A 144179-nucleotide genomic window follows, 5' to 3' on the forward strand; every position below is an offset into this window, starting at 1 on the left:
GAAAATCTTTAAACTTTCTTCCCAAAAACTATGACGCCTGGAAAGCTGAAATTAAATTGGAAGCATCCTCAGGTAGTGTAGATTTTAGTTTGTTCAAATCATGGTCCCCGGGGGTAGGGTTGGGCCAAGGTAGGGGGATCAAGTTTTACATAGGAATATATAGAGAAAATCTTTAAACTTTCTTCTCAAAAACTATGACGCCAGGAAAGCTCAAATTAAAATGGAAGCATCCTCAGGAAGTGAATATTCTTTTTTGTTCAAATCATGGTCCCCGGGGGAAGAGTAGGGCCACAGTAGGGGGATCAAGTTTTACATAGGAACATATAGAGGAAATCTTTAAACTTTCTTCTAAAAAACTATGACGCCAGGAAAGCTCAAATTAAAATGGAAGCATCCTCAGGAAGTGAATATTCTTGTTTATTCAAATCATGGTCCCCTGGGGTAGGGTAGGGCCACAGTAGGGGGATCAAATTTTACATAGGAATATATAGAGAAAATCTTTAAACTTTCTTCTAAAAAACTATGACGCCAGGAAAGCTCAAATTAAAATGGAAGCATCCTCAGGTAGTGTAGATTTCATTTGTTCAAATCATGGTCCCCGGGGGAAGGGTTGGGCCACAGTAGGGGGATCAAGTTTTACATAGGAATATATTGAGAAAATCTTTAAACTTTCTTCTAAAAAAGTATGACGCCAGGAAAGCTCAAATTAAAATGGAAGCATCCTCAAGAAGTGAGTATTTTTGTTTGTTCAAATCATGGTCCCCGGGGGTAGGGTAGGGCCACAGTAGGGGGATCAAATTTTACATAGGAATATATAGAGGAAATCTTTAAACTTTCTTCTCAAAAACTATGACGCCTGGAAAGCTCAAATTAAAATGGAAGCATCCTCAGGTAGTGTAGATTTTAGTTTGTTCAAATCATGGTCCCCGGGGGAAGGGTTGGGCCACAGTAGGGGGATCAAGTTTTACATAGGAATATATTGAGAAAATCTTTAAACTTTCTTCTAAAAAAGTATGACGCCAGGAAAGCTCAAATTAAAATGCAAGCATCCTCAGGAAGTGAATATTCTTTTTTGTTCAAATCATGGTCCCCGGGGGAAGGGTAAGGCCACAGTAGGGGGATCAAGTTTTACATAGGAATATATAGAGGAAATCTTTAAACTTTCCTCTCAAAAACTATGACGCCAGGAAAGCTCAAATTAAAATGGAAGCATCCTCAGGATGTGAATATTCTTGTTTGTTCAAGTCATGGTCCCCGTGGGTAGGGTTTGGCCACAGTAGGGGAATCAAGTTTTACATAGGGATATATAGAGAAAATCTTTAAACTTTCTTCTCAAAAATTATGACGCCAGGAAAGCTCAAATTAAAATGGAAGCATCCTCAGGAAGTGAATATTCTTGTTTATTCAAATCATGGTCCCCTGGGGTAGGGTAGGGCCACAGTAGGGGGATCAAATTTTACATAGGAATATATAGAGGAAATCTTTAAACTTTCTTCTCAAAAACTATGACGCCAGGAAAGTTCAAATTAAAATGGAAGCATCCTCAGGTAGTGTAGATTTTAGTTTGTTCAAATCATGGTCCCCGGGGGAAGGGTAGGGCCACAGTAGGGGGATCAAGTTTTACATAGGAACATATAGAGGAAATCTTTAAACTTTCTTCTCAAAAACTATGACGCCAGGAAAGCTCAAATTAAAATGGAAGCATCCTCAAGAAGTGAGTATTTTTGTTTGTTCAAATCATGGTCCCCGGGGGTAGGGTAGGGCCACAGTAGGGGGATCAAGTTTTACATAGGAATATATAGAAAAAACCTTTAAACTTTCTTCCCAAAAACTATGACGCCTGGAAAGCTGAAATTAAATTGGAAGCATCCTCAGGTAGTGTAGATTTTAGTTTGTTCAAATCATGGTCCCCGGGGGAAGGGTTGGGCCACAGTAGGGGGATCAAGTTTTACATAGGAATATATTGAAAAAATCTTAAAACTTTCTTCTAAAAAAGTATGACGCCAGGAAAGCTCAAATTAAAATGGAAGCATCCTCAGGAAGTGAATATTCTTGTTTATTCAAATCATGGTCCCCTGGGGTAGGGTAGGGCCACTGTAGGGGGATCAAATTTTACATAGGAATATATAGAGGAAATCTTTAAACTTTCTTCTCAAAAACTATGACGCCAGGAAAGCTCAAATTAAAATGGAAGCATCCTCAGGTAGTGTAGATTTCAGTTTGTTCAAATCATGGTCCCCGGGGGAAGGGTTGGGCCACAGTAGGGGGATCAAGTTTTACATAGGAATATATTGAGAAAATCTTTAAACTTTCTTCTAAAAAAGTATGACGCCAGGAAAGCTCAAATTAAAATGGAAGCATCCTCAGGTAGTGTAGATTTTAGTTTGTTCAAATCATGGTCCCCGGGGGAAGGGTTGGGCCACAGTAGGGGGATCAAGTTTTACATAGGAATATATAGAGGAAATCTTTAAAGTTTCTTCTTAAAAACTATGACGCCAGGAAAGCTCAAATTAAAATGGAAGCATCCTCAGGAAGCAAATATTCTTGTTTGTTCAAATCATGGTCCCTGGTGGTAGGGTACGGCTACAGTAGGGGGATCAAGTTTTACATAGGAATATATAGTGAAAATCCTTAAACTTTCTTCTCAAAAACTATGACGCCAGGAAAGCTCAAATTAAAATGGAAGCATCCTCAGGTAGTGTAGATTTTAGTTTGTTCAAATCATGGTCCCCGGAGGTAAGGTAGGGCCACAGTAGGGGGATCAAGTTTTACATAGGAATATATAGAGGAAATCTTTAAACTTTCTTCTCAAAAACTATGACGCCAGGAAAGCTCAAATTAAAATGGAAGCATCCTCAGGATGTGAATATTCTTGTTTGTTCAAGTCATGGTCCCCGTGGGTAGGGTTTGGCCACAGTAGGGGAATCAAGTTTTACATAGGGATATATAGAGAAAATCTTTAAACTTTCTTCTCAAAAATTATGACGCCAGGAAAGCTCAAATTAAAATGGAAGCATCCTCAGGAAGTGAATATTCTTGTTTATTCAAATCATGGTCCCCTGGGGTAGGGTAGGGCCACAGTAGGGGGATCAAATTTTACATAGGAATATATAGAGGAAATCTTTAAACTTTCTTCTCAAAAACTATGACGCCAGGAAAGCTCAAATTAAAATGGAAGCATCCTCAGGTAGTGTAGATTTTAGTTTGTTCAAATCATGGTCCCCGGGGGAAGGGTAGGGCCACAGTAGGGGGATCAAGTTTTACATAGGAACATATAGAGGAAATCTTTAAACTTTCTTCTCAAAAACTATGACGCCAGGAAAGCTCAAATTAAAATGGAAGCATCCTCAGGAAGTGAATATTCTTGTTTATTCAAATCATGGTCCCCTGGGGTAGGGTAGGGCCACAGTAGGGGGATCAAGTTTTACATTGGAATATATAGAGGAAATCTTTAAACTTTCTTCCCAAAAACTATGACGCCAGGAAAGCTCAAATTAAAATGGAAGCATCCTCAGGTAGTGTAGATTTTAGTTTGTTCAAATCATGGTCCCCGGGGGAAGGGTTGGGCCACAGTAGGGGGATCAAGTTTTACATAGGAATATATTGAGAAAATCTTTAAACTTTCTTCTAAAAAAGTATGACGCCAGGAAAGCTCAAATTAAAATGGAAGCATCCTCAGGAAGTGAATATTCTTGTTTATTCAAATCATGGTCCCCTGGGGTAGGGTAGGGCCACAGTAGGGGGATCAAATTTTACATAGGAATATATAGAGGAAATCTTTAAACTTTCTTCTCAAAAACTATGACGCCAGGAAAGCTCAAATTAAAATGGAAGCATCCTCAGGTAGTGTAGATTTTAGTTTGTTCAAATCATGGTCCCCGGGGGAAGGGTTGGGCCACAGTAGGGGGATCAAGTTTTACATAGGAATATATTGAGAAAATCTTTAAACTTTCTTCTAAAAAAGTATGACGCCAGGAAAGCTCAAATTAAAATGGAAGCATCCTCAGGTAGTGAATATTCTTGTTTATTCAAATCATGGTCCCCTGGGGTAGGGTAGGGCCACAGTAGGGGGATCAAATTTTACATAGGAATATATAGAGGAAATCTTTAAACTTTCTTCTCAAAAACTATGACGCCAGGAAAGCTCAAATTAAAATGGAAGCATCCTCAGGTAGTGTAGATTTTAGTTTGTTCAAATCATGGTCCCCAGGGGAAGGGTTGGGCCACAGTAGGGGGATCAAGTTTTACATAGGAATATATTGAGAAAATCTTTAAACTTTCTTCTAAAAAAGTATGACGCCAGGAAAGCTCAAATTAAAATGGAAGCATCCTCAGGTAGTGTAGATTTTAGTTTGTTCAAATCATGGTCCCCGGGGGAAGGGTTGGGCCACAGTAGGGGGATCAAGTTTTACATAGGAATATATAGAGGAAATCTTTAAAGTTTCTTCTTAAAAACTATGACGCCAGGAAAGCTCAAATTAAAATGGAAGCATCCTCAGGAAGCAAATATTCTTGTTTGTTCAAATCATGGTCCCTGGGGGTTGGGTACGGCTACAGTAGGGGGATCAAGTTTTACATAGGAATATATAGTGAAAATCCTTAAACTTTCTTCTCAAAAACTATGACGCCAGGAAAGCTCAAATTAAAATGGAAGCATCCTCAGGTAGTGTAGATTTTAGTTTGTTCAAATCATGGTCCCCGGAGGTAGGGTAGGGCCACAGTAGGGGGATCAAGTTTTACATAGGAATATATAGAGGAAATCTTTAAACTTTCTTCTCAAAAACTATGACGCCAGGAAAGCTCAAATTAAAATGGAAGCATCCTCAGGATGTGAATATTCTTGTTTGTTCAAGTCATGGTCCCCGTGGGTAGGGTTTGGCCACAGTAGGGGAATCAAGTTTTACATAGGGATATATAGAGTAAATCTTTAAACTTTCTTCTCAAAAATTATGACGCCAGGAAAGCTCAAATTAAAATGGAAGCATACTCAGGAAGTGAATATTCTTGTTTATTCAAATCATGGTCCCCTGGGGTAGGGTAGGGCCACAGTAGGGGGATCAAATTTTACATAGGAATATATAGAGGAAATCTTTAAACTTTCTTCTCAAAAACTATGACGCCAGGAAAGTTCAAATTAAAATGGAAGCATCCTCAGGTAGTGTAGATTTTAGTTTGTTCAAATCATGGTCCCCGGGGGAAGGGTAGGGCCACAGTAGGGGGATCAAGTTTTACATAGGAACATATAGAGGAAATCTTTAAACTTTCTTCTCAAAAACTATGACGCCAGGAAAGCTCAAATTAAAATGGAAGCATCCTCAGGAAGTGAATATTCTTGTTTATTCAAATCATGGTCCCCTGGGGTAGGGTAGGGCCACAGTAGGGGGATCAAATTTTACATAGGAATATATAGAGGAAATCTTTAAACTTTCTTCCCAAAAACTATGACGCCAGGAAAGCTCAAATTAAAATGGAAGCATCCTCAGGTAGTGTAGATTTTAGTTTGTTCAAATCATGGTCCCCGGGGGAAGGGTTGGGCCACAGTAGGGGGATCAAGTTTTACAAAGGAATATATTGAGGAAATCTTTAAACTTTCTTCTCAAAAACTATGACGCCAGGAAAGTTCAAATTAAAATGGAAGCATCCTCAGGTAGTGTAGATTTTAGTTTGTTCAAATCATGGTCCCCGGGGGAAGGGTAGGGCCACAGTAGGGGGATCAAGTTTTACATAGGAACATATAGAGGAAATCTTTAAACTTTCTTCTCAAAAACTATGACGCCAGGAAAGCTCAAATTAAAATGGAAGCATCCTCAGGAAGTGAATATTCTTGTTTATTCAAATCATGGTCCCCTGGGATAGGGTAGGGCCACAGTAGGGGGATCAAATTTTACATAGGAATATATAGAGGAAATCTTTAAACTTTCTTCCCAAAAACTATGACGCCAGGAAAGCTCAAATTAAAATGGAAGCATCCTCAGGTAGTGTAGATTTTAGTTTGTTCAAATCATGGTCCCCGGGGGAAGGGTTGGGCCACAGTAGGGGGATCAAGTTTTACAAAGGAATATATTGAGGAAATCTTTAAACTTTCTTCTCAAAAACTATGACGCCAGGAAAGCTCAAATTAAAATGGAAGCATCCTCAGGAAGCGAATATTCTTGTTTGTTCAAATCATGGTCCCCGGGGGAAGGGTTGGGCCACAGTAGGGGGATCAAGTTTTACATAGGAATATATAGGGAAAATCTTTAAACTTTCTTTTAAAAAGGTATGACGCCAGGAAAGCTCAAATTAAAATGGAAGCATCCTCAGGTAGTGTAGATTTTAGTTTGTTCAAATCATGGTCCCCGGAGGTAGGGTTGGGCCACAGTAGGGGGATCAAGTTTTACATAGGAATATATAGAGGAAATCTTTAAACTTTCTTCTCAAAAACTATGACGCCAGGAAAGCTCAAATTAAAATGGAAGCATCCTCAGGAAGTGAATATTCTTGTTTATTCAAATCATGGTCCCCTGGGGTAGGGTAGGGCCACAGTAGGGGGATCAAATTTTACATAGGAATATATAGAGGAAATCTTTAAACTTTCTTCTCAAAAACTATGACGCCAGGAAAGCTCAAATTAAAATGGAAGCATCCTCAGGTAGTGTAGATTTTAGTTTGTTCAAATCATGGTCCCCGGGGGAAGGGTTGGGCCACAGTAGGGGGATCAAGTTTTACATAGGAATATATTGAGAAAATCTTTAAACTTTCTTCTAAAAAAGTATGACGCCAGGAAAGCTCAAATTAAAATGGAAGCATCCTCAAGAAGTGAGTATTTTTGTTTGTTCAAATCATGGTCCCCGGGGGTAGGGTAGGGCCACAGTAGGGGGATCAAGTTTTACATAGGAATATATAGAGAAAATCTTTAAACTTTCTTCCCAAAAACTATGACGCCTGGAAAGCTGAAATTAAATTGGAAGCATCCTCAGGTAGTGTAGATTTTAGTTTGTTCAAATCATGGTCCCCGGGGGAAGGGTTGGGCCACAGTAGGGGGATCAAGTTTTACATAGGAATATATTGAGAAAATCTTTAAACTTTCTTCTAAAAAAGTATGACGCCAGGAAAGCTCAAATTAAAATGGAAGCATCCTCAGGAAGTGAATATTCTTGTTTATTCAAATCATGGTCCCCTGGGGTAGGGTAGGGCCACAGTAGGGGGATCAAATTTTACATAGGAATATATAGAGAAAATCTTTAAACTTTCTTCTCAAAAACTATGACGCCAGGAAAGCTCAAATTAAAATGGAAGCATCCTCAGGTAGTGTAGATTTTAGTTAGTTCAAATCATGGTCCCCGGGGGAAGGGTTGGGCCACAGTAGGGGGATCAAGTTTTACATAGGAATATATAGGGAAAATCTTTAAACTTTCTATTAAAAAAGTATGACGCCAGGAAAGCTCAAATTAAAATGGAAGCATCCTCAGGTAGTGTAGATTTTAGTTTGTTCAAGTCATGGTCCCCGTGGGTAGGGTAGGGCCACTGTAGGGGAATCAAGTTTTACATAGGGATATATAGAGAAAATCTTTAAACTTTCTTCTCAAAAATTATGACGCCAGGAAAGCTCCAATTAAAATGGAAGCATCCTCAGGTATTGTAGATTTTAGTTTGTTTAAATCATGGTCCCCGGGGGTAGGGTAGGGCCACAGTAAGGGGATCAAGTTTTACATAGGAATATATAGACACATTGAAGATCACTATTTAATATCACCAATTATTTTTTCTTCAGTTAAGCTTTGCTAATTTATATTTAAAGAAAATTCCGAAAAAAAATCCTGGAAATCACCTGGATTTTTTGGATTTTACAATCTTGCGCTTGCGCAATACATTCACGCTAACGGGATCTTTAGTTTATGTTTCCACAATATCACATCTGCATGAATGAACTCAGAAATGATAATACAAATACGGGTAGATTTTCATTGGACTTTTGCTACATATTTTGTTCATATATATTAATGATTTCTTATGAGAGAAAGTATAAAATAAAAAATATACATTTCAGCTAAGTACTTACTTTTGTCATATTTGTTAGGAGGGTGAAGATTATTCTAACTATGGAAAGTGTAGTGAAATTAATAGCATTATTGTAGGCTTATAGATTTGTTAAGTAAATGTCAATAATAAGGTGTGTCGATGTACCTATTTCGTCAAGTCTATGCCTATTTCGCAATGTCAACCCGTGCACGCACGGGTCAAAGTCTATTTATTCATAATTTATTTAAGGTGGAATAACACACCTTGAAAAAGTCACTTAAATTAACAGGAATTTTTTTGAGTTACAACAAAAGCCCCTGTGGGATTCAAGCTCTGGATATACGGATCACAAGCCCATCAATTTATCCACTCAGCTATGGAATAAGTTACATATTTCAGTTCATTTTAATTAAACGAAATGTCGTTTCGATCAGCAGTCAGCCATTTTGTGATGATGTGTTATTCCACCTTAACTTATAATTTTTCTTAGTGCCTACGTGAGGCTAACTAATACTGTGTATAAATAATAGTATATATATATATTTAAATTTATTTAAAGAATCACCTTTTTGTATATCACGGTTTGTTATTGTCATTTTTTCATATTATTTCATGTTATATATTAAACGTTATTTCATATTAAACAAAGAACCTTGCCTTTATTATATACTCGGTCACAATAGAGTAAAACAAGCTTGGTTCCCATTATTTGGTCAAAAAAAACCCTTGCACGATCAAACATGTTTGAATTTTTCAGATACATGTAAATATATAACCTATTGTGACGAAGCTGAACTTGCTGAAAACACTTTAAACACATTTTATTCACCAAGGATGATTGATTCTTTTCCTTCGTATGATGCACATTTTGCAGCTAAATTGTTTTAAATAATGAACTAAACCTTCAAGTTTGCTTATTTAATTCCTAGTTTATCATATGTATATTGTTGCAAATCGACAAATGTAAAGTTTACAAGTTTGTTGAATTCTGATATGGAAAATGCTTGCTTGCGGGAAAAGGCTTGTAGTAATCACCAGAATGGTTTTTAAACAAAAAAAAGGAAAAAATACGGCATTTAAAATCTAAACAATCTAAAAAGATCTAAAATTGTGGTATTTTTCCTAAGGAATCCATTATATTTGTACCAATTTACATTTGTAATATACCAAATATGCTGTATTTTTATATTTTGAAACTAAAAAACAGACGCTAAAATTTATAATTTTTATATATAAATACTGTATAATGTTATTAATCACATATTACAAACTGAGAAAAAAGCCATTTTTGATCTGCTTCGAATTGCGGAATATGATACTTTTCTATATATTCCTATAGTAAATATACCTGTATTTTGAGATGGCCCCTAAAAAGAGCCAAGACGGTCGATTTTCGCAAAACTATTCAAATAACTAGCGTTTGTGTAAATAACATAACTAAGATGCGTATGAGAATTATAATTAAAATTTGATAATTTCATCGCAACTGAGTAACACAGCAAGGTGAAAATGTACGTACACACATATGAGAGTTCTTTAAAGTTCTTTTCTTCGCCATATAAGGGGACAGCAGTGATGAAAGAGAAATGTGGCGGGCATTGCCTATTTATAATCAGTGTTAGCTTTAATATGTTACGTAGATTACAGTGTGGACCAACAAAATTTCTGGATGAGAATTCCGCTGAACCATCTTGTAGTCTCTATAATACTCCCATTAGGACATACAAAATGAAAATTTTCTTCATAATTGTACATTGCAAATCCTTTATTATGTTGTTTGAACTTTAATAATGCGGTAATTCCTGATCTCCTAGGCTGTGTTTGTTTTCTCATTAAATGGACCAACAACAACGTGCACTCAGTATCGGATAAGGTTGTGGTACTTATTTTAGAGAAAAGTCCGTTTTTAAAATGGCAATACCCCACTCAAACTTAGCAAGTTCTGCTAAGCAACATGTACATTACCAGAAACGTTTCCAGTAGCTTTTGCGGAATCGCCCAGATTATTAGTACCTCTCTCCTTTTTTTTCTCGACTTCTTATTTGTCTTCTGTACGATTTAAATACTCCGAATCTAGAGGTGTCTGCTTCTGGAAAATGCAATGAAAACTTCATGATTCATTTTTATGTGGTAAAATGTCAAGTCTTATACTCTAAAACTTGACGTGGCCTGGTCTGATCTGGTTGTATGGGACACTTCTAGATAAACAAAGGTTAAAGCGTTAATTTCGAATTTTTTTGGTAATAAGTTTGAATCCCACTGGAGATTTTATAGTTTTTACATTTCCAAAAACATTTAAAACATTTTTTTTAGTCCAATTCTAAAATTTAAAAATTATTAGCCGGTGAGAGTAATCCACGATAATATCGACAGGTGTCCCAAACCACCTGGCTCCGCTTTCTATGATTTTTATTTCATATTTTCTATTTTGTACCACAGTGCATTTTAGTTTTTATTTATTTTCTGTCCCATTGCAAATTTCAAGTTTTAACACATCCTGTAAACATTAAATAATTTCCAATGCAATGTCTCGCTCTGATAGAACTTTGATATTAGGCCATTGCAGTCAATGGTAAGAGATCGTGTAGTTATTGTATTTAAAACAATAATATAAGTACTGGTAAATATTCACGTAGAAAAATAAATGGATAATTTTTTGCTGAAGATGTGACGGATCCTGGTAAGATTAAAAATAAACCCATTAAATTCAAAAGTTTACGAACTGACCGCATAGAGAAATGCATAGAGAAATGCTTTTCATTGTCATCTTTTTATTTAAGGGACGCCACATTTTGGGAATGCGTTACCTGTAAATTGAATTGTAACGCTGTTTTTTATTTTTTCGTGTTACTTTGGATACCTCTAAGTATAACATGTTATGTGGTATTGTGTGTTTCTGAATCAATTTTTAAAGGTCAAATGTATAGTCAAATATAGGCAATGGTAAACCCGTCTACAACTTCACTGAGTGTGATATCTTGTCCCAAAGGGAAGACCAATTAACGAAAACGACACCGAACGCTTTATCAACTAGAATTATATTCATTATTATATATACTTCAGATTCCCTCGAGGGTAATATCACAGAAAAAGAAATTTCCTTAGTTTTAAAAAATATGAAAAATAACAAATCTCCAGGAAGCGATGGATTCACTGTTGAGTTCTTTGAATTTTTTTGGTGAGATCTAAAGTTGTACATTGTATCAGCTATAAATTGTATATTTAGTAAAGAGCTTCCCATTACTCAAAGGCTTGGAATTATATCCTGTTTACCCAAGGGTGATAAGCCAAGACAATTTTTAAAATTGGCGCCCAATTACCTTGCTAAATGTAATGTTTAAACTTATCTCAGGGTGCATTAGTTATAGAATAAGATCTACCCTTGATTATCTTATTTCACAGTCTGGTTTTATGAAAGGCAGATACATAGGTGAAAACACAAGGTTTGTATATGACCTTATGACATATACAGAGTCCTGGCTTACTTATTCTCATAGATTTTGAAAAAGCATTTGATTCTATTGCATGGGAGTTTATTTACAAAGTTTTGCATTTTTGGGGTTTGGAAAAAATATAATTAGCTGAATGGAGCTTTTTTGACATACGATAATTTTTTTTTACATACGTTTAACTTGCCTGATGTATATGTCATGCAATACAACAGTATTATTAGCGCTATTTCAAAGTTTTTAAAATCAGTCTTTGTTGAATGAGTAAATATTGAAAAAAAATTGTACTCCTTTTCTACCAATGTATTTTGAAGTGATTTTATTGAATGAAAAATGTATCAAGGCAATTTAGAAAATTTTGAACTATACTGAAGTGGTTCCAACTGCAATATCAAGATGGAATAATGAATTACCACTTGAACAAAATTTGTGCATACAAGACTGTTTCAAAATATGTTTTATGACAACTAATGATACATCTGTTCAATGGCTACAATACAGAGTTCTACACATAATTCTTCCTGTTAACTAAATTATTATTATTTTAAAAAAATCAAGATCATTGCAAATGAATGTTGTACTTTTTGTAAAGAAGAAATAGAAACAATACGACATGTATTCTTTAGTTGTACTAATGTTTTACCCTTGTGGAATGATCTTAGTATGTCTATATATAGAAAAACAACAAAGAGGGTTGGATTCAATGTTATCAATATATTATTTGGAGAAAATTCTCTAAGTGTAGACAATAAACCTGTGAACTTCATAATTTTATATACAAAACAATTCATATTTATATGTCTGAAGCAAAATAAGATTCCAAACTATGTTGATCTATTATATTATTTAAGTTTTAAATACAAGATAGAGAAATATGCATCAGTTCAAAAATTTCAACTTAGGAAATTTGAAAAATGCTGGTCACAGTGGGAAGATTTCTTTTGTTCATAATTATACAGAAGTGGAATTTGCTACGAATATTATTATTTCATTTATTTATTTTTAGCCAATTAATATACAACCTCAGGTTCATTTACTTTTGATTTTTGAATGAGTGCATGAATGAAAGTGGTATGAAAGAGTGATTATAATATTTAAAAAAGAAGTTGACATCAGTTTAATAGTAATTTTATGTATATGTATATTTGAATTTGAAAAATGCAAAAAAAAAATAAAAAATTATATTCAGTCAATTAGATAAGTATCTATCACAGCTGTGCTTCATAAATGCATTAACATAAATGCATTAACTAAGTACAATTTACAGACCAATTTACAATCCCTTGATAAGACTAATTATAAATAAAAAATCATCATCATCAAATTTATATTATAAACTAGACAAGTAGGGATACAATCTAATAAAAAATAAAATAGTTATGGGAAGCACAACATATTGAAATTATCCAAGAAACATTAGCAATGAAATGTAAATAATTAAAGCTGAACACCGCTCGTAAATAGGAACCGTCACACAGGTACCTGGTATATAAACCCTTCGATTTCGTTACACCCGATTGCACATCTGAAACTCGTGGCCGACGTGTAGTGTTCCTTTCGTTGTCTTTATATTTTTATGCATTTAATTGATATTTATGTGCACATTATGTCTGTAAATAATGCAATGACCAGTTCATTTGATGTTAGTACTCTCCTGGTTTGAAAAAAGTGCGTAAAACTTGACAATTTCATCGCGACCGAGTAACATGGCGAGGCAAGATGTACGTCCACACAGGTGAGACCTCTACAGCGATATACTTTGAACTGTTAAGAGGTCTATGGCTTATATAGGGGTGTAGGAAGAGCGGTGCTGAAAGAGAAATATGGCGGACAGTGCCTATTTACGAGCGATGTTCAGCTTTAAAATATCAAAATCTAGTTTACCCAATTTTGCTTGTCGTTTTTTATATAATGCGATGAATATTCTCACTCTCTTTGTAAACATGTTACTATAGTATTTCTTATATATGAAAAAAAAAATTATTAGTCGAAGTAGAATGAGTTGTTATTATCAGTTCACCATTTTAAAGAAGTTTGTATCCAGCCGATATCTGTATAGCATCATGCTTACAAACATGTTTGCTGGTGCTTCATTGCTCAGTCGACCTAAGATTATTTGCATAATCTTGTAGAATATAATTAGTTTATGTTTATTTTTTCGAGATTACGGTTTCCAAATTAAGCTCACTATATAAAATGATTTTAGAAGAATTAAAACTGATCCATGTCACTATCTAGGTTGCTTCAATAACTCAAAACACGTGAAGACATTTGTATTTGTGCTATGGCGCATAAATTAGCAAAGTGTATTTCAAGAAAATTAAACGTCGCAGATTTCCAAGCAAACAGAAGGGAAAATATACACTGAGTGTAAATATTATCGTATAAAACCATGGTAATTATATTACAGAAACACGCCAATTGGCCATTCGTCAAACCGGCACCAGCTTTTACTTACACTCACCTCTTCTTGTTTGGACCAGATTCAAATTAAACCTCTATATCTTTTTCTAAATATGATATTCTCGAACCAAAGAAAAATGTATCGTCCATTATTACAGTTTAACTGAATATAATATTATGTTTTATTGGTTCAATTTGGTGATTCCGACAAGCCTTTTCCCACAAGCAAGCATTTCCCATATAAGGTCATGTCAGAATTCGACAAACTTGTAAACTTTACAACAGGATACATATAATAAACTATGAATAAGCAAATAAGCAAAATTGAAGGTTTAGTTAATTAACAAAAACAACTTACATGCAAAATGTGCATCATACGAAGGAAAAGAATCAATCACCTTTGGTGAATAAAATGTGTTTAAAGTGTTTTCAGCAAGTTAATTTGCTTAAAGCAATGAATATTGTTGGTTAGACGATGCTTTGTTGTAAACGACATGATGAAATATTTTACACCGTTAAGCCGTTAGGTAAAATATTTACAAGTCATGTATCTGAAAAATTCACACATGTTTGATCGTGCAAGGGGTTTCACCCAGAATTAAATAACATATAAATGCTTTTTGTTTTTTTTCTTTGCCTATTTTCAAATCGAAAAAAATGATTTTAATTTCAACTTCAATTGACATATTGTCTTACAATAATGAATTTTGATGCGCGTCAAGAAAGAATTTTATAAAATTTGAATTTTCGTTTACATTTATCTTAAAACTTAAGCAGATTCTTTCTTACATGTTGCAACTTTAATGCAAAAACACACTTTAGTATAAAGAGTGCAATGAAAACAAAGACCGAATATTACCTTTTAATACCGGCAAGTAAAAGGTAGGTTAATGTGAAATTCCCATACCATAACGTGCTAGAGAAATCGGCTAGATACAAACTTCTAAAAAATGGTACACTGCTCTAACTTAATTTGAATAACGTAACTTATATACAACTTGCTTCAATTTTATTGGCCAATCAAATTAGAGATAGAAAGTAACAATTCATTCATATAAATCAGATTTTATTTTACAAAACGAGCAATAAAAACCATACAAATTTTCATGAAAAAATGACAAGAGGCCCAGGGACAACATTCCTCACCTGAGCAACAATTGGGTATAGTCCACTAATGCATTTTCCATAGGCGGTAATGTTAACGTTAGGGTTCATAGCTCCGGCCCTAATTTTCGTTCAGCAACGAGGGACCTCTTGAATGAAAGCTCATCAAATTGTCTCTTTCCTGTTAAAATTTCGTGGTTTGAAGTCAGATTCGTGTTCCGGCAAATTGCGTCTGTATTGAAAAACTCTGAAAATGAAAGTAAAAGTAGGGAATTTCTCAGTTTTGGAAAGGGTGTACATCAAACAATTTCAATTCTTTTCTTCAAATGATAATTCAATTTTGACACTTGTTTTTGAAATTGAAAATCCTCTTTTCTGACATGTGTCAAGCATTCTGATTTAAAATGTCCCAATAAATGTATATACACTCTGCAAGTATAGGGACTATTTTGCTTAAAGGCACTACTTTGTTGTCCTACCGATTCTAAAAATAGTTAGAGGGATATACCCAATAGCCTTAACTCTGATCAAATTAACATAACAGTATCAAAATCAAAATATCTTGACAACTTAGTACAGTAGACCTTCCTAATATAAATTAAAATCTGTCAATTTTTATCCACACATTTTTTTGGTAAATACCAAGCCTATTTTGTTGCTGTACCTGTAATAAGATTTTTCTCTATTCCTATATACCACCCCCCCCCCCCCCCATTTTGTGGCCCCACTTTTCTCTAGGGAATCATGGTTTAATCTGCACAACCTGTGCTTTCACACAAGTAACTGCTTTTTGGACTGAAAACCAGAATATTTTGTAAGATATTCTCTATATATTTAAATGTAAAAAAGTCTCAAAAGTACATGAACTATATTTTATTTTGTTCACATATGTTTTTATATTATAAAAGAATTAAAAGGGGTGTAACGAAGAATATTGACCCGGGTTGAAAAATGACCCGGGAGTCATTTTTCAACGTTGAATATTGACCCGGGGGGTCATTTTTCAACGTTGAAAATTGAGACCAAAATCGTGAAATTTATACCCGGGGTCATTTTTCAACGGTATGAGAAAGATTTTTCTAAACTCTGAAGACATCGACACGTTGAAAATTGATCCTGTTGAGAATTGACCCCAACCTCAGAGTTTTGATCTGAACTGGACCTTACCTACACAGTCTAAATGTACAATCATGCACATATTTGAACGTTTTAGTTTTAAAATGTTCATACTGTCCAATTCATATGCGAATGGGCTTATTTCTTTTAGGTTGATAGGTCCAATTAATCATTTAATTTTGAGACTGAAAATATGATATCCATTTATTATTACTATACTATGTAAATACAGCTAAGAAAATGACCGTTTGCTTCGGAATGGAACAGGCGAGTAGGGCTAGAATACTTTTTGACATAGATGACATGGTTTTCATTCACTCATGTGACAGAATTTTAAGTTTCAACTGGTCTTAATCTCTTATAAATATATCTAACAAATGTATTGCCCGTTATTGTCACTTTTAAGGCAATTCAACAGAGCTCTTTTCGACAAGCACCTGGCGTTGTATTTTCTAATAATTGAAAATATAACCTCTATACTGTTTTATTTGGTAAAGGATATATATATTTATATCAAGACAAAAGGATATAATGTCAGATACCTATGCTTAATTTGAAGAAGTCAGCATCCCTGACAAAAAAATAAATGAATGAATGTCATATTTTTATCTCTTTTTTTGTATACTGTATTATACATATATACTTAACAATAATTCATAAACTTGTCGGATTAACTTTATTGAAGCACCATCCAATTTTTAAGTATTTAAAATTTATGTTAGTAATAAAAAGTTTTTTAGTTTATTTTTTACTTATTAATAAACAGTTTTATCTTTCTTTTGCTTTGTGGTTCTTTTTTTAAAACTACAATGTGTTTTTCTCATTATTGGATTCTTGAATTGATATGCAAATGAACACAGTCTGTCAGTTTAGTTCCTGTTTGTCCTGTAAATTTATTTCACATAGGGCACGTCATACAATTAAGCAGCATTTGGATTATCATTATCAATATGCAAATACATAGGAAGTTTATGTCATAGTCATTGAACATTGAGTTTATTTGTTTATTGGTGTCTTGCTTGTAGGTTTTGTTTTGCTCCAATCACTATATAATTGGTCTGACATACGGCAACTGACGTAATATATTTCCTCAAAATTAAAAACATGTAGCATACAGCAAAAATGTTATCAATTTTCTTAAAAAGTAGGTTTACATCTAAATATACAGTCGGAGGATGGTTGATCTATAATTATATTAATGGTATGCATGAAAAGGCATGCAAAAAGTTGAATATATTAAGATTACTCAAGCATACAATTGATAGATAAACACTTGTTAAAATTCGGCTTTTATCAGACTTAGACTAGAATATGGTGATGTTATTTGGAGCAGTTTTATCAAGGAAAATACGATTTGCTTAAACATGTACAAATTGAAGCAACCAGAACAGTGACAGGGATCAGAGTTAATTCTTCTAAAATCATTTTATATTGTGAGCTTAATTTGGAAACCTTACAATCTCGAAGGATAAACATAAACTAATTATATTCTCCAAGATTATAAATGGTTTAGCACCACAAGATATGTTAGATTGAATTCAATCATATTTTCTAACTGAACATACATATAATCTTAGGTCGAATGAGCTTTTTTACTATCTACCACTATATACTTATTACAATAGCTTTGCTCCGTCTACATGTAAATTATGGAATAATCTTCATGCAGAAAAGAAAATTTCATCAACTTTATCCTTCTTTAAATCAAAACTTTAAAAACAAAATATACCCAAAGCTTACAAAAATTTCAGTTAAGGCAATAGGAAATACTAGTTTACGTCAATTACGGCTTACTTTAAGGATTTTTTAAACTGATGGGAGTCTGCATCTGAAGGAAATGTGTTTTTTCCCCCTGGATATCCAAGATATACTCAACAAAGATACGAACTTTTTAAACAACTTATTGACATTAGTGTACCTTTTTATATGAACTATATACTTTATGGTAGTTCTGATTTTTCATATAGATAAAATTGTAAAATTGTTTCCCATGTTTATATTTATATTAGAGCTCCAAAGCGTTTTTGATTCTCTTAGGTTACACGGGTTTAAACCTATTTAAGTATTATACATGTATATTTACTGAATATACAGTCCCCTTTTATTTACTGTTCTCTTCAAATGGGCTGGATCATGAAAATGTCATTCTTAAGTTTGTATCCCTGCAGGTATAAATGAAGGTGATAGGTTTGTTAATGTAGGTGTGAGTCAACATGTCTACCAACAATATGTCATACAATCATATATGATAAATATTCAGATAATTATTTAATATTCAAGTATCCCCTGTCTTATATGCACATAATATCAATTATATTCTGTAAACTTGTAATACTATATTCTTATGACTATAGATAATTTCTTCTTGACTTTGTATGTTTGAAAGGGTTTACATAGGCTATGACTCTTATCCAATCCATTCAATAATTTGAACATTCCGTTCAATAAAACACGTTTAAATTGAATTGATAATGTAGGTGGCTGTGATAGGAAGGTCAACCATCTACTCCAACGCTGCTGTATGATCTTCTTCTACATATTTCTACTCAAAATATGCAATTTACCTATTTATTGACGAAAACAATTACTGTTAGTATTTATGATAAAATTTTGTAATCAAAGCAATTTAGAAACTATTAAAGCAAAATTATTTTATTGTCATCATGCACAAAAATTAGGTTGCTAACTTGCTACAGATACCATGAAGCAGAATTGTTTATGCCTAAAAATAATCAGCGATTTGATGATATTTAGTTACCCTAGTAACTACGTAACAAATAAAATTTAAAAAAAACTGGCTTTCAAGATATAGTTACTACAGCATTGTTCATGAAAGAGTACATGTTAGCATATCATCATTTTGTACACTGTTATTGGCTGGATAGGTGTATATACAAAATTCAAATAATCACAGTTTTAACAAACTGAGTGGGTGCGAGCACAAAAATCTCAATATGACATACTCTAAATTTTGTATTTGCACACACCCAGAAAATCTACAATGAACAATATCAAAGTTTCAATTTACTGGGTGAACGTAAAACCAAAATTAAACAATATGATGTATTGTAATTTTTAAAATATTTACATTTGTACACTTCTTCGGCGAATTTAAAAAATGGAGTTTAACTGCATTGAATATTTTAACGTGTAATTATGTATATGTCAAGGGGTAGCTGATATATAATATTCTGGGCTACATTTGGGAACAATTAAGAACTCCAAGGCCTTTTGTGGAAATGACGCTGAATATTTATTGTTGTATTTGTATATTATCGAATAAATGGTTTCCTCAAGTACAGCTAGGTGATCTATAATCATATACAATTATAATATTGTAACGTGTCTGCCTAAACACGCTAATATTTATAATGGGTCCCCTCAGATACCTTGCTGAGGTGTTTGATTTTTATGATAATCGTTTAAGATATATAATAATTTTCCTTATCGCTTGCCTAGCGTTTATTGATTCAAAACTCACTTAATTATAAATATTTGAATGTATGGGCCGTAGCCGAACTCTATGCGTCGCTCCGACACACCCCGTCGCTTATACCAGTCACTTCAAGCGACCCGTCGCTTATATCGGTCGCTTCAAACAGCCCGTCGCTTCTATCGGTCACTTCAAAGCAACCCCACGAAGCACCCTCGTAACTGATAACTAATGTCTGCCCGTTTGAATCTAACAAGCAACGCTCACGAAGACAAGTTGCTTCTATACTCCAGTATTATTGTCCTGCAAATCGCTGAGCAATATTGACTTACGAACAATAAGCTTACCTGCGAGTATTCAGCGTCTACACTGCGACTCACTGCTGACTCACGGCATCTCGTATTCATACTCTTTGATCACGTGATCTGAGATACTCGGAACAATCAAAGAATCGGGCGTTAGCGACTTCAGAGTGTCTCTCGGTACTCATCATCCATTTTCATTTACCATTTATGTTACAATATACTAAAACACTCTCATTCTCTACATTCACTCATTAAATTTATCTTTAGTTAAATAACATTTAAATTACACATATTTGATTAAAATAACTCACCAAGTATAACAGCAATATGAACTAAGATAATAGTCGGGTTGACAAGCTTTGAAGCTTAATAATTCAACAGTCTGTCTTGGGTGGCGTCGTGATATTAAATCAAAGTTCGTGCTAAAAATTCGATAATGCAAACGGACATGCGCACTCACTCACTTAAACCCAAAAAAACTAGTCTAACACACCCATTCATTCATTGATCCACCCGCCAAACGTAACCACGTACTACTATCATACTATAAATGATGGTATGAATGAATGAAGCGTTGTGAATGTAAACAAATGAACAATGGGAAATGAAAACATGAAATGTTGAAATAAGTGAACGTAAACAAATGAACAATGGGAAATGAAAACATGAAATGTTGAAATAAGTGAACGCAAATATGAATACTAATTAACTAAAATAATTAATCCTGTGACATATAAAAAATATTCTTAAAAAACATATATTCTTTTAAAGAAATATATAGATATCACACAAAACAGCAATTATACGCGAAAAGTTTATTATGAATAAAATAGTTATTACATATTTAAAGGGATAATATGTAAATTAAAAAATATTCATTTATAAAGTTTCATTTTTAACCCCCCCCCCCCGTTGAAACATATAAATATAAAGAATAAATATGTATAAACTGATAATTTTTAATCAAATAAACTCAAGTTATAATATTGATTCCTTATTTTGTGCTTCTTTGCTGTTGAATTTTGAACCGGTTTCATGATCAAAATTCCACGATGCGGGTCAATTTTCAACGGATTAGGGTCTTTATTCAACACCTTTCGTCTCATTATTCAACGTGGAAAAATGACCCCCGGGTCAATTTCCAACCCGGGTCAAAATTCTTCGTTACAGGGGCACTGTTGTCAGTGTTGAAAACAAATAATAAAAATAACTAGAGCAAAGCTCGTTGAAAAGCAACGAGTGGGTCTTCTGTTAATGTCGAAAGTAAAGCTAGGAGCGTTTTCTCGTCGTGCTCGTCCCCGGGATACAAAACTCGAGATGCGCACGCAGAGTTAGACGGGAATGACTTTCCTTGACTACTGAGACTCTCCAAAATGGAGGAAGTTATCAAAGCACAGTTGAACGAAGACTTATTTATTGAGGATGAAACAGACATTTTTATTTTCATTGCGATGGAGCAGACATGGATCATGCAAATTATCTTAAACCTAGAGCGGCGTCGTTATAATCCAAGACTCGAAGGCTTTTCAGAAAACATTGTGCCACAGTTTGATAGCAAGCAATTTCTCAGACATTTCAGAGTGAGCCCAGAAATTTTTTATTTGATCATGAACTCGATTGTACATTCTCTCACAGATGATAATGCATGGCCCGGTGGTGTAGAGCCTATCCTGCCCGAGAAAAAACTTTTGGTATTTCTGTGGTATATGGCAAATCAGGAAACGTTACGAGAAGTTAGCAATACATTTGCAATCGGCACAACGACAGTTCATGAAATTATAATGGCTGTGTCAGAAACAGTAAACGAATACTTGGTTAACGTAAGTTAATATTCGTGGTTAAGAATTTAAAAAAAAAATAATTTTCAACCCTAATACTTATAATTGGTGAGTAAAGGTTTTCATTCATGCATGTTGTAAAATTCTAGGTGATAAACTGGCCAGATGCAAACACACAACAAGCCATATCAAGACAATTTCAACTCCAGTCTGGATTACCTGGTATTATTGGCTGTTTAGATGGAACCCATATTCGGTTATCTTCAGCTCCTGGTGGTGACAAAGATTATTTTAACCGAAAAAACTTCCCTTCAATCCAGCTACAGGTACTGATACATGTAAAGCATATTTTTACTGTGTGTTTACATGATGTAAACTATTTTATCATCAATAAACCAGGTAACTTTAAACTGTACGAAACTCTTACTTTACTGATTACATATAAATGTAGAATGAAGACCTTAAAAATTGTTTTTTTTCTCTAAAATATACAGGTTGTTGCAGACTGTGACATGTTGATAAGAGATGCTTACACAGGTTGGCCTGGGTGCACACACGATGCACGTGTTCTCAGAAATTCCTCTTTGTTTGACATAGCCGAAAATGGACAATGTGTTATGCATGGAAAATTTATTATTGCAGACAGTGCCTATCCATTGAGGAATTGGTTGATGACACCTTTCCGAGATAATGGAAGACTTAATGCACAGCAACGAAGATTTAATCAAAGGCTGTCTGTGGCAAGACAAATTGTTGAACGGGTGTATGGACACTTAAAAGGAAGGTTTCGAAGGCTTCGAGAAATATCTGTTCGAAAGCTGTCTCGTATAGTTTCACTGATTATTTCAGGATGCATTTTGCACAATTTATGTGTTTTGCATCATGATGACGTCGAAGCGTTTATAGACAATGATGACGATAGACATCCTAATGCCTACCCTAACATTTTTGTTGATGGAAGGGATGGATCATTATTCAGACAGCAGTTAATGAATACAATGCCATTGTAAATACTTTATTTGAAACAGTTTTTGAAATGATTATGGTTTTCTAGCGTATGTTGCACACAAAAATTATATTAAAGATATTAAAAGATTTCAGAAGTGTTGTCAATCTTTTATTCACTTTTTGTGAAAGAACAAATAAAACAAAACAGAAAAATGTCAACAATACAATGTATATTTAAACAAAAACAAAAGAGGCCCAGGACACAATTTGAATTAGGACAAGTCTTTCTAACATGTTTGACTTGTTGAACCTATTTAAATGTATTTTCATTTGAGAAATCAGTTAAGTGCTTATGTCCATAACATCAGTATTTTGAAAAATTGTCATATCTGAATTACAATAGTAATCACTACCACTGGAAGAATAAATGAATGGTTTGATGTTCATCAAAATTTTAGTACAGTTCAATTTGCACAAAACCATGAAGTGTTTACTTCAAGTAAAACCTAAAATTGTGTACATTGTGGAGTTAATTATTTGTCCAAAGACTTTTCCAACATTTCGAGCATTCGATCAATGCATCGCATTTTGTCTTCATGTTGTGTTTTCATGGAGTTCATAAGTTCCCTGTTTTGTTCCTGGATATTCTCAATTAATTTGGTGCTTTCGGATATCTTGCGTTTTGTTGATTTTAATTTCGTAGTTTTAGCACGAGTTGTGGATTTGGAACCTGTGTCACTTGATGTAGACTGCTTATCTTCTTCTTCTTCAGGAGCAGCTGATACATCTTCATCCTTGTCCAATTCTGTATTGATTTTAAGTTTATCCCTGGAGCGTCCTGTGTCAAAGGACACAGCTACCTTTGTGGAGGCCTTATTGCCATACACCTCACTGAACTGCTCTAAATACTTCCAGGAATATTTTTTATTGCCGGTTTTGTTATTTTCATCATTTATTTCTTTGTATTTTTTTTTCAATGCCTTCCATTTATTGATCAGTTGTGTTTTGGAAACATGTATGCCATTTTTTTTCATTTCATTTGCTATTTCTCCCCAAAGAACATCATGAGATTTTGTGCCTGAAAATTTGTCCTCCCTCTGAAGCCTTAAATCAATTAAAAATCGTTCTTCACTTTCCTTCCAAACATGCATTGTGTTCTGTAAGTAAAGTAAGTTTTTCAGTGAGTAGAATATGAAACTCATGAAGTGTTAATTTGATATCATTAGATACTCTGATTTCAGAATAGAGTATGATTGTGACAAAAATGAGGAAAAGCACTTTGTACTCGCGCAAGTAGACATTAATAAAAAGTCAAGATTTTTGTCCGGTATGAGTTTCTCGGAATGATTTTCTACAAAATTCCAATCTACCTGCGAGTCAGAACTGGAGGGTGTAGAATGGCCAGATGATGCAGATTCTGATGACGCTGAGCAAGAAGGGATGGTCTCAAATACACGCGAAGTTGATGCTCCAGAAGAAGTTGATGTATCTAGGGAAGTGGAATTCTTGTGACTAGTTGAAAGTGCCTCCCTAATGGCCCTCTTTGTCTCCGGATCTGTTTAATATGAAAATGATGTTATTGATATGAAATAAAAATTATTTAAACAAAATCCAAATCAAAATATTGTTTGTTTGCCACTGACTCGAGAACTTTAGCCTTGGTAAAATGTTTTATTGATCTTTTATATTGATTTTTTAAATCATCCTATGTCTATTAGTCATAATGACTTAATGTTGCTATAATTATATATTTATGGAATGAAATTAAAATTGTATACATACCACCATCTTCTGAAAGAAAAACGGTAGCCAGACTCTCATCAAGCAGACAGTATTGCCCATCTATCTCAATTTGTACCCTGAAAATGGATAAAAGATTTTGTACCCTGAAAATGGATATAAAAATTACAATGTCAGGCATGTAGCAACAAGGGGGGGGGGGGGGGTTGTCCACTCCCACTTTTTTGTCGCAGCAAAGATTTTTAGGAAGGTGGGATTTTTTTTTGTTTGGTTTTTTTTTGCTTGTCAAGATTTTTTGGATGGATCTAACCCCCCCCCCCCCCCCATTTCAAAAACGATGCTACGTGCTACCTGCCGGCATGTACATGTACGAGTACTTCTAAATCGGTAATAGAACTGACATGTTGTTTTTTTTCATGCATTTTATACAAGAAAATGTTTTCAACATATTCATTAACATTTTTTATTTTTTTATGCGATATCCCTATTCATTATAACTAAATATAAGGTCACGAGACGAACTTACGTTGCCGATCATTCTTGAATACATTATAAAATAGTAAAAATATTTTTTTAAGTTCTATATAACGATTAAAAACCTTTCAAAATCCTTTTGCCATTTTGAAATAAAAGAAACAAAGATACACTCACATGTTGTTATTACCGCGTGACGCCATCTTTACTCTATCAAACCCTGCATCGTGTGAGAGTTAAACTCGATTTAATTCTTTTTATTTAATTTAACTAAATTTTATGTACTAGTTCAGTACATATACAGTACATGTTTCATGTTTTAGGCCAGAGAATATTTGGATGGGATATTTTTATTTCTCTATTTATAGCTCGTTCACAGAGCTAAATGAATTACATGTATAATCGGGGAAAATGTGACCAAGATAATTACAAATTCTTGAATGTTTGGGACTGTTTATTAAAGCTTAAAATGAATAAGCAGATGGACAAATCAGATTGAAAAAGAATTTTTCACAGGTAAATTGAACCTATGTAAAGAATAACAGGACTCGAGCCTGTTTACATGAGAAATACTTATGAGACCTTATCTTGCTTATAACTCTACAACTGATTCTCAAATGTCATTTGATCATTAGAAATGCATTCTTACAGCATTGTGAATGATAAAATTATAAAAATAGAATTTGACCAAATCGTGACCATGCCCCTTAAACACATTATAATTATTCTGTACTTAGTTAAGAAAAACAATTTAAAAAATCTAACAAAATGTAATCCACGAAAAATTTTGAACTGCGAACTAATGAGCTTTTTTTTTTTTAGAATCATTAACATGAAACGAAATTATCTTTAACAACTGTAAATACAACAAAATAACCAGAAATAAAACGCAAACATACCCATTGAAATGTTTATAAATTTTTTTTGTATGTGAAAACTGTTATCGAGATTAATCTACCATGTAAACATGGTAAAACACAAACTGAAAGTAGAAAATTCGAACGGTTTCTCTTATGAATTGAGTTTTAATGTATGTTTATGCTTTTAAATTTGTTTCACGAATATATTCATAAACATTTGATATCTAATAAAGGCAAAATCCATTAAGAATAATCAATTAAGTTTCAGAAATCAAACTTACTAACTCTTTCTACGATCACGACATCCGAGTGTATACCGATCTCGATGTTAAATTAAGCCAACGTTTTATAAATTCTATTGGGTTTTTTTGCGTTTCCTTTTTAAAGATATTTATTTTTTAACAATCTGATATGGCTATATCTAGTACAGAAGTACATCAAATGTATTGGTGTCGAACTATGGAAGGGTCGAATTGCATGGCTACCGTTTTCTAATTCTATTTTTAGAGCGACCATATTCACTAGCGACAGTATTCCCTGGTACACCGGGCTCAAACTCTCGCTGTTTATGTCGCACTCTCGCGACCCGAGTCGAAACTAGAGTTCGACGAGAAAACGCTCTTGAAGTACTTCTAAGAAGCAGAGTTCTTAAACCAATAAACATAAGTAACTGTTAGGATGTGTACTTCTTCATGGACATTGTAGTACTTCAGTACTGGTTGACGACTCACAAGGCGTTTTACGCTCTGAAACGCTTCTTCCTGTTGTGACTGCCACGACCAAAGGGCTCCCTTGTCTGTGAGACGTCGCAGAGGTTCACAGGTCTCTGATAAATGAGGCATGAATCTGGACAAATAAGTTGCTAGTCCAATAAACCTCTGTACTGCTTTTACATTCTCAGGTCTTCTCATATCTGTAATGGCTGTTACTTTGTCCGGATCAGGACGGATGCCATCTGCGGTAAGTATGTTGCCCATATACTTTACTTCAGTCTGGCGAAGCTTGAATTTGTCTTTGTTTAGCTTTAGTCCCACCTCGCGAGCTCTCTGTAGGACGGCTGTCAACTTGCGGTCATGGTCCTGAATCGCTGATTCCATGGTCTGTCCACAACCGTAAACAATGATATCATCCATGACACATTCTGCTCCTGTTAATCCTTCTAAGACTTCATGTTGTCTGCGCTGGAATTCTTCAGGCGCTGAAGAGATTCCGAAGGGTAAGCGTAACCATCTAAATCGTCCAAAGGGAGTCCAGAATGTAGTCAAATAGCTGCTATGTTCATCTAACTTGATGTGCCAAAATCCTTCTCTTGCATCAAGAACTGAGAATACTTTGGCATTGGCGAGATTTGGTAAAATGTCTTCAAGAGTAGGCATGATGTAGTGTGATCGCTTGATCGCTTTATTCAAGTCTCTTGGGTCAATGCATATGCGTAGCTTTCCTGGTTTCTTCACAATCAGCATGCTGCTTATCCAGTCTGTTGGAGTTGTGACTTTCTTGATCACACCTCTGTTTTCAAGATCCTTCAACTTTGTGTGTATTTCTTGCTTCATGGCTTGATGAACTTTTCTCGGTTGGTGCTGAACTGGTTTGACAGATGGATCAGTTTCAATCTTGTACTCTCCAGGGAAAGATCCTAGTCCCTCGAATACATCTTTGTAGTCATTTAACAGCTGACTGCGTGTGAGTGGCTCATAACTGTCTTTGCAATTGGTAGGTATGTCAACACTGTTCACAGTATTCACAGTTAACAGTCCTAGGAGTTCACATGCTTCAGCCGAAAGTAATGCAGTCTGATCTGTATCAACTATGTAAAAGTTCAGACATTCGGTATTGTTTTGTACTGAGCAGGTGATGTCAACAGTTCCTAGGGGTTCGAGCTTTGACTTTCCACCATATAGACGTAGAGCTTTGGCTGTTGGTTTCAATAGCGGACAACCATTCTGAGTAAGAATGCAGTACTGCCGAAATCCAAGGATGTTGCATGTTGATCCCGAGTCTAGTTGACAGATCACATCTTGACGAGTTGCATCATCAATTGCCATGTTGACTTTTGCGAACCACTGCTTTCCATGTGTCGTCTTCACAGTATAACACGCTTCGCAATCACTACTGTCACAACTGTCATCAGTTTCATCATCGAGCTGAAGAACAGTTGAGTTAGAACTCAGACACACTGATGCAAAGTGATTTTTCTTGTTGCACTTGCCGCAAACCTGTTTGTATGCCGGACACTTCTCTCTTCCTCGCTCATGTTTTCCACCACAGTATTTGCATCTGAAATCTGCCTTCTTTGGATATTTTGGTGGCTGTGCTGTAAACTTTTTCTGTTTGTGCTTTACATCTTTTATGTGCTTCTTATGTCCTCCTCTAGCTGCGTAATTGACTTGGGCTTGGTTGCTGTGTGTTTCACCTTGTCCCTGCAGTTTCTTGAGCTGACTTGCAGTTCTCTCGCTGGTTCTACACATGTCTACGGCACTGTTGAGGGTGAGCTTAGATTCTCTAAGTAATCTTCCACGGACGCTTTGATCATTTGTTCCCAATACTATCCTGTCACGGATCATCTGGTCTGCAATGTCACCAAATTCACACGTCTTAGCGAGTTCTCGTAAGCGGCACAAGTAGTCGTCAAAGGATTCGTTGGATAACTGGTCTGCAGTATTGAATATATAGCGTTCATAAATGACATTTGTCTTGGGCATGAAATGTCCATCTAATGCTTCTAAGATTTTGTCAATATCCTCTCTATCCTGAATACTTAGAGGTAAGTTTTCATATATTTGGAAACAGTCTTTACCCATCACTGTCAGTAAGGTTGCTAGGCGGACAGGCATTTCCTTCTTAACGAGGCCTGTAGCAATTTGATAGTTAGACCACTGAGATTTAAAAAATTTCCAATTGCCTCTCATGTCACCTTTCACTACCATCGGGGCAGGTACAGGTAAGTCTTTAGACGCCATCGTGCCTTACTTTTGGACGGTACTGTACTCTGAGAAATGTGCGTAGTTTTCACAGTTTATGAATGCACATAGGTTATAATTGCAATGTTACTTGATGAAATGTCCTTCACAATGTACTTAGTGCAAAATATATCGGTAACAACACCTACACAAGGGTATGCGCATATGTGGATACTCTTTGCGGGTTTGGGAAATATGGCGGCGGCCGTTCTGAGCACGTGTGATGCTGGGGCGAACTACTTGCGAAAAATGTGATGAATTTACGGGATGGTCGGGGCTGTGATACAATACCCGGTATCCTGGCTTTGTTTTCTCACACTCCGCGAAGGCTTGGTCCTGTTCGCTGACTAGAAATTATGCGGCGAGGTGAATTCGTTGGAGCACTTCTGACACCATGTTTCAGTTCAACATTTTATTGATACACAACTTTCAATGACGTCATACACAAGTACACATCCTAACAGTAACTAATACAAAAGGGAAAAAATAAAACTATTCTTGGTACGAGTAAACAAAAGCCGAATGAATATAAGTACGAAATAAAAATCAAAGGCCGGAAAGGCAACAAAGGCGTCGAGCTGACATTTTCTTTTATATAAAATGATATCAATAATTTAAATTTTTGTACTAAAAGTCGTATATCAAATAAAATTAGAATAAAAAAGTAAATGAATTATATTTTGTGCTGCTTTAAAATATTTTTTTAGTATATTCCCTTATAAAATAGGTAGTGATGCGTTTATAATACAATAACTCATCATGGTTACAAAAATTGAGAAACTTCAAAGTAAAAAAAAAACAAGAGGTCAATTTGCCTTAATGGTCACCCGAGTAGCATATATCCCATACACAAACTTGTCATGGAGTCTCATATATGCATCTAATTAATTAGGTTTCATACTGGAGTAAAAAATTATAAATTTGTAATGACGACCACATTTCAAAAAGAACTGTGAAACCTATTATTTTGGTGAAAAACTAAAAGATCTGGTCTACAAAATCATGAATTCAGTTTTCCTTTCAGGTGTGTGGGAGTAAAGAAAATAATTTTTTAACGTTATATGCATTAACATCTATACATCCATTTTGGCCCTGCCCTAGAGTCAAAACCCTAATGGACATCATAATGGACATCATAATCATGCATTTAGTTTTTTAAAAATATATATGGGAGTAGAGAAGAAGATTTTCTAAGATTTAATACATTTGTACTATATGACCATATTGGCCCCACCCTAGAGCCTGAACCCCTGACCCAGGGGTCATGAATTTCACAATTTAGGTTGAGGGCTTCATGGACATCATTATCATGCATTTAGTTTTTGACAAATAAATATGATAGTAGAGAAGAAGATTTTCTAAGATCTAATACATTTGCACTATATGACCATATTGGCCCCACCCTAGAGCCTGAACCCCTGACCAAGGGGTCATGAATTTCACAATTTAGGTTGAAGGCTTCATGGACATCATTATCATGCATTTAGTTTTTGACAAATATATATGATAGTAGAGAAGAAGATTTTCTAAGATTTAATACATTTTTACTATTTGTCCATATTGGCCCACCCTAGAGCCTGAACCCCTGACCCAGGGGTCATGAATTTCACACTTTTGGTAGAGGGCTTCATGGACATCATAATCATGCATTTAGTTTTTAACAAATATTTATGGTAGTAGAGAAGAAGATTTTCTAAGATTTAATACATTTTTACTATTTGGCCATATTGGCCCCACCCTAGAGCCTGAACCCCTGACCCAGGGGTCATGAATTTCACAATTTTGATAGAGGGTCTAATGGACATCATAATCATGCATTTAGTTTTTTAAAAATATATATGGGAGTAGAGAAGAAGATTTTCTAAGGTTTAATACATTTTTACTATATGGCCATATTGGCCCCCACTCTAGAGCCAGAACCCCTGACCCAGGGGCCATAAATTTCACAATTTTGGTAGATGGCTTCATGGACAACATAACCATGCAACCAGTTTTTTCCTCACATGCGTGGGAGTAGAGAAGAAGATTTTTGAAAATTTGGCTTTTTTTGCATATTTGGCCCCGCCTGTGGCACCCCAGGGGTGGTAGAGCCATGAATTTCACAATTTAGATTCTTCTTACCATAGAGATGCTTCACACCAAAATGGTAACGATTGGCCTGGTAGCTTTCAAGAAGAAGTTAAAAATGTAAAATTGTTAACGCACGACGCACAGACGCACGACGACGGACGAAGATCAATTGCAATAGGTCACCTGAGTGACTCAGGTGACCTAAAATTTCTTTCTGCTTAAAACAATCTTTGAACATTTTTCAAAGGTTCATAATTTGAATACATTAACAGTGTGTCCCTAAATATAAAAATAAAACATACTTTTATTTATTTCAATTCCCTTTTGAAACAAGATTACCTATAGTATGGTTGTTTACAAACAAATCCACAACACGTGCTATCTAAAATACTCGACCAAACCAACTGCATTATCGTTTTTATTTCATTAGATACGTTTGTCGCTTACATTTATTTTGGAGACCGTGTCCGATAACAAATAAATTTACATATAAAATTTTATATCTATCGGGCACGGTCTACAATTAAAATGTAAGCGATAAACTAAAATAATATTTAGTGGTTTACACCTTATTGTATTCATCCGCCATTTCTTGATTAAGCATATTTATACTTATGCAATGAGTTGTCAATAACCAGAGAGGCAAAGTTGGGTTTTTTGTACACAATTAAGTTGAATAAAAATCTTCTAATGTGTTTAATACTTTAAGGATCTTATTTCTTATACGCATTTAAAAGGCGGTGCAGAGCATGAATTTTTGGACGATTGCCAATCAAGACGATCGCTAGAAGGCTGCCGAGCATTAGCTCAATGCCTTAAAAACCTTATAAATTTTAAGAACGACTTAGCAAATCCAAATCAAAATGTGTTGAGGATTTTTTGTACACAATTAAGTTGAATAAAAATCTTCTAATGTGTTTAATACTTTAAGGATCTTATTTCTTATGTACGCATTTAAAAGGCGGTGCAGAGCATGAATTTTTGGACGATTGCCAATCAAGACGATCGCTAGAAGGCTGCCGAGCATTAGCTCAACGCCTTAAAAACCTTATAAATTTTAAGAACGACTTAGCAAATCCAAATCCAAATGTGTTCAAGTACGACTTAACAATTTTCGAATTATTTTAGGTACGAGTTAGTTTTACTTTGAACATAACACTGTTAAATTTCCAAAAAAAATAATTTTATAAACCTATATATATTTGTAATGCATCGTCAATCTTAAAACGGATTTCAGATTTAAATTAAGCTTCATAACCTCTTATTTTTGCTATTATGATTAATAGCAAATTAGGGTGATTTCTCCATGCATCGGATACCTTTGGATTTTTCCCTTTGTTCACGCATCAAATATCTTCCAAATATAAATAAAACTTGTTTTAAAAGTTACATGTTTCCCCCTTGCTTAATTATTGGAGAAAAAATTGTGAAATTGTAAAAAATGTAGAAAATAAAGCAAATTATTGAAGTGTTGAACTATTTCACCATGGAACGGACAATATTTACCAAGCATCGGACAGCTATAGCAGTACAGTAGAGATTAAAAATAACAAGATTTTCTGGTTTTAATGCAAAAATACAAAGGTTCGGAAAAATTAATTTATTCAAATGCTAATCAGATTTCTTTTAATGTAAATCCTCAAATCTACATATAGGAATTTAGACTATTGCTTCTGTTTAAAGGAATATTTATCATAAGGGGTTCTTTATTGTGCCAGCTCCTACAGGAATTTCAAGTATAATAAAAAGACTGTGTCCGTAAAACTCGATTTTTAAATGGTCCGAGGAAAATGTTTGTATCAATTATTTTTCAAATTTTTATTTAACTTCACATTAAAAGTATATCACAAGGAATGGGCACATAATCTCCATATTATTAGAAGAAATCATGCAGTGAAAACTGTCCGATGCATGGTTAATTTGTGTCCGATCCATGGTGAAATGAACATGTGGTGCAAAAATGACCTCGACATTAATTGTTCAAATTTCTTGAACTTATTTTAATCAAATTTTGTTTCAAAATTTACTTATTTCTAATTATTTTATGCAGAGAGTGCATTTTCACTAATTCACAATCAAACGCACAACATTCAAATAATGCTTTAGTGTAAAATCTTAGTAAGTAAATTTTCAATAATGGCGTAATTAACGTCATTTTACGATGCCTATATTGCTATTTCCTTGACAATGTGACTGTCAAATTCTTAATAATGATTAAGTTCATTTGTTCTAATTCAGGAATATACGAAACAACACATGAGCGCATGCACATTTATTTGTATATTTATAAACAAAGCTGTCCGATCCAAGGTATATGTGTCCGATGCATGGTTAATTCACCCTATAGCTTAAAAAAGTTATTATAAAAAGACTTTGTTTCCCTCCCGGCTCCTAATTTTGAGAGGTCAGTCCCTTTTTCTTGATATCAAATGAAAGGTCTCGCAAATATAAACATTTTTTGTTCAACAAGTGTTCACGAATTGTTAGCCGTTCTATAGATATCTGAACAACTGTGTTTTAGGGACCGACCCTTCAACCCCTCTTGGGGCCACAAACAAACAAATTTAAGGTATCATATTGTTAACAACATTATTCTGAGCAACTTTTCTTCTACATTGCTTCTCAAAATATTTCTCCTTTTCTAGATATTAATGATTAAAGTTTTGGACTTCTGGCCCCGTGAAACCCCTATTTCGTATCATATGACTTAGGTATGTTACTGTATAGATAAACAGCTGTACAATGAACATTTTTGCTTCTTTAATTGATAACAAATAAGTGTTCATTAAAGAGATATTGCCAAAAAAAATTTAGAGCCCCTTATTTGAGGAGAAAGGCCCTTTTTCTTGATATCAAATGAAAGCCCGTGAAAATTGAAACAACTTTTGCATTACATGTTTTAACAAAATATTTACAGGTTTAAAAATATTTCAGAAAATGTGCAAAGATTTTGTGAAAAAAAATTGGTGCCAATTTTCGACCTCAGGCGAGCTTCAACGCCTTGCGTAATATCCATACTTTCAAACAATGCGGTACATCTACTGACTTTCATCTACTATCCTTGAAAACTTCAACTTTCTATCGGGAATAGTTTCAGAGGAGTTCAGTGGACTTAAAATTTCATTAAATTTAAATATCTTAAAAGCGGAAGTGACGGCATCAACAAATTTAACTAAAAACATTTATCCCCTCCAATGCTCTATAAGTCCTGAATATTTGGTGCAAATCAGGTGAATAGTTTTCGAAAAATAAATATTTTAGCCTAAAAAAATAAAGTTGTTGAAGAAAAAAAATCAATCAATCATCCTAAATAAAATGTGTTTTCAGCAAGTTAATTAGCTTAAAGCAATGGCTGTTGTTTTGCTTTTATGATGACACTTTGTTATAGTCGACCTGATGAAGTATAATACTTTGTCAAGCCGTAAGTGAATATTTACATCTATCTGAAAAATTCAAACATGTCTATGTCTTTGATCTGGGTATAGTCCACTAATGCATTTTCCATAGGCGGTAATGTTAATGTTCAGGTTCATAGCTCCAGCCCTAATTTTCGTTCAGTGAAAAGGAACGGAACCTCTTGAATGATGTTTCTCTACTGTTAAAATTGGTGTGAAGTCAGATTCGTTTTACGGCAAATGCGTCTGTATTGAAAAACTCTGAAAATGAAAGTAAATGTAGGGAATTTCACAGTTTTGGAAAGGGTGTACATCAAACAATTTCAATTCTTTCCTTCAAATGATAATAGTCGCGTTTCGAGTTCATCCGGAACGTCCGTTTTTATTTGCTTTTTATCGCATCGATCACGTGATTTACAGAAAATGTTCAGCAGGCGTACTTCCGGTAAAAGTTGTTTACAATAGTTACTAAATGTCGTCTGAAACAAAATCCTATTTTTGGGTTGCGGAGGGATGTAATTCTGATGAGAGAAAAAGAGGAAGATATGGTTACATGAAAGATGTAAGATTTTACCCCTTTCCAACCCAGAAAAAAGCGCCTGCACTATGAAAACGCTGGCTGGACCTCTTGAGAAGAGAAAATTACGAGCCAAAGAGAAACCACAGAGTATGCTCTCTTCATTTTAAGGAAGGCAGACCAACAGAAAATCATCCATACCCAGAGCTCTTTGCATATAATAATTTTAAGGAAAGTCTGAAGGTTTGTTTTGGTTTTGATTGCTAAAACATCCAAACGTTGGTATCATGATTCATCGATCAATTTCATGGATGTATATCGAGTGTCTTGTGTATCAAGATATATAGTCTAAAAACCTGCATCAAATTAGATGGAAAATGCTAATTATTTATGATATATTGTAGGATTAAACACAAAATTGAGAACTGTTTGAGCTTTGAACATTTTAATAAGTTGTTGAGTATTTACAATTTAGAGACACACATGCTAGTCTTTAATGCTTATAATTTGTTATATTTAGATGCGTTCAACAACTTCAATATCTAAGAGAGAACAGTGTATGGTAAAAGACACTCAGTTTGATATCTCAGTTCCTCCCCGAGTGGATTCCCCGGCTGCCAGTGAAAGTGTACTTGTATGTAAGATTATTTGCTGATATAAATTAAGTAGCAAAACTTGTGCTCAAATATTTTTCATTGTAGATCAATGAAAATACTAGTATTTCTGATTATTTAAAATGTACTTTTGAAAGCATGATTTCATTTATTTTTCATTTAAGTATTATTATTTTTCAGCAAACACAGATTAATAATGATAATTCATTGTTTGTTGCTGGAGTCAGTGGAGAATTGAATGGAAGTTGGCCAGTTAATCAAGAAATTGAAGTGACTGATCATGAGTGTCCAACAGTTGGATCTCTTTCTGTCACAGGTGAAAATTTTGATTTGAAAAAATAACATTTTTTTTAGATTCTGGCTTTTTAAATAGAGGTAAGCTTATTACACAAAAACTTACATTGAAAATATACTGCAGGTACTCATGTAGAAATGGACCACTGTTACATCAGTGGCAGCTTTTGCAGTAATGACATGTCAACCAGAGATATAGGAATCCAAACAACACTCACTACTGCAGATATCAAGGTTCTGGAGGAGAAATCAACCAAACTTGAGGATCCCGAGAAACTCATGAGAGAACTTTTTGTCAACAAAGTTGTGAAAGATGACAAAAATGTACAAATGTATACTGGACTACCATCGAAGACAATCCTAAATGGTGTATATGGTATGGACTGGTGCACAATAAATTCAGTGATATTAAAATGTTAATACTTATTTTTTTTTTTTTACAACATGAAAAAAAAGTTGATCATAGTTTATTATTTAATATATTACAAAACTTAATCATAATCTAATGTTCTATAACAAGGTAACATTTTCTTATAAATAATTTTCCTCTCTATTAAGATATCTTGGAAAAGGCTTCACCAACATTGAAGTATTGGTCAGGACAAGGGAGTGCTGCAAAGAAAAAATATCAGAAAGACAGTCTAAATGCAAAGTCAGGCCCAAAAAGGAAGCTCAGCAGATTTCAGGAGTTTGTTTTAACTCTAGTCAGATTGCGACTAGCTTTGACTACATTTGTCATGGCAGATTTATTTGGCGTATCCACCTCCAGAGTTTCTCAAGTCTTCACCACCTGGATCAATTTCATGTTTACAATCTTTAAACCTTTATTAAAATGGCCTTCCAGAAATGTATTGAAAAAATTCATGCCTTCATCTTTCAGAGCTAAGTTTCCAAATGTAAATTGTATTATTGACTGTACTGAATTTTTCATTAAGAAACCAAGAAATCCAACTGCTCAGTCTCAGACATTTAGCTCTTATAAACATCATAATACTTATAAAGCATTGGTTGGTGTGTCACCTTCTGGTGCATTTTCATTTATATCAAATTTGTGGGGAGGCAATGTTTCTGATAGGTACATCACTAAGGAAAGTGGATTCCTGGACAACATACAACCTGGAGATGAGATAATGGCAGACAGAGGGTTTTTGATTAGGGATCTTTTGCTTCATCGCAGAGCTAAACTTATAATACCCCCATTCACAAGGAAGTGTTCCTGGGGTAAAGGTAAATATCTGTCTGCCTCTGAAATTCTAAGAACAAGGAACATTGCAAAATTCCGCATCCATGTAGAGAGGGCTATAGGAAGATTAAAAACATTTCATATGCTGTCCAATACCATGCCAACAAATTTAAAACCCCTTGCTGATCAAATGCTTGTCATATGTGCATTTCTTTGTAATCTTCAAAAGCCTTTGGTCAAAAAGTAAGGAATTGATGTCCCATGGTGGAATGTTTTACTTTACTTATAGATGACACCTGTGTTCAGAAATATTTTTTATTGTGTTCACTTCTTATATAAAATACATGTAATAGAACTTCAATGTAACAAGTAACATAAATTTCTTGAATGATAATCAAATAAAATCTAAGAAAATTGTACATGTCTCATTCTTACAAGAGTTGAAAACTTATGTGCAAGACATTAAAAACACATTCCTGCTGAGATATAATTATTTTTACAATTTTCTTAGTGCTCTAAAGAGGTATTTCTCAAAAAACATCTGAGATTTTTCAACAATTCTCTGAAAGACGAGTTCATCAAAATATATACGATCAACAATAAAGCCCTTTTTAGTGTAAAATACAAAATCACACCACTGTTTTTGGCACACACCTAGCTGGCCTTGAATTTGTACATACCATGGAGAATCAAATTTCAGTCTTATATTTTCATTTTCATCTAAGACAACATGATAATGGTCATCAATACAAGCATCTTTGGGCATTTTATTTTGATACAAGAAGGAACATTTTATCTCAAGTAATCCTTCACCACAACACTTGCACTTAATAACACCATCTGGGGAAGCCCCTAAAAATGGATAATCTGAGTCTACATATAAACCACATAACTTAATCTCTGCGTGTTTGTGCTGCTTTTTATAATTATCAAAATATAGCTGTCTAGCAACTGGTTCATGTAGCTTGCCAAATGCCATAAAAGGTACAGATGCTTTAGAAGTTTTCCTCATAATCATTTTTGAAATATAGTTCTCTTCATTTTCAGTAAATCTAAAATGTAAAACTGATGAAAAATGTGATGCAGTAATTCTACCGATTCTTTGTTCATACCATTCTTGATTTTCATCCTGCCCTTTAGTTTGATCTTCAATTTCAGTAATTATTTTCTTATCAAAAATATTCTTCAATTTTTCAGTTACAGAAAAAATGTCATAAGGGGGTAGCATATTCTTGCAGGCATCTGACATTGATGGAAGTACAACATTATCATCATCATCATCATCATCACTTACAAAAGACTCATCATACAGTGTCTGTAACAGAAGCGCCCCTGTACCTCTACATAATTCAAAGAAGTCCCTCTCATGGTTGGCCATGGGACCTTGAATGGGAACGATCGGGTTGTATGAGTCAGTAGTTGCGGATGTTGGTTGGGGATGCGTCTGGTCCACCCTCATATCAATGTCCGAGATCTTCTGGGGATTGGATTTCTTTCTAGGTTTATCCCAGATACACTGCATGTCGGTGCCTACTTCTGTTCCTCGGTCTCTGTGTCTCTCACAAAAACTTGATAAGGAGAATATAAAAGCAACACAGTGCTTGCAAGTTCCATTGTCCCTGAAAAAAAATATATAAGAATTAAATTATTTTTCATTTGTAAATCATTACTAAATACATGCAATATGAACCTGAATTATTCAATAATAAGAATGTGACTACAAATTCCTCTCTATACTGTATCAGTTTTGTGAGATTATGCTTTCATGGAAACAGAGAATACCATGAATGAAATGCAGGGTTGTCCCTTTACAATTGAAATGGCAGGGAACATTAAAAAAGAAGAAGGGTGTCTGGGGCTCCTCACCTAGCAGGAGGGTGAATGGGAATACCAGAATAATTGGGGTATTATGTCAGTATAGGGAAGGAAATTCCATGGGTCTTAGAGACAACCCTGTAACATAAGGTTACCTCAATCTGGAATATACTTACGCCACACAAGTGCATCCGCCTGACAAAATTTCCCCAGTTGTCTTGTTTGCCAAGATCCAGACATCATAAGGCTGGGCATTTTGTCTGGTCTCAGGCATGCAGGTTGCCCTCAAGTATATATATTCCTGATGGAGATGATAGGCAGCCTTGACATCATCAATATGGCAAGCCATGTGTAAACGATACCCATTATCCTGCTTATAAAGTCTTAGTCGTTCGTGAGTCCACCCACACCATCTCATTAAGTATACCAGCACATCACACGATTCAAAGTCTGGTACACTGGCCAAATCCTTACTCCTGCAAAAGTAGTATACACTATATAGATAGTATTTAAATATCCAATGCTTTGAAAAGCTCAGTTCACTTTGTGAAAACTCAAGTGGGTTTAAGTGTGTGTTAACCCAATATTGTTTAGTTTGATGTATAAATACTAAAAAGCTTTGTCAACATGGTCAATAGAAACAATTTTATAGAAAGTGTGAAAATGAAAGTCTTACCACTCGGTCACGGCATTAACGGGTCCAAAATAATTTTGTCATTCCCCACTGCCACCGTCCTGCGCCTTGCATCAAACACAGAGTACTCTTCTTCGTCATTTGCAGATGTCAAAACCTAAAGCCATCATTGCACAGAATGAATATGTGTTTAACCCGGTTATAATACACCACAAAACATCCATGAAAAATATGAATTTGAATTATTTATAAAATGTATGATAGGTACTATCATTTTCGTCGCTCTGACTACGAATGTCAAAATTAGCTTTTAATCAGGCTTCAGTGAACGAACGATTACCTCAAGACGAAGTTCCTCTGCAAGCTCACACAAGCGCACAAGGTCTATTTTCTTGCCTATACTGCAACTTATACCCCTGTCTTGCAGATACTTCTTTAGATCTGGTACTTGAAACCCGTAAAAATGAATTCGTTCTGTCATAGTTATGAGACGCCGTAAAACCGGAAGTTTACTTGCTGAACATTCTTGACCTAGCGTGATTAAACAACGAATAAAAACGTTGTTCCGGATGAACTCGAAACGCGGCTATTCAATATTGACACTTGCTTTTAAAATTGTAAATCATCTTTTCTGACATGTGTTAAGCAGTCTGATTTAAAATGTCCCAATAAATGTATATTCACTCTGCAAGTATAAGAACTATTTTGCTTAAAGGCAGTACATTGTTGTCCTACTGATTCTAAAAATAGTTGAAGGGATTTACCCAATATAAAACAGTCACTGTGGTTATTTACAATCTAAGCCTATATATTCACTCTAGACTATATAGAACCAGGATTCCAAATTTTAATCACACAAAAAAAGAATTGTTTTCAAATACCATGAAAAAGGTAAAATAGAAAAGTATAGGAATTTCCCTATCCATCAATGGATCCTATGACACCATAATGATGTCATAGTGATGAGTTGTTTTTAATTGTGTAAATGTAATATTTATTTCAGAAGAAATGCACCATGATTTAACCCATCGGGGGGGGGGGGGGGGGGGGGGGGGGGGGGGGGGGGGGGGGTGGGGGGGGGGGGGGGTGGCCCCCCCACTTTTTTCTCGCAGCAACAAATTTTTTAAAATTTACATATAAAAAATTGAATTATCATGGAGTTGGCCCCTCACTTTTTTTGGCAGTATGTAAACAATAAGGAAAGAAGGAGTGAAATTAAAGAGTTTTGGATATGTTACGCCAGGCCCCCCCCCACCCCCCCCCCCCCCCCCCCCCCGGATTAGGATTTTTGAAGATTTTGGGAAAATCCAAATTTGCCTTTTTTTTTTTTTGCTTGTCAAGAATTTTTGGATGAGTCTGCCCCCCCCCCCCCACTTTCAAAAACGATGCTACGTGCCTGCCCATTAATGATATGTCATGGGGAAAAGAAACTTGCTAATAAGGTCTTTTTTACTCTTGTATATGGTTACTATGGTAACAAATTCAACCAAATTATAGAAAAACATATCCAATGGAAAAGAGTCTACAATTAACTAGAGTTCAAAATCTAGAAGAACAAAAAATACCCACTAAGTCTGTGTAAATGTATAATCAATATAAAGTTTCCCTATATTTAATATTCTTAATCATCTGCATGTCAAAGACTGAGTATATAGTTTTTGCAGGTTCCTTCTTTTAAACTTGAACAAGTGTAATTAAACATCATTATTAAGAAAATAATTTTACTTACATCAAGTGTGTCTCACTGTTGTGGGTCTTTGATGAAGTTCCGTTTCAATTTACATGGTATCTAAAATGAAAGGTTTTGAATTTAATTCTACATGTATCAAACACACTATCCCCAACATTTGCAATTTCATGTCAAAAGCAGCCATACGTTTAACGAGGCCGGGTCTAATTTGTTCTGCCCTAGATTTTTTAATGAAATTTTTTACATGAACCTCTACTGATATAATTATTATTTTAAGATAAAAAGATACTACATTTACCACACTGTTTGTTTAAGGGGCCATCTCAAAGTTTGTTAATTTTTAACATAGGACCCTATGGGATTTTGCTTGAAATGTATCAGTTTAGCACGTTTTTTACATTTTTTTAAAACTTCTGCCCTAGGGATTTCTTTTTATGTTCTACATATAAAATAAAAGTTATTGCTAAAAGGCATCAAATGGTTACATAAAAAAACCTTTTACCTCCTGGTTTGTTCCAGGGGTCTTATCAAAGTTGTTTTTTGTATGCCAAATTTCCCAGTTTGTCAGATATTAATGGCTATTTTTTATTTGACAGAGAAGGAAATGTCTTTAATCTTTAGAGTATTATTAAAACATTCCGACATATTGAAGTAATGAAAAATATATAACATCACATATTAAGGGTCATTAATATAAAATACATGGTTACTGTCTTGAAATATATAATTAAGCTATATATAGGCGGGTTAAGAAAACGTGACAAAGGGCTAGGCTTTCTGAACCCTCTTCACATTTTCGACCCGAGCCCAAATATAACTTATACTTCGAGACATTTATGTTTATTCCACGATATAATATCAATTTTTTCCGCATCAAACGAGCTATTTTCAACAAATTTCGCTGAATATCTGCAGTTGAAACTATCACGCCATGGCGTCAACAAAGCAAAAAGATGACGTCACAATACAAATAAAACGCTGTGCGAAAGTGTGCGTACTCGTTTTGTACTCGGCCTCGTTAAAACTCAGATAGAGAGAGAGAGGGGGAGACAGACAGACAACAAATAATTATATCATGCACAACACATTTGTATAACCTAAAGACCAACACCTCCCCTTTTTCAAACATTCAATATAAACCCTACCCAAAACAAAATATTCTATTGTTTCAACATATGAATAGAGAAATACATGTAAATATCTACGAAAAATGATTACAGATAATTTCATCCAATTTTGATTATGATAAACAAAGATAGATTTTATGGATTAAATACTACGCAGCATGGTAGGCCTTTACATGTTTAAATGTGCAAAGGTACAACATTGCACGACAGACTTATTTACACAATTTAATGCAAATCTATCATCATTGTAAATATTGCATGTCCTTAAGTGCAGTCTTCCTTTGCTCCACTTTGAAAGAAGCCAGACTGACCCCATATAAAACATGAATTAATTTTTTTACTCATTCTTTCAATATTCATAGCTACTATCATCACTCAAAATGTGTAATCCTCAAAAATTAGAAGAACACCCCAATCTTGTTTTAGTTTATTTTTTGCATGTATTTATGTTGGGCAGTTTAAAAAGGCCTTTAATCTCCCTGATGGTTTAATAATTTAAAAAAACAATCAAATTAAGCAAAGAAAAACTAAATGCTACATTATGTATAAAAGGTATTAATAACTACACTTTAAAATAAAATGTACCATAATTTAATTACAATTCAGGAAAAGGGTAACATGTTTTGATTCTGTTCCATCCAAATTCAGGGAGAAAATCAACTTTGCTATTGTTGAATACTGCGGAGAATTTAAAGAAACAGCCATCGCTCAAGGAAATGCCAAAGACAAAGAAGAAAAGTACATTAGGACTGACCCAGTTATCCTCCAAAAGGCATATGAACTTTCAAAGGAAAAGAAGACAACATCAGAAGTTATGGATATGATGGGTGAAAATGACTCCTTCCAGGCCCCCAGAAACTCTAAACAAATTCGAAACAAAAAATACAGAGAAACTTCCAAAGAATCACCATTAAAACCAGTAACCCGTACGAACATTTGAGGTGGATTCCACCTGGAAAGTAGACGGAATCCAGCTCAAATATAGGCGGAGAGTGTTCATTCCGGGCGTAAATGAGCAGGAGTCGGAAATTAATAAATTCTGTGTCAGATTTTCACCCCAAAATTTAAGAATTCCAGGTGGAAATGAGCAGTAATCTTAGCATGAAATGACGCCTCGATCTTTACGCCTGGAATTTTAGCAGAAATTATTCCTTCTCGGATTCTAACTTATGAAGTTTTCTACTGCTTGAAGCGTAAAATGGGACTTAGAATTTTTTCTTCAACAGACTAGGCGTAAAATGGACTTAGAATTTTAAGGAACTAAATAAGATCAGACACTGCATAAATATACTAGATATATTTTATTAATAGAATTTCTGTACCATATTCATTTATAATATAACCATAATAATGAAAAACATGCATTTAAAAAAATCTTAATAAAATAATAAGACATCAGATAAATCACAAAATTGCTGTCATTAAATCAATCAGAGAAAAAAACTTACTATGAAGTATCAAAATTTTTAAACCACTATGTTTTGACCCATGCATGATCAGTCTTAATCACTTTCCAATTTGTTTAGATAACGACACACATAGCACATTTGTTCATTATTATCCTGAACCTCTAGAAAAATGCATCCAGGGTCCTTGACGGCATTTCTCATGGCAACAAATTCAGTTTCATTAGTTTTCTCTACTTTAAGAATTTGACATTTGCTGTTATAAGAATTGCATTTGAGTTTTTCTAAAAAAGCCAAAACTGTACGCTGTCCGTGTATGGTAACAAGGAGAAAAAATCTTACACGCCCAAAACACAAAATATTTTCATTCATGTACATCATTGTAGAATTATCTCGTTTCATCATTCTTGCATAATCTAAACCATATATAATATGGTTATTGAAATCAATTCTTTTGAATGTAGAAAATTTTTCATGTTGAGGTACATATTCTAAAAAAGCACAGAGTTTTCTAAATTCCAAGTCAGATATATTTCTTAACTTCATTCCTCCTAGAATATACATTCCTTTCTCTATCATTTCCCCTCTTTTCAACAAGTTGGGGCACTCAATAGAATTAAATAACTTTTCCAATTCAGAACCTTCAAACATTGATGCGACTAGTTTTTGTTTTAGTTCTGGTAATTTTTGAACAAAGGAAATGCCAGTTATGATTTGATTATCAATATATTGTGTACCTTGAATCATTTTTAAAATACTTCCATTTTTATCTTCAAAAGAAAAACAGCTGTGGGTGTACAAAGGACCTAAATAACGGACACTATCAGCTAAATGAACAAGCTGATGTACATTAAGAGTCATAAAACATTTTTCATATAAAATTTCAAAATCAGCACAAAAATCAAATAACATTTTTTCTGCCTCTGAAATTTCATTTTCATTTGAACCTTGCTTTAAAAGAATAGATATAGCATTAACAAGCAGCACAAAATGTTGGAACCTTGGAATATCTAAAATACCACACAAAACTGGTGCACCAAAATACAATAAAAAATTACGATATTCTGACGCTTTCCAATATTTCAAATCATTTTCAATTGAACGAGGCAACCTTGAGATATCTAACGTTGGTTTCAATTTATTTAATCTAACATCAACTTCTTTGACCTTCTTGTAAATACTAAATTGCTTTGAATTAAATTCAGGAGCAAACCACAAACGCAACAATAATTTTTGGACTCCTAACAGAACCCCATGCATGTAATCAATGGCTATGCCATTTACAATGTCAAATTTGGGGAAAAAAGTCAACCAAGATGGCCCTTTAACACCATTGACAGTGTAATTTGATGTCCTTTTTTCCAAGTTGTCTCGACACACATCATGTACTGTACGTCTGGGGTCTTTTGGTTGGTCAGGTATATAAGGAAATACATGCGTATGTCCCTTACCTCTCTTTGCAGTCTCTCCTTTTTGTAAGCATTTCCAACAAGAAAAGGATCCATTATATTGGACACCATTACATAATAGACATCTAGCAGGAAGATCTGCTGTGCCAAATAGTAAATAAGCTTTGCACATAAATGTCCCGAGAGATGGTGCAAAACACTGAATTCCCTCATGCAGCCTTTTAAAACAGTCCAGAAATGGAGAAAGGTAGGTTCCCATATTAGGTTTATGGGGGCCAAACCAGAGTCCTGCTAGGATCATATGCTCTTTTAGCATTCTTAGTTTGTATGGTAATTCATTTATCACCATGAATAATGGCCATATCGACATTTTACTGCTCTTGAAGACTGGAGCTCCATCAGTGTTGAATGTAAAAGAAATATTCTCTGGTTTTGATAGAGGTCCATCGTTCTCCCAGTATGATTTGTACAGACTCCCATCATACACATCTTCATATATTCCATCTCTGCTCTGTCTTCGAAAACGATGTTGCAGTTTTTCATAAAAACCAGTCTGTGCATATAAGATTTTTAGTTGACTCTCTACTAGCATCTCCAAAAAGTACATAACTTCATTGTCATTTAGTTCTTTCTTGCAGCCACTGTATGGACACTTAAGTTCTGCTGATGATTTTAAATAGCCTAAACAATGTGGGCAGTAGAAATGTTTGACCAATGGATTTCTAAGATTTGTGAAAAATTTCTTGTAGTCATACAAACTGGTGCAAAGTGTGTGGCCTTTAGGTAGTACATACGAAAATATGTTCAATAACTGGAGTATTCCATCACTGCTTAAGCTGTGTTTCATGGTGAAGGATGTGAATAACAGCATAAATGTTCCTAGTGAAATTGGAGCTTCGGGGTACAGGGGTTGGTCTTCATCTTCATCATTTTTTTCTCTTTCACCAACAAAACATTCATCGTCAAAGTGTAGTTCTGCATCTGAGTTAAACATTGATTCCATGGTGTCCTCAAAATCCAACTCGTCTAAATCAGAATCAGAATCATTCAAATCATTGCCCACTTCTGCTTGGGGTGGTATTTCCTCAAAGTCTTCTTCATTATTGCGTGGCACCTGGTTGCAAATAACTGTTTCTTCTGTATATTCTGGCAAAACCTGCTAAAAGTCGAGAGAATATCGCGTTAGTGAATGCACCAGAGACATAAATAACAGCACGTCAAATTTAGTACCTAAAAATATCCTACTTTTCTTATGATTAAAGATTTTGTAACAACTGTAAATTGAGTATTGAATGATAATAAAGATGTACACTAACTGATCATCAAAAGTTTCTTAGTAATCAACTGTTAATAACACTTACAGGTTTCACCAATTTCAAAAACTATGAAAACATAATCGCTGTGATATTCGACACCGGATACAGATTTCGGTAAACAAGTGTTAAACTCTTATCGCGATTAAATCCGGATTGTTATATTATGCACTTAAACAGAAAAATGCATGCATCACTTGCAATTACAAATAATTGATAGATAAAGAAATAAATTTTTAAAAAAGCCGATATCACGTTAAATAAATGAAAACAAGAAAAAAAAACCATACCAAATGTTCTTTGTTGAGTTTCATTTCTTTAGATTTCGATGTTGATGGGAAATCCACATTTTCGATGTTGAGGCATTCTTCAGATGTATCCAATTTAAGATTTCCTTCGTAGGTTGTTACCGATGGTAAACATTTTTCAATAGCGTCATCAGTTAATAGGTCTTTTTTATAAGGACCTAGTTTTCTTTTCCTTTTCGAACCATCCATGTTTATTTTCCGTGTACAGTTTATAAGTCTTATCTTCGTTATGATCAGGTTTCTGAAAAGCTTGGAGGAAATTTTCGGGAGGGTGAAAATGGGGGCCACAGATAATGCGGAGGGGTCTTGTTATTGTTTTATCGGCAGAGAAACCTGTGAGCGCCCCGTCATCCACAGCATGGGTCAGCGTGTTATTTGATACATGCACTGTCCAGCATGCGCACTTCGTTATCAGTTCAAATGAACGCCCGACTGTTCCTCAGTTTTTACTTGTAACTCATTAACTTACATGTAACTCGGATAAAATGTTTGCGTGTATATTCTTCAACGAAGATGCCAGTCTTAGTGTTGTTGGGAAAAACAACAAGAGTTTAAAACTTGTAAGTGACGACTGGGAACCACGAGGAAAGGTTGAAATGTACTGGCCAGGAAAAGTCGCGGGACAACGATCCCTTTATCATGGAACCATAATCAAAGTTGGGGGTAAGTCAAAATGAATACTTTTATTAAAGATATTAGAGAACATGTAACGATTGTAGTTTGTTGAACATATATTAATTTATTATTTTACGCAGCTACACGGATATAGTTCAGGAACGTATCAGTATTAATTTAATGTACCTATTAATGTTATTCATCTTGAACATTCGAATAAAATACATGGCAACAGAAGTTATTTATAATTAATAAAAAAACTTATTTAGAATTGTACATAATAGAAATTTCCAAAGCGCATTTTATTAGTATGAACAAATTATGAATCCCGTATCAGATTTTAATTTCGAACTCTCGAATCCGCCGCCCAAAATTCTAGTCACGTGACATTGTAACACCGGAAGTTAATGTAGGATGAAACAATAATGTTTTTTAAAATGGTTTCTTTAATAAATGCACAAGTAAATCCACAAATCCACAGGGTAGAATAGATGTTAGTTTGTTTTTACAAATTTTTGCAAATTATTTAAGATTTTATTAAACATGTTAAGTAAACATGACATTTTGGCGATTAATCATTTCTGCCCCCCCCCCCCCCCCCCCTAAAAAACAAGTTTTTTGTTACGGTTTCGAATACTATAGGTTTTATTGTACTGAGTGATGAACACTGATTGTGATTTTGTTTGAAAACTAACCTGTGCATATGCACTGATGTTTTTATAAACAATTTAACAATAGTATTAGATAAGGAAACCACAGATACGTGTGTGGGGGGGGGGGGGTGTTACAGGTACGTAGCACGGTAGGAGATTGCACGGCAGGAGTTATGATTTTTAACTACCCCCATGGGCAGATCTGTAGCCTTGTGTTTGCAACAGTCCACCCACTTAAAACTATAATGACACATGCCATGCACAATGAAAACAATAAACATTATGTTTTATCTAGAACATAAACCGACCCTTTCTCTATAAATACTGGTAGATTAGACTCCCCGCTGTCTAATCCTCTGAACTCAACCATTGCTTTTATGATTATGAATTACAAATGTCATAATATACATGGGGGTAAACATCGATAACCCCCCCCCCCCCACGCACACACTAACATTAGTTACTTGACAGGGGGGTGTCTCATGTAGGAAAATATTACCATATTTTTAAGTAAATATAAGTAGTGTATTTAATTTGTAAATCTTTATGAATACATAAGTATATTATGTTTTTTATTTCAAAACTTGGGCTAGTATACCTAAGGCTCCAACTTCTCAAAAATTCAATCTTTTCAAGGTAAATTTAGGAACAATTATGTTTTGCTGCGATTAAAAGGGGGGGGGGGCTGAACACTGAACACTCTATGGTGCTATGTGCCTAATGGTTGGGTCTAACTTTGCAAAAAAAAGTGGGGGGGGGGGGGGGGTAACCCCCCCTCTTCCGACGCCTATGCCTTAATACATTAACCAACCAATAATCCCCGCTAATTTTCATGCCTCTATCTAGAATAATAAACAAAATGAAGGCTGTCGTCATCTCTCTAAACTTAATATCAATTTAACTCATAGGTATTACTGGTATATCATAATTTTGCACTTTTTTTTTTTTTTATAAAAAGTTAACAGCAAGCCTTTTGTTTTTCAGACGAAGAAAATTTGAACAAATTTGCAACACTTGCTTATTCAAAAATCTTGAAAAAGCAGAAGGGGCTAAATGATGTTCCAGAGGAGCTGTTTTCTTTTGAAATGAGTTCAGACGAAAGTTTCGAAAAAAGACATAGGTGTAAAACTAAAAAGATGCAGGAGTCAGAGGAGCAAGAGGACACGCTGAGTCCCAAAAAGAAGAAGAAGAAAGATGATGGAAAAAAGGAAGGTTCCAAGGAAAACAAAGATGAAGAGAAGGAAAAGAAGAAGGAAAATTCATCAAAAAAACAGCCAGAAAAACAAAAAAAAGTGTCCAAAAAACTGGAAGCTCTGCCTGAAGGATTAAGGACCTTGCAGAACAAATATTGCAGCGATCTCTTTGGTCAATTTTCTACATCTGTCCCAGCAACCTTGCCAGAAACTGACGGCATATTTTCTGTCTCCAACTTTAACTTGATTGACCCAGAGAGTACCCTTTCAGAGCCAGCCTTACCAGTGTTAAAGCCCACTGCATCCAAGACACCTGTTGACCCAAAGAGTACCAATTCAGAGCCTGCCTTACCAGTGTTAAAGCCCACTGCATCCAAGACACCTGTTGACCCAGAGAGTACCCCTTCAGAGCTGGCCTTACCAGTGTTAAAGCCCACTGCATCCAAGACATCTGTTGAAAAAAGGTCCGTACCATTGTCAACATCTGCATCATCTCTAACCATGACAGATACATGGGAGGTCTGCATGAATGCAGTTAATGCAACAGCTACATCAGACCATGAATCAATGCAGTCACTAACGAGGCCTAACATCTCAGCTTTTTCTCAAGTGCCTAGTAAGTCATACATAGAAAAAATGTTTTATTTTATAATTTTACAGTCCTCTATTTAAAAGTAAATTATTTTAACTTGATACTACCGGTACTCTGATTTAATTCATTCATGTATTGAAACTTATAAATCTTTTTAAATTAAAAATTTTGGAGCAAAAATATATGCATCAATTCTGGTAGAGTATGTTATTAGATTCTCTGTAACATATACTACGATTTATAACTAAGCTCATTGTTTCAGTTCCATCTGGTGAGGTACTGCAGGTCCTGGAGGGACTAATGAAACCAGAAGTCCAGCTTTACATTAGAGACTTAGTCCACTTTGTAAAGCAAAATAAACCACAGGTATGTATTGAATCAGATATAATAGGAAATGCACTGTCAGATTGATACTTAAGTTAACACAGAGTGTTTATTTTTAGTGTTAACATAGAATGTTTAAACTTTACAATATACTTATTTTTTATGTAGAACTCATTTGAGAACACCAGTGGTGACCAGCAGAGTTGGGAGCAGACTGGACATCACCATGACTTCACCGCACCTTACAGACAAATTGAGTCTCATTACAGCAATCCTGGGGTATCACTTGTTACTAATTTTTATTATTGGGGTTCTTATGAGTATCCTTGGGGTTCCTAGGGGTATCCTTTGGATACTTGGAGGTGACCCTTGGATTCCAGTGAGATCCCTTCGGTATTAATAGCTATTAATTTCTATCATTGGGGGTACCTTGGGGTGAGCCTTGGATTTGAATGAGACCCCTGGATTTTCAGTGGTTAATAATTTCTATCATTGGGGTTCGTAGGGGTATCCTAGGGTTTCCTTGGGGTGTCCTTGGGGTACTAAGAGGTGATCCGTGAACTCAAATGAGACCCCTTGGGTATTAATAGTTATTAATTTCTATCATTGGGGTTCCTTGGGGTTAAATGACTCACCCCCGCCTGTATAATAAAATTTTCCGGCTGAGATTTCCGTCTTTAATTCCCCCATATTCTCCCCTAGGAGCTTGATTAGCCTAGTACCCGAGGCCTTCCGAGTGCACTCGGAAGGCCTCGGGTACTAGGCTAGAGCTAGTTAATATCAAAATCCTTATTGTTTATGTGTTTGAAAATATGGCATCAAAATAGTAACACGTCAATGACCCAGATCAACGGAGTCTTGGTAAAATGGGTAGGCAAACCCGGTCCGGGGCAAAATAAAAGCCGGGGCAGATCAATATTTTTCAATTTTCTTTGTGAACAATCAACCAATCTCAATGAAATTTTCAGGATATGTCACCAATCAGTATAACTGTATTCGCTCTAAATATTTCTGCAAAACAATGAGTATTTAGAAATTTATCGACGATTGTTGATTTCCAAGTTGGTAAAATGGGTAGGCAAACCCGGGTCGACATTTTACGGTTTTGTGGACTTATTTAAGAAAAAAATGAACATTTTACGTTCCGTAATAGCTGCGTGTCTATGTTATTCCACATGGATATTATTTATGTTATATTAATGTTACTTTTCATTACAATAATTCACATAATTAGAGAATAAAGATTACAGATACTGTGCCTTAATTTTAATATTAATGCTTGTAAGATATTGGTTTTTTTAGGTAAATTGAGTCTGGGCCCTGGTTGGGCGTCGTGGTTATCCCGATAAGAACAGTACTTGCTTACAAAAATTAAAAATAAACATAAAAAAACAATAAACAAATCAAAGGCCGGAACGGCCACAAAGGCGTCGAACTGACTTTTTCTTTAATATAGAATATCAATAATTTGAATTTCTGTTAATTTCATAGTCGTATATCAAATAATTTTAGACATAGAATAGAGAAGTATATGAATTTTGTTTTGTGCTGCTTTAAAAACAAAAATAAGTTTATTTTCATATAAAATAGGTATAGGTGCTTTTACAATTCAATAACTCATTATGTTTACAAAATTCGAAGAAATTTCAAAGTTTAAAAATAAATTATTTTCTTTAAACAATTTTCACAGGTTCATGATTCGAATACATTAACAGTATGTCCCTAATTATAATAATAAAGCATACTTTTATTTATTTCAATTCCCGTTTGAAACAAGATTCCCTATGGTACTATACTGTTGTTTACAAACAAATCCACAACACGTGCTATCTAAAATGCTCGACCAGATCAACTGAATTATCGTGTTTATTTTTAGCAGTAAAATCACTAGATACGTTTATCGCTTACATTTATTTTGGAGACCGTGCCCGATAACAAATAAATTTACATCGCAAATTTTATTTCTATCGGGCACACTCTCCAATTAAAATGTAAGCGATAAACTTAAATAATATTTAGTGAATGTTTACACCTGATTGTATTCATCCGCCATTTCTTGATTAAGCAAATTTATACTTATGCAATGAGTTGTCAATAACCAGGTAGGCAAAGTTGGTTTTTTTGTACACAATTTAGTTTGATAAATGGAATAAAAATCTTGAAATACATTTAATACTTTAAAGAACTTATTTCTTATACGCATTTAAAAGGCGGTGCAGCGCGTGAATTTGGACGATTGCCAATCCAGACAATCGCTAGAAGGCTGTCGAGCATTAGCTCAACGTCTTAAAAAATTAACTACAAAACAAGAGGCCCATGGGCCACATCGCTCACCTGAGGAACAATAGGTATGATAAAATCAGCTTAATGGAGTCATAATACAAACAATCTTGACAATGTTCAATAATACATGTAGATCCTGTATAAATAAAATCCATTTTTTCCCCCTGGATTTTCTTATGTTTATAATCATTAGTCCCTTTTCTGACAGGATGATTTTATAGTCATTTCACATGTTGAGTATTGCAGTCCTCAAAAAGGTCCTTTACAATTGTTTATATATGGGATATTAAGCAACATCAAACTCTGAACCTTCTTGTGAGGCCGAAGAATTGTCCTGCAGCCAAAGTCTTAACAATAATAAAGAATCATCTGGCTGATTAGTTTCTGAGAAGAAGATTTTAAAAGATTTACTCTATATATTCCAATGTAAAACTTTAACACCCCCCCCCCTCAATGTGGCCTCACCCTACCCCCAGGGATCATGTTTTCACAACTTTGAATCTACACTATCTGAGGATGCTTCCACACAAGTTTCAGCTTTCCTGGCTGATTAGTTTCTGAGAAGAAGATTTTTAAAGATTTACTCTATATATTCCTATGTAAAACTTTGACCCCCCATTGTGGCCCCACCCTACCCCTGGGGGTCATGATTTTCACAACTTTGAATCTACACTACCTGAGGATGCTTCCACACAAGTTTCAGCTTTCCTGGCTGATTAGTTTCTAAGAAGAAGATTTTTAAAGATTTACTTTATATATTCCTATGTAAAACTTTGACCCCCCATTGTGCCCCACCCTACCCCCAGGGATCATGAATTTCACAACTTTGAATCTACACTAACTGAGGATGCTTCCACACAAGTTTCAGCTCTCCTGGCTGATTAGTTCCTGAGAAGAAGATTTTTAAAGATTTACTCTATATATTCCTATGTAAAACTTTGACCCCCCATTGTGGCCCCACCCTACCCCCGGGGGTCATGAATTTCACAACTTTGAATCTACACTACCTGAGGATGCTTCCACACAAGTTTCAGCATTCCTGGCTTTCTGGTTCTTGAGAAGAAGATTTTTGAAAATTTCTCGAAATTTTTCATTAATTTCTAATTATCTCCCCTTAAAAACGAGTGTGGCCCTTCATTTTCACAATTTTGAATCCCCATTGCCTAAGGATGATTTGTGCCAAGTTTGGTTGAAATTGGCCCAGTAGTTCTTGAGAAGATGTTGAAAATGTGAAAAGATTACAGACAGACGGACGACAGACAAAATGTGATCAGAATAGCTCACTTGAGCTTTCAGCTCAGGTGAGCTAAAAAGCCAATTAGCATGCTTATTTGTTTATATTATCACAGCTCTTTAAAATAATTACAGTAGTGCTATATAATATTTAAAAAACTAAAATTAAAAAAAAATAGTGCTTTTAATGAAATCTTTAAATATTTATTAAAGGTTAAAACTAATGTGTAACACCAAAACATTACTCACCTTTTCAATTTAATAAATTAGGCTCTAATGAGGATACCTCCTATTCGTTAGAGCTGTGTTTATGATAGCTAACATCCTCATAATTTCGGAATTTTTGAGTTTGTCTAGCAGTAGACATTTCATAAAACTTACACTTTTAGATGGCCTTAGAAGCAGCAAAAGTACCTTCAAAAATGATTATTTTCGTTTTCGGCCAGGGGGCTTTGCCCCCCTGGTCCCCCTACCAGGGCTCTGCCCTGGACCCGCTCGGGGCCTGAGGCAGTCCCCAGACCCCTCGCCGAGATAAGGTTGCCTGCAGTTCCAAATTTTTTTCCTTCTATTCAAAAACTTATTGAAAACACTGTATAAACAAGAGGCCCAGGGGCCACATCGCCCACCTGAGCAACAATTGCCTTAATTCTGATCAAATTAGCATTACAGTATCAAAATATCTTAAATATCACCCTACCTCTGGACTATTATTTAAATAAAATTGAATCTATACGATCTGGGGATGCTTCTATTCAAATTTCGGCTTTCCTGGCCAAATAGTTTTTGAGAAGAAGATTTTCCCTCATTGTGGCCCCCCTACCCCCAGGGACCATGATTTGAACAAACTTGAATCTACATTCTCTGAGGATGGTTACACACCAATTTGAGCTTTCTTGGCCAAATAGTTTTTAAAAGAAATTTTTTTAAAGATTTTCTCTATATATTCCTGTATAAAAATTTATCCCCCAATTGTGGCCCCACCCTACCCCCGGGGACCATGATTTGAACAAACTTGAATCTACACTATCTGAGGATGCTTCCACTCAAATTTGAGCTTCCCTGGCCTAATAGTTTTTGAGAAGAAGATTTTTAAATATTTTCTCTATCTATTCCTATGTAAAACTTCATCCCCCAATTGTGGCCCTACCCTATCCCCAAGGACCATGATTTGAACAAACTTAAATCTACACTACCTGAGGATGCTTCCACTCAAATTTGAGCTTTTCTGGCCTAGTAGTTTTTGAGAAGAAGATTTTTAAAGATTTTCTCTTTATATTCCTATGTAAAATATGATCCCCCTATTGTGGCCCCACCCTACCCCCGGTGACCATGATTTGAACAAACTTGAATCTACGCTATCTGAGGATGCTTCCACACAAATTTGAGCTTTTCTGGCCTAGTAGTTTTTGAGAAGAAGATTTTTAAAGATTTTCTCTATATATTCCTGTGTAAAACTTGATCCCCCAATTGTGGCCCCACCCTGCCCCCGGGGACCATGATTTGAACAAACTTGAATCTGCACTATCTGAGGATGCTCTCAATTTAATTTGAGCTTTTCTGGCCTGATAGTTTTTTAGAAGAAGATTTTTAAAGATTTTCTCTATATATTCCTGTGTAAAACTTGATCCCCCTCTTGTGGCCCCTCCCTACCCCGAGGACCATGATCTGAACAAACTTGAATCTACACTACCTGAGGATGCCTCCACACAAGTTTAAGCTTTTCAGGCTGAATAGTTTTTGAGAAGAAGATTTTTGAAAAATACCAACAAATTTTCAATAATTCTCAATTATCTCCCCTTTAAAGAGGGCGTGGCCCTTCATTTGAACAAACTTGAATCCCCTTTACCTAGTGGTGCTTTGTGCCAAATTTGGTTGAAATCTGCCCAGTGGTTCTTGAGAAGAAGATGAAAATGTGAAAAGTTTACAACGACGACTACGACAACGACAGACAACGGACAAATTGTGATCAGAAAAGCTCACTTGAGCCTTTGGCTCAGGTGACTTAAAAAAAGATTAAATTTTACATTAAAACAAATAAGATACCTTTTTTTAAATTATAATTTATTTATTTTTTCTTTGCATTTGACATATAGTAATTACACATAAACCTTTTGGAAATTTTACATCTTCATTAACAAATTTGTAATACACACTGTGAATAAATTTTTTTTCCTTCTCATTATTATACACACATGTTCCCAGTTTTAAAAATAATTTTTTTTAAAAATATTAATTTTTAAAAAATCCAATTATTTAGTTTTTGGTTCAGGAGACTGTACATAAAGCAAGGAAAAAAATTCCCAATTTCTATCAAAATGTCACATTTTTCCCAATCCATTGGCCCTGGCCCCAGTACCAAAAACGGGTGTGTACTGAAATTGAAGATCATGTGTCAAACTTTGATTTGAAAGAGCAACTTACTGAAGTACTTGGTCAGATGAAAATTTTGATGCATGAATGAGTAGGTTGGAACAGGATCATAAGAATTTAAGGCCTTTTGTGGAAATGACGCTGAATATTTATTGTTGTATTTGTATATCGAATAAATGGTTTCCACAAGTACAGCTTGGTGATCTATAATCATATACAATTAAAATATTACTAAAACACTCTCATTCTCTACATTCACTCATTAAATTTATTTTTAGTTAAATGATATTTAAATTACACATATTAGTCGGGTTGACATGCTATCTTACGACATATGTACAGATTCCTGACACGTGATGCTAGTGCAGCTGTATCAAGTGGTGAAAGAGCAGTTGATGATAGAGTTTTAGAGTTCCTTTTACAAGCTGATGCACAAGAAATGTTTTATGACTTGAGAAACAAGAGGCCCAGGGGCCACATCGCTCACCTGAGCAACAATTGCCTTAATTCTGATCAAATTAGCATTACAGTATCAAAATATCTTGACAACTAAGTACAGTAGATCTTGCTAAAAAAATTGAAAATCTGCCAATTTTTATCCACCTCTTTCTTTTGGTAAATACCAAGCCCCTTTTCTTGTTGTACCTGTAAGATGATTTTTCTCTTTTCCTATATACCCCCCCCCCCCCCCCCCCATTTTGTTGCCCCACTTTTCTCTAGGGTATCATGGTTTCACCAAACTTATATCTGCATAACCTGTGCTTTCACACTAAGTACTGAGTTTTGGACCGAAAAACTTTCCCAGAATATTTTTAAAGATGTTCTCTATATATGTAAAAATTCAGACTGCCATCACGGCCCCGCCCTACCACTAGGGACTCTGATTTTGAATTTACAATACCCGAGGATGCCTCTACACAAGTTAAAGCTTTTCTGGCCGAATGGTCTTTAAAAAGAAGATTTTTAAAGATTTTCTCTATATATACCTATGTAAAAATTCATCCCCCACTGTGGCCTCACCATACCACTGGACTATTATTTTAACAAACTTGAATCTATACGATTTGGAAATGCTTCCACTCAGATTTGGGCTTTCCTGGCCTAATAGTTTTGAGAAGAAGATTTTTTTAGAGATTTTCTCTATGTATAAAAATATATCCCCCATTGTGGCCCCGCCCTACCCTCAGGGACCATGATTTGAATAAACTTGAATCTACATTATCTGAGGATGGTTACCCGCCAATTTGAGCTTTCTTGGTCATATAGTTTTTGAGAAGAAGATTTTTAAAGATTTTCTCTATATATTCCTATGTAAAACTTGATCCCCCAATTGTGGCCCAGGGACCATGATTTGAACAAACTTGAATCTACACTACCTGAGGATGCTTCCATTCAAATTTGAGCTTTCTGGCCTAATAGTTTTTGAGAAGAAGATTTTCTCTATATATTCCTATGTAAAACTTGATCCCCCCGTTGTGGCCCCGCCCTACCCCAAGGGACTATGATTTGAACAAACTTGAATCTACGCTACCTGAGGATGCTTCCATTTTAATTTGATCTTTTCTGGCCTAATTGTTTTTGAGAAGAAGATTTTTATAGATTTTCTCTATATATTCCAATGTAAAACTTGATCCCCCCATTTTTGCCCCACCCTACCCCCGGGCACCATGATTTGAATGAGCTTGAATCTACACTACCTGAAGATGATTCCATTATAATTTGAGCTTTTCTGGCCTAATAGTTTTTGAGAAGAAGATTTTTAAAGATTTTCTCTATATATTGCTATGTAAAAATTCATCCCCCTATTGTGGCCCCACCCTACCCCCCGGGGGCCATGATTTGAACGAACTTGAATCTACACTATCTGAGGATGCTTCCACTCAAATTTGAGCTTTCCTGGCCTAATAGTTTTTGAGAAGAAGATTTTTAAAGATTTCTTTATATATTCCTATGTAAAACTTAATCCCCCAATTGTGGCCCCACCCTACCCCCGGGGACCATGATTTGAACAAATTTGAATCTACACTACCTGTGGATGCTCCCATTTTAATTTGAGCTTTTCTGGCCCAATAGTTTTTGAGAAGAAGATTTTTAAAGATTTTCTCTATATATTGCTATTTAAAAATTCATCCCCCCACTGTGGCCTCACCCTACCCCCGGGGACCATGATTTGAACAATTTTGAATCTACACTTCCTGAGGATGCTTCCATTTAAATTTGAGCTTTTCTGGCCTAATAGTTTTTGAGAAGAAGATTTTTAAAGATTTTCTCTATATATTCCTATGTAAAACTTGATCCCCTTCTTGTGGCCCCTCCCTACCCCCGGGGACCATGATTTGAACAAACTTGAATCTACACTACCTGAGGATGCCTCCACACAAGTTTTAGCTTTTCAGGCCAAATAGTTTTTGAGAAGAAGATTTTTGAAAAATACCAACAAATTTTCAATAATTCTCAATTATCTCCCCTTTAAAGAGGGCGTGGCCCTTCATTTGAACAAACTTGAATCCCCTTCACCTAGTGGTGCTTTGTGCCAAATTTAGTTGAAATCTGCCCTGTGGTTCTTGAGAAGAAGATGAAAATGTGAAAAGTTAACGACGACGACAACGACTACGACAACGACTACGACAACGACAGACAACAGACAAATTGTGATCAGAAAAGCTCACTTGAGCCTTTGGCTCAGGTGAGCTAAAAATAATGGCAGACCCAAAGATGCATCATTGGACCCATTCTGGAATGCCCTAGACGTCTATTTAGATGAGGTATCTGTTGTTCAAGAGAGGCGTCACTGATAAAATGTACATTGCCCTTAGCCATTAGCTGCCAGGATTTGAGAGAAACTATAGCTGCAAGGCTGCCTGCAGGATCAAATATACCATCCCGGTCATGGTTATCACTGAATTTTTGGCCCTCCAACGCTTTTGTGTGATCAGCGGTATGCTACACAAGCCGTTTTAAAGTCAAGTATGCTGTACAGCAAAGACTAACAAGAGCGAAACATCCCGATTCATCTTATGCCTTCAATCTCCATTCTATGATGAAGGAAATGGCAGTGAAGTTGGGTACAGATTGTGCCTTAGTATGCCTAGATGACAATTCTATAGGTGAACCTGGTTCATCGACATCAACAGGTGTTAGAGCTCATAACAAGTCTTTGATACCGAAGGGCGCCAAGCTGTCAGCCCTTGACCATGACTTCCACATTCATGGTGCAGTGCCATCAGTGCTGCTAGATGTTAAATTGAGCTACCTCAGTGTAAAGATGACAGGTTTTACAATGGTGTTCTTCATGTCACTGTAAAGGGTAAGGTTTTTACACCATCCAGTCCTAAACGCCATGCAACTGAAAGCATATCTATTTTTAGGAATACCAGAAGTTCTGATGGACTTTCCCTTGAGTGTCCGATTCTCTTTATCTACACTGATGGAGGACCAGATCATAGAACAACCTTTTGGAGTGTAAAACTTGCCCATATATATAGCTTCATTTATTACACTTGACTTGGACCTTCTCGTTGCAGCTAGGACTGCACCCTTTCACAGCTTCAATAATCCAGCTGAGCGTTGCACGAGCCTGTTGAATCTGGGTCTACAAAATGTATGCCTGCAAAGAAATTCCATGGAAGCCAACATAGAATACATTGTTAAACCTGCATCAACATTAAAAAAACTGAGGGACCTTTCTGAGAGACAACCAAATGTCAAAACAGCACTTGAAGAGTCCCTAAAACCTACCCTTTCTCTTTTGAAACATAGATTTTCTAAGCTCAAGCTACATGGCAGACCTGTAGTTGTACATGAGGCCAAAAAAAAAAATATTCATGTTTCCTGTCACCTGACCAAAAAAATTAGGGTAGGTAGGTAGGAAAAACATTTTATTTTTAAAAAATATTTTATTTTTAAAAACTTCAAGAGTGTGTGTTATAATGAAAAAAAATTATGTTCACAGTGACAGTATGTTAATGATAAAATTTCCAAAGGTATATGTATTATTATGCATGTAATGTATAGAAAACAACCTGCATCTAAAAAAATCGATTTTTTTAAAATTAAAAATAAAAACTAATATTATTTGCAAAATTTAATCTACATGTGTATGAATGTATTTATCTTTTTCTGGATAAATATTTCTGTTTTGTTTAAGCTTAATGTCAATACCAAATCAGTGTCTGTACTTTCGTGTATTTGGGGTATTAGTCCAACCCTTTGACCCACTTACTATCGTACGTTATTATGTAGAGGATCTGTTTAATTTTCAAGATAATATAGACAGCAGTTTTTTATTGCAGTTATTAACTAATAACAGGTTATTAACTAACTGTTATATCGGGATTCAAAGTAATAAACATCGTTTTTGTAATTTCCAATGCACAGTATGTTGTTGCATCACCCATATTTATAAACCCTGAAAATAAGATAGTTGCAAGTTATACTATAACCACAAGGTCAATTTATGCAGTAAAAATGTCTGTATATTAGTTTACTATCATTATTTTGCCAGTGAGGTCAGTTTACACGATTGTGAATTTAGAAGACCGGGCACTTTCACTTCTCTTTTTGAGGAAATTCTGGCGAAGTTACCGATCACCATCATGATCACAAAAAAACTTTTAGGGTCGGAGGGTAAAAGATAGGGTCGGTCGGGCGACAGGAAACAGGAATATTTTTTTTTTAGGCCTGATGCTGTAACATTGGAAGAGATCATGAATATTAGTGATGTCCTGGATTTGTTTAAAGATGCAGAAGATTCTAGTAGTGTGATAGATACAAAAGAGAAAAATGCACCAAAAAAGTTGAAAGCTTTCATAGACAGACATTGCAGAGCACGGCAATATTCATTCCAGGTACACGTGAAATTAAATTTTATTTTTGATATTAAATGATATACATATACATCTCTAAAACATATCCCTAAATGGATATTCATCATTTTATTATGATATCACTTGTTTAATAGATAAAAAAATGTGATGCTGCTGATTGCTGGTATTGCACCCTCAACCCAAAGAGACTACCAGCAGATAAGCCACTTCATTGGTTGCCTGGTCCCACTAGAGGTCCTGATGGCACTTTCCAACCTCTTGAGGATCTCTTGGGCACTGAGACAATAGACAGACAAGTTTTGATAGGAGGTAAAATGGATGTCCAAATGTACTTCTGCTGCAACACAAGAAAAAACCAGACTGTCTTTTTAGATATTTTTCTATAAAATATAATGATTTCAGGTAAAGTTCGCAGTTTCATCATGTGCTGTCTCTGTGAAAAACGTAGAGTTGTTTATTGCAAGGAACGCCTAAGCAGACAACGTTACTGATATTGAGGAGGTCCAAGATAACCTTCTCTATACTTGTGGATCTATGCTGTTCCCCTCTGGTCATAGAAATCATGAGACTGTTGTAGTCAAGAAGGGACTTGAGTGTGCAGCCAAGATGGAAACGACCTATTCTGCTGGTTAATATTGGTTTTATATGATAAAAAGCAAATATTACTAGATCCACAGAAATTATGTCTTACACCTTGAATAAATATATACATGTAGTCCAAATGTTTAAATCTTTAATCACTCTTAGTAGTATTTAACTGTTTCTACTTGCAGGCATCACCACCAAGTTTCAGCCGGTTGTTTTTACTGTGGCGACACGGAGGTGGACAGCACATCCCTGGCTGAAGACTGTGCAAGACTTGAATAAACATTACAGCATTGTCCGGCCCATTTGTTTTAACTGCATATCAAGAGGCATCCAGCCTAAAGTTCGAAATGCTTTGAAATTGAATAGAAAGTGATCATCAATCATGGAAAATAAAGTTTAAAAGAAGCCTGTGTTTTTTAACTTTTTAATATATAGTAGATTAAATGCTTTATTCAGTCAATTAAATGCTATTTGGATTATGAACTCAGTCAGGATTTCAATTTATTTTTATTTTTCCACTACCCAATGCATATTTTTGTAACCAAAAATTGTAAACCAAAAAAAACTAGAAAACTGACCAGTCAGGAAGGGCCCCGCTATGACAATTAATATACAGAAGTGAAAAAAACTTTGAATTCCATCCTCTTTATATTAACAATGATGAAAAATAAATGCCCGGCATAAGATGTAAAGAACTGCAATATATAGGATCTCATGATTTGTAGTTTGATATGGTTTTCATCCAACAATTAAAGTGTTAAACTGAGGGGTAAAAATATAAGGGTGCAGCTCATGGAATGAGAGTTAAATTTGATTACATTAAAAAAAAAATATATGAAAATTATAAGTAACAACTGTATTTTTAAAATTTCAAGATAATTCCTGAATGTCCAAAAACTTTGTATCTGCATAAAACAGAGATAACCTCATGTCTTATAAAAACAAAACTAAATTAAATGTGTATTTAAAAAAGATTTAAGCAGGTGTTTTATAAAATGCAAGCCTTCAGTGAATGCAAATACATTGTATCACCCAGGGTTGACCTCAACTTCAAAACAAACATCAGTTGCAGACAAAGGTGTTCATTAATCTTCATATGACAGATAGAGATAATCCTCTAAATTTTCTGCAGCAGGCAAGATAATTAATCCCAGGGGATTAATTGTTCTGCTCTCTCATCCTTTTCTTCTAAATTTACAATAAGATTTGTTTTTTCAGAAATGACAGAATGGGGTTATTATCTGATTACCTGATAAAAATAACAGCATTAAGCTAGGCAGAAAAAAATTAAAAAAATTATAATTAAAAAATAAAATAGTGAAAAAGGATATCTTAATATATATCTTGATTTTAGAATTCAATAAAATTATCATAAATCATTGTGTACGGTATTTTAACCAAAATAAAGTATGAATATTATATTTTAAATCCATATTTCAAAGAATGTACACAATACTACACATCATTCAAAATTGACCTTAACTTCAAAACAAAGTTCATTTCAGACACAGGCAGTGCAGTAATTAATCTCAATGTGTCAGATAAAGATAAAGCTTAGGATTTTCTTCCTGTGGAAGGTTAATTAATCCCAAAGGACAAATATTGCACAGCCTTCCTAGTATACAATGGTAACATTCTCAGCAGTTATCTCTCTTTGCCCATTCATTCTTATGCATAGTTAAGGAATCTACCCCACCACCCCAGCTCCAAACCAGAAGACATAGAGAACCAAACTTAGCATCAATATATGTATTTCTGCCTACTGAACTGCCATACCAAATTTGAACTTGATTGGGCAACCATAAAAAAAGTTATTAGAAAAAAACAGAAAATTTGTGGACGGAAGAGTGACAGACGGACGGACAGAAGGACGGACGGACAGAGTGATTACTATAGGGCACCCACAAATCCTTGCGGGGCCCTAATTAAAACTTTGGCCTGAAATAAGTACGTCAAATACAAAGATATGGGTTCTTATTTACACATCACAAAATTAAACGGCGTAATAATCAGGTTATGTAGTAATTCGAATGTAGTTTCCAATTTCATGAAATTCTATTTCATAAATATAATTGATTAATTTCATATTAATATATTTACATCTCCCAAGTATTATTTCCTCTATTTCTTATGGAAACTTATAGTTAATTAATAGCTCTATAGAAACAGCCAGACTGAAATCTACACGCCCCATTTATCGATTGGTCGAAATCTACAGCGGCTGAAACTGACAAGAAAACGACAGGACAGATATCGACACGCCCTTTTATCCATTGGTCCAAACCTATAGCGACCTAGGAAAAATCACGGACTGCACAAAATAATCATGACGATGTCAGACTCAAAGTCTCACAGGAGATGATTTGGCTGTTTCTTTTAGCTTACTTACGTACATCAACAGTAATTTAGTGAATTTAACTTGCTTTTCCTAATCAACGCGGGTTATGTATTTTTTCTGCAATGTCACTACCTTCATATCCCAAATGAATCACCAAAGAAAGCATTTTATTGTTTAAATGAACCACACTTTATTTACAATGCAGCTGTTATGCTTATATTTGATGTGGATTTACGAGACCCGCATTGCCTGCAATGTACAGTACAGGTAAAGTAACAACAAGCAGCAGCAGAAATAACGATAAATCACACCTATTCTAAATAACTGTGCGATGTTGCGTATGAATTGTGCAACTGTTTGTGAGTGTGAGTGTGTTTGTACTTATAGGTTTTATTTAATAAAATACAATCCTCTAAATAAAGAACCAGTGAATAGCTGAAATCAGTACCAGCGTTATTAATCATACAAGATCCTGCGACATAACAAGATGTAATTATAATCGGGCCAATTATAAAGTCTCCCAAACGACCAAGGCCATCATTGGGAGTAGGGATAACCCACATGGGTCAAACATTACAGACAAAAAAGATTAAGAGCTTGATTATTTTTATTTCTGAAGTTTCATGATGTTCCCCAGGGGTCCTTTACACCTCAGGTGAACTAACATGACCCAAAGAAGAAGAATATATATTGTGAAGGGTTGGGGATCTTAACTGTTTTCAAGATATTCGTGCACTTCTGTTTCAGGGGGGTCAGGACCACCCCCAGGACCCATGACCTACATACCATTTGATGCCTCTTGACACAAGGAACAAAAATATACATGGTTTAGGGGTGGGGATCTTAACCATGTTCAAGTTATTTGGGCACTTTCTGTTTGAGGAAAGTCAGGACCACCCCCAGGGCCCATGACCTACATACCATTTAATGCCCCTTGACACAAGGAACAAGAATATACATGGTTTAGGGGTAAGGGATCCTAACCATTTTCAAGATACTTGGGCACTTCCTGTTTGAGGGGGGTCAGGACCACCCACAGGGCCCATGACCTACATATCATTTGATCCCCATTAACACAGGAACAACAATATATATGGTTTAGGGGTCAGGATTCTAACAGTTTCTGAGATATATGGTCATTTTCAATTCCTAGGGGTGGGGATGACCCCAGGGCTCACAGGGTTGTCTCTAAAAATTGGAGTGGAAGGAGAAATGAAAAAGAAGAAGGGGGTCTGGGGGTCTTGCTTATAGCTACATTGTGTTTGAAATGCAAAAATAGCTGGGTAATTAAGGGCGCATTATAGGTGGGGGAATTCCCCGCCTCCCGGGTCTTAGAGACAACCCTATGTCAGATCTAATAAACCCTATATATTGCCTGTAACAGTTAATATATGATTCTGAAAACCCTATATTATTATCTTTGTCCGTTTTCAAGTTATAACCATTTACAATAGAGTCTACAATTTTTCCCATAGGCTTCAATGACGTTATGACTATTCAGTATCAGCAGAAGAAAAGAAGATGGTTTTTAAACATTATTTACATTTACACTATATGACTATAATTAGCCCTTCCCTAGATTAAAAACCCCTACCCCGAAGCACATGAAATTCACAATTTTGGAAGAGGGCTTCCTGGTCTACATAACTATGAACTCATATTTTCTTTCAGATGTGCAGAGGTACAGTCGAAGATTCGATAGAATTACTATATATGCACCTTAACATTGATGGGCAAGCATTTGTAATAATTTATGGATAGTGATAGTAATTTCAAGCTAAATGTAAATTCATTCTAATTGTTGTTTTCAAGGTATATAATGTTAAATAAAAAATTTTATACATGTAAAATTTAGTGACTTTTTATACAAATTAAATAGGGTCAAGCAGTGTGTGTGTGTTGGAAAGGGGGGGGGGGAGGTAATCAAAGCTTAAATAATGTTCACCAGTACACCTGCATACCATCCTATACAATTACAACTTATCCATGCATGGCTAACTCAGTAAATCCATTGGCTATTATTACAGTGAACACTTCTCCCTTCGATTTAAATACCCAGTCACTAAGAATTAGAACTCATTGCTGAAGGCATTTACAGTAGATATCATTGCTGAAGAAATCAGAAGGTAAGGTATTTGTTTAATAGTCTTATTTTCTACATGGGGATCAATAACTAATATTCACGTTAAAATTAATAACAACAAATGATTAAAATTTAATGTTTATCCTCCACATCAACCCCCGCAATCAAACCTGGTTCAAAAGATTTAGTCTTCTTTCATTCTTACATGTGTACAGTAGCAAATTATAAATCATTTCGTGATTGGTATTTTTCTCTAGATGCACATTAAGATTTTTTTGCTTTTTAATTTTTAAGATAAACAAAATGTTATATGTATTCAGAGCAATTGTAATAGCAGGTTCATCATTAGGCTAGGAATTACCCACATGAGTCAAACATTACATATGTCAGAATAAGATAAATTACTTTATTATTTCCATTTCTAAAAGTCAGGGTGTCTCCAAAAAGGTATAACCTAGGCTTACCTAGCTATACCATTTGATAAGCAATAACACAAAGAGCAAGAATAAATATGGTTTAGGGATGGGGATCTCAAAAGTTATCAAAATATATCATTATTTTCTATTTCAGAGGGGGTAGGAGTGGTGGGGGTGGTTTAAAGACAACACATGATGCAGGGTTGTCTCTAAAAATTGAAGTAGAAGGGAGAAATAAGAAAGTAGAAGGGGATCTGAAGGTCTAGCTTATATTAACTAGATTGTGTTTGAAATGCAATAATAGCCGGGTAATTACGTCACTTTAGACGGGGGAATTCCCCGCCTCCGGGGTCTTAGAGACAACCCTGCACATGGGGGTCATATACTTTACACCATTTGATGCATCATAATGACATTAAAAACAAGAATTAATATACCGGTATATGGTTTAGTGGTGGGGATCTCAACAGTTTTCAAAATATTTGGTATTTTTCTGTTTCATGGGGTCAGAACAATCCCATAGGGATATGGCATACATTATATTTGATGCATCATTATACATTAAGAAAAAAAGACCCCTTCTTTCCTATTATAACTCATATATACATGTACATGATAACTTTCTACTTAATAGTGTAAGTCTGACAAATCAAAAAATAACTTTTGCAATTAACTGATACAAAACTGTACAAATGTGATAGAATAGGTAATGATGATTAGCTTTTATGATTTAAATATTAAGACTACTGGTAATTGTATTCAGCGCATCAGCGCCCATGCGTCCATCTCATATGCGCATCTTTTTTACTCCAAGTAAAATTTTCCCGAAGTTAAACTCATATGACATCAATTTTTCTATATTTTAAAACATTATTGCTTACATTCATGTCAAGAAATATCGAGTCTGATAGTAATTACCTTGTCAAATAATTTTGATTCACTTCAATGGTAGGCAATAGAGCTTTCTTATATCGCATATTCTTTCTTTAGGGGTTTAATCAAACAAACCAAATTCACAGTGTCAAAAGTTTTCGATTTTTCTATCATTCATTTATCATCTCTACATTCTCACAGACTCAATGTTTCTAATAGCTTTCTATTGAAAAAGACATAAAGTGCCTCACTTAAAAATCAAATTCATTGATATCAGGATTATTTATCACTTTGTGCATCAACTAATATCACTAATATCATTGTTCACGACTCATTCTGGCAGAGTGAAACATCGTGCCCGTTGATAAAAAAAAATTGTATAATCAATAATTTAGTTTACAAACAAAATCTGTTGCGCGAGCTCGTAGACGCACCAAATACAATAAGCCAATGTTAAAAGATGATTCAGTATGCTGGCAAAGGGATATCACTTATTTAGAAAGTGAAAGTAATACCTATACCGATGGCTCATAAGTTGTGTTACTACATGTATTTAAATGGGGTACGGGATGTTTTGCACTTAAACATGTTTAGCCCTGAGATGCTTCGCACCTATTCTGTTTTGTGCCGAGATGGTTTGCAGCACGATGTTTCACACCGAATACATACTTAACAATGATTGATATAAAAAGATATACATGTAATGTTAAGTTAATATTTCAAGATATTTATGAAATAAAAATCCTTGAATTTTTTTTTTTTTAAAGCACTTTGAAGTGCCTGCACATGGCACAATATATTCAAGTTAGTTCATTTTTGATTAATCTACCGAGGGGCCATGGATATGGCACAATATCAGCTGAGTCATTAAGGAGGTGTGTTCCCGTTTTGCACACATTTGATAATTGGGTATAGAACAGTGTTGTATAATCCGACCAATTTTACTATCGATAATGGAAATGAATCGGCAGCTCACAATCGATTATAAAATCGATTATGTAAACTTTCAAATTCCAACAAAGATTAATTATTTTCATCCTGTCAATGAGTGAAAGATACCTGCATGAAAGAAAATACCTTTTTTTAATCTATAATACATATATCTATAGGTTTTTTAAATAAACTTATCTTCAAATGAATTAAATATTATAATTAGGGACCAACCTAGGACAAAATTTTAATTTAAATTGGATTAGAAGCATGTACGTCAATAAAAATAAAACTACTTCTTAAATTTGTAAAAACTTAGGCCTAACAAAAATATAGGTTTGTTTCCGCTTTCAGGCTGAAAAAAATTAGGGTCGGTAGGTCGGCTTTTTTTTTTTTTTTTCTTTTTTTCCCTCTCCATTTGTTCAATTGTGCATATATTAAACCATTTATCTATTAACCTGGGTTAGATTTTTTTAAAAAACCAAGTATTTGTTGTCATTGTTTAAATAATCTGATGAACCTTTTCCCCGGCTGGTGGGAACATTTCTCGAGCTCAAATGGCACGACATGTGCTGCCATTTGTAAATAACAAACATCTAAGCAACACTGATGACATCTAAATAAGCATTTTAACGACTTAAATTCAGAGGACACAATAAATTTTAAATCAGATAAAAACGAAATTTTAACAAAAAACAGATAAAAACGGAAATTTACGGAAAAAACTCAGAAATTTTTTTGGAGTCGGCGGGTTTAAGTTAGGGTCGGTCGGGAAAGCATAACAAACCTATTTTTTTGTTAGGCCTTATCACATTTGTTAAACTTAATTGATCTGATACATTCACAAATTTTATACATTAGGTGAGAGAAATTTAATTTTAAGTTTTACGGATCTGCCGACCCAATTTTTTCGATTTTTTTGCAAAGTTAGACCTAACCATTAGGCTCATAGCAGAACAGAGGGTTCAGGCCCCCCCCCCCCCTCACTTTTTTCGCAAGAAGCATAATTGTTCCATAATGTACGTTTGAAAGATTGAGAAGTTGGAGTTGTTTTGGAAGTATAGGTTAACTCCCCCCCCCCCCCCCCCCCCCACCGATTAGGATTTTTAGAATTAGGTTTTTTTCTCTCAATATTTCTGAGGATCAGTCTAGCCCCCCCCCCCCCCTACTTTCAATTTGCTTCCGACGCCAGTGGTCAGTGACAGTCTCTCCTTCCATTTCAACCTATAACAACAGAAAGATTTAAGTCAGGTATTTCAGCCCAGGAATCATGGCGAGATCTCAATTTGTTGCCATCGACGTTAAAAAGACGCTTTCATATCTACGAACACAGTTGAGTATTGCAAACGTTTGTATGATTCGAATTAAGTGGGTTAAGTTGTACGAAGATTTATTCATATTAGTTAATTTATTGAACGAATCGATGTTATAAAAAATGGCGACGAACGTAAATAAAGTATCTATTGGAGATTGAAAGTTTACATGCCCATCGGGCTTGCGAGTGTGTAAGTTTCACATGCCCTCTTTCATTTTTACCAGGCCCCAGGCATCGGACTCCCGGGATTTGATATTAATGTTTTTATTTTCCATCTGATAATTTGATAAGACATACATAGAACTAGTTGTATTTCTTGATTGAAGCACTACTGAAACTTATCTGGTGTCCTCTTTTATTTTTTCTAATTCAAATTACCTTTTATTGAAACACTGGAAAATTTTAATCGAGTTTAGGGACAATAAACATCGATAAGTACTGGTCACTCAATGATCGAACTAACTTTTTCAAAACAAAATGGCTGCCAATATGGCGGCGCCCAGGGCTGGAAGAATTTTTTTTTGGTCTTAGTAACCCTGATTCAACTTTCATTTTTCACTGATTTTCATATATATACGTGTTACCATTAATCCTCGCTTAGCTGCGCTCGGTATAAGTTCAAGCAAGTAATATGTAATTTTGATTAATAAAAGTTTGCCCACTGTTTTTTTTTTTCCCTCCTCTGACCCAATTTTTTTACAACAAAATCCATAAAACTAAAAATTAAATTTCTCTCGCCTTAAATGTTTTGTAATTCTGTGAGTTAAGTGACAAATAAATCAATCCTTGTACTTCTGTGTATTTTGGAGGCATAAGTGCAACTATTTGAGCCAATTACAACCGTTATGTGGGTCATTCTAAAAAAAGTGGATTTTTTCAAGTAACACTTATTTCAAAACAAAGTACTTACAACAAGATCGAATTTATCATATTTTGAATCGGGCATATCATGATGTTTGTTTGATAAAACAACAGTACATCAAATGAAAATCTATAAATATGATATTTACAACCACATGAAAAGAAAACAGTCTTTGGTGTACGTAACGCATAAGAAATATTGATAAATTTAATTAAATAAATCTTATTGTTCATGCATTTGGTTTGGTGTTAAAATAACATGACAATGATGCAAGGTATGTGTAATTCTTGTTAGATGTGCTCGCCACAACGGTAGTACCGGCAAAACAGATTCATACATGCCAACTATCCCGATTTTTGTGGGATTCTCCCGATTTCACGTCGTCAAAATTATAAATCCCGATATCCCGATCGGGATTGTCAAAATACCCCGAAATCCCGATTCTCAAAAAATCCAACCCGTTTTTCGACAATTAGTCCAGATTTCCATCTTAAATTTCAAATCCCGCGCTGCTTGTCTACTCTAACCAATCAAAAAGCGGGATTATGACCGCCATTGCTGTTTACCTGTATCGCGTGTGTGTATAATCGGGATGTGTGAATTGATGTAATTACCTGTACGCTGTCTGGGTGTTTGCAAACCTAATGAGGAGCATGTTTTGATAGTAATTAATCGGGAAATATCGGGATGAACAGCAAAATGCCACACTTTAAAGTTTTTACACAAACTTCGACAAGAATGGGGTTACACCACCAAAGAAAACGAAACTTTTATCCCAATATCGGGAGGCAGATTCCCGATTTTCGGGATGACTATCGGGATCGTAATTGGATGACAACCATGTATATTGCCGTGTAATAGGTATGTTTAACTTATATATAGTACAACTGAATATATTTATTGACTATTGTGTACACATGACACTAGGCGAGATTGACAGCTACAAGAAGAATAGATATGTTAAACTTCATGAGTAACAATTTTTTATTTTTATTTTGAGGGATTTTAGGGTAGACCATGGTGGAATGAATGATGTTACAAAGATCACGAATCCATCAAGCCACCTGCTGCTACCAACTTCTTTGTGAAATCAAAATTGGAGCAAGATGAAGGTAACTAAATTTTTTAATAAGCTAATATATAATATCTATAAAGAATTTTAAGTCAGGAAACAATTATAAATACTTTCTTTCACTTTTTACAGCAACTTGACCCATACATGCTTTTTAATATTTAATTTAATTAATTGTAGATGTCACAAGAGCAGAGGTCCTGTTTGCCAACTGCGTTGCAGAGCTTAGTGCTTTTTGAACGGCTATACCATACTATTTATTGTTTGTTGAGATTTTAAAGATTGATTTAATAAAGATTGATTTAATATATGAAAATAAAGTTATGTACTTTATTTATGATTTCATTTGAAAGAGGAGATTGTTTGATAAACACATTAGGCTAATGTTATCTATGCTAAAACAACAATTATAAATGGTATAAAACCAGTAAGTAATAATCATCCAGATATTTTATGGATCAAACTTGATAAAAGTTTTTTTTAGATTACAAAGGGATATTTATCTTGGAGTTGTTTATATTTCTCCTAAATACTCTAACGGCAATGTAAACGACATTGAAGACATATATTCAATTATGCTAAGTGATATTGTGAAATATAGTAAGTATGGTGATGTAATCATACAAGGTGACTTCAATGCGTACACCAATACCCAACCTGATTTTGTTATGTTTGATTTTGAACACACAAGTTCTGATGATGTTCTATATCAACCAGATAGAATTATGTCAAGAAATAATCTTGACCACAAACATATTAACAATAGTGGCAAATGCCTTTTGAACCTTTGTAAGGAATCTGGTTTACGAATTTTAAATGGTAGAACAACAGGTGACCTAACTGGTCAGCCAACTTGTATAACATATAACGGCTGTAGTCTTGTTGATTATTGTCTTGTATCTAAGGATATTCTGAATTCAGTAGGTTACTTTGAAGTTTTAGATTTTACATCCTTCTCAGACCATCGGCCTATATGTTGTGCAATATTTGACAGTTTTTGCTCAGAACCTTGCTCTGATAGATTAAATAATTTACAACCTATTCCCGGAAAATTTCTGTGGAACAATGATGCAATAGAATCATACACTAATAATATTCAAAGCAGTTTATTTCAAATTAAATTTTCTGAATTTATGAATAATGAATTTCTTGATTGTGAATCAATCTCAAAAGCCTTTAGCTCAATACTTGTTGAATGTGCAGGAATATCAACCAAATTTATTATGAAAACATCAAGAGGCAAACATAAAACAAGGAAAAAACCATGGTTCTCACAGTCATGCTCTGATCTTAGGAATACAGTTAAAAATTATGAGAAACTTGTAAACAAACACCCATTCAATGGTGAATACAGGAAAATGTTTTATACATATAAAGCAAAATACAGAAGACTATGTAAATTTGAGGAACAAAATTATAGAAACACAATTTGTAATGATATTTACAAAAATATTAACAATAATCCTAAATCATTTTGGGAATTATTGAACAAACTGGATAAATCTACCACAAGACAGGTTTCGTCTCATGAAGTTAATTCTGAAGAATTTTACCAATTTTTTACAAACCTCAATAAAGCTGACAACAATCTTAATGAGTTTCATAAAGATATATTAAAAAAATTTCATGCTATGAAAAATAAACTACACCATAGCAATTTCCTTGAACCAGAAATCACCATAAATGAAATTAAAACTGCCTTAAAATCTCTGAAAAATGGGAAAAGCTCATCTACAGATATGATAGCAAATGAGATGTTAAAACATGGAGGTTATTTAATGTTAAATTCTTTGGGAAAATTGTTTAATTTTATACTAAATTCTGGTACATTTCCTCAAAGCTGGAATGAGAGTTATTTAGTTTTGTTATATAAATCTGGAAATAGGCTTGACCCTAGCAATTACAGAGGTATATCAATTACCTCAAATCTTGGAAAACTTTTCAATAGAATAATACATACTAGGTTACTTGAATTTGTAAAGTCCATGTCACTTATAAGTGAAAATCAAATTGGCTTCAAAGAAAACTGTAGAACATCAGACCACTTGTTCTCTATAAAAACTATCATTGACCATTATAAAAGTAAAAAAGTATATGCTGCTTTCATTGACCTTAGAAAAGCATTTGACACTGTATGGAGAGAAGGTTTATTTTATAAGCTCCTTAACTCTAATATTTCTAAAAAATTATTTAATATTCTTTTTTCCATGTACAGCAACACAACCAGTAGGATAAAATTTTCTGATGGGTTAGGTAAAATATTTAACTCTGAATGTGGTGTCAAACAAGGGGATGTTCTTAGCCCTACACTTTTCAATATATTTATTGATGGTATTGTCAGTGACTTGAAACAAAATGTAAAATGTGAACCTGTACATGTAAATAATCTCAATGTAAACTGTCTGCTTTATGCTGATGATATTGTTATTTTATCAGAGAGCAAAAGTGGTTTACAAACTAGTTTAGATATTCTTTACAACTATTGTTCAAATTGGAAATTACAAGTCAATGTTGATAAATCTAAAATCATGGTTTTTAACTCAAATAGTAAACATCAAAGCATCAATTTCACTTTCAATGGAAATACTATGCAAGTTGTATCAAAATACTGTTTAAATATTTGGGTATTGTATTGAAAAGTAATGGGAAGTTTAATTTAGCAACATCTGTGCTTGTTGAAAAGGCCAGAAAAGCATATTTTAAAATGAAAAAAATAATTGGTATTGATAATCCATGTAAGCTCTTAGAAAAACTTTTTGATTCTATTGTACTTCCTGTACTTCTTTATTGTTGTGAAATATGGGGAGTGGATCTCTCATTGAAAGATATTTCAGTTATCGAAAAATTTCATGTAAAATTTCTTAAAGATATACTTGGATTACATTGCAAAGCATCTAATGCTGGTTGTTTGGCAGAATTAAACAGGTTACCACTTTGGTCTAAAATCTCATTCTCAAGCATTAAATATTGGAATCACTTGATAACATCTAATTCTTTGGCATTTAAATTATATCAGGGAACGATCAATTCCAATTCCTGGACTAAGAAAATTTATGGCATCCTAGACAATTTGGGATTCTCAAACATTAGTAATTATAAAAGCACAATCCAACACTTTTTACCAAACATAAAGCAAAGAATCATTGACCAATGTATCCAAGAGCAATCATCAAAAATTTTTAGTTCAGAAAAACTTTCATTTTTTCAAAAATTATATATGAGAAAAAGAAGTCCTTATGTTGATATACTCAGGAAAAGATCTGAGAGATCCTCTATTAGTAGAATAAGATTAAGTGCACATAAACTTGCAATAGAAAGTGGTAGATATAATGCCACAATTAGGAATGAAAGATATTGTAATGCTTGTAAAACTGGTGCAATTGAAGATGAAACTCATTTTCTTTTTCAATGTAAAGCCTATTCTCATCTAAGGAACAATTATTTTAGTAATTTTTATAAGATAAGTAAAATAAATATTGCCAATAACTTGGACAAAGAAAGATACATTTTACATGTATGTTTAAATAGTGAAATACATACTATTTTAAATATTACTGTTAAATTCATTAATGACTGCTTTGAACACAGATGTCAATTAGTCTAAGGAAATGTTAAACTGATCTATATAGATCAGTAAAAATATATATACTGTACATGCAACTATTGTAAACATACAATGATGTTCTTATATATTCATTGGGCCTTTGCCAATTATTGTAATTGTGTCTGTGCCAATAAAATATTTGTATTTGTATTTGTATTTGTTAAATAGATAAAGAAACAGATGAATTTCTAAGAGTTCAATTGTTCATACAAAGCAATTACACGACAAAATGCCGCGAAATTTCCTTCTAGCAAAATGTCGTCACGCGTAAAATCCCCCATGGAGATTTTCAAAAGTTGGCATGTATGCAGATTATGTGCATATATGAATGCAAACCAGGGTTTTATAACATTTCAATTCTTTTAAAGGTTATAATTAATTACGGAGCAATAATAACACGAGAAAAATATCTTAATACAGTGAGATGTTTCGCTCCAATGGAGGTGCGAAACATATTGAGGTGCGAGTCATCTCCGCGCGAAACAGAATAGCTGCGATCCCGGATTCTTTAAATGCTTACCTATATAGGTCAACATCACAATGATAATCCAATTAGAGCACAATATGGATCCTTTTTGCTTATCATCACAAAAGAAACGTTTATCCGTGTTATTTAATCCTTTTCTGCATATGGAAAACACCGGAAAGTACATCACTAGCACGTGCACGTTAACTGGGTAAAACTAATACCCGCTAACGTGGCCTGCAGGGTGTTGCTAAAATGCGGAACTGAAAACGGGACGGAACGGATAACATTTTTAAGTTAAAATCACAATTTCTTTAATTCATTAAACATGTTAAATTGGTTTTCTGAGATTCGCGGCGGGGGAGGGGTGTTGTGATGGATTTTAGCTTCTCATTGAGATACGATAGGATGGTGATACGCTTGATTAGATGACATATCAAACAAACAAAAATGACAATGAATATCAAAGTGAAAGAAAAAAATAATTAAAAAATTAAGAAAAATATGTGAACGCATGTTTAAATAATATACAAGTCGTATGAACCATTATTACTAATAACGGTGTTTCTGTGCTTGATTTCTAAATTTTTAATTTTTATTTGTTTACAGGGGACAGTGAACTTGGTTTAGCCATGGATAACATCGAAGAAAAATTTGCTAAAATTCATCATTATTGTCACATCACCAGAAAGATGAAAAAGAACCAGTCAGTATAAAAAGTGCAGAATTTTGCAAGTACAATCTGAATGTTAGTTTTTTCTTACTTTAACAGTTTTCCTTACTTATATTATACGTCAGGCACGTAGCATCGGGGGAGGGGGCAGGGGGGCTGGCCCCACTACGTTTTTGCGTTGCAAAGATTTTTTTTTGAATTTGCATACAAAAAATTGAAATAACATGGAGTCCCCCCCCCACCCCCACAAACACGCTTTTATGGGACCACGTAAAAAAAATGAATTAAAAATGAGGAAATGAACAGTGAAATTGAAGTGAAGTGAACGGTATACCCCCCCCCCCCCCCACCCCCGGATTAGGATTTTCGGGATTTTGGATTTTTAAAATAACCCTCCTTTTTTTGTCAAGTTTTTTTGGATAGGTCTAGCCCCCTTCCAAAAACGATACTACGTGCCTTTACGTTAAGCTGATTTTTCATCATTTATGGAAAAAGAACCAGTCAGTATAAAAAGTGCAGAATTTCGCAAGGACAATGTCAGTTTTTCCTTACGTATACAGTTCTTCCTTACTTACAGTATACGTGAGGCACGTAGCATCGGGGGAGGGGGCGGGGGGTGGGGGCTGGTCCCACCACGTTTTTGCGCAGCAAAGATTTTTTCAAATTTATGGGACCATGTAAAAAATGAATTGAAAATGAGGAAATGAACAGTGAAATTGAAGTGAAGTGAACGGTATACCCCCCTCCCCGGATTAGGATTTTTGGGATTTTGGGTATTTAAAATAACCCTCTTTTTTTTGGTCAAGATTTTTTGGATGAGTCTGGCCCCCTTCCAAAAACGATACTACGTGCTTGTACGTTAAGCTGATTTTTCATTATTTATAAATAATTAGGTAATTTAATTTTGAATAAAATTTCAGTGGCGTCGGAAGCAAATTAAAAGTGTGGTTGGGGGGGGGGGGGGGAGCGGATAGACTAACCCTCAGAAATGTTGACAAGCAAAAAAAAAAAACCTATTCACAAAATCCTGAAAATCCTAATGGGTGGGGGTGGGGGGAAGTATACCTATAGTTATCAAAAAAAAATTTACCTACCAAAAATTTTCTTTTTGCAAATCATCAAATTCCTAATCCGTGGGGGGGGGGGGGGGGGGGGGGGCGGAGGGGAGGGGGGGGAGGCTAGTATACCTATGACTCCAATTTCTCAATATTTCCATCTTTTCAAGGTAAATTTAGGAACATTAAGTTTGCTGCGAGAAAAAGTTAGGGGGGGGGGGAGATGAACTCTCTCTGATGCCATGTGCCTAATGCTTAGGTCTAACTTTACAAAAAAAGGGGGAGGGGGCTGAGAGGGGGGCTACCAAAAGGGGGGCTAAGGGGCGCTACCAATTTTTTTCTCTCGCAAATCATGAAATTTTCAATCCGATGGGGGGAGGGGGGGGGGGCACTAGTATACCTATGACTCCAACATCTCAATATTTCCATCTTTTCAAGGTAAACTTAGGAACAATACTTTGCTCCGAGAAAAAGTGTGTGGGGGGAGGGGGGGGGAGGAAGATCCCTGTCTGGTGCTATGTGCCTAATGCTTAGGTCTAACTTTGCAAAAAAGGGCTGCTACCAAAGGGGGGGGGGGGGGCTAAGGGCTTGGCTAATGAGCTAAGGGGGGCTACCTAAATAAAAATCGCAAATCATAAAATTTCCTAATCCGTAGGGGGGAGGGGGGGGGGGGGGGCTTGTATACCTATGACTCCAACTTCTCAATATTTCCATCTAATAAAGGTAAATTTAGAAACAATTATCTTTGCTGCTTGAAAAAGGGGGGGGGGGCTGAACCCTCTCTGATGCTATATGCCTAATACTTTGGTCTAACTTTGCAAAAAAATGGGGGAGGGGCATAGGGATAGGGGTGGTCTACCAACAAATGTTTTTCGCAAATCATGAAATTCCTAATCCGTAAGGGGGGGGGGGGTAGTATACCCATGACTCCAACTTCTCAATATTTCCATCTTTTCAAGGTAAATTTTGGAACATTAACTTTGCTGCGAGAAAAAGTTGGGGGGGGGGGGGGTTGAACCTTCTCTGATGCCATGTGCCTAATGCTTAGGTCTTACTTTAAAAAAGGGGGGGGGGGGTAAGGGAGGAGGGCTATCAAAAGGGGGGCTGCCAATTTTTTTTTCGCAAATCATAAAATTTCCGAGTAGGGGGGGGAGGGGGGGTTAGTATACTTATGACTCCAACTTCTCAATATTTTCATCTTTTCAAGGTAAACTTAAGAACAATTAACTTTGCTCCGAGAATAAGTGGGGTAGGGAGAGGGGATGGACCCTGTCTAGTGCTAGGTGCCTAATGCTGAGGTCTAACTTTGCAAAAAATGGCTGCTACCAAAGGAAGGGGAGCTAAGGGCTTGGCTAATGGGCTAAGGGGGGGGCTACCTAAAAATATTTTTCGCAAATCATGAAATTCCTAATCCGTAAGGGGGGGGGGGGGGGCTAGTATACCTATGACTCCAACTTCTCAATATTTCTATCTAATAAAGGGTAAATTTAGTAACAATTATCTTTGCCTCGTGAAAAGGGGGGGGGGTGAACCCTTTTCTGATGCTATGTGCCTAATACTTAGGTCTAACTTTCTAACTTTGCTGCAAAAATGGGGGAGGGGCTAAGGGGGGGGGGGGTCTATCAAATTTTTTGTTTCGCAAAACATGAAATTCCTAATCCGTAAAAAGGGGGGGGGGGGGAGGGCTAGTATACCCATGACTAACACTTCTCAATATTTACACCTTTTCAAGGTAAATTTAGGAACATTAACTTTGTTGCGAGAAAAAGTTGGGGGGGGGGGGCGGGGAATGAACCCTCTCTGATGCCATGTGCCTAACGCTTAAGTCTTACTTTACAAAAAAAGGACGGGGGGTAGGGGGGGCTACCAAAAGGGGGGGCTACCATTTTTTTTCGCAAATCATGAAATTTCCAATCTGTACAGGGGGGGGGGGGAGTGGGGTAGTATACCTATGACTCCAACTTCTCAATATTTCCATCTTTTCAAGGTAAATTTTGGAACAATTATCTTTGCTCCGAGGAAATGCGGGGGTGGGGGGGGGGGGGTGAACCCTGTCTGGTGCTATATGCCTAATGCTTAGGTCTTACTTTGCAAAAAAGGGCTGCTACCAAAGAGGGGGGCTAAGGGCTTGGCTAATGGGCTAAGGGGGGCTACCTAAAAAAATTTCGCTAATCATGAAATTCCTAATCCGTAGGGGGAGGGGGGGGGGTGGCTAGTATACCTATGACTTCAACGTCAATCTAATAAAGGTAAATTTAGGAACAATTATGAACCCTCTCTGATGCTATTGGCCTAATGCTTAGGTCTAACTTTGCAAAAAAAGGTGGGGGGCTAAATAATGAAATCCCTAATCTATAGGGGGGCCAGTATACCTAGGACGTCAAGCCCCCCCCCCCCAGCCCCCCCGGTTCCGACGCCTTTAGGAACATTAACTTTGTTGCGAGAAAAAGTTGGGGGGGGGAATGAACCCTCTCTGATGCCATGTGCCTAATGCTTAGGTCTAACTTTACAAAAAAAGGACGGGGGCTAAGGGAGGGCTACCAAAAGGGGGGCTACCAATTTTTTTTTTCACAAATCATGAAATTTCCAATCTGTACGGGGAGGGGGGGGGGGGTAGGTATACATATGACTCCAACTTCTCAATATTTCCTTCTTTTCAAGGTAAACTTTGGAACAATTATCTTTGCTGCGAGGAAAAGTGGGGGGAATGAACCCTGTCTGATGCTTAGGTCTAACTTTGCAAAAAGGGGGGTGGGGCTAAGAGGGCTACCAAAAGGGGGGCTAAGGGATGGGATAAGGGGCTAAGGTAGGTTACCTAAAACTTTTTTTTTGCAAATCATGAAATTCCTTATCCGTAAAGGGGGGGGGGGGGGGGGCTAGTATACCTATGACTCCAACTTCTCAATATTTCCATCTAATAAATGTAAATTTAGAAACAATTATCTTTGCTGCTTTAAAAAAGGGGGTGAATTCTCTCTGATGCTATATGCCTAATACTTAGGTCTAACTTTGCAAAAAATGGGGGAGGGGCTAAGGGGGGGGGGTCTATCAACACTTTTTTTTTTGCAAATCATGAAATTACTAATCCGTAAGGGGGGGCCGGCTAGTATACCCATGACTCTAACTTCTCAATATTTCCACGTTTTCAAAGTAAATTTAGGAACATTAACTTTGTTGCGAGGAAAAGTTGGGGGGGGGGGGGAACCCTCTCTGATGCCATGTGCCTAATGCTAAGGTCTAACTTTACAAAAATAGGGGGGGGGGGAGGGTTAGGGGGGAGGGCTATCAAAAGGGGGGCTACCAATTTTTTTCTTCCGCAAATCATGAAATTTCCAATCCGTAGGGGGGGGGGGCGGAGGGGGGGGGGGGGTTTAGTATATTTATGACTCCAGCTTCTCCATATTTTCGTCTTTTCAAGGTAAACTTAAGAACAATTAACTTTGCTCCGAGAAAAAGTGGGGTAGGGAGAGGGGGGTGGACCCTGTCTAGTGCTAGGTGCCTAATGCTTAGGTCTAACTTTGCAAAAAAGGGCTACTACTAAAGGGGGGGGGGGGGGCTAGGGTTTAGCTAATGGGCTAAGGGGGGCTATCTAAAAATATTTTTCGCACATCATGAAATTCCTTATCCGTAGGGGGTAGGGGGGTTGGGGGGGGGGGGCTACTATACCTATGACTCCAACTTCACAATATTTCCATCTAATAAAGGTAAATTTAGTAACAATTATCTTTGCCTCATGAAAAAGGGGGGGGGGTGTTAACGCTCTCTGATGTTATGTGCCTAATACTTAGGTCTAACTTTGCAAAAAAAATGGGGGAGGGGCTAACGGGGGAGGTCTATCAACAATTTTTTTTCGCAAAACATGAAATTCCTATTCCATAAAAGGGGGGGGGGGGGGGCTAGTATACCCATGACTCCAACTTCTCAATATTTACACCTTTTCAAGGTAAATTTAGGAACATTAGGGGAGGGGGGGTAGTATACCTATGACTCCAACTTCTCAATATTTCCATCTTTTCAAGGTAAATTTTGGAACAATTATCTTTGCTCCGAGGAAATGCGGGGGTGGGGGGGGGGGGGTGAACCCTGTCTGGTGCTATATGCCTAATGCTTAGGTCTTACTTTGCAAAAGAGGGCTGCTTCCAAAGGGGGGGGGGCTAAGGGCTTGGCTAATGGGCTAAGGGGGCTACCTAAAAAAAATTCGCTAATCATGAAATTCCTAATCCGTAGGGGGGGGGGGGGGGGGGGGGCTAGTATACCTATGACTTCAACGTCAATCTAATAAAGGTAAATTTAGGAACAATTATGAACCCTCTCTGATGCTATTGGCCTAATGCTTAGGTCTAACTTTGCAAAAAAAGGTAGGGGGCTAAATAATGAAATCCCTAATCTATAGGGGGGCCAGTATACCTAGGACGTCAAGCCCCCCCCCCCCAGCCCCCCCCCCCAGCCCCCCCCCCCCCCCGGTTTCGACGCCTCTGAAATTAATTAAAGATATTGTTCTAAGCAATTTGTTTCAGAGCCGATTTGATGTCGGGAAGGCAATTCGTAATTTTGTTTCATTAACTTCCGCTAATAATTTTCTTAAAGGTAAACTTTTATAAAGTTTAATTTTTTTGTATTTATTTTTTTTAAATTGAAAATTAAGTACATCTTATATGAGCAAATTTACGAAATGCCCAGGTATGGTATAACATGTACGGACACCTAACGGTGACAACCAAGTACATGTTTTTATCTATTTTCACATGTATATACACCTCCTTTCATATCTGTGTCCGAGTTCCTTCGGGGGCTTCTGGGAGGAGTTAATGCTGGACATTCGGGGGAGACTGCAATATAACTGTATATGTTATATGAAGTCTTCACCCATTGCACAGATGTCCTAACTCCCAGCCGGGTATTACAAAGAAAGGAGACTAACAGGCTAGGCCCCATTACTAACATTGGGGAATATGTAAATTGCATATTTTGTAAATAAGAAATAAGAATCTGCACAATTGCCCCACATAAAGTATTACTAATCCGTAAGGGGGGGGGGCCTAGTATACCCATGACTCCAACTTTTCAATATTTCCACCTTTTCACGGTAAATTTTGGAACATTAACTTTGCTGCAAGAAAAAGTTGGGGGGGGGGGGGGTGAACCCTATAACTCTATCTGATGCCATGTGCCTAATGCTTAGGTCTAACTTTGCAAAAAATGTGGGAGGGGCTAAAGGGGGGGGGGGGTCTACCAACAAATTTCCAATCCGTAAAGGGGGGGGGGGGTAGTAGGGTAATATACCTATGACTCCAACTTCTCAATATTTCCATCTTTTCAAGGTAAATTTTGGAACAATTATTTTTGCTGCGAAGAAATGTGGGGGTGGGGGGGCTGAACCCTGTCTGGTGCTATATGCCTAATGCTTAGGTCTTACTTTGCAAAAAAGGGCTGCTACCAAAGGGGGGGGGCGCTAAGGGCTTGGTTAATGGGCTAAGGGGGGGGGGCTACCTAAATAAAAATCGCAAAACATAAAATTTCCTAATCCGTAGGGGGGAGGGGGGGGGGGGCTTGTATACCTATGACTCCAACTTCTTAATATTTCCACCTTTTCACGGTAAGTTTTGGAACATTAACTTTGCTGCGAGAAAAAGGTTGGGGGGGGGGGGATGACCCCTATCTGATGCCATGTGCCTAATACTTAGGTCTAACTTTACTAAAGAGGGCGGGGGCTAAGCGGTGGGGCTACCAAAAGGGGGGCTACCATTTTTTTTTCGCAAATCATGAAATTTCCAATCCGTAAAGGGGGGGGGGGGTAGTAGGGTAGAATACCTATGACTCCAACTTCTCAATATTTCCATCTTTTCAAGGTAAATTTTGGAACAATTATCTTTGCTGCAAGGATATGTGGGGGTGAGGGGGGGGGGGGGGGGGGGGGCTGAACCCTGTCTGTTGCTATATGCCTAATGCTTAGGTCTTACTTTGCAAAAATCGGCTGCTACCAAAGGAAGGGGGCTAAGGGCTTGGCTAATGGGCTAAGGGGGGGGGGGGCTACCTAAATAAAAATCGCAAATCATAAAATTTCCTAATCCGTAGGGGGGAGGGGGGGGGGAGGGTTTGGCTAATGGGCTAAGGGGGGGTTACCTAAATAAAAACCGCAAATCATGAAATTCCTAATCCGTAGGGGAAGGGGGGGGGGGGCTAGTATACCTATGACTCCAACTTCTCAATATTTCCATCTTATAAAGGTAAATTTAGTAACAATTATCTTTGCCTCGTGAAAAGGGGGGAAGGGGGGTAACCTTCTCTGATGCAATGTGCCTAATACTTAGGTCTAACTTTCTAACTTTGCAACAAAAAATGGGGGAGGGGCTAAGGGGGTTGGGGGTCTATCAACAATTTTTTTTCGCAAAACATGAAATTCCTTATCCGTAAAAAGGGGGGGGGGGGGGGGCTAGTATACCCATGACTCCAACTTCTCAATATTTCCACCTTTTCAAGGTAAGTTTAGGAACATTAACTTTGTTGCGAAAAAAAAGTTGGGGGGGGGGGGAATGAACCCTCTCTGATGTCATGTGCCTAATGCTTAGGTCTAACTTTACAAAAAAAGGACGGGGGCTAAGGGAGGGCTACCAAAAGGGGGGCTACCAATTTTTTTTTTCACAAATCATGAAATTTCCAATCTGTACGGGGAGGGGGGGTAGTATACCTATGACTCCAACTTCTCAATATTTCCTTCTTTGGAACAATTATCTTTGCTGCGAGGAAAAGTGGGGGGAATGAACCCTGTCTGATGCTTAGGTCTAACTTTGCAAAAAGGGGGGTGGGGGCTAAGATGGCTACCAAAAGGGGGACTAAGGGATGGGATAAGGGGCTAAGGTAGGTTACCTAAAACTTTTTTTTTGCAAATCATGAAATTCCTTATCCGTAAAGAGGGGGTGGGGGGGGGGGGGGCTAGTATACCTATGACTCCAACTTCTCAATATTTCCATCTAATAAATGTAAATTTAGAAACAATTATCTTTGCTGCTTAAAAAAAAAAGGGGGTGAATCCTCTCTAATGCTATATGCCTAATACTTAGGTCTAACTTTGCAAAAAATGGGGGAGGGGCTAAGGGGGGGGGGGGCGGTTTATCAACACTTTTTTTCCGCAAATCATGAAATTACTAATCCGCAAGGGGGGGGGGCGGCTAGTATACCCATGACTCCAACTTCTCAATATTTCCACCTTTTCAAGGTAAATTTTGGAACATTAACTTTGTTGCGAGAAAATGTTGGGGGGGGGGGGGGGGTATGAACCCTCTCTGATGCCATGTGCCTAATGCTAAGGTCTAACTTTACAAAAATAGGTGGGGGGGGGGGTAGGGGGGAGGGCTACCAAAAGGGGGGCTACCAATTTCTTTTCCGCAAATCATGAAATTTTCAATCCGTATGGGGGGGGGGGGTGGGGGGCGGAGGGGGGGGGGTTAGTATTCTTATGACTCCAACTTCTCCATATTTTCATCTTTTCAAGGTAAACTTAAGAACAATTAACTTTGCTCCGAGAAAAAGTGGGGTAGGGAGAGGGGGTGGACCCTGTCTAGTGCTAGGTGCCTAATGCTTAGGTCTATCTTTGCAAAAAATGGGCTACTACTAAAGGGGGGCTAGGGCTTGGCTAATGGGCTAAGGGGGGCTATCTAAAAATATATTTCGCACATCATGAAATTCCTTATCCGTAGGGGGGGGGGGGGTGGGGGGTGGGAGGGTTGGGGGGGGGGCTACTATACCCATGACTCCAACTTCTCAATATTTCCACCTATTCTAGGTAAATTTAGGAACATTAACTTTGTTGCGAGAAAAAGTTGGGGGGGGGGGGGGAATGAACCCTCTCTGATGCCATGTGCCTAATGCTTAGGTCTAACTTTACAAAAAAAAGGACGGGGACTAAGGGAGGGCTACCAAAAGGGGGGCTACCAATTTTTTTTCGCAAATCATGAAATTTCCAATCTGTACGGGGGGGGGGGGGGGGTAGTATACCTATGACTCCAACTTCTCAATATTTCCTTCTTTTCAAGGTAAATTTTGGAACAATTATCTTTGCTGCGAGGAAAAGTGGGGGGAATGAACCCTGTCTGATGCTTAGGTCTAACTTTGCAAAAAGGGGGGTGGGGGCTAAGGGGGCTACCAAAAGGGGGGCTAAAGGATGGGATAAGGGGCTAAGGTGGGCTGCAATATAACTGTATATGTTATATGAAGTCTTCACCCATTGCACAGATGTCCTAACTCCCAGCCGGGTATTACAAAGAAAGGAGACTAACAGGCTAGGCCCCATTACTAACATTGGGGAATATGTAAATTGCATATTTTGTAAATAAGAAATAAGAATCTGCACAATTGCCCCACATAAAGTATTACTAATCCGTAAGGGGGGGGGCTAGTATACCCATGACTCCAACTTTTCAATATTTCCACCTTTTCACGGTAAATTTTGGAACATTAACTTTGCTGCGAGAAAAAGTTGGGGGATGACCCCTATCTGATGTCATGTGCCTAATACTTAGGTCTAACTTTACTAAAGAGGGCGGGGGCTAAGGGGTGGGGCTACCAAAAGGGAGGCTACCATTTTTTTTATCGCAAATCATGAAATTTCCAATCCGTAAAGGGGGGGGGGGGTAGTAGGGTAGTATACCTATGACTCCAACTTCTCAATATTTCCATCTTTTTAAAGTAAATTTTGGAACAATTATCTTTGCTGCGAGGAAATGTGGGGGTGGGGGTGGGGCTGACGTACACCTCCTTTCATATCTGTGTCCGAGTTCCTTCGGGGGCTTCTTGGAGGAGTTAATGCTGGACATTCGGGGGAGACTTGCAATATAACTGTATATGTTATATGAAGTCTTCACCCATTGCACAGATATCCTTACTCCCAGCCGGGTATTACAAAGAAAGGAGACTAACAGGCTAGGTTCCATTACTAACATTGGGGAATATGTAAATTGCATATTTTGTAAATAAGAAATAAGAATCTGCACAATTGCCCCACATAAAGTTTATGGCAAAATAAATGCTGAAATTACTGCTAAATGAAATTTTATTAAAAATTGTTTGTTTGTTAGGGAAAATCCTGCACCTTTGAGATTACAGATACCGAAACTGTAGTTATAGGATATTTTAGATTTATTCCAGCTACATAAATAAACAGAACGAAGACATTTTATTTTCATTTCAATATTTGGTGTTTTAGATTAGTATTTTATATCTTGACAATAAAAAATCTTTCATTATTTTTCAATTGAAAAAAGGTATTAAATGTTAAGGAAAAAAGATAAATTCGGTTGGCATTTTGATTACATACGATACTCATTCTAATTGATATAACATGGGTATAGTCCACTAATGCATTTTCCATAGGCGGTTATGTTAACGTTCGAGTTTATTTTGCATTCTGTTTTTTTTTTTAATATAAATTAATATTATTAAAAATGTCACGAAAATTATGAGGTCTTTTTAACGCACATTCATTTTATCTAAATAAGTAATATCTTTTAAAAAAATGAATGTGCGTTAAAAAGACTTCATAGTTTCTAAAATTATTCAATATCAATAGCTAAGTACAATGAAGATGGCATTCTAAAAATGTATGGAGCCGATATACATACCGTATATCGGCACATTGGATTCCTGTGCATGCTATATGAAAAAGAAACTCGCCAAAAGTCGATCTTTCTTTTCCCCTCTGATAAGAGAGATAACTTTTGTAGAAAATAATCTCACTTTGTGTCTGTTAACTCACAATTATTAAGGTACGTAAACAATAAGGGAAGCAGTGCTGGGCCCCAATTTATGTTGAACGGCGATATTTTTTGAATATTCAATTATAAAAATGGAAATTTGAACAGAACGAACTAAACCCAAACGTTTGGCAATTAAATAAGTAAAGAAAACTTTTAGAAAAAGATGTAAGAAGGGAATCAAAATTTTAATGAGGGTTAGTATACCCCTTCCCTTCCTAATGGATTAATTTTTGGATCAGTACCTCTCACCCTCCCCCCAAAAATACATACATGTAAGCCCCGAGAACAAAATTGTATATACAGTGTACAGATATTTATTTTCACAACATTTTAATAGCGATTGTAAAAGCCCATGGATTGATTGTATTCAAAGAATTTTGAACATGTGCGGGCTACAATATGTCTGGCAGAACCATAATTTTGTCAATATAGAATGGTTATCTGCTACTGAATTTCATTATATTTTAGAATGTTCGGCACTAGAAGAAATAAGGAAAAAATACATAAACACAAAATATTGGAAAAGACCAATTTTTTTTTAAGTCATGACTAATTGCAATTGTAAATCGCTAAGAAAATTATGTGTATTTATTTCAAAAATGTTTGATGCTGTCTGCTCCTCTTAGTTGTTTTCCTATTATGATCCTTTATGCTAAAATCTAATATAAGTAGTGATTCTATAGTCTGTTCTTTTTTATTTATATTTTTTCCCTGTATGAAAATGTACCTGTTTGTCTGTACCTCTGACGATTTGTATTTGTATGTATTATATACATGTTCCTCTTGTACCAAATTATTTGGTCTGAGTGAATAAACTGAACTTGAACTTGAACTTGAACTAAAAAAAAAATCAGGCTCCCAATTAATTGGACAAGTAACTTTATTAAAAACATTTAAAAATCAATCAATTAAAAATAAAATCAACCAATTAAAAATCTAATTAATTATAAATATTACAAACTTATTGTTTAATTTTTTTGCACCAACTTGTAATCAATGCTATAGCTTTTAATAATTTAAACCATTACATGCTAACCTAAACTATACTTATTTTCACAAGTAAATTTGGTCTTTCAAAATTCTTTTGATATTTATTATTTATTACACTAAACATGTACGCTGGTTTGAACAATAGTTATTATAAGAGCCGCCAAACGTTTTTTTCTATTCATTTAAGTTACACTAAGTTACTAGTTAAACATATTTATTTACTTATTATAAAGTTCCCTTTATTTTCCTGTTCTTTTCAAATGGGCTAGATCATGAAATCTCATTCATGAGATTTTTGTATCAATGAAGATGATAGGTTTGTTAATGTAGGTGCAATATCAATAATATTCTGTAAACCTGTAATACTATAATATTTATACAATCTTGTTTTTTGCCCCTGCTCTTTTTTTCCTTTGCTCTGTCAGTTATATATTTCGACACAAAAGCAGTATAATATAATAGATGCTTAAAAAATAAAAAGTTGAAATAAAATATTTGTTTTTTTTAACCCTTCATTAGTTTTAGTGGAAAAAAGTGCACAAAATTGAAAAGAACATTGACCAATGGCTCAATCGGCTAATTTCTCTTTGTTATCAAAACATGGGAAACAAATATATAATTTTATTTATATAAAAAATCAGTACTACCATAAAGTTCATACGAAAAGACAATGTTGATAAAATTTTCTTTTCTGCATGAAGATTATTTAATATTTTATCTATAGACGTTGGCTCTATAAATAGATAATGCACATCGCTTTAGTTTATTCAATAGAAATAACAGGAAAAGTTATGTTTGTACATGTAAAAGCTCACATCGTCATTCAATGTTAATGTTTTTTCCGTATTAACAGCTGCATCCTCTGTATAAGGAACTCACCTGAAGCCGGAATGGCAAGGGGACGGTAAAACTCTGACTCACCCCCAATTTAATCTAATCTATAAACCTTCCTCATGCATTTTTGGCATAAAATGTTACCAATGTACACGTTCTTTGCAATGAACGAACTGCATCTACTTCTCCAACAATTGTGTCATTTCCTATAGATGTTCTGAAAAGCAAACGCATCAGTTTTTCCATGATTTTGACGTTGCACATTACAATAAGTGAGGTACATGTATATACTTTTCTCCATAGATACATATATATTTAAGTCAAAGAGCAAATGCCATTTGATATCAATATCAAAGTTTAATATACAAAATGTACAATTCTTCATAAAAGATAAACGGTGTTAATAGATGCTGCTTTAAATTAAAAAATAACAACAACAAAGTATGCCTACAGATGATTTTTTAAGGGACAGAGACTGGTCAAAGTCTAGGCCAAAAACAATGCAGATATATACAATTTTACTGAGAAAATGCTTCAAAGATAAATATTTTCATAAAGATATAAATTTTTAAATTGCATGAGCAAATGATATGTTCAAAATGCAAATTTGAAAAATTCAAAATATGTACGATAGAAATAGACAAAAAACTTTCAAAAAATGATCTTTTCCGGCAAATGCCGGTCAATGCTTTTGTTATTTGTAATAGTTCCCTTTAAGTGTCAAATGTACAGTGATAAGCAAGATACAGGGCTCCCAATTCTTTTTAATGTAAACAAGACTCATTGCCATGGTTTTGTTTACACAGATTCAATATTACTGTAAAAAAATCTCTTTCGAGCTGATTTGTCTATATCATTTTCAGAATATAAAAAACATTTCCTAACACATTCATTTTAGGTCTAAAACTGGACTTTTCAATTCAAATTTCCTAACACATTCATTTTAGGTCTAAAACTGGACTTTTCAATTCAAATTGTTTTCAAACCAAAGAATTTGTAAGCTTTGTAACTCGATTATAAAACTCAACGAATGACACTTCAATTTTGATAAGTGTCAAATGTACAGTGATAAGCAAGATACAGGGCTCCCAATTCTTTTTAATGTAAACAAGACTCATTGCCATTACACAGATTCAATATTACTGTAAAAAAATCTCTTTCGAGCTGATTTGTCTATATCATTTTCAGAATATAAAAAACATTTCCTAACACATTTATTTTAGGTCTAAAACTGGACTTTTCAATTCAAATTTCCTAACACATTCATTTTAGGTCTAAAACTGGACTTTTCAATTCAAATTGTTTTCAAACCAAAGAATTTGTAAGCTTTGTAACTCGATTATAAAACTCAACGAATGACACTTCAATTTTGATTGCAAAGAAACTCAAAGAAACTCTCATCAGCTTGTTTTTTTAAAACAAGATTAGTTCAGGAATGTAGAATATTCACACAAATATTAGAGGGACAGAATTTTAAGAAAAGCTTTGGACAAGAAATGAAAATGCCCTACTGAAGCATTGAATACATTAAAATCAGTTGAAAATTATTTTTGACCAAAATCGCGATCATGCCTCTTTAAACGCGTCCAACCAAGCAATTAAGTGACGAAAAGAATAATAATATAATAATATATGGGATCCAGATAAAAAGCAAAACAATACAGATAATATAAGTTTTACAGCTCATTGAAACAATTAATTCTTTACAGACGAGCCATATTAATTTAATATTAGTAAATAGATAACTATAGAAGATGAAATTTGATTAGACTCCCAATTATACTTACAACGCACAATGCAAAACGTCGAGAAGAAAATTCCAGCTAGCTTAGCGACAAACCCAGGACACAAGAAAACATTAAAAAACTTTAGTAAAGAATCAAAATCCACTGTCATTTTAATAAAAACTAAAGAAATGTTATCCTACAGAACACTGTAAAATCCTGAATATTGCTTTTATTTAAACATTTATAAATGGTTTGGACAAAAATTAAAAAAACGCACGAGATTTGTTTGAATAATTAATGTAAAACTAAAGTAAATAAAAAGCAATGAAGTCAATGAAGGGAACTGTGATGATTATGATATGATTATGAAATCGATCTTGACGATATTGACGATATCCCTGCGAACGAAATTTTACAAGTTGTCAGTAGGCTGAAAGATAATGATACCCCAAAGTATGACAGGTTATGTAAGAAATAAATATGTACATCAGAATTACATGTTTTGTCATGGTATATTGCCTTTTTTAATTTGGTTCATGCATTATGCTTATTGGTATTATTAAACCAATATTTTAAAAAAGGCTACCAGAAATTACAAAGAAACTCAAAGAAACTCTCATCAGCCTGTTTTTTTTTTAAACAAGATTAGTTCAGAAATGTAGAATATTCACACAAATATTAGAGGGACAGAAATATATGTAATTTTTTTATACAAATCATTTAATATCTGACAGCTTTTACTCAATTTGATTCTCATTAAGATGTGCATGTTTACGCGCCTTCACGTATGCCCCATTACAAATGTTATAAATGGATATGCACAAGCCGGTGTAAAGTAGAATTAATGACCCCCGTGGAATAATTGACCGGGGGTCATTTCTCAACGTAGAAAATTTTTAGCATATTTAGTCTAGCCGAAAATGTTTGTCTATTAACTTGTTCCGGACAAGTTGCATATTGCATCACATATTGCATCACAATCTAAAATGCAATGAAATTCATCGACTATACGTTTTGTTTTACAGCGAGGACAAAATGGAATACCTTCCCATCTTCCCAGTTTAACTGGTAGGGGTGCAAAACACAGTTTTATATGTAACGTTATAAGGACGTTTTCAGATGAGGGGCAAGCAAAACTGCCCCCTATAAAAATAAATTGTTAAAACATGTTTACATATATATCTATATATCAATAGAAAGATAAAATCGTGAATTTTTTTAATATTAAAAAATAATGCACATGTAACTTAATGCTAGAATTTATTTGGCACTCAAAACATGCGGAAAATAGACAAAAGGATGCCTCTAAATGCAGTACACCCATGCATTTTAGGCTCCCCCTAAAACATAATGCAACTAAATCAGCCATTTTTATTTATGTACATTTTCAAGAACAAGTCCTTAGGCATCATTTCATAGTATTTTCAGGGAACATTCGCCAGCTTTTTAAAGAGCTATGTTACCCGCTAAAAAATTCATGAAATTATGTATGTGTAAAATCCGGATGTTTTTGGAGTTACCGCCCTTTATTTTAGAGTCTCACAAAATTAATTTTTAGAATTTGTCTACATACTTTTATCATGTATTCGAAAGATAATTCACTATATTATACAACTGAGAGTATAAAAATTTGATTTTCATGTATACCGCATAAAAATAGCAGGAAAATTCCTACCCATCATGCTTTTCCCCAGAGAAAACCCCCCAGGATTTTATACGAAACTGTGTTTAGCTACCTAGATTGGTGATATGAAGTACGAAATTATACAAGAATTTTTTTGGAATTTCAGGGGTAAAACATCTTAATATTTTAACTATTTAAAATTTGTTTTAAAAATTTTATATCTAAATCCTTCTGATGAATTATTCATATCAGCATGCCACTTCTGAATAAATTGATCTTGTAATCTCTGTTGAAACCCATTTTTGGTTAACAATATTTAAAGACTGACTATGCCAAAAATAAAATGTGCTTTAAAAACTAGGTCAACACGTTCAATACTATTCAATACAAATACATGTACAACCATTACTCTTTTGGAAAAAATCAATATACAGTATACTTTTGTTTTATCTATATAAACATTTAATTTCCACTCTTTACAATAACTTTCAAACTCATTCAGTGCGTTCTGCAAATCATCGCAAGATAACAGTATCCGTCTGCATAAGAAGTACAAGCAGTTATATATATATATTTATATAAAAGTTTTGTTCTATTGATGTTGCAGACCAGCGATATTTTTTTCAACAAGATAATTTTCTAAATCATTTATGTTCAATGAAAACAAAAATGGTGACAAATGTACTCCTTGATGGACTCCAACATTACAAGAAATAAAGTCGGATATCGTGCCATTTATCTTCATGAGTGATTCAATACCTTTTAACATATTTGTAATATATTTAAAACATTTACCATTGATACCATAATTTAAGAACCATTTCTTCAAACTGTGTGAACTGCCTGTTTGAAATCTATAAAACAGAGAACAATTTTTTCTTACACTTAATCAACGTATTGAATAAAAATGTGGTCTAAATTAGAAACCCGCTTGGTTATTATAGATCAGTTCTATCTCTTCTGAATACAATTCTAAACATACTCGTACTCGAACAGAAATTATATATATTACTATATCATCGGCATACTTTAATTATTATCAAGATGATTGGTGGTCACATTTTGATTGATAGAAGCCCTCAGATTCTAGATATAAATATTTCGAAAGTTCCTCTTCTTAACACGTGTGTCTTAATAGGGAATATAACCACCCTTAAATGAGCCCAAATCCCATTATCAACTAACTCTTTTAGGAGTAATCTCTTTTTAACCTATTTGAACATCGTTTATTTAGTATTTAAGATTTACCATAGTCAGTTTCTTTTCACACACTTTCAAAAATGATCTTTTCCGGCATATCTATAGATTATTGTTATTTGCAATAGTTCCTTGGAGTGTCAGATGTAAAATAATAAGCAAGATGGTTTACAATCCATTTTAATGTAACACAAGACTCATGCCATGGTCTGGTTTACACAGATTCAAATAAATAAAAATGAAGTGCATTATGGTACAAAATGTAAAATAAAAATCATAGAAAGCAGAGCCAGGTGGTTTGGGATACCTGTCGATATTATCGTGGATAATAATTAAATTACTTTCTCTGGTTAATAATTTTCAATAATAATGGCCATAAAAAGGTGTTATATGTTATTTGGAAAGGTAAAAATTAAAAAATCTCCAGTGGGTTTCAAACTTTTGACTGAAAATTCGAAATTAACGCTTCAGCCCATTGTTTTCATTGTTTTCATTGAGGTCAGGCCAGGCCATGTCAGGTTTTAGAGTATAGCTCCATAAGACTTTGACATTTTACCACAGACACCTCTAGATTCGTATTTAAATAAGAAGAAGAGAGGAACTAATAATCTGGGCGATTCCGCAAAAAAGCTGCTGAAAGTTCATCAGCAAACGTTTCTGTTAATGTACATGTTGCTTAGCAGAACTAAGCTTTACATTTCATCACGAGTTTCAGGTGTGTAATCGGGTGTAACGGAATCTAAGGAATCTAAGATTCTAGTACCTGTGTGACGGTGCCTAATTACGAGCGGTGTTCATCTCTATAGTCAGTCGTTCGTCGTTTTTGTTTTTGAACTAACTTTCAGGTAACTTCAAATTGAATAATTTAGAATCGATACTATTTCTGGTTGGTAAAAATTTAAATAATGACAGTTTCATCAAACTTAGTGTGTGAAAAAACAAAAATCATAATATTTCATATTGTAAATTTTGTATTTACAGAAAACCATCCAAAAACTTTCAATAAACATTATCAATATTTCACTTTACTCTGTTAGTGTAGACCCAAAATTGAACAATCTGACGTATTGAAAATTTGAAGTTATTAGTTTTATTTGTAAAGGTAGGGTTCGCAAAGCCCGCACGACTTCTACATAATATCCCCTGGCCAGACCCGTACAATCCATTGCATTCTCAGCTCCCTGGGGAGCATCAAGCAGAGTTGCCAAATTACGGTGCTAATGCTTTACATTCAACTTAACCAGCTCGTCTCATTTGCCAGGTACCATGGGTGGAGAGTGTAATGTTATATACCGCGATAGCGACGGACCAGACTCAAACCCGGGGCTACGGCGTTTAAATCGGTCGACGCTTTCAAATGCGCCAACACCTATCCAGAAAATATTTTTAACAAACTGTTCCACTGAATTGAAAAGTTTATCATGTAACCACATATACTTATATTCTCATTTACTAGAGTAATACTAGAATTAATATTTGGTGCAGAATTTTCAGACTAGAGGTGACCCAAATTGGCTACCCAAAACGTTATCGCACTTTAAACAGTTAAAAAATTGTTTAAAGTGTGTAATTTTTTCAAAGTGCGTTGCCACACACGCCCTGCGAATGTTTTTGTCATTTAAATTTTAAACAACGTGGTCCTTTCAGTTTCTCAGTAAAAATCATGCCTAGTGTTTATATTTCATGGAATATAGGTACTTGTAATCAAAAATAAAATCTAAACGTTCACTGATTTTAAACTTTATCTTCATTAATTGGTGGATACAGTGAGTTCAAAAAATAAACGCGACAATAGAAAATATGGGTTTTTTGCTGTTGCAACAATTAACATGCTTACTAGCGATTCCCCAAAGGATTAATTTTCGATGCACGCTTGACCTAGTATCAGAATCAATTTTTCTGCAGAATGTTCCTTGAAAATGGCTCGATTTACTGAGTTTTATACAAACAACACCATACTTTTTTTTTAAAAGAGCACACCAAAAGCATCAAACATGGCTATAATTTTATTGAGCAACCCATTGTTTATATTGTCAACCACGTGTAGAGTGGTTAAAAACACGAGCGATAACTCCGTTCTGAATATCATCGTTCTGTTTAAATAACTACTAGATGATGAAATAAGACATATATCTTAATAGATTTTCATGTTTTAACATAAAACGAAGTAGGATGTGATATGAAAAGCGACCAATACTTACATATTTTGAGAATATTATCTGAACACTTATACTTCCGCTCCAATTTCACAGAAACTGAACAAATCTCGGGGAACTCTGACTCGTGAACTTTCATTCGAGCACTTCTGGATTTATCACATATTTAGCAACGATAAAGAAAACACTCCGAACACAGGGTGTCTATACTAAGTCATGTATGGCACGTTTTACATAAACTTTCAACCCTGCGAATGTTATTGTCATTTAAATTTTGACCATGTGGTTTTTACACCGTGCCTCATGTTCAGAGTCTATTTCATAGAATCTAAGTACTTGTAGTCAAATATAAAATCTAGACGTACGTTTATTGATTTTAATCTTTATCTTCATTAGTTGGTAGTTAAAATGAGTTCTGGAAATAAATGTGACAATTGGAAATATAGGTTTTTCTGCTGTAGCAACAATTGACATGCTTACTAGCGACCCCCCAAAGGATAAATTTTCGATATGCGCCTGACCTAGTTATAGCATAGTGAAACAGACTATACTATTTTATGCAGAATGTTCCTTGAAAATGGCTCGATAAACGAAGTTTTAATACAAAACAGACAAGCACTTTTTTTAAAGTGTGGTATTGCAAACCAAAAGCATCAAACCAATGGCTATAATTTTATTGAGCAACCCAGTGTTTATATTGTCGACCACGTGTAGATTTTTAGATTATCTTAGATTATTGTCGACCACGTGTAAAGTGGTTAAACACTAACGATAACTCTGTTCTGAATATCATCGTTTAGTTTAAATAACCACTAGATAATGAAATAAGACAGATACCTTAATAGATTTTTATGTTTCAACATAAATCAAAGTAGAGTGTGATATGAAAAACGACCAATACTTACGTATTTTGAGAATATTATCCGAACACTTATACTTCCGCTCGAATTTCACAGGAACTGAACAAATCACGGGGAATTCTGACTCGTGAATTTTCATTCAAGCACCTCCTGATTTATTACATACTTAGCAACGATAAAGAAAACATTCAGAACACATTCGCAAGGGGTGCCTCGTAACCTTTAAATGCTCATTTTTGAATGCGAATGTTATTGTCATTTAAATTTTAGACCACGTGGTTTTTATTTGACCCTTTCAGTTTCGCAGTAAAATCATGCCTCGTGTTTATAATCTATTTCATAGAATCGATAGGTATTTGTAATCAAATATAAAATCTAGAGGTTTATTGATTTTAAACTTTATCTTCATTAATTGGTGGATAAAACGTGGTCTAGAAATAAATGTGACAATAAAAAAACAGTTTTTGTCTGCTGTAGCAACAATTAACATGCTTGTAGAGATCCCCTTAAGGATTAGTTTTCGATCCGCGCCTAACCTAGTAATATCATCGATATTTAAACAGACTATACTATTTTATGCAGAATGTTCCTTAAAAATGGCTCGATATACTAAGTTTTTACCCATTACTTTAAAAAAAACATAGTATTGCACACAACAAGCATCAAACATGGCTATGATTTTATTAAGCAACCCAATGTTTATATTTTCAACCAATCTACACGTGGTTGAACACGAACGATAACTATAACTAATAACCGCTAGATGGTGGGATAAGACATACGGCCTTAAAGGAATTTCATGTTTTAACATAAATCAAAGTAGGATGTGATATGAAAAACGACAAGTATTTACGTATTTTAAGAATATTATCCGAACACTTATTCTTCCGCTCGAATTTCACAGGAACTGAACAAATCTCGGGGAACTCTGACTCGTGAACTTTCATTCGAGCACCTCTGGATTTATTACATACTTAGCAACGATAAAGAAAACATTCCGAACACATTTGCAGGGGTGCTTAGACACACCAAGCGGTGCAGACAAATTGAATACCGCGCGTTAGCGCGGTATGATAATTTGCCTGCACTTCTTGGTGTGTCATATAGGACCGACCCCATCCAAAAATAAGAATTTACTGCTTTTATTTATATTTTCTTACTGATGTCTATTTGTATGAAATATTGTGTATCGCCGCTATAAAGCCATTATTTGCTTTATATATTCTAAACTGAAAATATACATACAAGTTATCAGCAGATTGTCATATTTGGCATCCCGTGACCGCAATGAAGGCCCTGCAAGTTAGTCATGTAATGCTATTTAACCTTTGTAACCTTTAGGCCATGAATTTATTATGCGTGAGCGATGCATCATACCCAGGTGGACGACTCAGGACTTGGAGACTGCATCACAATATTCTTTCTGACAGTTATCAATCTTGGAGACTGCATCACAATATTCCTTCTGACAGTTATGTTGCTTTATTTAGAAATAAAATATAACTCTGGAATTTGACCACTAAATGTTCAATCATGGTCATCGTAGGCCCCCCCCCCCTGCCCCCCCCCCCCCCCCCTGATGCTACGTGCCTGTATTTTTATTAACCAATGTAAAATCTATACATTAATCTACAATTTAATTCACTTTAAGAAAACCTTCATTTTCTGTGAAAACAAGATTTTAAGCTTTATAAAATTGAAAAATAAATCAAATTATATAAAGTTCAGATTCCAGTCAGAAAACAGTCTTCTCGAAATAAAACTATTTAACAGATCAACATTTTTTAATTTGTTTGAGATATGGTTTATCTTTTATATAAATACATATTGATTCATTTCCAGGTAAATTTTACATGCATATCACATGTTCATTGTATACGTAAACAATTTTAAGATAAGACAAATATATATATATATATATATATATATATATATATATATATATATATATATATATATATATATATATGGTTATAGTCCACTCATGCATTTTCGATAGGCGGTAATGTTAACATTCGGGTACATAGCTCCAGCCCTAATTTTCATTCAGCAACGAGGAACCTTTTGAATGAAAGCTCATCAAATTGTCTCTGTCCTGTTAAAACTTTGTGGTGTGAAGCCAGATTCATTTTCCGGATAAATGTGTCTGTGTTGAAAAACTCTGAAAATGAAAGTAAAAGTAGGGAATTTCAGTTTTGGAAAGAGTGGACATCAAACAATTTCAATTTCAAATGATAATTCAATTTTGACACTTGCTTTGAAAATTGCAAATCCTCTTTTCTGACATGTGTCAAGCATTCTGATTTAAAATGTCCCAATAAATGGCAGTACTTTGTTGTCCTACTGATTCTAAAAATAGTTACAGGGATTTACCCAATATAAAACAGTCACTGTGGTTATTTACAATCTAAGCTTATATATTCACTCTAGACACTATATAGAATCAGGATTCCAAATTTTAATAGCACAAAAAAAGAATTGTTTTCAAATACCCTATGAAAAAGGTAAAATAGAAAAGTATAGGAATTTCCCTATCTATCAATGGATCCTATGACACCATAATGACGTCATAGTGATGAGTTGTTTTTACTTGTGTAAGGCCTAAAAGAAAAAGTTGTGTGTTTAGGGTAACCCGACCTAACCTACAAAAATGCCCCGATCCTACCATTTTTAGATGTCTGTTTTTATCCAATTGTGAATTTGCCTAATTTCAGAAGAAATGCACCATGATTTAACCCATTAAAGATATGTCATAAGGAAAATGATTTAACCCATTAAAGATATGTCATAAGGAAAAGAAACTTCCTTATATGTTTTTTTTTACTCTTGTATATGGTAACCATGATAACAAATTCAACTAAAGTTATAGAAAAACATATCCAATGGAAAAGAGTCTACAAGGCCTAAAAAAAAGTTGTTTGTTTAGGGTAACCCGACCTAACCTACAAAAATGCCCCGATCCTTCATTTTTAGATGTCTGTTTTTATCCGATTGTGAATTTTATATTATTTCTACATGTATTAAAAAATCTATTTTTAATATATTTAAAATATGATAAAATTTTAAAAAATCCCTACCTACCTAACCTAATTTTTCATCAGTGTTACCCTAAACACACAATTTTTTTTTATAGGCCTAATTAACTAGAGTTTAAAATCTAGAAGAAGAAAAATTACCCAGTAAGTCTGTGAAGTGTGAAATATGTATAATCAATGTAAAGTTTCCCTATATTTGATATTCTAAATCATCTGCATGTCAAAGACTGGGTATATAGTTTTTGCAGGTTCCTTCTTTTAAACTTGGACAAGTGTAATTAAACATCATTGTTAAGAAAATAAATTTTACTTACATCAAGTGTGTCTCACTGTTGTGGGTCTTTGATGAAGTTCCATTTCAATTTACATGGTGATCTAAACTAAAATGTTTTGAATTTAATTATACATGTATCAAACACACTATCCCCAACATTTGCAATTTCAAGCAGCCATATGTTTAAAACTCAGAGAAAAAGAGAGAGAGAGAGAGGAGAGACAGACAACAAACAACTATACATCTTCATGCACAACACATTTGTATAACCTAAAGACCACCCCCCCCCCCCTTTTTTCAAACATTCAATATCAACCCTACCCAAAACAAAATATTCTATTGTTTCAATATATGAATAGATATCTACTAAAAATGATTACAGATAATTTTATTTCATAAAACTGAAGTAAGGTATAACAATGTATTCTCCCTGGCTTCCGGTAATCCCAGCCTATTTAAAGAATAAGATCTCGCGAGATCTTCCTTCTTCCGTTTGGCTTCGATACATAGCAGACGATATTTTTTTTGCTCCAATTCCGATCACCTGTAATCCTTCGGATTTGTACTTTGTTCTCCATATATTGGTCACATATCGTGTGGAGAATTGTTTTAGGACATGAGTAGTCTTGATGGTAGCCCCGAAAGGGCAAGTTTAGGCCAAGATGGCATTTCTGTCGAGACAGATAAAACATGCGGCCATGATGGCGAACCCAGAAAATCGTGGGGTGGTTACAGTATACCAAAGAAAACTAAAAACAAAGACTCTATGAGAACTTATATGAAAGATCGTTATGACGACGACAGTGCTTCGTCAGACCCTTACGAAGACGATAGTTCTGAAGAAGAGGGCGAAATTGACGATTTTACGTACAAGTCGCCATTATCACGCACCCGGGAGCCCAAAGAGGCCGATTCGGATGATGAACTGGACGCTAAGCGTTTTGATCCGCTCAATGATGAGACGGAATATTTGTTGGACAAAAGCAAGGCAAAGTATGCTAAGAAGTATTTCAAACTTCATTTGACAGAGGAGAAGATCCGCTCCTGTATTTTAGAAGACGCGCCCATACCGGGTAACGAATTTTTGAATCCTCCGGAAATTGACGATTACATTGAGGACTTAGTGGCGGATCACAAGTCTATGAAGTTCTTAAAAATGCACGATTCGTCGTTGAAATTTGTTCAGAAACGCGTCGCTCAGTGTATGGGACCAGTATCTCGCATATGGGAAGAATTAGACAAAGCTCACGAGGGCCACACATCAACTATGGATATTGAAGATGTGGTCAAGTTGCTGGAAAAGACTATTCTTATGATTGGCCAGGTGAACGTGGCGTGTCTTTACGAGCGGAGAATAAATTTCCTCGCCAAGATTCTCAAGAGTACAAAGAAAGCGAAAAGCATGTTACGCGACAACGAGGCAAAACTTCAGGACGACACTGTACTATTTGGGAACGATTTTTATGCTACCCTGTACCGGAAGTCAAAAGACAGAAAGCGAGCCCGAGAGATGTCAAGGGATATCGCCAGGCCTGTAACCAAGAAACCTAGGCTGACTCAGACTGTCGACCAGCCCTTTCGTCAGGGACCCTCTGGTGAGCAGAAAAGAACCAGGGGGTCGAACTTCAGAGGCAGAGGTGGCATTACAAAGAAACAAAGGTACGTCAATGACGTTTCAGATAAATATACCGATAGTGGTAGAACAAATATCAAAAGTGTTAGGGGATCACCACAATCTCCATCCCAGTGTAGAAAAGTTGAAATTGACAGAAATTGTACAAAATCAAATCCCGTTAGGGGGGAGACTAAAGCATTTTGCTTCAAACTGGGAGAAAATAACAAAAGATTGTTCAATTCTGACCGAACTGAGGGGGTACAAAATAGATTTTTGGATAACACCCAGGCAAATATCTGTAACGGAAATTCAATACTCGGAGAAAGAATATCAGATTTTGAACAAGGAAATTGGGGAAATGATAGAAAAAAGAGCGGTGGAGATTGTGGACCCCAAAAACAGTGTTCAAGATCAGTTCATAAGCACTTTGTTTGTACGTCCCAAGAAAGATGGGGGGTCTCGTCCCATTTTCAACCTAAAAAAGTTGAACGAGTATGTAGTATACGAACATTTCAAGATGGAAGGTTTTCAAGTAGTCAAAAACATTATGATCAAAAGAGATTTTATGTGCAAAATCGATCTGAAAGATGCATACTTTTGCATTCCAATACACCAAACTCACAGGAAATACCTGAGATTCACTTGGGGGGGTCAACTCCTGCAGTACACAAGCCTGCCGTTTGGTTTAGCAGCAGGTCCCCGTTTGTTCACAAAAGTTATGAAACCAATCATAGCATTTCTGCGCAGACTGGGGATACGGCTGGTAATTTATCTGGACGATATTCTACTTCTGAATCAAACCAAAGAAGGGTTGATGAAGGACAGAGATTCCCTTATTTGGTTATTACACAACCTGGGGTGGTTGATAAACTGGAAGAAATCAGTTCTAGAACCAACACAAACAATAGAGTTCTTGGGTCTAAAAGTAGATTCAGTAGAAATGAGTGTTTACCTTCCTCAAGACAAAATTCAGAATATAAAAATGAAATGTCAAAAAGCTTTAGAATCCGACCACATTACAATCCAAGAATTGGCAAGTTTAGTTGGATCATTGAATGCAACAGTGGAGGCAGTAATACCAGCCTCACTCTATGTCAGGGAATTACAAATGTTCAAAACGAAATGTCTGATCAAAGAAAAGAGTTACAAGAACAAAATAAATCTGTCTCAGGAGTGCAAAACAGAAATTTCCTGGTGGATTCAACAATTGCAGGTCTGGAATGGGAAACAAATAATAACAAACGAGCCAGACTTAGTAATAGAGACGGATGCATCCACGATGGGGTGGGGGTTCCACTGCCCATTTTCCCAAACAAGAATGGGGGGTCCATGGAGCCCAGTAGAGAAAAAACTTCACATAAATGCATTAGAACTGAAAGCTGCAAATATTGCAGTAAAATCAGTAACCAAAAACAAACAAAATGTACACATTCATTTGAAAATGGACAACACAACTGCTGTGACTTATGTAAACAAGATGGGGGGAACAAAATCACCCATTCTAACAAACATTGCGAAAGATCTATGGGAATATTGTCTGGAAAGAAAGATAACGCTTACAGCAGAGCACCTTCCTGGATCTCTCAATCAGACAGCAGATTGGGAGAGCAGGAATGTGTCAACCATGAGCATCAACAGTTGGAGGTTGAATCCCAAGATATTTGCTCAGATAAATTCGTTATGGGGTCCTCTAGAGATGGACCTGTTTGCGGACAGATTAAATGCACAGCTAGAGAAGTACATGAGCTGGAAACCCGACCCATTTGCTATGGGAACAGATGCATTCCTAGCACATTGGGGAGGAATGAAAGCTTATGCATTTCCACCATTTTGCCTGATACAGAGATGCATAGCAAAAGTTCAGAAAGAGCGGGGGGAATTAGTCATTGTGACACCAGCATGGCAAACACAACCTTATTATCCAATGTTGCTGAATATGTCAATAGTAGACCCCATTCTTCTACCCCCACAGAAGGACCTCCTTCTGTTACCAGGGGGGGACCCCCATCCTCTGATAACCAATGGGACGCTAAAATTAGTGGTCTGGAAAATTTCAGGCGAAACAAAGAAATGCATGGGTTATCAGCAAACACTTCAGAATTACTCGCAGCATCATGGAGGAAGGGAACTCAATCAGCTTACAACAGCTGCTGGAAACACTGGGCTAGCTGGTGTGGTAGCAGACAAGTTGATCCCTTTTTCTCCTCTTTGGAACATATAGCAAATTTTTTGTCAGAGTTGTTTCAAAAAGGGTACGAATATAGGTCTGTAAACAGTTACAGATCTGCAATTTCAGCATTTCATCCTGAAATTAATGGTATAAAAGTAGGTCAAAGCAACCTTATAAAGCAGGTTATGTCTGGAGTGTTTAATTCCAGGCCACCTATGCCTAGATACAATCACACTTGGGATGTAGATATTGTACTTAAATATCTAATTTCCTTAGGGCCTTGTGGAAATTTAGGTTTAAAGTTGTTAACTTTGAAAGTTGCCAGCCTTATGGCATTGTCAACAGCTTGTAGGTCATCGGAGCTGTACCATTTAGATCTGAAATTTATGCAAATTTCCCCAAACGAAATTGTGTTTAAAATAGTTCAACTGACTAAAACACGAAAAGTGGGAATGGAACCTGTTAAATTGATATTCAAGGAGTATGAAAATGAACGACTTGATGTCAGAAAACACATTATGCAATATTTAAAAATCACAGAACCTATTAGAAATGGAGAAAATAAATTTTTTCTCAGTTTTTTGAAACCCCATAAGCCAGTTAGGTCCTGTACTATTGCTAGATGGTTAAAAACAGTATTGGGAAATGCAGGAATTGATACAAGCATTTTTAAAGCACATTCTACAAGAGGGGCCAGTACTTCTAAAGCAAATAAGCTTGGATTGTCGGTCAAGCAAATTATGGAGTTAGCAAACTGGAAATCAGCAAATACTTTCTATACGTTTTACAATAAACCAATTGAAAACGAGTCAGAATTTTCTAATTCAGTTCTGAAAGTAAAAGAGAATTAAAATCTAAAACATATCAGGCTTTAAATATACATTGTTATACCTTACTTCAGTTTTATGAAATAAAATTAAAAATTTTATAAGTGCGCTTTAGCGCATGCAATGAAATTAAAATTTTATGAATAAAACTGAAGTAAGGTATAAGCCTCCCACCCTCCTCACCCTAAGGGCTTATGCTTACTTCAGGTGTTTGATATAGTTTTGGATTTTACATTTTGTATTTAAATTAATCAACTTGATGTGATCAGTTGATACAAACTTTTGTCATTGTATTTTGTAGAGCGCCATATCCAGGCAGCAAGAAGTGAAAAGGCAGCTTGACTCTGAAACTCTGTTACCTTGACAACAAAATTAAAAAAAAAAAAAAAAAAAGTTGTTATTTTTTCAATCAAATGTCACTTTACACACAGCAATGAAATTAGAATTTTATGAGTATTGGAAAAAAAAAAAAAAAAAAAAAATATCTATATATACATATCTCCGCCAAACTTAAGAAGGAAGATCTCGCGAGATCTTATTCTTTAAATAGGCTGGGATTACCGGAAGCCAGGGAGAATACATTGTTATACCTTACTTCAGTTTTATTCATAAAATTTTAATTTCATTGCATGCGCTAAAGCGCACTTATAAAATTTTTAATTTCATCCAATTTTGATTATTACAAACAAAGATAGGTTTTATGGATTAAATACTATGCAGCATGGCAGGCCTTTACATGTTTAAATGTGCAAATGTACAACATTGCACGGCAGACTTATATACACAATTTAATCCTACCGGGCATCAATACAACTCCCTTACAATGCAAACTAATATTAGATAGCAGGGCACTGCTTCAAAAAAGTATTTTCCTTTGCTGTATAAACTTTCTGCTTCTCTACTTTCACTTTAACTCGCTTGAAATGATCGCACTAAAAACCTAAAGTGATATTTTTATTTATAAAATGTCTTCTTAACTCAAATATGAGTAGAAATACACATAAATTTTTATATAAAAAAATCAAAATAAATAACATTCAAGTTAAAATCACAATTTCTTTAATTCTTTAATAAAATCAATGCTAAATCTTGATGCATGTAATTATTCAGATTCACATTTGAACTCAATGTTACACGCAAACCGGTAGGCATATCTGATTTATGTGGCAAATTGAAGCCTGAATCGACGAAGAGGTCAAAATGGCGTTGCACACCTTGTGTTTTTATATATAGTAGGGGTAGAATTTTTTGATATAAGACTTATTAAGCGACTGATTGATAAAAATTCAGGTGTCTGTGCTTTGGTAGAAATTCGTCCTCGAATTTACGAGTAGAACGTTAACTCTACGAGTTAAGGAAATGTCATGAAACATGATCATAGGGAGCGACCGTGGGATTTGTACATTGGGCACCAAATGTCACAAGTGGTGAAAAGTCAGGTCTCAACCCAGGGCCTCTGGTGTACCATGCCAGCGCTTTAAGGATTACGTTTACTCAGGGTTTGAGATTTAAAAAAATATTTTTACAAAGTTCAATATCTGAAGTCCAAAGTTGTTTTAAAAAAACAAAATAACAACGCTATTAACAAATATTGATATTGATATCCATGATTTGTTTATTTGAGGAAGATATGCTTTGACAAAGGTAGATTAAAATTGAAACAGAGGAAATTCGGACTAATTATTTCATTTTCTTATTTTCTCTTAAAAACTTTTTTAAAAGAAAGAAATAAATATAAAAAAGTTTTTATATATTTTTTCATATCATTTTACATATTTTATGGTTGTATTTACTCGTCTTTAAATTTATATCACTGGCTGGCACGCGATTGGAAAAATCTTTAAAATACATAAAACCGATTCAAGATAAAATATCTCGAAATTTTGATCATTGACCTTATATACAGTGAGGTTGCCATTAACGAATCGTCTCCATTACCGAATCACTTTCAGATAAACAATTCTGTATTTTTCTATTAAAGGTTCAATACTTAACTTAGCATATCCTGTCATGTAGAATTAATTTATCATGAAATTATTAAATTTTATCTTGTTTTATGTCGTAATTTCTAAACAAACATGAACAAGCTTTTTGAAGACTCAGACAAAAAGCATGTGTGCAGCTGACTACTTTCACTTTTCGGTTGAGCTCTGATGCATGTGAACGGCTCATTGTATGTAAGCATATTTGGTATAGATGTTTAATAAAATTATCTGTCTACAAGCACTAAAAGGGTCAAACATTTTTCCATTCGATTATGATTTCAACCATAGTTTGGTTTCCCCAATTCCCTGTATTAATTAATACGGATATTTATTGATTTAAAAACCCATGCCTTTCAAATTAAAGTTATTCGTATTCGATGTCATTTAGTAGTTTATTTCATAAAAAAATTAATTTCCTTGAACATGGATCCAGTTTGCAGATTCACTATACTTTTTTATTTTTGTTTTAAAAAATTTTCATATGTACAAACGATCGCTGATTCCATACATGTACAGGTCATGGAAAATATTTATTTTCCTTGAACACCCATCCAGTTTGCACATTCAGTCATTCACTATACATTTCTAGATTTGATTTAAAATATTTCATAGTACAAATGATCCCCGATTCAAAACGTCTGTCTTCCTGGTATTTGTTCTTCCATTTCTATCGGTGGGGGTCTTCTTTTTTTATTGCTGGATGTCAATACTGGGTCCTGTTTTTGTTTGGTTTTTTTTTTGGTTGCTTAATTATACAATCACTAAACACATTTCTAGGCAATTTTGTGTATTTTAATTTGTTTACTTTAAAATCACCCTTGGATATGCTTCTAGATCTTTTAAAACCTTTTTTTATAATTAGTTACCGTGTGTATATATTCAAATTTCAACCTTTCTAACATACGTGCTAAAAAATCTTTAAAAAATTCGGAATGGCTATTTTTTTTGAATAAATAAAAAAAAATGCAGAAATGTAAATTCATTTTTTTCTTCTTTTTTTTTTTTTAATTTTTTATTCGTGAGTTATTTTCCTCACGATATTCTTCAAGTTTTATTTTTTTTAAGTGTCGTTGCGCCGCATTAAAAATTTATGATGTAGTATATGTTATAAAAACCCAATCTGATACAATCAATGTTGACACATAATTTCAATGCAAATAACTTAAACCCGTTGCGACACAAACTTCATCATTCTGTGAGTTCTATGAACTGAATAACGTCACTTGTCTATGCAATTTTTGGCAAACCCTCATACATGTTGTATTTCGGTTTTTTTCTTGATCCATTTACATGCCATTGTATATTTCTTTGTAATTTCATAAAAAATTGTTCATATACACGTATCTCATAAAATTGACAATATTGATGACTTACAATGACTAAAAACTAATTGATTTTTAATAAATTGGTGGATCAAAGTTTGCAAATCATGCAGTCATTTTTTTTACCTTTGAATTCATTGTTATTTTTTCATGAATTGTCGGTTTCAATAGAATGAACACTTAACTCAAAATGAAAAAAAATATTAGCATTTCCATTTTGCTTATTCATGCTTTAAAGCATATTAAAACTTAAAAAAAATATTTCGACACTGTCCCTAACAAAAACTAATCAGCTGTATATCACGTGATTCGGTAATGGAGAAAATGATCCGCTAAAGGAGAAAACATCGTTCATCAAAATACAGCGATAATTTTTTTTTAATCATTGGTTGTTGGGAAAGAAATATATGATGTTATGAGTCAAGTATGGTACAATAAAACAATGTTGTATTATGAATTTAACTCGGGCTTGGTTACGTACTATCAACGCGAATTTACTTAGTGATGTAAGATTTTTTTGCCTTTGCATTACTGAGAAATAACACTGAAAACTCAGCACCTGAAAAAATTCTTCCCCGCTTATCGTTCTTGATTTTGTGGATTTATGACGTCACACAGACCCACCGATGTAAACAATGCATCAAAACTAGTGTAATTTTACGGTAGTTTATCGTTTTGATTTTAGTAATTTTTGCATATATGAGAGTGTCTTTCTTTTCAAATGAGATCATTTGATTTCGTAGTACAGATGACTTAGTTTCGTTAATGAATAAATCTAATATTGATCAGCTTCTCACCAGAGTAAAATCATAATGAAGATCCCGTACTGCATTGAAAATTTAACAGAAGAAATGCTCCAAACATTAAGAGCCAATTAATGAATTATCCTGATCATTTTGAAATAGAAACATCATTTTCTTCTTCGATACATATAATGATTGAGCTACATTTAAAGGGAATTGATTCATTTGATTTATTTTGTCACATAAAAAAGGTATAAGGCATGCCAATGAAAATGTTTGAGGCATTGTGTACATAGTTTGTATTTAAAAGCTGCTGTGAAATACTGCAAAATATTTCTAAAAATATTTTTTAAAATTAGATCGCGAAAGATTTCGAAATGTATCGGTAAAATAAATCGGTTGTTTGATAAAAATAGTTGTAAACGAATGTGAAGATAATGAACAGATTTTATTAAGAACAAGCATCAATAATAATAAAAGAACTAAAGAAAAAATTGCGGAAGAAAGTGAGATAGAAGGGATCTGTGAGTAAACACCGCACATACACGTTGTAAAATCAAAACACCGCACATACACGTTGTAAAATCAAAACACCGAGGCAAATACAAGTACATGTTTCAAAATCAAAACATTTAATTGATAGACTAAAAATAATTAAATGGTAACATAATTGTGAATTTGAAATCGAAACAAACAGTATAATCGTGAAGCGAATGAGGCGCCACGAGGCCTATATAAGTTGCTTAAAAAAAATCTTAATAAATTGCATGAACGTGCAAATGGGAAAAACGATCAGTTATTTTTTAATTTGACAATTTCATTAAAAAGAATGAAATAAAACATATATAGGTCATGCATATATTAAAATGATATTGTACTTGCATGAAGATCTATGAAGAAAATCATTCATTCTCCGCGACTTCTCTAAACTGAATATGTACATGCTATTAAATATAAATGCACACGATTTCAAATTTTGAGAGAAAAAATACTGCCGTGGTTGATTATTGTATAATTATACAAGTTTTTATTTAAAATAGTATTTTTTTTCTTTTAATATGCTGCAAAATGGATATTTGTATTCACAACATAGCTTTATAAGGCCATTGGGTCTTACTGACGTCATAAGCAAGGGAGGTAAGCCGCGTAAGTCAATGTTCCTTTTCCCGATTAAGTGATTTTGATCGACTGTGGCGCTCACATTTTGCATAAAATATTCAAAAAACAATTTCAGTCTTATTAAATAGGCACATATGAACTCATTCCCGTATATAACTCACTATGGTCAGGATATCGTTTCATATGACCTTTAACCACTGAGCTATTGAGACCCAATATATTGACTGACAGTCACACACCTGTGAACCCGGTGACTTCTATGTAGTTATAATGGTTGTAATTGAGTCAAAGGGTTAGGACTTAAATACCTCAAAATGCAAATATCATTGCCATTTTGCAAAAAATTATTCTTTTGCATGTTTGTCAATTCGCTTACATAATTAAGAAACATTTCATCTATAAAAGGTAGAAATGCATGAATTAAATTAAATCAACTTTTAGAAAATTAGGAAAAAAAGTATTTTCTTTCATCTTTGAATGTAAGTGTTCAATTTTATTTTAGTATCTCTTATTATTTAAAGATTAGGTTTAAAATCTTTATATATCATTGTTACATTGTAATAATAAATTATGTCTTACAAACTTCTCACTAATTTCAAGGGGGGGGGGGTAATAAAGTATAAAATTTTGCCAGAGGTTGGTCCTCAAATGAAAGTAGTATTTTTTTGTAATTTTCCCAATTTGAACAGTTTACGCGTCAATTTTACCAATTATACCAACCCTTGCCCCAGTTTAAAAACCGTAGGAAAACCCCTGATTGTGGCTCCACCCTACCCCCAAGGGTAATGATTTTTACAACTTTGAATCTACACAACCTGAGAAAGCTTTCACATAAGGTTCAGCTTTCCTGGCCAAATGGTTCTTGAGAAGAAGATTTTTAAAGATTTACTCTATATATTTCTATGTAAAAAAATTCCACCAACCTCCCATTTTGCCCCACCCTAACATCGGGGGGGGGGGGGGGGGGGGGGGGGGGGGGTTGGTTGGTTGGTTGGTTATGGTTGATTTCACAACTTTTAATCTACACTTCCTGAGGATGCTTCCACATAAGTTTCAGCTTTCCTGGCCTAACAGTTTCTGAGAAGAAGATTTTTAAAGATTTACTCTATATATTTCTATGTGAAATTCCACCAAAATCCCATTTTGCCCCACCCTAACAATGGGAGGGGGGGGGGGGTTATGGTTGTTTTCACAACTTTTAATCTACAATTCCTGAGGATGCTTCCACATAAGTTTCAGCTTTCCTGGCCTAACAGTTTCTGAGAAGAAGAATTTTAACGATTTACTCTTCATATTTTCATGTATAAATTCGACCCCCCCCCCCCCCCATTGTGGCTCCATCCTACCCACAGGGGTCACGATTTTCACAACTTTGAATCTACACTATCTAAGGATGCTTCCACACAAGTTTCAGCTTTCCTGGCCTTATGGTTCTTGAGAAGATTTTTTAAAAATTCTCAATAAGTCCTTATTATCTATCCTTGTAAAAGAGTGTGGTCCTTAATTTTCACAACTTTGAATCCCCTTTGCCTAAGGATGCTTTGTGTCAAGTTTGGTTGAAATAGGTCCAGTGGTTCTAGAGAAGATGTTGAAAATATGAAAAGTTTACAGAAAGATGGACAGACAAAAGGACCACAGACAAACTGTGATCAGAATAGCTCACTTGAGCTTTCAGCTTAGGTGAACTAAAACTGAGAGTAAAGTGGTGGACACGCTTTGGCAGATAGAGGTCAGTGAGAGTTTGCATCAAAATATATGCTTACAATGAAATGATATTGAATGACTATGCAAAGAGTGCATATATTTTTACTGGGATCTTTTTAGAGTACTGTAAATTCCTAATTAAACGCGAGGAATAAATATCCGCGTAAAATCGCGAGAAGCACGTCACGCGAATTTTCAAATATCGCTTTTAATTTTCAGACATATGTAAACTACATGAAACTATGATAACATTTCGGCATTCGCGATTTTATGTTCTCGCGATTTGATGGAAAACCGTTGAATCGCGGAATTAAGTACTCGCGTAAAATAAGGAATCTACAGTATACAGAGAAATTAAGATTTGACAAATGCTGAAAAAAATAAAATAAGACAATTCATTTCTTGAATGCGTAATTTTAGTTTTGATGGATAGAACTTTCCAGACCGGGGTAACCAAGAACGCGGGTTGATGAATACTCATTATAGGATGATTCATCAAGCATTACTGGCAGATACCTTGGATTGGACATCTTTGGTTAATACAAAACTAGAAATACTGTGAGCAAGCTTACAATTGTTACCCCCTGCTAAGAAAAAATTATAACTCATGTATTTTTTCTATTATAGAAAATATTGAATGAATCTATTTCACCGTCTATTTTCTATAAATAACAACTGCTCTATTTTTTTAAAACTGTTAATGCTAATATGAGTACACAAACCAATTTCTATTCTTTTAATTCCATTTTATTTCAAGTTAACCATTAATGCATGAGGACATTTGCATCCTTTTGTTCACAAACATTACTCTAATCAATTTTCACTTTTCTCCCAGTGACCTTGCCCTTGCCCAAATGACCTTTGGTCAAGGTCATGACACATCCTTAGGTCAGAAGCAATCTTTGTGTGAAGTAAGAACTTCCGATATTTGTCCATAAGAAAGAGATTAGAGTGTGTTTCTTTTTAACAGGTCGAGACCACTATATTTTGTGACGTCAGCATAAATTTGCATACTAAATTAGCCATCTGTTTACTTTTATCGACAAACCAATCAGGTGAATGAGTTGCAAGGCATTGTGGGCTACTACAAGTTTCAGTGTATACAAAGCGTATTGAAAATATATACCATTTTGAATTGTCTTTTGGAAACTCATTTTGAATGATTTTTCAGAATTTATGAAATTAATATGGACAATTATGTCTGAACTTCAATTTCTACGCTCACTTTAAAAAAATATTGCATATGAGGACTTATATCAACCTTTTTAAATACCCCATTGTCAGTGTTCAAAAGAGAGGTACGTCCCATTGAATTGGAAGCAGTGAGTACCGTTTTTTCAGGTGATACCCCATATTTGGGACCACATTAGTAGAATGCGTATTGATGTTTTCTTCAGGGACATTCATCAGAATGCTTAACAGACAAAATACTATATGCTGCATAGCTTGCGCTGCTGCGTTTGTATATTTGTGCATTTCTACTACCATGGCTATTCACGTTTGTTAAAAATGAACAGTTACCTGTATTTATTTCTAGAGCACAATGATAAAGTCACCAATACACAATTGTGCAGTTTTTTTCTTATCAAAATCTGTTTGTACTTGTATGCGTATGTTTGTCAGTCGTTTGATACTGATCATTTTTTGAAGCAACGATTGATCAACTTAAACAACAGTATTTTTCAATGTGAACATGGAACAAAGTTAATGGTACGTAATCTTTCCTTTTTTACCTTCTAAAGTAAAAATCATGATGTACAAACATTCCGGCAAGCAATTAAATATTGTGAACAAAAGCAACTTATTTGGTCTTTCCGCCTTTCAGGTGAAAGACCTTTTGTACTTCTTCTGTTTTTAGGTCTTTCCACCTTTCAGGTGAAAGACCTTTTGTATTATGTTTTTTAGGTCTTTCTACCTTTCAGGTGAAAGACCTTTTGTTTTCTTTATGTTTTTAGGTCTTTCCACCTTTCAGGTGAAAGACCTTTTGTTTTCTTTATGTTTTTTATTAGGGTCTTCCGTCTTCAGCGGAAGACCCTTCTATTATTGTAATGTTTCTTTTTCACTTTTTAGGTCTTTCCACCTTTCAGGTGAAAGACCTTTTGTTTTCTTTATGTTTTTTATTATTCTTATAATTTTTCTTTTCTATTTTCCTTGGGACAGCTTTTTTATTTCAAGAGATATTGAAACAATTTATTCTTAATGTTATTGGTCATGAAAAGTTATGGTACCAAATGACCCTTTGCTTGAAAACTCCCAGAACTTACAAAGTTATTGCCCTTGTGTACGAAAAGCTTGTTATCGCTACTCCTCTGAAACCATAAGAGATAGAGACTTGGAACTTTTACCAATGTCTTCAGAACACTTAGAGGGTTCTTCAGTCTATTCATTTCGAAAGGATCTGATGCCCCATTCTAGTAGTTATTGCCCCTGAAAGTATTTATATTTCTATAAAATCACTTCCAACTTTTTTATTAGTTGTCATAGAGACTTCGGACCACTTGGGATAGAAGCGTGCATCTTGGCCAAACAAAATGACATAAAGGTCAAAGGTCAAGGTCATCTGAAAATCTGTTAATTAATGAGTTTTTAGATCTCTTTTGTTTAGTGTAGTAAAGAAAAACTTTTTCATGGATGTAATAGGTCATCTTAAGACATTTTAAAATATATACCCTTGGCTCCTTCTTTTAAATAGTTACAGAGTTATTGCCCCTTTTGTACGAAAAGCTTGTTATCGCTACCCCTCTGAAACCATAAGAGATAGAAACTCGGAACTTTTACCAATGTCTTCAGTACACTTAGAGGGTTCTTCAGTCTATTCATACCGAAAGGATCTGAGCCCCCCTTCTAGTATTCATTGCCCCTGAAAGTATTTACATTTCTATAAAATCACTTTCAACTTTTGTATTACTTATCATAGAGACTTCGGACCACTTGGGATGGAAACGTCTACCTTGGCCGAACAAAATGATATAAAGGTCAAAGGTCAAGGTTATTCGGAAATCTCTTAATTAATGAATTTTTGTATCTCTTTTGTTTAGGATGGTAGAGAAAAACTTTTTAATGGATGTAGTAGGACATCTTAAGACATTTCAAAACATAACCCTTTGACCCTTACCATGTAACAATTATAGAGTTATTGCCCCTATTGTAAAATTGCTTGTTATCGCTACTCCTCATTAACCGTTAGAGATAGAGACTTGAAACTTTTACTAATGTATTCGGTATACTTAGGCGCTTCTTCAATCTATTCATACCGACAGGGTCCAAAGTCCCTTTCTAGCAGTTATTGTCCCTGAAAGTTTCGAACATTCAATAAAAAACACAAATAACTTTTGAATCAATAATCATAGATACATCGGACCGCTTGGTATTAGATAGTCTACTTTGTGAGATCAAAATGGCATAAAGGTCAAAGGTCAAGATCAACAATAAAAAATTGCAAACTTAATCGTTTGGCACTTTTTTATGAAGTAACGCAGAAAAATTACTTTATTCTATTGAAGCAATCTTATTTAGAACATAAAAAACAATGAGGTGGAAAGACCTCTAATTGTTCGAGAACAATTAGTCTACTAGTTTTTTTTTTTTCTTTTCTTTACAATTTTTGTGCAGAAGATTTCTCGGAGATGGGTGGTCCGATTTTTGTCAAATTTTCAGCATCTATCTATTATTATATAAACTTGATACGCTTTTTTTTATTTTGTAAAAATCACTTCCGGTTCGGACTTATCCGCCATTTTGTCATTTTTTAAAAAGTTCTTGTCCACGTATCTCCTCAAAAACGACCAAAGATAGAAAGCTGAAATTTTCAGGAATGATAGAGGACATGAACGTCTAGCCTCACGAGGAAAATCATTGTCCGGAAATTCCGAGTACGGAAGCTAGCTGGGGTCAAAATATAGTACACGTTTTTGACGAAAACGTCTTGTCCACGCATCTCCTCAAAAACGTCCAAAGATAGAAAGCTGAAATTTTCAGGAATGATAGAGGACATGAACGTCTAGCCTCCCGAGGAAAATCATTGTCCGGAAATTCCGAGTACGGAAGCTAGCTGGGGTCAAAATATAGGACACGTTTTTGACGAAAACGTCTTGTCCACGCATCTCCTCAAAAACGTCCAAAGATAAAAAGCTGACATTTTCAGGAATGATAGAGGACATGATCGTCTAGCCTCCCGAGGAAAATCATTGTCGGGAAATTCCGAGTACGGAAGCTAGCCGGGGTCAAAATATAGAACACACTTTCGATGAGTTTTCATTGTCCACACATCTATTTTAAAGCGAGAAAAGATAGAAAGCTGAAAATTTCAGGAATGATAGAGAACATGATAATCTAGCATCACGAGAAAAATCATTGTCTGGAAATTCCGAGTAGGGAAGCTAAATTTTAAAACTCATATTAAATGTGTTATGATGACCTCAGACTAATTTTAAAACATAATATCTAAGTTGCACTTTAATTCTATGTCTAATAAAATCTTTTTCCAATTGATGGGATGAAATTTAAATTTTTTGAAAATTTTAAATTCAATTAAATCGTAATAAAATGACCTCAGACTAATTTTAAAACATAATATTTAAGTTGCGCTTACAATTTTGTGTCCAATGAAATTTTTCTCGAATTAATTGGATGAAATTTAATTTTTTTAAAAATTTAAAATTTAATTAAATCGTGTTAAAATGATCTCAGACTAGTTTTAAAACATACTATCCAAGTTGCACTTACAATTCTGCGTCTGATGACATCTTTTTCGAATTGATTGGATAAATTATAAATTTTTAAAAAAATTTAAATTTAATTAAATCTTAATAAATTGACCTGATTCTAATTTTTAAATGTAATATTGAAGTTGTACTTAAAATTCTGCCTCTAATGACATCTTTCTCGAATTGATTGGATGATTTTTAAATTTTTTGAAAATTCTAAATTTAATTAAATCGTGTTTAAAAGACCTCAGACTAATTTCAAAACATAATATTTAGGTTACGCTTACAATTCTGAGTGTGATGACATCTTTCTCGAATTGATTGGATGAATTTTAATTTTTTAAAAAAATTTAAACTCATTTAAATTGCATTAAAATGACCTCAGACTAATTTTAAAACAGGATATCTAAGTTGCGCTTACAAGTCTGAGTCTGATGACATCTTTCTCGAATTGATCGAATGAATTTAAATTTTTAAAAATTTTTAAACTCATTTAAATCGCTTTAAAATGACCTCAGACTAATTTTAAAACGTGATATCAAAGTTGTGCTTATAAATCTGCGTCTAATGACATCTTTCTCGAATTGATTGGATGAATTTAAACTTTTTAAAAATTTTTAATTTCATTTAAATTGCGTTAAAATGAACTCAGACTAAATTCCAAACATGATTACTAAGTTGCTCTTTCAATTTTGCATCTAATGACATCTTTCTCCAATTGATTGGATGATTTTGAAATTTTTTGAAAATTTAAAATTTAATTAAATCTTGTTTAAATGAACTCGGACTAATTTTTTAACATAATAACCAAGTCGCGCTTAGAATTCTGCGTCTAATGACATCTTTCTCGAAGTATTTGAATGAATTTTTAAATTTTTGAAAATTTTAAATTTAATTAAATCATGTTAAAATGAGCTTAGACTAATATCAAAACATAATATTTAAGTTACGCTTACAATTCTGCGTCTGATGACATCTTTTTCGAATTGATTTGATGAATTTAAAATTTTTCAAAAATTTTAAACTCATTTGAATCGCGTTAAATTGACCTCAAACTAATTTCAAAACATGATATCTAAGTTGCGCTTACAATTCTGCGTCTGATGACATCTTTGTTGAATTGATTGGATGAATTTTAAATTTAAAAAAAAAATTAAAATTTAATTAAATCGTGTTTAAATGACATCAGAAATTTTTTTAAACATGATATCTAAGTTGTGCTTACAATTCTGCGTCTAATGACATCTTTGTCAAATTGATTGGATGATTTTCAATTTTTTGAAAATTTTAAATTTAATTAAATTGTGTTTAAATGACATCAGACTTTTTTAAAACATAATATCTAAGTTGCGCTTTGAATTCTGCGTCTAATGACATCTTTCTTGAAATGATTGGATGAATTTTAAATTTTTTGAAAATTTAAAAAAAAAATTTAAATCATGTGAAAATAAATTATTGAACGGAAGACCCACTCGTTGCTCGCAACGAGATCGAATCTAGTTCTTATTATTTTTCTTTTCTATTTTCCAAGGGACACCTTTTTTATTATAAGACATATTGAAACAATTTTTTCTTCATGTAATTGACCATTTAAAGTTGTAATACCAAGTGACCCTGTTCCTGATAACCCCCAGAACTTACAAAGTGATTGCCCTTTGTGTACGAAGTGATTGTTATCGCTACTACTTTGAAACCATAAGAGATAGAGACTTGAAACTTTTACTAACGTCTGTAGTTCACTTAGGCGCTCCTTCAATCTATCCATACCGAAAGGTTCCGAGACCCTCTTCTATCAGTTATTGCCCCTGAAATATTTCAGTTTCCATAAAACCACTTCCAACTTTTTTACTATTTGTCACAGAGACTTCGGACCACTTGGGATGGAAGCGTCTTCTATGGCCGATCAAAATGACGTAAAGGTCAAAGGTCAAGGTCATCTGAAAATCTGTGTATTCATGAGTTTTCGTATCTCTGTTGTTTAGGGTGATATAGAGAAATTTGATCAAGGATGTAGTAGGACGTCTTAAGACATTTCAAAATGTAGCCCTTCAGCTCCCATCTTGTAATAGTTAGTGAGTAATTGCCCCTTTTGTACGAAATGCTTGTTATCGCTACTCCTCTGAAACAAAAACAGGTAGAGACTTGAAACGTTTACCAATGTCTTCATTACACTTAGAAGTTTCTTCAATCTATTGATCCCAAAAGGGTCCGACGTCCCTTTCTGGCAGTAATTCCCCTTTCAATTTCATTGATTTCACAAACACATACGAAATAAACACCCCCTCCCTTTTTTTTAATGTTTGACCTTGACCTTTGACCTTGACCTTTGAGCTCTTAGGACTGGTGTGTTATAAGTATCTGCAACATCTATAATATCAGATTCATTTATATGTACGAATAGCTCTTTCAAACACAAATTCACCCCCCCCCTTTCTATTTTTAGGTTTGACCCTGACCTTTGACCTGACCTTGACCTTAAAGGACTAATGCGTTACAAGTTTATTTAACATATACATTTCAGATTCATTTATATGTGCAATAAGCTCTTTAAAACAACCAACACCCCCCCCCCCTTTTATTTTTAGGTTTGACCTTGACCTTTGACCTGACCTTTGACCTCTTAGAACTAATGAGTAATAAGTGTATGCAACATATATATCAGATTTAGTTATATGTACATTTAGCCCCCCCCCCCCCCCCGCCGCCCCCCCCCCCCCTTCTTTTATACAAGGATTGAATTCTTATATGAACTTGACCCTCGATATTTGAACTTGAAATTTAATATTCCTTTTTAAAATAAAACCTAACAAGAGGCCCATGGGCCACATCGCTCACCTGAGGAACAATAGGTATGATAAAATCAGCTCAATGGAGTCATATTACAAACTATCTGGACAATATACAATAATTCATGTAAATCCTGTATAAATAAAATCCATTTTCCCCTGGATATTCTTAATATGTTTATAATCATTAGTCCCTTTTCTAACAGGATGATTTTATAGTCATATCATGTGTTGAGTATTGCAGTTCTCAAAAAGATCCCTAACAATAGTTTATATATGGGATATAAACGTACAGTAAACTCTCAACCTTCTCGTGAGGCCAAAGAATTGTCCTGGGGCCAAAGTCTTAACAATTATAAAGAATCATCTGGCTGATTAGTTTCTGAGAAGATTTTTAAAGATTTACCCTATAAATTCCTTTGTTAAACTTTGACCCCCCCCCCCCCCCACTGTGGCCCCACCCTACCCCTGGGGATCATTATTTTCACAACTTTGTATCTACACTACCTGAGGATGCTTTCACACAAGTTCCAGCTTTCCTGGCTGATTAGTTTCTGAGAAGAAGATTTTTAAAGATGACTCTGTTTATTTCTATGTAAAACATCGACCTCCCATCGTGGCCCAAACCTACCCCCAGGGGTCATGCTTTTCACAAATTTGAATCTACACTAACTGAGGATGCTTCCACACAAGTTTTAGCTTTCCTGGCTAATTAGTTTCTGAGAAGAAGATTTTTAAAGATTTACTGTATATAATCATATGTTTAACTTCAATCCCCCATTGTGGCCCCAACCTACCCCCAGGGGTCATGATTTTCACAACTTTGAATCTTCACTACCTGAGGATGCTTCCACACAAGTTCCAGCTTTGCCTTCGAATTAGTTACTGAGAAGAAGATTTTTAAAGATTTACTGTATATATTCCTATGTTAAACTTCGATCCCCCATTGTGGCCCACCCTACCCCCGGGGGTCATGATTTTTACAACTTTGAATTTACACTACCTGAGGATGCATCCACACAAGTGTCAGCTTTCCTGGCTGATTAATTTCTGAGAAGAAGATTTTTAAAGATTAACTGTGTATATTCCTATGTAAAACGTCGATCTCCCATTGTGGCCCAAACCTACCCCCTGGGGTCATGATTTTCACAAATTTGAATCTTCACTACATAAGGATGCATCCACACCTGGCCAATTAGTTTCTGAGAAGAAGATTTTTAAAGATTTACTTTTTATATTCATATGTTAAACTTCGACCCTCCATTGTGGCCCCACCCTATCCACAGGGGTCATGATTTTCACATCTTTGAATCTACACTACCTGAGGATGCTTCCACACAAGTTTCAGCTTTCCTGGCCGATTAGTTTCTGAGAAGAGGATTTCTAAAGATTTACTCTATATATTCATTTGTTAAACTTCGACCCCCCATTGTGGCCCCATTCTCAGGTGAGCTAAAAAGGTTAAGTTTACAATTCAATAAGTTGGTTTCTGGAAGAACAGATTTTGAAAATTTCGTAATAAATATTGACTATTTTTTTTACTTTTTAAAGCGCTAAGCATAGCTCAGCCCTTTATTGTCGTTAGACTTCAACTTCCGGTGCATCGAATAATCGCCTCCTCTAAGCAAAAGTATACATCATTTAAACTGGTTAGGGAACCAGTTTCAGGGGTTTATGCACATAACTGCACGGGCTATTGTGAATCTAATTTACGGGTTATTGTGAAATTAATGTACGGGGCTTACATACATCATAGCAGGGACTGTCATGCAGTGATGAGGAAATATAGTGCGTATACAGAAGCTGAAATGCTATATACATTATATCTGTTATATACATACAGAAGCTCGGTTAGCGCTTTTCAGTACTATCAGTACTTTGATTTAATCTTTAGCTTTTAAGATCTGTGTACAAACATAGAATTGTTAGCAAATCTCTGTATCTTGCTTATAATTCGAAGCAAACACTCAAAAATGGTTAGTAAATAGAAATTGTTAACAATTAAACACAAGTAACATGCACTACATGTATAACAAATAAAGAACACAATTTATTTTTTCGAAATGAATCATATATATACATGTATATACCTACATATTTCCGTAAGCGATATCAAACTCTATTTAAACTGAATAAACTAGAGAAAATGCCGAGCATCTCAACAAAAACCTATTGCATTAATCTACCATTACGCAAAAAATAATGCCGAATTACCGATAGAATGAATTGTATTTCAGTACTCCTACAACAGATTTTGCTTAATTTGCGCAGGTAAACAGTTAACGTAACTGTTTGATTTACCGAAGTCTCTGTTTGATTTGATACGTAAAAATCACGAAATACAGACAACAGTTTCCAGGTTACAAAGCATAAATAATGAAAACGAAACGAAAATCAGAACAAGCTAACATCAACGTCATGTGTGAAAACTGTCAACGCATTGAAATATTTAGCCTCAATTTACTTCACAAAATCGGCACCAATATATTTTTCATGTTTCAAAAATTTCCCTTCATACGCGAACTGTTGCACAACAAGCAAATTCATCATAGTCAGATCGACCCTTTTTCGTATAATGTCATGGCTGCTTTAAACAAAGAACCTCGTTTTAGAAGTATGGAATACGAGTCTTGGTAAAATGGGTAAGCAAGACCGGGCCGTGGCAAAATAAAAGCCGGGGCAGATCGGCAATCGTCAATTCCAAATACGCATTATTTTGCAGCAATATTTACAGCAAATACAAATATACTGGTCCATCAAATATCCTGAAATTTTAATGAGATTGGCAGATTAATAACTGCTTATCTTTTGTTTTGCCCAGGCCAAGTCTTGTCTACCCATTTTACCGGATGCCGAATCCGAGGCTATTAAACTGATTGAAACAAGCCTTTCCTTTATTATTATTTTCGTAATAACTCAGATTTGAAACAGAGTTAGACCTTAATTTTTGCAATTTATATTTTCCTTCCCATAAGGATAATTTATGCTAAACTACGTTGAATTGGAATCAGTAGTTCTTGAGAAGAAGATTTTTAAAAATGCACCCCCCTTTTTCTACAGTTTCAAGGTTTTCTCCGCTTTGAATACAGATCAGACTTTTATTTCTGCAATTTATATTCGCCCTCCCACAAGGATGCTTTGTGCCAAATTTGGTTGAAATTGGATAAGCGGTTTTAGAGAAGAAGTTCAAAATGTAAAAAGTTTACAGACGGACAGACAGACGGACAGACGGACGGACGGACGGACAGACGGACGACGGACAAAAAGTGATCAGAATAGCTCACTTGAGCTTTCAGCTCAGGTGAGCTAAAAAAGTGTTACAACCGTTTGTCAGAATTTTTTGAAAAGGTGAAACACTGTCTGCCATTTGACTCTACACCGCGTTTTAGACTACGCCTCCAAATAAAAATTCCAGCTCCAGTAAAACTCTGTAGAACTCGGCGAAAATTCATAGGACTGTTCCTCACACCTGAATCTAATTGCCTGCCAAATTTCAAACGAAATGAACCGTATTGAAGAAAGTTATCCACCTCAGCGGCATCGAACCCTCATTCCGAGAAACGAAATTTCAACGCTTCGATATTTGTGTCTAATAAATTCACGCTCAAATTTCACTGAAAATCTGTGTTTACATTTCTATCGGCAACCTGTGACGACTTGTGTTGAACTGCAACGAAAGATAACTCTTCCTTCCCAGACCCCGATTTTAGATGAATTTAGTTTACATTTTCTTTCAGTTTGTTTTTTTTCCCGACTTGGCTGAAATACATGACTGGCCTTAATTCAGTTCCGATTTTCCATACTTGTAATCCAAGAATGCATGACAGTTAATAGATTTATAAGCACGTGCATTTCGAATCACAGGGAAAATTTGCATCAGCTGAACCGACGTGACGTTCCCACACCTTCAAATACCCGCCGGCGACCAGAGTTTGACCTGGCCTGTTGATTTCTTAGTCAACGCTATCCGGCCACATTGTTTACAAGCAGCACTGATTTTTATGAATAAACTGATGAACAAATACTGCCCTCCCAACCAATCGCTAAGCCCCTATCTATTCTAAAGGTTCCTCAGCGTTGGGTATCAATTTTAGATGGACAGAAGAATGCTTCATCTCTTCTTTCTATCCTCATCCAAATTGACTACACAACTCAACAAATTTTACCTTCGATCAGATAACAAGCGAAATAGCGTAGTGGCAACACTCTCGCCTACAAAGCTTAGGGTTCTCGGATCGATACCGGGTGGGCGCCACCGATTTTTTTTTTTTTTTTTTTCGTAAATTGATTTTTCTCTAATTACTCAATAATTATCAACATTTTCGGGAATTTTTTTAAATTGTTATGGAAGGTGGAAAGGCCTCTAATTGTTCCGTAAACAATTAGTCTACTAGTTTATTAGGTCTTTCCACCTTTCAGGTGAAAGACCTTTTGTATTTCTTATGTTTTTAATTTTTTTTCTTCTCTTTTTTTCTAGGGACAGCTTTTTTGTTTCTAGATGTATTGAAACAATTTTTTCTTTATGCTATTAACCATTAAAAGTTATGGTACTAAATGACCCTTTTCGTGATAACTCCTAGAACTTACAAAGTTATTGCCCTTTGTGTACGAAGTGATTGTTATCGCTACTCCTCTGAAACCATAAGAGATAGAGACTTGGAACTTTTACCAATGTCTTCATTACACTTAGAGGGTTCTTCAACCTATGCATACCGAAAGGATCTGAGGCCCCCTTCTAGTAGTTATTGCCCCTGAAAGTATTTACATTTCCATAAAATCACTTCCAACTTTTTTATTACTTATCATAGAGACTTCGGACCACTTGTGATGGAAGCGCTTACCCTGGCCAAACAAAATGACGTAAAGGTCAAAGGTCAAGGTCATTTGGAAATCTCTAAATTAATGCGTTTTCAGATCTCTTTTGTTGGGGGTGCTAGAAAAAAACTTTTTCATGGATGTAGTAGGACATCTCAAGACATTTCAAAACATAACCCATTGACCCTTACCATGTAACAATTATAGAGTTATTGCCCCATTTGTACAAAATGCTTGTTATCGCTACTCCTCATTAACCGTTAGAGATAGAGACTTGAAATGTTTACTAATTATTCAGTACACTTAGACACTCCTTCAATTTATTCATACCGAAAGGGTCTCAGGTCCCTTTTTAGCAGTTATTGCCCCTGAAAGTTTCTAACATTGAATAAAAACACAAATAATTTTTGAGTCAATAATTAAATATACATCGGACCACTTGGTATTGAAGCGTCTACCTTGTCAGATCAAAATGACATTAAGGTCAAAGGTCAAGGTCAAGCAATAAAAAATTGCAAACTTAATCGTTTGACACTTTTTTATCAAAGTAACACAGAAAAAATACTTTATTCTATAAAAGCAATCTTATTTCAAACATAAAAAACAATAATGTGGAAAGACCTCTAATTGTTCGAGAACAATTAGTCTACTAGTTAGGTCTTTCCACCTTTCAGGTGAAAGACCTTTTGTATTTCTTATGTTTTTAATTTTTTTTCTTCTCTTTTTTTCTAGGGACAGCTTTTTTGTTTCTAGATGTATTGAAACAATTTTTTCTTTATGCTATTAACCATTAAAAGTTATGGTACTAAATGACCCTTTTCGTGATAACTCCTAGAACTTACAAAGTTATTGCCCTTTGTGTACGAAGTGATTGTTATCGCTACTCCTCTGAAACCATAAGAGATAGAGACTTGGAACTTTTACCAATGTCTTCATTACACTTAGAGGGTTCTTCAACCTATGCATACCGAAAGGATCTGAGGCCCCCATCTAGTAGTTATTGCCCCTGAAAGTATTTACATTTCCATAAAATCACTTCCAACTTTTTTATTACTTATCATAGAGACTTCGGACCACTTGTGATGGAAGCGCTTACCTTGGCCAAACAAAATGACGTAAAGGTCAAAGGTCAAGGTCATTTGGAAATCTCTAAATTAATGCGTTTTCAGATCTCTTTTGTTGGGGGTGCTAGAAAAAAACTTTTTCATGGATGTAGTAGGACATCTCAAGACATTTCAAAACATAACCCATTGACCCTTACCATGTAACAATTATAGAGTTATTGCCCCTATTGTACAAAATGCTTGTTATCGCTACTCCTCATTAACCGTTAGAGATAGAGACTTGAAATGTTTACTAATTATTCAGTACACTTAGACACTCCTTCAATTTATTCATACCGAAAGGGTCTCAGGTCCCTTTTTAGCAGTTATTGCCCCTGAAAGTTTCTAACATTGAATAAAAACACAAATAATTTTTGAGTCAATAATTAAATATACATCGGACCACTTGGTATTGAAGCGTCTACCTTGTCAGATCAAAATGACATTAAGGTCAAAGGTCAAGGTCAAGCAATAAAAAATTGCAAACTTAATCGTTTGACACTTTTTTATCAAAGTAACACAGAAAAAATACTTTATTCTATAAAAGCAATCTTATTTCAAACATAAAAAACAATAATGTGGAAAGACCTCTAATTGTTCGAGAACAATTAGTCTACTAGTTCTTATTATTTTTCTTTTCTATTTTCCAAGGGACACCTTTTTTATTATAAGACTTATTGAAACAATTTTTTCTTCATGTAATTGACCATTTAAAGTTATAATACCAAATGACCCTGATCCTGATAACCCCTAGAACTTACAAAGTTATAGCCCTTGTTTACGAAAAGCTTGTTATCGCTACTTCTCTGAAACCATAAGAGATAGAAATTTGGAACTTTTACCAATGTCTTCAGTACAATTAGAGGGTTCTTCAATCTATCATACCGAAAGAATCTGAATCCCCCTTCTAGTAGTTATTGCCCCTGAAAGTATTTACATTTCCATAAAATCACTTCCAACTTTTTTATTACTTATCATAGAGACTTCGGACCACTTGGGATGGAAGCGTCTATCTTGGCCGAACAAAATAACATAAAGGTCAAAGGTCAAGGTCATTTGGAAAACTCTTAATTAATGAGTTTTTAGATCTCTTTTGTTTAGAGTGGTAGAGAAAAACTTTTTCATGGATGTAGTAGGGCATCTCAAGACATTTCAAAATATAACCCTTTGGCCCTTACCATGTAACAATTATAGAGTTATTGCCCCTGTTGTACGAAATGCTTGTTATCGCTACTCCTCATTAACCGTTAGAGATAGAGACTTGAAATGTTTACTAATTATTCAGTACACTTAGACACTCCTTCAATTTATTCATACCGAAAGGGTCTCAGGTCCCTTTTTAGCATTTATTGCCCCTGAAAGTTTCTAACATTGAATAAAAACACAAATAATTTTTGAGTCAATAATTAAATATACATCGGACCACTTGGTATTGAAGCGTCTACCTTGTCAGATCAAAATGACATTAAGGTCAAAGGTCAAGGTCAAGCAATAAAAAATTGCAAACTTAATCGTTTGACACTTTTTTATCAAAGTAACACAGAAAAAATACTTTATTCTATAAAAGCAATCTTATTTCAAACATAAAAAACAATAATGTGGAAAGACCTCTAATTGTTCGAGAACAATTAGTCTACTAGTTAGGTCTTTCCACCTTTCAGGTGAAAGACCTTTTGTATTTCTTATGTTTTTTATTTTTTTTCTTCTCTTTTTTTCTAGGGACAGCTTTTTTGTTTCTAGATGTATTGAAACAATTTTTTCTTTATGCTATTAACCATTAAAAGTTATGGTACTAAATGACCCTTTTCGTGATAACTCCTAGAACTTACAAAGTTATTGCCCTTTGTGTACGAAGTGATTGTTATCGCTACTCCTCTGAAACCATAAGAGATAGAGACTTGGAACTTTTACCAATGTCTTCATTACACTTAGAGGGTTCTTCAACCTATGCATACCGAAAGGATCTGAGGCCCCCATCTAGTAGTTATTGCCCCTGAAAGTATTTACATTTCCATAAAATCACTTCCAACTTTTTTATTACTTATCATAGAGACTTCGGACCACTTGTGATGGAAGCGCTTACCTTGGCCAAACAAAATGACGTAAAGGTCAAAGGTCAAGGTCATTTGGAAATCTCTAAATTAATGCGTTTTCAGATCTCTTTTGTTGGGGGTGCTAGAAAAAAACTTTTTCATGGATGTAGTAGGACATCTCAAGACATTTCAAAACATAACCCATTGACCCTTACCATGTAACAATTATAGAGTTATTGCCCCTATTGTACAAAATGCTTGTTATCGCTACTCCTCATTAACCGTTAGAGATAGAGACTTGAAATGTTTACTAATTATTCAGTACACTTAGACACTCCTTCAATTTATTCATACCGAAAGGGTCTCAGGTCCCTTTTTAGCAGTTATTGCCCCTGAAAGTTTCTAACATTGAATAAAAACACAAATAATTTTTGAGTCAATAATTAAATATACATCGGACCACTTGGTATTGAAGCGTCTACCTTGTCAGATCAAAATGACATTAAGGTCAAAGGTCAAGGTCAAGCAATAAAAAATTGCAAACTTAATCGTTTGACACTTTTTTATCAAAGTAACACAGAAAAAATACTTTATTCTATAAAAGCAATCTTATTTCAAACATAAAAAACAATAATGTGGAAAGACCTCTAATTGTTCGAGAACAATTAGTCTACTAGTTCTTATTATTTTTCTTTTCTATTTTCCAAGGGACACCTTTTTTATTATAAGACTTATTGAAACAATTTTTTCTTCATGTAATTGACCATTTAAAGTTATAATACCAAATGACCCTGATCCTGATAACCCCTAGAACTTACAAAGTTATAGCCCTTGTTTACGAAAAGCTTGTTATCGCTACTTCTCTGAAACCATAAGAGATAGAAATTTGGAACTTTTACCAATGTCTTCAGTACAATTAGAGGGTTCTTCAATCTATCATACCGAAAGAATCTGAATCCCCCTTCTAGTAGTTATTGCCCCTGAAAGTATTTACATTTCCATAAAATCACTTCCAACTTTTTTATTACTTATCATAGAGACTTCGGACCACTTGGGATGGAAGCGTCTATCTTGGCCGAACAAAATAACATAAAGGTCAAAGGTCAAGGTCATTTGGAAAACTCTTAATTAATGAGTTTTTAGATCTCTTTTGTTTAGAGTGGTAGAGAAAAACTTTTTCATGGATGTAGTAGGGCATCTCAAGACATTTCAAAACATAACCCTTTGGCCCTTACCATGTAACAATTATAGAGTTATTGCCCCTGTTGTACGAAATGCTTGTTATCGCTACTCCTCATTAACCGTTGGAGATAGAAACTTGGAACTTTTACTAATGTATTCAGTACACTTAGACGCTCCTTCAATCTATTCATACCGACAGGGTCCAAAGTCCCTTTCTAGCAGTTATTGCCCCTGAAAGTTTCAAACATTCAATAAAAAACACAAATAACTTTTGAATCAATAATCATCGATACATTGGACCACTTGGTATTGAAGCGTCTTCTTGTCAGATCAAAATGACATAAAGGTCAAAGGTCAAGGTCAAGCAATAAAAAATTGCAAACTTAATAGTTTGACACTTTTTTATGAAGTAATGCAGAAAATATACTTTATTCTATTGAAGCAATCTTATTTCAAACATAAAACACAATGAGGTGGAAAGACCTCTAATTGTTCGAGAACAATTAGTCTACTAGTTTATTTTTTTTTTTCTCTTTTTTTCCAGGAACACCTTTTTTGTTTCAAGAGATATTGAAATAGTTTTTTCTTTATGTTATTGAGCATTAAAAGTTATGGTACCAAATGACCCTTTGCTTGATACCTCCCAGGACTTACAAAGTTATTGCCCTTTGTGTACGAAGTGATTGTTATCGCTACTCCTCTGAAACCATAAGAGATAGAGACTTGAAACTTTTACTAACGTCTATAGATCACTTAGACGCTCCTACAATCTATTCATACCGAAAGGGTCCGAGACCCCCTTCTATCAGTTATTGCCCCTGAAAGTATTTAAATTTCCATAAAATCACTTCCAACTTTTTTACTATTTGTAACATAGACTTTGGACCACTTGGGATGGATGTGTCTTCCTTGGCCGATCAAAATGACATAAAGGTCAAAGGTCAAGGTCATTTAAAAATCGTGTATTCATGAGTTTTCGTATCTCTTTTGTTTAAATATTCTAGCAATTTATACACCTCAAATAACCAGCCAAACCTCAGGTTCTCCTTTTATTCTAAAATTTTGACCAAGTCTTTCGTTCGAAACTATCCCCCTGCCACCTTTGTTGTCCTACCGATTCTAAAAATAGTTGAAGGGATTTACCCAATATAAAACAGTCACTGTGGTTATTTACAATTCTAAGCTTATATATTCACTCTAGACACTATATAGAACCAGGATTCCAAATTTGGAAAAATTGAATACACAATTCTGGATTTTACATCGTTGATACACATGCATGAAATCTGAAGAAACAGTTCAGTCAAAATTAACCTTAACAACATCTAGTTCATTGACACTCAATGTTCTCCAAATAAAATATATCAAGGAAACTTTTATCTCAAGGATTAAAATGCATGTAAAACATAAACAATCAATAATCTAACAAATTTATTTTGTTCATATTCTTGTAAAAAGGCTCAATTACCTGATATGTCAGATTTTATAGAACTTTAATCACACAAATTATTAATTAGTTTTTACTTAAGCTACAAAAAAGAATTGTATTCAAATACCAGGAAAAGGGTCAAATAGGAAAGTATACAAATTTCCCTATTCATCAATGTATTACATGTACATGTAGGTATTGTTCTGTAAATGATAAAGTTATATGACTCTATATTGTGAAGCCCTTACCAGTAGCCTAATTCATTTTTTGCTCGATTTTGATACAAGCTTGAGATTACCTCACCTATGACGTCATAATGATGTCATAGTGATGAGGTTTTTTTTTACTGTATAAAGTGTAATATTTGCTGAACTTTTATTTATGCCTAAGGTTAGGGTTACACCACGGTTCTCTTAAAAGAAAAGGCTGCATAAACCTGCTTACTATACTTATGGTCAACCTATTGCTTAACTATGGTCCAAAATCGTTGTCATTATTAATATTAATCTCACTTTTTTCTACAAATACATCCCAAATATCAAGCAATCCTAAAACATTAATTACACCACACAGAGATTACACCTACTATACAGACAAAGTACATGCTCAATGGTCCTCAACTTATACGTCTCTACTAGTACGCCTGATAGCTAACGTAATGAAACAACCATTCTATGGATAATCATGCATCTTCTTTTATCAAGCGGCGATATAGAACAAAACCCAGGCCCTTATGATAATTGCGCGGCGCTTAATCAAGACCTACATGAAAGTTCTCTAAACTCACTCGATCAATTTTTGGAGAACTCGATTACTTTAGTACATTTCAATGTCTAAAGTGTAAGTAATAAAATTGATATTATTCAAGTAGAATTCGGGGGGTTTGACATCATAACATTGAATGAAACGTGGCTGGACCACAATACTGACTCCGAAGATTTGATAAATCAGGGTTTTCAAGAACCAATGAGGCGCGATAGAGGTGACAATAGATACGGGGGCGTGATGATATACGTCAATAGTAATATCGTGTGCAAGCGCAGAACCGACTTAGAAGTTACCCAGGTAGAATGCATATGGGTGGAATGTATTATATATAAAAAGAAATTTCTTATTGGAACGTTCTACCGCCGTCCTAATTCAGAAACAGAAAAATGGAACTTAATAGCGTATTCTATGGAGAAGGCTAAAGATACAAACATATCAAATATCATTATTACAGGGGATTTCAATGACAACCTTAACAATTTAAGAACTTCCAAAATCAATGATATCATTAAAGATCTAGGAATGACACAACTTATCACAGACCCTACGCATTTTACGGAAAACTCTGAAACATTACTAGATTTGTTAATAGTAAACAATATAGAAAACATCGTTTTTTCTGGGGTGGGGGACAACATTCTTCCAAGTAACACAGGCTACCACTGTCCCATCTACTGTGTCCTAAAATTGCCCAAATTATACGTCGAACTTTCACTAGAAATGTTTGGTCATTTTCGGAAACCAACTTTTATGATTATAAAATTTGCCTACATAAACAAAATCTGGATATGCAAATCTATAATGAAATCAATCAAGCTTGTAACAAAATTACAAATAAAATATTAGAGGCTGCCACCAAAAATATACCAAACAAGGTCATCACTTCTCAACCTAATGATCCCCCTTGGAGGCATAATGCTGTCCGCCGAGCTATAAGGCAATGCAAACGTCTGCACTCGAAGGCTAAAAAATCCCAATCCTCAGTGGACTGGGCTAATTATCGAAAGGCAAGAAATGAATGCATAAATAAAGTAAGGAATGCAAAGCAAACGTACTACTTAAAACTAGCTAATCAACTTAAATCAAACAATTTATCACAAAAGGAATGGTGGTCATTGTTGAAAAAAGTTACAAATTAAAAACAAGAGGCCCATGGGCCACATCGCTCACCTGAGGAACAATAGGTATGATAAAATCAGCTTAATGGAGTCATAATACAAACAATCTGGACAATGTACAATAATACATGTAGATCCTGTATAAATAAAATCCATTTTTTCCCCCTGGATATTCTTATGTTTATAATCATTAGTCCCTTTTCTAACAGGATGATTTTATAGTCATATCACATGTTGAGTATTGCACTCCTCAAAAAGATCCCTTACAATTGTTTATATATGGGATATTAAGCTACATCAAACTCTGAACCTTCTTGTGAGGCCAAAGAATTGTCCTGGGGCCAAAGTCTTAACAATTATAAACAATCATCTGGCTGATTACTTTCTGAGAAGAAAATTTTAAAAGATTTACTCTATATATTCCTATGTAAAACTTTAACACCCCCCCCCCTAATGTGGGCTCACCCTACCCCCAGGGATCATGTTTTCACAACTTTGAATCTACACTACCTGAGGATACTTCCACACAAGTTTCAGCTTTCCTGACTGATTAGTTTCTGAGAAGAAGATTTTTAAATATTTACTCTATATATTCCTATGTAAAACTTTAACACCCCCCCCCCCCCCCAATGTGGGCTCACCCTACCCCCAGGGATAATGTTTTCACAACTTTGAATCTACACTACCTGAGGATGCTTCCACACAAGTTTCAGCTTTCCTGACTGATTAGTTTCTGAGAAGAAGATTTTTAAATATTTACTCTATATATTCCTATGTAAAACTTCGAACCCCCATTGTGCCCCACCCTACCCCCAGGGATCATGATTTTCACAACATTGAATCTACACTGCCTGAGGATGCTTCCACACGAGTTTCAGCTTTCCTGGCTGATCAGTTTCTGAGAAGAAGATTTTCAAAGATTTACTCTATATATTCCTATTTAAAACTTCGAACCCCCCCCCCCCATTGTGGCCCCACCCTATCCCTTGGGGTCATGATTTTCACAACTTTGAATCTACACTACCTGAGGATGCTTCCACTCAAGTTTCAGCTTTCCTGGCTGATTAGTTTCTGAGAAGAAGATTTTTAAAGATTTACTATATATTACAATGTAAAACTTTAACACCCCCCAATGTGGCCTCACCCTACCCCCAGGGGTCATGATTTTCACAACTTTGAATCTGCACTACCTGAAGATGCTTCCACATAAATTTCAGCTTTCCTGGCTGATTAGTTTCTGAGAAGAAGATTTTAAAGATTTACTCTATACATATAAATTCCTAAGTAAAACTTCGACCCCCCATTGTGGCCCCACCCTACCCCTGGGGGTCATGATTTTCACAACTTTGAATCTACACTACCTGAGGATGCTTCCACACAAGTGTCAGCTTTCCTGGTTGATTAGTTTCTGAGGAGAAGATTTTTAAAGATTTACTCTATATATTCCTATGTAAAACTTCGACCACCCCATTGTGGCCCCACCCTACCCGGGAGGGTCATGATTTTCACAACTATGAATCTACACTACCTGAGGATGCTTCCATATAAGTTTCAGCTTTGCTGGCTGAATAGTTTCTGAGAAGAAGATTTTCAAAGATTTACTCTTTATATTCATATGTTAAACTTTGACCTCTCATTGTGGACCCACCCTACCCCCAGGGATCATGATTTTCACAAGTTTCAGCTTTCCTGGTCTTATGGTTCATGAGAAGAAGATTTTTAAATCTTGGACTCCCCATTGTGGCCCCATCCTACCCCTGGGGGTTATGATTTTCACAACTTTGAATCTACACTACCTGAGGATGCTTCCATACAAGTTTCAGCTTTGCTGGCTGATTAGTTTCTGAGAAGAAGATTTTTAAAGATTTACTCTATATATTCCTACGTTAAACTTCGAGCCCCCCCCCCTCCCCCATTATGGCCCAATCCTACCCCCAGGGGTTATGATTTTCCCAACATTGAATTTTCAATACCTGAGGATGCTTCCATACATGTTTCAGCTCTACTGGCTGATTAGTTTCTGAGAAGAAGATTTTTAAAGATTTACTTTATATAATTAATATTCATATGTTAAACTTAAACCCCCCATTGTGGCCCCAGTCTACCCCCGGGGGTCATGATTTTCACAACTTTGAATTTACACTACCTGAGGATTCTTTCACACAAGTGTCTTCTTTACTGGCTGATTCGTTTCTGAGAAGAAGATTTTTAAAGATTTACTCTATATATTCCTATGTAAAACCTCGACCCCCGCCTATTGTGGCCCCACCCTGCCCTCGGGGGTTATGATTTTCACAACTTTGAATCTACACTACCTGAGGATGCTTCCACACAAATTTCAGCTTTGCTAGCTGATAAGTTTCTGAGAGGAAGATTTTTAAAGATTTACTCTATATATTCCTTTGTTAAACTTTGACCCCCCCATTTTGGCCCCAGTCTACCCCCGAGGGTCATGATTTTCACAACTTTGAATTTACACTACCTGAGGATGCTTCCATACAAGTGTCAGGTTTCCTGGCTGCTTAGTTACTGAGAAGAAGATTTTTAAAGATTTTGTTCTATATAATTCATATGTTTAACTTTGACCCCCCCCCCCCATTGTGGCCCCACCCTATCCCCTGGGGTTATGATTTTCACAACTTTGAATCTACACTACCTGAGGATGCATTCACACAAGTTGCAGCTTTCCTGGCTGATTAGTTTCTGAGAAGAAGATTTTTAATGATTTAAGCTTTATATTCCTATGTAAAACTTCGTCCCCCCATTTTGGCCCCACCCTACCCCCAGGGGTCATGATTTTCACAACTTTGAATCTACACTACCTGAGGATGCTTTCACACAAGTTTCAGCTTTGCGTGGTCTTATGGTTCAGGAGAGGAAGATTTTTGAAAATTTCTTGAAAATTTTCATAAATTCCTAATTATCTCCCTACTACCTGAGGATGCTTCCACACAATTTTCAGCTTTCCTGGCTGATTAGTTTCTGAGAAGAAGATTTTTAAAGATTTACTCTATATATTCAATTGTTAAACTTCGACCCCCCCCCCCCCATTGTGGCCCCATCCTACCCCCAAGGGTCATGATTTTCACAACTTTGAATCTACACTACCTGAGAATGCTCTCAAACAAGTTTCAGCTTTCCTGGCCGATTAATTTCTGAGAAGAAGATTTTTAAAGATTTACTCTATATATTCCTATGCTAAACTTGGAGCCCCCATTGTGGCCCCATCTTCCCCCCGGGGGTCATGATTTTCACAACTTTGAATCTACACTACCTGAGGATGCTTCCACACAAGTTTCAGCTTTCCTGACTGATTAGTTTCTGAGAAGAAGATTTTTAAATATTTACTCTATATATTCCTATGTAAAACTTCGAACCCCAATTGTGCCCCACCCTACCCCCAGGGATCATGATTTTCACAACATTGAATCTACACTGCCTGAGGATGCTTCCACACGAGTTTCAGCTTTCCTGGCTGATCAGTTTCTGAGAAGAAGATTTTCAAAGATTTACTCTATATATTCCTATTTAAAACTTCGAACCCCCCCCCCCCCATTGTGGCCCCACCCTATCCCTTGGGGTCATGATTTTCACAACTTTGAATCTACACTACCTGAGGATGCTTCCACTCAAGTTTCAGCTTTCCTGGCTGATTAGTTTCTGAGAAGAAGATTTTTAAAGATTTACTATATATTACAATGTAAAACTTTAACACCCCCCAATGTGGCCTCACCCTACCCCCAGGGGTCATGATTTTCACAACTTTGAATCTGCACTACCTGAAGATGCTTCCACATAAATTTCAGCTTTCCTGGCTGATTAGTTTCTGAGAAGAAGATTTTAAAGATTTACTCTATACATATAAATTCCTAAGTAAAACTTCGACCCCCCATTGTGGCCCCACCCTACTCCTGGGGGTCATGATTTTCACAACTTTGAATCTACACTACCTGAGGATGCTTCCACACAAGTGTCAGCTTTCCTGGTTGATTAGTTTCTGAGGAGAAGATTTTTAAAGATTTACTCTATATATTCCTATGTAAAACTTCGACCACCCCATTGTGGCCCCACCCTACCCGGGAGGGTCATGATTTTCACAACTATGAATCTACACTACCTGAGGATGCTTCCATATAAGTTTCAGCTTTGCTGGCTGAATAGTTTCTGAGAAGAAGATTTTCAAAGATTTACTCTTTATATTCATATGTTAAACTTTGACCTCTCATTGTGGACCCACCCTACCCCCAGGGATCATGATTTTCACAACCTTGAACCTACAATACCTGAGGATGCTTCCACACAAGTTTCAGCTTTCCTGGCCTTATGGTTCATGAGAAGAAGATTTTTAAAGATTTACTCTATATATTTATATGTTAAATTTTGACTCCCAATTGTGGCCCCAGTCTACCCCCGGGGGGGGGGGGGGGCATGATTTTCACAACTTTGAATCTACACTACCTGAGGATGCATTCACACAAGTTTCAGCTTTCCTGGCTTATTATTTTCTGAGGAGAAGATTTTTAAAGATTTACTTTATATATTCCTATGTTAAACTTCAACCCCCCATTGTGGCCCTACCCTATCCCCTTGGGTCATGATTTTCACAACATTAAATCTACACTACCTGTGGATGCTTCCACACAAGTGTCAGCTTTACTGGCTGATTCGTTTCTGAGAGGAAGATTTTTAAAGATTTACTCAATATATTCCTATGTAAAACTTCTATCCCCCCCCCATTGTGGCCCCACCCTGCCCCCGGGGGTTATGATTTTCACAACTTTAAATCTACACTACCTGAGGATGCTTCCACACAAATTTCAGCTTTGCTAGCTGATAAGTTTCTGAGAGGAAGATTTTTAAAGATTTACTCTATATATTCCTTTGTTAAATTTTGACCCCCCATTGTGGCCCCACCCTAGCCCTGGGGGTCATGATTTTCACAACTTTGAATTTACACTACCTGAGGATGCTTCCACACAAGTTTCAACTTTCCTGGCTGATTAGTTTCTGAGAAGAAGATTATTAAAGATTTACTCTATATATTCCTTTGTTAAACTTTGACCCCCCCCCCCATTGTGGCCCCAGTCTACCCCCGGGGGTCATGATTTTCACAACTTTGAATTTACACTACCTGAGAATGCTCTCACACAAGTTTCAGCTTTCCTGGCCGATTAGTTTCTGAGAAGAAGATTTTTAAAGATTTACTGTATATATTCCTATGATAAATTTCGACCCCCCCCATTGTGGCCCCACCCTACCCATGGGGGTCATGATTTTCACAACTTTGAATCTACACTAACTGAGGATACTTCCACACAAGTGTCAGCTCTACTGGGTGATTAGTTTCTGAGAAAAAGATTTTTAAAGATTTACTCAATATATTCCTACGTTAAACTTCGACCCCCCCCCTTATTGTGGCCCCACCCTACCCCCGGGGAATGTGATTTTCACAACTTTGAATCTACACTAACTGAGGATGCTTCCACACAAATTTCAGCTTTGCTAGCTGATAAGTTCCTGAGAAGAAGATTTTTAAAGATTTACTCTATATATACCTTTGTTAAACTTTGACCCCCCCATTGTGGCCCCAGTCTACCCCCGGGGGTCATGATTTTCACAACTTTGAATTTACACTACCTGAGGATGCTTCCACACAAGTTTCAGTTTTCCTGGCTGATTAGTTTCTGAGAAGAAGATTTTTAAAGATTTACTCTATATATTCCTATGTTAAACTTCGAGCCCCCCCCCTCCTCATTATGGCCCAATCCTACCCCCAGGGGTTATGATTTTCCCAACATTGAATTTACAATATCTGAGGATGCTTCCATACAAGTTTCAGCTTTCCTGGCTGATTAGTTTCTGAGAAGAAGATTTTTAAAGATTTACTCTATATATTCCTATGTAAAACATCGACCCCCCCCCCCCATTGTGGCCCCACCCTACCCCCGAGGGTCATGATTTTCACAACTTTGAATCTACACTACCTGAGGATGCTTCCATACAAGTGTCAGCTTTGCTGGCTGAATAGTTTATGAGGAGAAGATTTTTAAAGATTTACTCTTTATATTCATATGTTAAACTTTGACCTCTCATTGTGGACCCACCCTACCCCCAGGGATCATGATTTTCACAACCTTGAACCTACAATACCTGAGGATGCTTCCACACAAGTTTCAGCTTTCCTGGTCTTATGGTTCATCAGCAGAAGATTTTTAAAGATTTACTCTATATATTCCTATGTTAAACTTGGACCCCCCATTGTGGCCCCATCTTCCCCCCGGGGGTCATGATTTTCACAACTTTGAATCTACACTACCTGAGGATGCTTCCACACAAGTGTCAGCTTTTCTGGCTGATTAGTTTCTGAGAAGAAGATTTTTAAAGATTTGTTCTATATATTCATATGTTAAACTTTGACCCCCGATTTTGGCCCCACCCTATCCCCTGGGGTTATGATTTTCACAACATTGAATTTACACTACCTGAGGATGCTTCAACACAAGTTTCAGCTTTGCTTGCTGATTAGTTTCTGAGAATAAGGTTTTTAGATTTACCCTTGATATTCATATATGAATCTTTGACCCCCCCCCCCCCCCCATTTGTGGCCCCTACCTACCCCCGGGGGTAATGATTTTCACAACTTTGAATCTACACTACTCGAGGATGCTTCCACACAAGTTTCAGCTTTCCTGGTCTTATGGTTCATGAGAAGAAGATTTTTTAATCTTGGACTCCCCATTGTGGCCCCATCCTACCCCTGGGGGTTATGATTTTCACAACTTTGAATCTACACTACCTGAGGATGCTTCCATACAAGTTTCAGCTTTGCTGGCTGATTAGTTTCTGAGAAGAAGATTTTTAAAGATTTACTCTATATATTCCTACGTTAAACTTCGAGCCCCCCCCCCCCCTCCCCCATGATGGCCCAATCCTACCCCCAGGGGTCATGATTTTCCCAACATTGAATTTTCAATACCTGACGATGCTTCCATACATGTTTCAGCTCTACTGGCTGATTAGTTTCTGAGAAGAAGATTTTTAAAGATTTACTTTGTATAATTAATATTCATATGTTAAACTTAAACCCCCCATTGTGGCCCCAGTCTACCCCCGGGGGTCATGATTTTCACAACTTTGAATTTACACTACCTGAGGATTCTTTCACACAAGTGTCTTCTTTACTGGCTGATTCGTTTCTGAGAAGAAGATTTTTAAAGATTTACTCTATATATTCCTATGTAAAACCTCGACCCCCGCCTATTGTGGCCCCACCCTGCCCTCGGGGGTTATGATTTTCACAACTTTGAATCTACACTACCTGAGGATGCTTCCACACAAATTTCAGCTTTGCTAGCTGATAAGTTTCTGAGAGGAAGATTTTTAAAGATTTACTCTATATATTCCTTTGTTAAACTTTGACCCCCCCATTTTGGCCCCAGTCTACCCCCGAGGGTCATGATTTTCACAACTTTGAATTTACACTACCTGAGGATGCTTCCACACAAGTGTCAGGTTTCCTGGCTGCTTAGTTACTGAGAAGAAGATTTTTAAAGATTTTGTTCTATATAATTCATATGTTTAACTTTGACCCCCCCCCATTGTGGCCCCACCCTATCCCCTGGGGTTATGATTTTCACAACTTTGAATCTACACTACCTGAGGATGCATTCACACAAGTTGCAGCTTTCCTGGCCGATTAGTTTCTGAGAAGAAGATTTTTAATGATTTAAGCTTTATATTCCTATGTAAAACTTCGTCCCCCCATTTTGGCCCCACCCTACCCCCAGGGGTCATGATTTTCACAACTTTGAATCTACACTACCTGAGGATGGTTTCACACAAGTTTCAGCTTTGCGTGGTCTTATGGTTCAGGAGAGGAAGATTTTTGAAAATTTCTTGAAAATTTTCATAAATTCCTAATTATCTCCCTACTACCTGAGGATGCTTCCACACAATTTTCAGCTTTCCTGGCTGATTAGTTTCTGAGAAGAAGATTTTTAAAGATTTACTCTATATATTCAATTGTTAAACTTCGACCCCCCCCCCCCCATTGTGGCCCCATCCTACCCCCAAGGGTCATGATTTTCACAACTTTGAATCTACACTACCTGAGAATGCTCTCACACAAGTTTCAGCTTTCCTGGCCGATTAATTTCTGAGAAGAAGATTTTTAAAGATTTACCCTATATACAGTGGAGCCTCAGATATCCGGACGCCAGATATCCGGACGCTTCACTTACCGGTCGATTTTTATTGGGAACGGAATTTTTACACAATAATTTGTCTCGTTTATCCGGAATTCCGCGTTCCGGATCCGGACGGTCAAATTTTACCAGATAATATAGTTTTCCGTTAAATTTTACCTCATTTAACCGGACGGTCACATTTAAGTGTTCGGGGGCACAAAAGTTTTTTATGCGCAAGTGCAAATTGGTGTAAAAACATCTGACACTGGTTGTTGGTTTTAAACAATGCCTTCGTCCGGTAATCAGGGTCACCTGTGTCACGCTATGTACTCGCCCGAGGATATTACGGTAACCATGGATGCGACATGTTTAATTGTCGCCATTTAACTTATGAACTGTTATTGTTTGATTAAAATGACATGAAAATTGTTTAATTTGTGATTAAAAAAGTCATCAATTGATTGAATTAAAATTCTATTAATCGTAGTGTGATTAGATCGTTCGTACGCCTATTCATTTTAAGACGTAATTGAAATGAAATATTTGATAATTTGAGTTCTGTTTACGATAGTTATTTTAAAAGACCGCTTGGGATGTTCAGGGTATCGACATCCATTTTATAGCGTGTGTTCAATTAACAGTGTAATAATAATTTATGCCAAACATGGCGTGGATGAGTGTTCACGCTACTTGTAAATATCGCTTGGGTGCAATTAACTCTATAGACAGATGGATACGTAAAATTAGCTTGGGTAAGTTCTGTCAATGAAAAAATAGCTTGGACAATTATCAATAAGGGAATATATACAGATTTTCACCCATTTTCAATCATCAAATGTTGAGCAGCTTCAAACATGTCAACACCACCGGCCAAGAGAGCGAGAGTTGCGATCACCGCTAGCTTGAAGAAAAAGATTTGTCAGCGTAAAGTGGAACACCGATTTTCTTCTCTTTGCTTTGTTATGCGAATGTAATTAAATTATCGGTTTAATACAGTGATTGTTATGTTCATGTACATGTGTATGTGTTGCCTTGAAGAATGTAGTGCTTGGTTTCCTGTGGAAAAAACATACCTTAAATAATGTTTTTAACATTATTTTGTTTTGTTAATTTAAAAAAAATCTCAACTTTTTTTGTAGTGCTATCAAAATAAAATATTTAATTGTATAATTAATCTATGAGTTATGTTTCCATAAATATTAAAGGTAAATATCACAATTCAGATATCCGGACGCTTCACCTATCCGGACGATTTGGCCTGGGGACAAAAGTGTCCGGATAAGTGAGGCTCCACTGTATTCCTATGATAAATTTCGACCCCCCATTGTGGCCCCACCCTACCCATGGGGGTCATGATTTTCACAACTTTGAATCTACACTACCTGAGGATGCTTTCACACAAGTTTCAGCTCTCCTCGCTGCTGAGTTTCTGAGAAGAAGATTTTTAAAGATTAACTCCATATATTTCTATGTAAAACTTCGACCCCCCATTTTAGCACACCCTACCCCCGGGGGTCATGATTTTCACAACTTTGAATCTACACTACCTGAGGATGCTTTCACACAAGTTTCAGCTTTGCGTGGTCTTATGGTTGAGGAGAAGAAGATTTTTGAAAATTTCTTGAAAATTTTCATAAATTCCTAATTATCTCCCTTTGCAAAAGGGCGTGGTCCCTAATTTTCACAACTTTGAATCTACACTACCTGAGAATGCTCTCACACAAGTTTCAGCTTTCCTGGCCGATTAGTTTCTGAGGAGAAGATTTTTAAAGATTTACTCTATATATTCCTATGATAAATTTCGACCCCCCATTGTGGCCCCACCCTACCCATGGGGGTCATGATTTTCACAACTTTGAATCTACACTACCTGAGGATGCTTTCACACAAGTTTCAGCTCTCCCCGCTGCTTAGTTTCTGAGAAGATTTTTAAAGATTAACTCTATATATTCCTATGTAAAACTTCAACCCCCCCATTTTGGCACACCCTACCCCTGGGGGTCATGATTTTCACAACTTTGAATCTACACTACCTGAAGATTCTTCAACACAAGTTTCAGCTTTGCTAGCTGATTAGTTTCTGAGAAGAAGGTTTTTAGATTTACCCTATATTCATATATAGATCTTTGACCCCCCCCCCATTTGTGGCCCCTACCAACCTCGGGGGGTAATGATTTTCACAACTTTGAATCTACACTACTCGAGGATGCTTCCACACAAGTTTCAGCTTTCCTGGTCTTATGGTTCATGAGAAGAAGATTTTTAAAGATTTACTCTATATTTTCTATGTTAATCTTGGACTCCCCATTGTGGCCCCATCCTACCCCTGGGGGTTATGATTTTCACAATTTTGAATCTACACTACTTGAGGTTGCTTCCACACAAGTGTCAGCTTTTCGTGCTGATTATTTTCTGAGAATAAGATTTTTAAAGATTTACTCTATATATTCCTATGTTAATCTTCGAGCCCCCCCCCCATTGTGGCCCAATCCTACCCCCAGGGGTTATGATTTTTCCAACATTGAATTTAAAATACCTGAGGATGCTTCCATACAAATTTCAGCTTTGCTGGCTGATTAGTGTCTGAGAAGAAGATTTTTAAAGATTTACTTTATATATTCATGTTAAACTTAAACCCCCCATTGTGGCCCCAGACTACCCCCGGGGGTCATGATTTTCACAACTTGGAATTTACACTACCTGAGGATGCTTCCACACAAGTGTCATCTTTACTGGCTGATTCGTTTCTGAGAAGAAGATTTTTAAAGATTTACTCAATATATTCCTATGTAAAACATCGACCCCCCCCCCCATTGTGGCCCCACCCTACCCCCGGGGGTTATCAATTTTCACAACTTTGAATCTACACTACCTGAGGATGCTTCCACACAAATTTCAGCTTTGCTAGCTGATACGTTTCTGAGAAGAAGATTTTTAAAGATTTACTCTATATATTCCTTTGTTAAACTTTGACCCCCCCCATTGTGGCCCCAGTCTACCCCCGGGGGTCATGATTTTCACAACTTTGAATTAACACTACCTGAGGATGCTTCCACACAAGTGTCCGGGATCCTGGCTGCTTAGTTTCTGAGAAGAAGATGTTTAAAGATTTTGTTCTATATATTCATATGTTAAACTTTGACCCCCCCATTGTGGCCCCACCCTATCCCCTGGGGTTATGATTTTCACAACTTTGAATCTACACTACCTGAGGATGCATTCACACAAGTTGCAGCTTTCCTGGCTGATTAGTTTCTGAGAATCTACACTACCTGAGGATGCATTCACACAAGTTGCAGCTTTCCTGGCTGATTAGTTTCTGAGAAGAAGATTTTTAAAGATTTACTCTTTATATTCCTATGTAAAACTTCGTCCCCCCATTTTGGCCCCACCCTAAATTACTGTATATATTTCTATGTTAATCTTGGACTCCCCATTGTGGCCCCATCCTACCCCTGGGGGTAATGATTTTCACAACTTTGAATCTACACTACTTGAGGATGCTTCCACACAAGTGTCAGCTTTTCGTGCTAATTAGTTTCTGAGAAGAAGATTTTTAAAGATTTACTCTATATATTCCTACGTTAAACTTCGAGCCCCCCCCCCCCCCCCCCATTGTGGCCCAATCCTACCCCCAGGGGTTATGATTTTCCCAACATTGAATTTAAAATACCTGAGGATGCTTCCACACAAATTTCAGCTTTGCTAGCTGATAAGTTCCTGAGAGGAAGATTTTTAAAGATTTACTCTATATATTCCTTTGTTAAACTTTGACCCCCCCATTTTGGCCCCAGTCTACCCCCGAGGGTCATGATTTTCACAACTTTGAATTTACACTACCTGAGGATGCTTCCACACAAGTGTCAGGTTTCCTGGCTGCTTAGTTTCTGAGAAGAAGATTTTTAAAGATTTTGTTCTATATAATTCATATGTTTAACTTTGACCCCCCCCCATTGTGGCCCCACCCTATCCCCTGGGGTTATGATTTTCACAACTTTGAATCTACACTACCTGAGGATGCATTCACACAAGTTGCAGCTTTCCTGGCTGATTAGTTTCTGAGAAGAAGATTTTTAATGATTTACGCTTTATATTCCTATGTAAAACTTCGTCCCCCCCATTTTGGCCCCACCCTACCCCCAGGGGTCATGATTTTCACAACTTTGAATCTACACTACCTGAGGATGCTTTCACACAAGTTTCAGCTTTGCGTGGTCTTATGGTTCAGGAGAAGAAGATTTTTGAAAATTTCTTGAAAATTTTCATAAATTCCTAATTATCTCCCTACTACCTGAGGATGCTTCCACACAAGTTTCAGCTTTCCTGGCTGATTAGTTTCTGAGAAGAAGATTTTTAAAGATTTACTCTATATATTCCATTGTTAAACTTCGACCTCCCCCCCCCCCCCATTGTGGCCCCATCCTACCCCCAAGGGTCATGATTTTCACAACTTTGAATCTACACTACCTGAGAATGCTCTCACACAAGTTTCAGCTTTCCTGGCCGATTAGTTTCTGAGAAGAAGATTTTTAAAGATTTACTCTATATATTCCTATGATAAATTTCGACCCCCCATTGTGGCCCCACCCTACCCATGGGGGTCATGATTTTCACAACTTTGCATCTACTTTGAATCTACACTACCTGAGGATGCTTTCACACAAGTTTCAGCTCTCCTCGCTGCTGAGTTTCTGAGAAGAAGATTTTTAAAGATTAACTCCATATATTCCTATGTAAAACTTCGACCCCCCATTTTAGCACACCCTACCCCTGGGGGTCATGATTTTCACAACTTTGAATCTACACTACCTGAGGATGCTTTCACACAAGTTTCAGCTTTGCGTGGTCTTATGGTTCAGGAGAAGAAGATTTTTGAAAATTTCTTGAAAATTTTCATAAATTCCTAATTATCTCCCTTTGCAAAAGGGCGTGGTCCCTAAGTTTCACACCTTTGAATCCCCTTAGGCTAAGGATGCTTTGTGCCAAGTTTGGTTGAAATTGGCCCATTGGTTCTTGAGAAGATGTTAAAAATGTGAAAAGTTTACAGACAGACGGACGACAGAAATGTGATCAGAATAGCTCAGGTGAGCTAATAAAAGGCTGGTGGAGTTTTTTCTATTAATACAAGTGTTCAAATTTGATTGTCAGTTACCAGGTACATCATTAGTATTGAAATTATGATATTCAAACATTTTCCCCATTTAAGAGCCCTTTAGAGATCAATGAAATTTGGCTACTAGTATACACCAATTTGAATTGCCATTTTGACAAAATTAACGTCATTTTCATGAAGACCAACACTATTCATCAAACTTGGCACTACCTAATTTTGATAAACATGTTTGCTTGACCAATTTGTGATTTTGTAGAATTTTTTTTTTCCATTAAAGAGACTGTGAGACGAAAAAT

At 35.4% G+C, this 144179-nt stretch overlaps 5 protein-coding genes and 2 long non-coding RNA genes across 9 annotated transcripts in view; 6 read left to right on the plus strand and 1 right to left on the minus strand.

Moving 5' to 3' along the window:
- The first annotated feature begins 20998 nt into the window (after positions 1-20998).
- On the plus strand, positions 20999-22599 carry LOC128167693 (uncharacterized). The gene is made up of 3 exons (XM_052833558.1): positions 20999-21631; positions 21739-21915; positions 22084-22599. Exons 1-3 carry the CDS (start codon positions 21185-21187, stop codon positions 22597-22599), a joined length of 1140 nt encoding a protein of 379 aa, XP_052689518.1. The 5' UTR covers positions 20999-21184.
- An 11862-nt stretch (positions 22600-34461) lies between these two features.
- Positions 34462-37061, plus strand: LOC128167691 (uncharacterized). 2 transcript variants are annotated; one of them, XM_052833553.1, is made up of 5 exons: positions 34462-34796; positions 35074-35187; positions 35348-35483; positions 35586-35837; positions 36020-37061. In XM_052833553.1, the coding sequence occupies exons 2-5, from the start codon at positions 35074-35076 to the stop codon at positions 36889-36891; spliced, it is 1374 nt and encodes a 457-aa protein (XP_052689513.1). In that variant the 5' UTR covers positions 34462-34796; the 3' UTR covers positions 36892-37061. The 2 variants fall into 2 exon arrangements, with proteins under 2 accessions (XP_052689513.1, XP_052689514.1); XM_052833554.1 differs by having other exon boundaries at positions 34466-34796; positions 35074-35191.
- A 9760-nt stretch (positions 37062-46821) lies between these two features.
- LOC128167692 (uncharacterized protein DDB_G0286299-like) lies at positions 46822-59114 on the plus strand. 2 transcript variants are annotated; one of them, XM_052833557.1, is made up of 5 exons: positions 46822-47009; positions 48599-49423; positions 49662-49765; positions 49892-50002; positions 58978-59114. In XM_052833557.1, the coding sequence occupies exons 1-5, from the start codon at positions 46832-46834 to the stop codon at positions 58993-58995; spliced, it is 1236 nt and encodes a 411-aa protein (XP_052689517.1). In that variant the 5' UTR covers positions 46822-46831; the 3' UTR covers positions 58996-59114. The 2 variants fall into 2 exon arrangements, with proteins under 2 accessions (XP_052689517.1, XP_052689515.1); XM_052833555.1 differs by lacking the exon at positions 58978-59114 and having other exon boundaries at positions 49892-50999.
- Positions 59115-59231: 117 nt separating this feature from the next.
- LOC128167694 (uncharacterized) lies at positions 59232-61348 on the plus strand. The gene is made up of 5 exons (XM_052833559.1): positions 59232-59410; positions 60291-60456; positions 60570-60744; positions 60838-61063; positions 61209-61348. The coding sequence occupies exons 1-4, from the start codon at positions 59232-59234 to the stop codon at positions 60924-60926; spliced, it is 609 nt and encodes a 202-aa protein (XP_052689519.1). The 3' UTR covers positions 60927-61063; positions 61209-61348.
- Positions 61349-65309: 3961 nt separating this feature from the next.
- On the plus strand, positions 65310-94588 carry LOC128167695 (uncharacterized). Its single transcript, XR_008241253.1, has 3 exons — positions 65310-65487; positions 75592-75730; positions 91039-94588. It is a non-coding gene; the product is annotated as an uncharacterized LOC128167695 (long non-coding RNA).
- Positions 94589-97477: 2889 nt separating this feature from the next.
- The window catches only part of LOC128165902 (uncharacterized), a 54533-nt gene continuing 7831 nt past the window's right edge, over positions 97478-144179 (minus strand). The window contains exons 2-3 of the long non-coding RNA XR_008241104.1: positions 99200-99265; positions 97478-98011 (exon numbers count right to left, since the gene is read on the minus strand). This is a non-coding gene — a long non-coding RNA (uncharacterized LOC128165902). The remainder of the gene's footprint in view (positions 98012-99199; positions 99266-144179) is intronic.
- On the plus strand, positions 99761-104428 carry LOC128165901 (uncharacterized). Its single transcript, XM_052830843.1, has 2 exons — positions 99761-100818; positions 104073-104428. The coding sequence occupies exons 1-2, from the start codon at positions 99776-99778 to the stop codon at positions 104098-104100; spliced, it is 1071 nt and encodes a 356-aa protein (XP_052686803.1). The 5' UTR covers positions 99761-99775; the 3' UTR covers positions 104101-104428.

This window comes from Crassostrea angulata, chromosome 10, assembly GCF_025612915.1.
Source record: "Crassostrea angulata isolate pt1a10 chromosome 10, ASM2561291v2, whole genome shotgun sequence".
Lineage (NCBI taxonomy): Eukaryota > Metazoa > Mollusca > Bivalvia > Ostreida > Ostreidae > Magallana > Magallana angulata.

Coding starts and splice junctions, on each gene's coding strand:
- LOC128167693 (XM_052833558.1), top strand. CDS start 21,185: ATGGAGGAAGTTATCAAAGCACAGTTGAACGAAGACTTATTTATTGAG. Junction 21,632..21,738: donor TAAACGAATACTTGGTTAAC/GTAAGTTAATAT, acceptor GTAAAATTCTAG/GTGATAAACTGGCCAGATGC. Junction 21,916..22,083: donor TCCCTTCAATCCAGCTACAG/GTACTGATACAT, acceptor TAAAATATACAG/GTTGTTGCAGACTGTGACAT.
- LOC128167694 (XM_052833559.1), top strand. CDS start 59,232: ATGGAAGCCAACATAGAATACATTGTTAAACCTGCATCAACATTAAAA. Junction 60,457..60,569: donor CACGGCAATATTCATTCCAG/GTACACGTGAAA, acceptor CTTGTTTAATAG/ATAAAAAAATGTGATGCTGC. Junction 60,745..60,837: donor CAGACAAGTTTTGATAGGAG/GTAAAATGGATG, acceptor TAATGATTTCAG/GTAAAGTTCGCAGTTTCATC.
- LOC128165901 (XM_052830843.1), top strand. CDS start 99,776: ATGAGTAGTCTTGATGGTAGCCCCGAAAGGGCAAGTTTAGGCCAAGAT. Junction 100,819..104,072: donor GGCATTACAAAGAAACAAAG/GTACGTCAATGA, acceptor TGTATTTTGTAG/AGCGCCATATCCAGGCAGCA.
- LOC128167692 (XM_052833555.1), top strand. CDS start 46,832: ATGTTTGCGTGTATATTCTTCAACGAAGATGCCAGTCTTAGTGTTGTT. Junction 47,010..48,598: donor AACCATAATCAAAGTTGGGG/GTAAGTCAAAAT, acceptor TTTGTTTTTCAG/ACGAAGAAAATTTGAACAAA. Junction 49,424..49,661: donor AGCTTTTTCTCAAGTGCCTA/GTAAGTCATACA, acceptor TCATTGTTTCAG/TTCCATCTGGTGAGGTACTG.
- LOC128167691 (XM_052833553.1), top strand. CDS start 35,074: ATGCGTTCAACAACTTCAATATCTAAGAGAGAACAGTGTATGGTAAAA. Junction 35,484..35,585: donor TGGATCTCTTTCTGTCACAG/GTGAAAATTTTG, acceptor AATATACTGCAG/GTACTCATGTAGAAATGGAC. Junction 35,838..36,019: donor AATCCTAAATGGTGTATATG/GTATGGACTGGT, acceptor CTCTCTATTAAG/ATATCTTGGAAAAGGCTTCA.